Source organism: Eleginops maclovinus, chromosome 18, assembly GCF_036324505.1.
Source record: "Eleginops maclovinus isolate JMC-PN-2008 ecotype Puerto Natales chromosome 18, JC_Emac_rtc_rv5, whole genome shotgun sequence".
In the NCBI taxonomy this organism is placed as follows: Eukaryota; Metazoa; Chordata; class Actinopteri; order Perciformes; family Eleginopidae; genus Eleginops; species Eleginops maclovinus.
In genome coordinates, this window is record NC_086366.1 from 6,610,734 (window position 1) to 6,738,791 (window position 128,058).

At 41.5% G+C, this 128,058-nt stretch overlaps 3 protein-coding genes across 3 annotated transcripts in view; 2 read left to right on the top strand and 1 right to left on the bottom strand.

Moving 5' to 3' along the window:
* Positions 1-323: 323 nt before the first annotated feature.
* clmpb (CXADR like membrane protein b) lies at positions 324-64,635 on the bottom strand. Its single transcript, XM_063906960.1, has 7 exons — positions 64,269-64,635; positions 18,689-18,840; positions 13,127-13,331; positions 9,895-10,062; positions 8,497-8,619; positions 7,924-8,065; positions 324-5,360 (listed from the first exon to the last, which is right to left on the bottom strand). The coding sequence occupies exons 1-7, from the start codon at positions 64,315-64,317 to the stop codon at positions 5,027-5,029; spliced, it is 1,173 nt and encodes a 390-aa protein (XP_063763030.1). The 5' UTR covers positions 64,318-64,635; the 3' UTR covers positions 324-5,026.
* A 51,982-nt stretch (positions 64,636-116,617) lies between these two features.
* On the top strand, positions 116,618-121,156 carry rbm7 (RNA binding motif protein 7). Its single transcript, XM_063906961.1, has 5 exons — positions 116,618-116,858; positions 117,306-117,468; positions 118,194-118,269; positions 119,722-119,800; positions 120,221-121,156. Exons 1-5 carry the CDS (start codon positions 116,766-116,768, stop codon positions 120,572-120,574), a joined length of 765 nt encoding a protein of 254 aa, XP_063763031.1. The 5' UTR covers positions 116,618-116,765; the 3' UTR covers positions 120,575-121,156.
* A 3,123-nt stretch (positions 121,157-124,279) lies between these two features.
* barx2 (BARX homeobox 2) overlaps positions 124,280-128,058 on the top strand; it is an 11,040-nt gene continuing 7,261 nt past the window's right edge. Inside the window, exon 1 of the mRNA XM_063906188.1 lies at positions 124,280-124,818. Within this exon, the coding sequence (XP_063762258.1) occupies positions 124,632-124,818 (187 nt within the window). The 5' untranslated portion in view covers positions 124,280-124,631. The remainder of the gene's footprint in view (positions 124,819-128,058) is intronic.

Here is a 128,058-nt window from a genome sequence, read left to right on the forward strand (position 1 = left end):
TTCTTTCTTTTTATTCATCTTGAAGGCAGCATAAATGACATGACATTTCATGCTAATGCATCCAATAATTGTGGAGACACTCACAAATATTAACCTCATAATGATGCTACAATAAGTCAGTGGATTGCCGAAGTCAATAGGATTAATATATTTTCAGGATGAGTAAAAAAATGTCATAGTCGCCAAGTGAAAAAATGAAAGGAAGGCTTTAACCTTGGCACTGTCCAAACCCATTGCACAGAAAAGGTTTGCCAAAAAATACTGAATTAAAATGCCCGAGACATGACACATGGATAGTCCAAATCAAGATGCAACAAGAGCGATTAAGTTGTCATTGAATATTTTATTTGCAAATGAAAGAGTAATAACTCAGAAGTCGTAAAAATATACATTTTTTACTTGTGATATTTACATGGATTGTTTTCATCAAACGAACAAACGAAACATTTCTGTACTGTTTTTATAAAACCAAAGAGAAAGCACGGCAGAAAAATGATGAGAGTAAAGAAAACAAAAGTGTCTTACATTTCCCTTTAGCGACGCCGGGCTCAGCGTGTCTTCCCCTGACATCGAGACAATGTCGTCAAGAGAAACCGCCAACCACGCAGATCCCACGCAGGCCCGTGATGAGCAAAGCACACAACAAAAGTGCAAAGTACATGGATGATGAGTTCAAAACAAAGAAGAAGACAAAATTAAAGCTTCATAAAATGTTCTGTGAATATATTTACAATTGTAGATTTTTTTTTTCTTTTATATTTTCAGCCGAATACAGTTATGTTACATCGAAGCAAAGCATTCCCGTTCATCTGCTCAATCTCCTTTGACATGCAGGTACCTTTGCTTTCCTTATTGAGGTGGAGCCCCCATTCATCTCCTCACTCAAAAGAAGCAATACATCACATTCCCCTATACTGACATACAAGGCCAAACCACACAGCCTTATAGCATCACTCTGCCCTGCTCAACAGCTTAAATCAGAAATAAAACTGCTTAAGAGAACATAAAACATAGTGGCTACATGAGATTCATACACCTATCATATAACGCAGGATAACCACTTAATGATTTTAATGTTTACTGCACCTTTCAGTGTTGATAATAAGACAATATACGTATAGTGCTGATGGAAAGTGTTTGACAGAATGATATTGGGTGTGCTGCTGAAACTGTTTTAAGACTTTCCTCCTGCATTCTAGAAGGAAGTGACAAAGGCTCCTTACAATTCATTTGTTGGAAAAGAGCACACGTTTGTCAGGCCACAAAGCTGCACACATGAGAGGAGAGATGCAACGCGAGGGCTCATAAACTGGGGAACCTGCCACCTGAGACTTGCAGTTGCTGGGAAGCAAATCAAAAAGCTTGGAGGAATTTAACAGCTGGAAGACTTGCATCCCTTCCTCCACCTCCACTGCTACTTTCATCTGTGGTGGAGGGAATTTCAATGGCAAGAGCCTACAGCCCTGGCTCGTAATCAATCCTGTTATACTTCTCCTGAATCTCAGTACTACTCTCACAGATTCCCATGGGAAAAAAAGAGTCTTGAAGCATATGCTATCCAGATTGTTAAAATGCATAGGAGAGTTTGTATTCCAGAGTGCGTGTGTGTTTGCATGCACGTTTGTGTGTGTTTTGTTACAGTAGCTGTGTGTGTGGGGGTCCCCTGTGTGATGCAGAGTAGAGTGTCCTTTTCTGTGCTGCGTTTAGTATCCTGGTTCCATCAGTCAGTCGTAATAACTTCAGACATTCAATCCATCAAATTGATTCTGAAGGAGCCGGAATAACATGACTTCTGGGCTTTTGTTTGTGCAAACTGTGTGTGTGTGTGTGTGTGTGTGCATGTGCAACTGTGAATGTGCATGAAGCACACACCTGTGCGGACCTGAATGAGCCATGTGTACCTGTTTATGTGTGTGTGTATATACAACTTTGAGCGGTTTTGTATGTGTGTATGTGTGTGTGTGTGTGTGTGCCTTGAGATGCCATGTTAAAAGACAGCAAGAGCCAGGAGAGAGAGTACAAGTGGCCTCCACAGCTGATAATATTATGAATTATGGACGTGCTTTGTCTGGAAACACCACCCCCACAAGCAAAAACATGACTTTGGCCTGTGAAGCCAAGTTCAATAGGCATAAAAAGTCAGAGAAACTAAAATAAACACTGCCAGTCTGCAGTCACATCAATTTGGATAGAGGTTACTTTGCATGACTGGATCCTCCTCACTCATTGAATGGCTAACATGAGAGTGTGTGGGTGTGGCCCAAGGGCTTATACTGAATTTACATGCACACACCCACACAGACACACTCACACACATTCACAAACATGCATGCATGCATGCAAGCACGCACACACAGTCACACACATACAGTAGCTTCCCTGCTCAGTATGAACCGCTGTCTGTAGTTGAATATAAAAGGCTTTTTTCCCTTAACTTCCCCAACAGGTAAGTCACATAAGAAATCCTGCAGGTGAAGTCAAACCACAGGTGCTTTTTAGACAGATGTTGGTTTCCAAGGTTTTGAGGTTAAATTCATCTAATGTGACAGGATTGGACATTTTGGAGGTTAAAGTCAAGCTATAATATGAGAAGTTTTGGACATTAATTTGTTTATCCTGAGAGTATTTTAAAAACAAACACTTCATATTTCCTTTGACAGTATGAAGAACGGCCTCACACTTTTTCATGGTTTTTATCTATTACACAAGTGGAAATGTAAGTATGGTGTGCCAGGTTAAAGGTCAGGTGTTGACTTTAAATACTCATTGCAGATAAATGGAAATCTGGCAATTTCTTTTCAAGATCAATGCCTCATTCCTGTTCAAGGGGGACATTTCAATAGAGGTGCCTAAGGATAGGTCACGTAGTCACCAAAAATATAGAATATTAATCAACTTGGGATCAATAAAATCTATACTACTCAAGAGAATCTGGCCGGATTTGGATTTATATTCATATTTGTCCTGCAGTATAATGGTTATCACATTAACACAGTTCAAATATATCAGAGGTGTCACCAGAATTCACTTGTTCCCCCAACAATGTGCACAAAAAACAGGGTTTAATTTCACCTTTGGGTTTCCCATTTGACTTTTTTGTAAGAGGTAATCCCCTCACGTACCCTAATTTAAATTAAATGACATCATGTGCGTATATCTATCTGTATGTACAATATAAAACAAGACTGATTACAGAATGTACAGTACATTGTCCCATGGCATGGGATTGCTTTCTCACCATGGATAATTTACTCTGCTAGGTGCTTCCTATAGGCTACATCTGTTATTATTATCGGGCAAGTTCTGTGACGTTGTATCTTTCAGTATTTGCTACTGTTGTCCCTCAAAGTTGGATGTGAGCAGAGACTTAACCACTGGTGTGCTGGAGATAAGGAGACAGAAAGAAAACCAGAAGAGGGATCGCAAAGGCACACGAGATAGGCTACTTGCCCCCTTTTTTTTCAGATACTTTCAATCAAACTGCACTGGGTCTGTCTGAGGATACGACGAAAAGAGAATTGGCTGATAGCGCTGCTCGACCAATAACCAAGCAGGTGCCGGTTATACAGAGAGACAGCAATCGAGTGCCATTCTATTGTTATGGATCCAGGGAGAGCACTGTCAATGATACCATACACACCCTATACAATTGAAGTCTCTGGAATCATACTCTCCGCTCCCTTCATTCAGACAAAGAAATTGTAAAATTGAACGTCAAGGTAAATTCTTTGTGCCTTAGCTCCAACATTGATTCAGTACCTCATGGGGAGCTGAAAGTAATGGGATCCGCCATCTTTGTACATCTCACATTCATGGTGACAGATTTTGGTTTCAGTTCAGAAATGTAGCAGGTAAACAAAAGAGTAAAAACAATAATTAACCCATCCTAAGGATTGGTGGCACTTCTTAATAAGGATGAATGGACATATAGCTGTCTGTCACCCCTTTAACAACCTGTTCAGAGAGAAGAAACACAGCGGGACAGAAAGAAAAGAAAAAACAAGTCCAGCTGCTCTAATAGATGCTTATCCACTATATTTAAAGTATTGACACGCTATAGGCCTAATACATACAATTTTATTATTCAGGAAAGATATTCAGTACCAGAAAAGGATGTCCATAGACAGGATGCGGGAGGGGGGTTATATTAACTCCATTGATTTGACTTCACTGTCGATGCTACATCCTTGTACCTGAAGTTCCCCCTGCTGATTGGTTTAGCAGATGAGCTGTTCGAAGAGTCAGTCTCTCACGGGTTCGTTACGAGAGCACAAAAACTGCGAGAGCAGTGAGGCGGATGATGTCCACGCCGCACATGGTGTCTATCCACATGGATGGGCACAAGCGGCCCGGCCCTTGGGAGGCAGAGGGGTTTGTGGTTTCGGAGCAGGTGCTGGAGGCAGCAAGTCGGAGGTGCAGGGTGACATGAATCAGAGAATCACCCCCTTTCCCTCCTCCCAGAAAATAAAGCACTCTCACAGTCGCGTTTTTATGTGCTTCTGTCTCTCTTGCATTTTTCCCAATCAGAGCTGAACAGCTGTATGACTGCTGAGTTTGGATCCACTTCATCATCCAGTCTTTACAGTCTCCTTTCCCCCCTCTTTTCCTCTCCTGTATGCCTAACTCTTTGATTTGATGAATAAATAAAAGCTCTCCTACAGTAGGGGGCTCCTTCCACCACGCCGCACACAGTACCTCCCTGTGCCTTCCAAAGCCAAAGAGACGAAAAACAAGTTTTGCCTTTGGCCTTGAAACACGAACAGTGCTGCATCTCGGGTCTTTTTTTTCTTTTGTTTTGTTGTTTTATGTAATTCAGTTGGGGGCAAGCATGTCTTGTTTCCATTTTTAAGTATGCATTCATTAAAAGTACTTTTAGACTTATAGTATTGATTCTTGTAATTACATCCTTTTAACTAGTTGCATTTCTTTGTCTATGGAAGAGTCTCAGTCTTTGGGAGGGGGCTAGGGTGGGTTTGGGCTGGGATGGGGGTCTCATGTGGCTGCAGGAGGGGATGGGCTTTCAGTCCTACACAGTCTGAAAGGCCTTGGTCTGGGCGGGGACCATGAGGGTTGGGGGTGTGGGCCCAGAGATGTTCCTGGAGTTGTATTTGGGAGTGGCAGGGGGCTCGGGGGTCTTGGGTACCACTGAAGTGTAGGCTGGAGGGGACTGGGGGAAGCCTGGAGGCTGTCCATTTTCCTTGAGAGCTGCTACAGCAGGTGGGCGGGGACGGTGGCCGCGCTGGGCGCTGTTGTGCACCATGGACTGGGTGGAGGAGGCACCGGAGCGTGAGCTGCCGGAGCGGGACGAGGAGAGGGAGTTGGGCTTCACTAGCTTCGCCTTGGGAGCCTCAGCATCCTCTCTGTGGTGAGAAACACAGACATCAAACAATCAGGACATTTATTTTATATCAGCTATGCTTTTTGAAGGATATTCGGCTCGATCTCAGGTTCATATTTGTATTTCATGCCTCTACTTTGACTTGTTTGATGGTCAAAAAGCTCTTTATTTTTCTCATACTGCCTGAGCTTCAGCACCTCTTTTCACCCTCTGTCTGAAACCAGAGCCAAACAGAGTCAGCTCTGATTGGTTAGCTTGCCGGCTCTGTTGTGATTGGTAAACCGCTTTAAGATGGCCCTCCCTTAGCCTAACATGTACAATGTGTTGGAGCTCTAGCCAATAGAAGCGCAAGTGTTACACAGTGATGTCATAATGTGACAAAAGTAAACAAAGATGTCCAATGGAAGCGTTTCAGGCAGGGGAAACCTACATAACACACTACAGGACAGGTAAACCATAACCAAAACAATTATAATTGGGCTCCTTTAAATGAGAGAAGAGGAAGACACACCAACACAACTAGAGAGGCCCTCAAAGGGAAGAGACCAATGCCAAGGCCCTGCACCATGTCTCAAGGCTACCAAAGTACAAAGCAATGCGTGCACCCCTCACCCCGTGATACTTATCCGCTGCAATATTTACTGGGTTTTTCCGAGGTAAATTCTTACCCCAAGTTAAATATTAATAAGCAAGTCGTTTTACCCATAACCCTGCTGACAAGAGCTAAGCAAAGAACATTTCCCTGACACTATTCCAAGACCTTAATCACACGGGACCAGTTTTATATATTGGATTCAACAATAAAGTTGAATCGGATCTAATATGAAGACCTCATTTATTTAAGGAGATACCCTCCAGCACCTTAGTATTGTGAAACAAATTTGCATTGAATAATGAAATCTGCTGAAGTCACCAGTTCCCCAGATACAATTGTTAAATGACACAAAGGTTTCTGCTGAGAACACAATAAAACATTGGCTTTGTAATTCAATTATTTTAGCACAGAAGAATAGAAACTTCATGATGAAAAAAAACAACAACTCTCAATTTCGGTAGCATTAGTCACCGAAACCAATATAATTAATGCTGAGGTATTTGGATGGTTTGAAATTGCAGTGTGTCTTTGCAGTTATTATAAATCTCTGTCACCAGGTAACCAGGGTAATATTATCCCATTAATATAAGGCTTATATTCGCTACAGAAATAGAAACCTCTCCACTGCGCGCTGTTCGGTACTTTCACCAGAGAAGCTATTCTAACTCTTGGAATAAAAAAATGAAAGTTTTTAAAGAGCTGTGAGGCTTGGTCTTAATCCAAGACATTCTGCCCACTAAAGATGGTTTGGTTCGGCTCATTAGAGGAAAGGTTCAGACTCTGAACATGGTACAAAAACAGAAAACACCACATCTACATTATTTACTGCATGCCGTCCCCTCGTCCGTTCTCTATTATGCATTGTTACATCAGTACATATGCACTGACTCCAGTCTGTCACAAGAAAAGGCTGTTTCTTTTACAAGTTTCATTAGCAATCCACAGGGGCTGACACAGACTACAGAGTGAGAAATAAAAATACCATTTTAAATTAAATATTGTGGCTATTTTAAGACTTAAACATTGTTTTGTACAGATATTTGCAAAAATAACAGCACCATAACTTCTTCCAATGAAAATATGAATAATTATGTGCAAATTATTGTTATTTTTGATACTGTGAGGTCCTCGTCTTTTAAGATCTGCACAGCTTTCCACTCCCGTGTAAATATATATATATATATATATATATATATATATGTTATGTTAATTGTTCTATTTCTGATTATCCTCTTACAACTTACGTCCTTATTTTGGAGGTGTTTGCACCACTATTCTCAAAAGCAAATGACTTGTATGTGTAAACCTACTGGGCAATAACCCTGATTCTGATGATCAGTCCTTCTTATATTGCATATCATATTGTAAAATCAGTCAAAATTAGATACTTTTTTCAAACTCATTCAGCCCCAGTGTGATGTGTGTTTTGCAATATATTCTTTTCTGTCTCACCCCCCCCCCCCCCCCCATGTCTTTTTCTCCTTCACTGGATATCTCTTTTTGCAAGACATATTGCACCAGCTTATCCATGGTTGTGTTAATGATCCAGCTTAATTTGTCAGATAATCAAAACACTTAACTGGCTTTAACCATGATGAAAGAAGATATTACATATATTAAATTCTTGTAATGACTTACTATTACATTAGGTTAGTACTTAGAATGGTAGTTTATCTGAATTGGTACAAATTGTAGAAGGGCATTTCTGCAAGACAGTAACAGGTTTAAAGGGGCTCTAATATTCTTTTCACCCTCTGTCTTAAACCAGTGCCCAGTCTGCTCTGATTGGTTAGTTGGCTGGCTCTGTTGTGATTGGTCAACCGCTTAGAGATGTTGCCACATAGTGATGTCATAAGTGTGAACTACACTGACAGAGCCTACAGAGAAGCAGAAACGAAAGCACACAGAGAAATATACATGAAGGGCACTCATGATCACACAAGAGTAAACCATAGAAGAAGAAGAAGAAGAATAAGGACGATGATTTAACCTGATCTCATTTGGAGTCTCCTCCTCCTCGTACTTCTTCTTCTCTTTCTTCCGGAAGACAAGCCAGATGATTAATATGACAATGAAGACTCCAAGGGATATTCCCACCACCGCACCTGCTACCATACCTACATCCCTTACGTCTGTGGATAGAAAAAAAGAGGAAGTGATGAGTGATAGTTACTTACTGTCGCATATTTTCATGTTAAGTACCACAACATGGTAGTGCCTAAATTAAATCTAACACCAGGGCTATTTCTGCAGAGCTACTATACGTGTCAGTTTCTCCACACATGACCCTGATAGTCCTGGGCCTCTCAAGAAATGTATGAGTGTGATAGGGAAACATTGGGGCATTAGTTTCGACCAGTGGCCACCAGTTTGTGTTTAGTGAGTCCCTGTAGTGTTGCAGAAGTGGGGGAGGGAGAGAAGGGGAGGTAGATGGAAAGGCAGGGAGGGGTATCAATGTATTTCTAACTGCAGTTTGAAACAATAACCATCAATCAGCGTGGCAGTTTGGTGTGAGGTGAACGCTGAGAGGTCGACTCTCCCTTTCCCCTCTCCCAAAACTCACGTTGCATTGTGACCTCGATGGTGCAGTTCTCCTCCCCCACATCATTGCTCGCCGTGCACCTGTAGACTCCTGTGCTGTCCATAGTGAGATTCCTCAGGGTCACGAGCTCGGGGTTCTTGAGATCTGCGGGGTTTAAAATTAAAGTAAATATTTGTGTACATGCTGTATATTGTTTCACATTCCTGCACGTTTATCCACAACGTCAATTACATCTGCAGCACTTGAGATACAGCTGGAATGTATTTTATGGTTGAGCAGAGAGACATTGATGGAGTGTTTATTTAAGAGTGAGGCGAAGGACTTGAAGAGAATAGCAGGAGCGTGTTTGTGGAGCCCCCACGGCCCCATGGGATATTTAGTCATCCCGCCAATGACAAGCATGTGATTTTACCTTTCACCAGGCTCATAAATAATGGCTACTGACGCGGTGTGTTATCGTCCAATGAAAACTAATTAGACTGAACAGGTGTTGTTCGGTGAAGGTCATTAATTTGAAGGTTTTTGTCTGTGCAGAAGCCTTCATGGATGCAAGTTGAACACCGAAGGGAAAACTGAGGCAGAGAGAGGTTGGCAGCTCGGGGGTGTTTACGCAGATTTGGAGAATATACACAGAAGGGAGAATTACCCTACCATTAGCTTTTCTGATATAAACTGTCTCTGTTTCTGTTTAGAGGTGGATATGTCTGGTTATGATCCAAAAGGAATGCCAGAACCCACACCATGTGAATGAAGCGTGCCTCAGGGCTACGACGGAGCCAATTTTTTAAATTTTCTTTGGTGCAGGATGTAGTGGGAGCTGCCAGTGAATTACATTTGATTTTCTCCACTTTGCACACAATCCAAGGAAACGCGCAGTTTATTCTCACTTAATGCGTGCAGGAATAGATCACTTGAGCCAGACGGACATTTCAGCGTCACTGACATCTCCAGCAGATGACAGTATCAGACTGGATTCTCGTGTTTATATAACTGATCCCAACAGAGTTCAGGAAGGAATCACAGGGGTGTGTTCTGTTTGATTTCCTGGAATAACATATGTAGTATGCATAACGTGGTCTCTAGCTGGAGATGGTAGTACTTGAGATAAGTAAACGCTTGCAGAATCGGTGTTCTAATTGGGACAATCCAACTGCTCTTTAGTAAAGCATTGTTACTTAATGATCTGAGAGGACTGTAGTTGCACTGGGCAGATTTAAGTGTCCGTGTTCGCAAATGTATAAAATGTGAAGTTGGGAGGAGGCGAAAGAAAGACGGTGTGCTCAGCAGAATACTTCCTGGGATAAATGCAGCCCATAAAAATCACTTATATGTAATAAAACTGAATCTTTGTAGCATTCGTCTGCAGAAGCCTTCTATGATGAATCAGCAAGTCAGTGTAGTGGCAATTATTTTCCTTACCTATCAGTGCCAGGTTTGGCAGTTTTCCCAGACTCTTGCCTTTGTCGAGTACTCGCTCCCACTTGTAGTTGATGGGATCAGAGCCGTCGCTGGACTTGCAGCTCAGCTTGACATCCCTCCCCGCCATGAGGTTGCCATCCATCCAGCACCTCGGCTTGGAGGGTTTGACTGTTAGAAGGCAAAGGAATCAGAAACCTTTCAATACAAATGTGCAACAACAAGCAAGTGTTTGTAGTTTGAGTTCATTTCAACCATTAACATTTTTTTTTAAAATATTGCAGTTGTGTATCAGTTATATGTGTCGTTAAAAATAAGCAACACTGATAAAAAATGATGGCAGAAATATTAATATACATTTAAATGATAATTATTGAAAATAGACCAAAAATCAGGATTTTTAGGTATTTAGTAACTGACAATAAATGAGAGTTGTTTAATACTGAAGCTGTTCCCTTTGACAATAAATGGGACTATAGGCACATCTACACAAAGCTTAAAAGCTCAAAAACAAAAAACCTAAAGCTCATCTCCCATTCATTATCAAAGGTTAGGTTTTATGTTGAGATAACACTCTACGCTTTCTAAATAAACTGAACGATTGTCTTCATGGATTTTCTCTCTCTTAGACATCATTATTTACGCATTAGATATGACATAATATCAAACCAAGTGAAATAATCTAGCACCAGCGTATCACCTCAGCATAAAACACAATGTAAAAGGAGCAAAGACATAGAGTTGAGAAAATAGGAAAACAAAGGCTTGTTAAATTGCAAAAGAGAAAATGCCCAAGATTCAGACTGTATGTGTAGATATCTATTCATAAATGTAACTAGTGTCCTTTACAGTTCTTAACAGGGGTAATTCTAGCCTCACTGTCACTCCTCCAGGGCTGGGAACACACAGAGAAAAAAAGAAAAACAGTCCCATAGGGGAAGGATCAATGTGACCGCAGAGCTGGCTGTGGACGCTTGTGGTCATACAGTATGTTCTCCACAGGTCAAAGGTTTTGGTCATGGTCCAGTAGCTGGAGGCGCAGTACAGTATAGCGGGTGCCCGCTGAGCCCTGTACAGCGGCTCTGTTTGGATACATGCTGAGAGGCGCTGCAAAGCCAGAAAAGCGAGAACACAGCATACTGTTTTCTCCCTCCAAGTGATATTTTTAGATCAGTGGTGTGCTAAATTTGAACGTCTCTTTTGGGTTTTTGTTATGCTGTCATATTAGTGAGGTCAGATTTGGGGTATTTGGCTCTTGCTGCTTGTCACACAGGTTTAGAAGTTTCCCCGTAATAGATTGGCACACTGATGACGTATTATTGAAGGCTGACTTAGAAGTAGGCATAACAAGGTCTCCCTCGACAAAAAGCCAATTGGATTTTGGAATAATGCAGAAAACACACAGTAAGGCCTGTTGTAAACAAACCTTTAAGATACCTACACATTTTGTTCAGCAGGATAATCTCCACATATTTACACGCTTTAATGATCCTGAAACGTAAATGCAATCTACAGAATTAAATATCAAACATAAGGATATAAACAAATTGCATCTCGGTTGCATGGCTGCATGTCAACACTGCTACGCTAAAGGCGGTCTTTTGTTTTTGGCATCATGACCTTCAGCAGTCTCATTTAGTGGCTTGTTAGCAACAGCTTTTTTATGACACACAGAAGCTTCGGACATTCATGAGTGGGCTATTTATTTTTCATGCCGTAGTATAAAATATAAAACTCTCTTATGCTTTTATTAACCACAGGAAATCTGGCTCAACACGAAGGAAACAGAAGTGGTAAAATGCGAACTCATTCCCGGGTTTTGGAACTCATTCCCGCACTGCTGTTTGTTAAAATGTAGAGAGACAGTCAGTCCGGTACCTAAAGCCAGATCTGTCAAGTGCCTTTGTTCTTATAACCCTCTTTTTCTCCATCCCTTCCTCATCTGTGTGTGCTTCTCGCAGCTTTGTCAGGGCCATTTAGGCCTAACTGCAGCAGGGGCATTTTGGAGCCTCAGACCCACACTCACACAGAAAAAGCCCCCCCCCCCAAAAAAACACATTCACACTGAAACATATTAAGTTCTGCACATGCAAATCCACACACTAACAAGAGAGTGCAGGCATCCAGGGGCTACCGTGGAAGTTTGTACATAAACACAAACACCGCCACCACTGGAGGCACACACAAACCCTGGCGTGATACATACACTCACACATCGTCTCATGCCAAGCCAGCTACTAGCGCGGCTGCCAAGCTATTATCTTAGCGTGGGGAGCGAGGGGAAAAATGCAAATGTTCGTCTCTCTCAAAATCGAAAGTGTCACCGCAAAGCTGAGGGCAATTTGTAAAAATGGAGGCACTAACTCACTGAAATGTCTTTATGGAAGAGAGCGGAGAGTGAGTGCGAGAGGATTAACAGAATGTTCCATTAGAAAACCAATAACCGCGGGTTGAACTAATCTCCCATGATGTTTTAATAAATCGCCTGCTTTCTGACATTGAGAACGCTCTTGCTCCTCCCGCTGGACTTTGTGGATGGCTTTTGTGGCGAAGACGCTCCCCCTTTTTGCTGTCCGTCCTTCAGAGTTATTTAGCAATTTGAGAGACGTGACACTTATCACCACTGAGCTAGTTGTAAAGCTAAGCCATTTAGAAACCATCCGTATTTTGGGGGAAATTAGGAAAACAATGATGAGTTTGCTGTGGCTTATGACTCCAAAACCAACTTTAAAATAGTCGCAAAAGCAAAGACATGACGTCCTTAAAAGCTTACCATTGGTTATATTGATGACTTTTTCCAATGTCGTTTTCAACCATAACATTTTATTACAGGATGTTGCTCAAACTTAGAGAAGGGTCTGTCTCTCGCACAGAGGACACAAACGTATTAGCGAGTGCAATAGGCATATAAATAATTTAACTTGCCCGTATAACTCATAAACATCATCAATCGTAGTCCTCCAGACCCTGTCGCATGTTTCTGCTCTCACCTCATCAACGAACCAATCCAAACGAACCCAAACAGCACGAGCAAAATCAAATCACACTGTCTGAATCAAATTGAATCATTAGGACAGTCAGCATGAAGGAGGAAATGTGCCAGGCTAATGATTCAGTGATTAGGTCTGTGTGTGTGTGTGTGTGTGTGTGTGTGTGTGTGTGTGTGTGTGTGTGTGTGTGTACAAATGGGTGTGGGTCTCTTCATGTCTCATACAATGTGTCTGAGAACACTCACCCAGCACAATGAGGTTGACCTGGCTCCAGTGGTACTTTCCCCCGGTCTTCACTTTACAATAGTAATCCCCGGAGTCGCTGAGCAGCAGGTCGCTGATCATCAGGGAGGCGTCGCCCCCCAGGTACTCCCCAGCGAAGGACAGGCGGCTGGCCTCGCTGCTCGTCGCCTCATTGGTGTACACCTGGCCCCCAAAGAAGGTAATGATCTAGATATATTGAAGAGAAGAACATTTGAGATTAAATTAAGCATTTTTTTACTGAATTAAATGAACATTCTGCGAGGGTTTCAAAGATTCATGGGTTTCTTTGTCATAAACACAATGAACATCTTAAGTCAAACGCTTCTCCAACAGTACAACATACAGTAATACTAAAGACGGGAAAAGAAAAGGACATAAAATAGTGAAAAAAATGTGTAAAAAATCCTAATTCTAAATACCACTCCCTTGTGTGACTCCCTAAAGCCTCCTTCTACAGCAGTAAGAACTAGATCAGATCACAGTTGTCCCACTTCCACTTAAAATGCTTGACCCTTTTTTTAGAACCTTTTTTCAATTTTGTCTTTGACCTGAACTTCTTAATGTTGGTGACATCAGTATTCATCCAAATAATGCACCCAATGGCCTTTTAAATATCCTTTAATATCCCATTACCACATATTTAGTGAACTTACTGTAATTTCTGCAGTAATATCCTGGACATATTTGCCGGCAATTAACCTTTAAAGTCGCTGTGCATAACTATAATGATGGTGTAAGTGCAGCTCCAACATTTCCACATAGGACCTGGAACAATGTTGAGGAAAATACCAGCACATGGGAAACATTGGTAACAATCACTTTAGAATTAGCACTTGGGAAATAATATTTTACAAATGAACACATTTGCTGGAATGCCAGTATCCTGCCAGTGTTCATTTAGCTGATTATCTGAGAGCGCTGTTATCTCCTTATGGTCTTTTTACAAGCGGAGCCGTCAAATTGACCAAATACAATCTATTCTGGGGCTGAGATAAAAGATTAAAATACCCACAGTGGCACTAATGTGATGTTAGCACTTTAGCTAAAATAAAGGCTAGAGAACCAACAAATGTCTCTCACCGGGGAAAAAAGTCCAAAGCTCAAAGTAAACATATCGTGTTTGGACCAGAAATGTGTTATTTTTTTACTCAGTTTGTCTAGTTTGTTATTTCCAAGAAAGGATAGAAAATACACTGGACTCATTTCAATGTATTTAAAGTCGAGAAAACAAGGCCCTGGGTCATGGTAAGTTTTTCTCAGATCTATTACCACATTTTCTAAAGCACTACACATTTTACAACTGTGAGGTTATGCAAATGATTTGAGTCAACATAATTAGCAGAAGTTTATTTTTGTTTTACTGTTATGTAATTAGAGGCAGTGTTATTTATGTGTGTGTGTGTGTGTGTGTGTGTGTATGTATTATAAGATCATTACATTAGATGACTTAGAAATTGGTACATTTTATTTCCAAAAACAAATAAAATACATCCAGCAACAACACTCAGATGAAGTGTATCTTTATCAGGACTTTCAACCAAACATTAAAATGAGGCTGGTACGGAAAAAGGTTTTCCTTTTATGACTTGTGATTGACACAATCTATTTCTTCTTGTTTCTTGGTATTTTTAGCACAAGGTTCATTGAAGTTTGCAACGACTAGTTTCTTCAAAGGAGTAATCTGAGTATTTGAACCTTCACTGCAGATATGTAACATCAGTAAACCTGAATTAGAAAGCCTTCTTTTTCTCTCCTCTGCCTGTTAATGTCTTTGCATGTCCCCTTCCACCCCCCCCCCCCCCTCTCTGCATCCGCACTCACAAACACAAACAAACACAGCTGTCACAGTGGCCTATAACTCAGGGCAAGTGAGAGCCTGCAGATGGAGACTGCTAAATGCCGGTGCCACAGCGCATCAGTGCCTTAGAGACCGGGGCACCTTCTGTGATCACAGGTGACGACTGGCCATTAACACACACATGCACAGACCTACACACACAGGTGCTTCTTTGCAAGCATGTAAACTGAATGCAAACAGACATACATTATGTGCCACAGCTGCAGGCACAGAGCGACATGGCCCTGGCACCTGAACAGAGTGGGACATTAACGCATCTGCCTTTGGGCTGCCTCTGCTGAACTCTGGACACTTATTCCTCACTTACATAGTACTGACTACTCTGTTTATTGATGCTTCTGGTTAGGTCGGGATGTGCTCTAAACACATATTTATGACACTGATAGAGAGAGATAGTGAGAGTGCCAGAGAGTGTGAGGAATTTAAAAAGAATTTAGTAAAAGAGCCACGGGCTGTTAGCATAGTTTGCAATTAAAATGAGTTTTTTGTTTATTCAGTAAAATCTGAAAAGGCTGTAGACATGGAGGGACTCAACCTTCGCTTGCTTTTCTTTTTTGGATTAGATTAAACACTTGGTTCATTTATTTTTTTACTTGCTACAGTGAAATGTTTTGTTGACTTTCAAGGTCTTAATTAAAGCTCTGCCTGCTGTTTGAGACAAATATCACATTCATCTATTTATCTTAATTCCACATCATATACTTTGCACAACAGAATAATACATGATAGCTTTACACACATTTTTCTCTGATTATTCTGACTGGATCACACACAAACCCATTTGTTTAAATCAAATATTCAAGGCCTTTTTTTGTCCATAATGTGATATGTTGTTATCCATCTGAATAGTATCGTAAAAACAGAACAAAATAAGATATGGGAAGTAAAACGTTTTGCATTTTTGCCAATGTTGGAGACAACTACTCATGAATAATAATCAGCTCATATAAGGCTACAATTGTCCTGGTAATAAATGCCAATAAATAGCAGGACAATAGTGTGCAAGAAGTAATATTATTAACATAACATACATTTTCTGAGAAAGGATGTTAAGTTTTGGTCAGAATTTGAGCTTTAAAGGGGCCCTTTATGCTTGTTCCCTTTCCTGTAGTGTGTTTCAAGGTTTTTGTGCATGTAAATTGTCTGCAAAGGCCACAATCCCAAAGTTCTGAGAGAAATAGAGACCTTTTTGATCATTAAAGCATGGACACGTCACAGTAGAGGCACATAATACAAATATGAACCTGCAAATTACCATAATAACTCATTATTTGATATATCTTTTTAAAATGATATCCTTCAAGGACTGTACCAGCACTGTGGCTATGCTAATACCCAATGTCTCGAGCCCCTGTCCTTAAACACATGTAGGCTGTACATTTCCTAACAGAGGCTAAATGTTGACAAGATGCTGTTTCCCTCTCAACACAGGCCTCCAGCAGAACAAAAGGATGATTTATTCATTCAGCTACAGGCACAGTCTCCTTCCTAATCAAATTTTCAGACATTTGATTTTAATTAATGGCGCCTTCAATGTTATCTTCCCGTTAAATATTCATCGCAATGTGGCAGGCGCCCTTTCTGAATCATCAAAGCATAAGACACTTGTTTTCCCCCTTTATTTCAATCTTAGCCCCTCTGTTCCCCCCCCCCCAACACACACGTTGTTTTTTCTTCCCTTTATCACATTTCTACGTGCTAACCAACACATCAGTGCGTGAACAAACCACTTTCAAAGAGAAAGGAAACGCTTTCTTCCGATAGAAAGCTGGTGAGATTGCACGGCTGTCATCAGATACTACGTTCAATTTAGGTGAAGAAAGGCAATGATTCAAAACCAGTGAAACGATACAAACAACGTCTTCAGATAAAGCTATTTTAAGACTTTCTGCCAGCTGATGCTTCACTTAGGAGAGAATTGTTATGAAGTCCATGTAGGCCATGTACTGATTTAACATGAGTAGTTTCCAGCTTTAAGGAAGGACACACAACCCAAAGAAATATCACGGAATGATGACATAAATCATCTATTGGGAGTTTTCTAGGGAGTATGACTATAGTAAATCATCTAAAACACAGAAACTTTAGAGCCCATAACATATATTTTTGGCAAAAAACTATCACAACTTGCAAAGAAAGTAGGAGCACTTTAGAGTGACAGATATGCAGCGTAAACTGTCTATTCTATGAGCTGACGTTTCGGAAAAACTTCTATGCTTTCCTTAGAGCTTAAGGGAGTGCATGTGGGGTATCACGTCAATTGTGTGTTGGGGAAGCAGTGTACAGCAAAATCTCTGGAGAACCTAAAGTCTCTGCTGAAGCCGTTTTAGGAAGAAATACCGCTGTGATGCTGCTCTGTCTGTTATCTAACATTAGCTTCAGTTAGCAAAAACGTAAATAGCTTAAATACATACATATAATGCGCATTTTCAAGTTCATATTTGTATATTCTGCCCATACTTTCACATATTTACATGCTTATATGTTCAAAAAGCTCTTTATTTTTCTCATACTGCCTGTGCTGCAGCTCCTCTTTTCACCCTCTGTCTGAAACCAGAGCCCAGTCCGCTCTGATTGGTTAGCTGGCCGACTCTGTTGTGATTGGTCAATCGCCTAGAGATGTCCCGCCACTTAGCCTATCACGCACAATGTATAAGAGCTCTAGCCAATAGAAGAGCAAGTGTTACATAGTGATGTCACTATGTTCCTGAGGTAAAGAAAGGAGTCAAATGGAGGCGTTTCAGGCAGAGAGGGAGAGATACTCCCTCTGGAGAGATCACAGGGATATTAGCCTATGCAGACCATTTACATCCACAAAAAACAATATAACAAACTAGAGGAAAGGGAAATCCCCCAAACGTATAATAAGGCCCCTTTAAAACATTCAGCCAGACATTATGAAAAGTGATAAAACATGAATAAAGACTGTTTCATTGTTCAGGATATAAAGAAAAATGGAAAATCAAATGTATGTGTATACCTTTAATGCTGTGGAAAAGTTAAACTTAGAGGGTCCAAGGTTACATCTACAAAATGAGTTGGGAACATCATGGTTTTTCCTTTGTGAACGGCACTTAAACTTAAAGTGCCACCGTAACTTTCGGCATCGAGTTTATGTGCAACTATTACGGCTCCTGCTGGAAATCAATCAGCATGACCTAAATGGAGGAAAGATAACAAGCGGATGTGTAAAAGACAGGAGGAAGGAGGAGGAGGAGGAAATAAATGCTGGGTCGGAAATTTCCTCTCTGTCATTTCTAAATATCTTTATCAAATGTAACCAGATCTGTAATCCCAGTAAGTCATCAAGTGTTACCTGTTTTTGTTCCTTTAGCAGTAAAACACCTTTACTAACGAAGGAGACAGCAATCAGGCTGCTCCTTTTGTAAATTACCAATTAAAGAAGCATTATTTTTATTTGTGTGAGTTTTACTTAGCTGTTGGCCTGGCAATCAAACTAATTAGATACAGTAATTAATTGCTGACAATTTCCAAGGTTTGAGTTGAGTTATGCCATGTTTAATTGATTCTACGTTCTTTAATCTATCACTTGTGTTTTGTTTGTTTGAAATGTAAAACCCCCTGAGACAAAGGTATATTGGACTATTTGAATACATTTCAATAGACAATACCGTATGACAATGGAAAGTTGAGGAGGGAACAGAAAAAAGGGATCTTATCTCACCACTTTCTGTTTGGAGTTTGGCTTCTGCAGTAGCCACTCGATGTCGAGAGAGCTGGATGACGGGAACTGGTGGTGGCATGGTAAGGTGGCATTGTCCCCGACGACCTTCTTCATCTCCGTCTGGGCACCCACTGACAGCAGGCTGCATAGGACTGGAAAAAGAAAGAGAGAGAGGGAGGGAGAGGTGCAGAGACGTCAGATAGGGACACTCGAGACAAAAGGCAGATGCTGCAGATTGGAAGCAAAACCGTGCCAATAGAGGAAATTGAGACGCAGCGAGAGATATGATCCGGAATCCCGATCACAATCTGACAGGTGCTGAGACACGTCATAACAGGACACTGAACAGAGAGCATCCCTTTTTTACGGGAAATAGAGTTTGGCACAGGAGGTCAGAGAGAGGTATTATGATGATCTTTTTGTCAACCATTTTTGACAAGGGCAGTCAAAGAACACATTGTTATTCACAGCATCAGCCGGGGGGAATAGTGAGAGGGAAGGTTCACAGCTCTTTGATTACAGAGGTGAAGGACTACCTGCACATGGACACTGTTTTAAAACTGAAGATATACAGCTATTGAGTGACTTTAACTACTACTCATATGTGTAAGGAAAAGCAGTTCAAATGGGCTTGACATTTGAGACTCTCTTCAAACAGAACATGCAATCTTAGGAAGACACATACCCCAAAACATCCCTGAGTCTACACATTAGAGAACTTGGGTTGCAGTACAGAAGCAATAATTATAATTGTGGGCACAAGAGATTGACTTTGGGCACATGCCAGACTGTCAGGGCCTGAGTCTCAGCGGGGGAGCAGCAAGGCTAATTTATTGGAAGATGCTGGACAGCCCGGCGGGCTTGAGTGGAATTATCCAGAAGCGTCAGGGGGGTTTGCTGGAAGCTGCAGCTATGGATTGTGTCGGTGTGTGTGTGTGTGTGTGTGTGTGTGTGTGTGTGTTTTTGTGTGTTAAGAAGGGGGTGGTGCACTGCTGAGATATCCTACCCCCTCCACCTGGTAAAAAGAATGTACAGTACTGCCACTGATCTTACGCACACAAATGTGACAGATATTTTTGGCTCTACAACATTCAACTTGCCTTTAATTAAATTGCTGATCAAGCCGGTAGCTCTTCCCGAGTGCTTAAAATAAAGTCATCCAGCCAGCAGACGATCATTTGGAATCATGTACAGGTTGTGTAAATATTACTGAATGTCTTCTTCATTAGTCTGCTGCTTAATAGCTCATAATTGTAATATAACCTCCAGTTTGCACAGTACAAATATAAACCAGGGTGTGGAACATTTATTTAAAGAGAAACGATGAGCAGCCACAGGTGTCGTGTCTGCGGTGGAGTGATTCAACTCAGAGACAATCTTTGAAATAATCCCTTTGTGCTCAACAGGCACGATCGCATGCGGTCAAATGTTCCACCGGAGGCCACATGTGGCCAGTGAATGCATCAGCACTCACTGGGCGCCTGTCCACTTGTTCCTTGGTCCATCCTCACAGGAGCCAACACCCAGTCCCATAAGTGATCTCAGGGGCAATGAAAATGTCAGCTCTGCGCTGTGAAACCAATGAGTCAGTGCTGACGCAGGACACAGAGGAGTAGCCCCACACAAACAACTTCTTCCAAGGGAGCTTCAGTCAAACGGATCACATCATCTGCTGGATTTCAGCATTTCTTCAAGTTTGGTTAAAGTTCTGTCTCTACTTTGTGAGTCTGGTAAAAGCCTGAGCTCCAGGCAACTCACTGTCAATCAAGTTTGAGGTTTCCAATTGGTATTCACGAGTTGGAAAGCGAGAGGGAACTTCACGGTTCAGTGTTTGTGAGTCTATTTGGCAGCCCAGGAGTGACAGGATGCAATGCTGAGGTCCTTCTGCTCTGTTGGACCACATGCTCGGTTCAAATCATTAGTCAGCAGAAAAGTAAGGCACACCCGTCCTAACAGAGGAGCTCCGGGACCCTGAAGGTATCCCCTCTTAGGACTTCTTAATGTGGCCTTTGCAGGGTCGTTCATCTTGTGGGCTCCCCACCAATCTTAGTTTGGATGTCAGAAAAGAGGCCTTAATAAAAAAAATGTAATACATTTCAAGGTGACGAATGGTTAAATTGTGTGTGTGTGTGTGTGTGTGTGTTCGGTACAGTTGGTCAGACCTAATGGAGCGAGTAAATACATGATGGTGTTCTGCTGGGAGACCTTTTCTCACTGTCTCCCCTTTAGCTCCCCAGGCTAACCTCTGTAATCAGCACTCCCACACCCGTCAAGGGTTCCGGGCTGAACCAAGAAACTGTATAGCGGTCCTGATAAGAGCGGCTTCTTCTGTTCTCACCTCCCACCTCCTACTTAACTGCCCAGCGCTTTAACTATAGGCTCCGTGAATGCAAGAGTTAACCCGAAAGATAGACAGGGCCAGTGTGAAATTGGGGGCATTGCAATCGTGGTATAGACTTTCCACAAGCTGACTTTAAATTGAACTTCATTCAATTATTGGGTAAACCCACCATCTTTGGCATTGCGTCATTGGCCAACAATGAGGATTTGAGTGATAAATGATGTGTGTTGTACTTAGGAAAATTGACAGAAAATATGCTGTTTCTTAGTCTTAGTTTTAGCCAAAAAGAGTTGGCAGACATATCCAAAAAGGGGATTGGTTGGCACACCGTGGCTGCACCCCACTTTCCGACTTATTTATGGTCTTGGAGAGGGGCTTTTGTGCTGTGGAATGGATGACACAGTGCTCCCAAAATAAGTCCGCCTTGATGTGCGTTTGCATTTGGATTGGCCTCATTTACCGTGTGCACAGCTGGGATGGTTGGACTGCAAGACCCCATCGTTTGTGTCAACATTAAACTATGAGACACAAGGTAATTCGTTGCTGTGGCAGCTATGCACACACAGTATGAAAAATTGTTTGCTCAGTGAAGTTTGGGTTTATGACCTTGGCTTTCAAATCTGCAGTAAGGTGACCTAGAAAGCATAAAAAAACAGGGAACATTTGAGCTGAAACCGAGATAACGCTGTTCGTCACAGGGCTGTGCCTGCATCACATGTCTTTATGAGATTCCATAAGGACATGGCAAAGGCTATCTACATAAACATAGCCATCTTGAGGGAGAGATAAATGTCGAGAGGACTTGTGAAATTATAGCTGGCGCCAAATCCCAGGCCATGTCCTCCAACGTTTTTTTTTTTTTCTCTCATTGTGTCTGCTTTTCTCAGCTCTGTTTGGCTCAGCTTCATGCTTTCATTTGTAGCAAAGTCCAATCTTTACCAAAAGAAAGGAAGGAATGAAGCATATCATAATTAACAAAAGAAAGTGGAAGCTAACACCAGAGGAAAGAGAGAGGGCGCATTAGAGAGAGACAGATATGACAAAGAGAGAGGGAGTGAGAGGCTACAGTAAAATATGAAGGAACCCATTTCTATGAAAAGGCCCTAGGGGGAGTTGTGCTCCAGTAAATCCGCCTTACAGAGCGCTGCAATCTTGTTATAGTGTGGCCAGTGAGACGGACAGACAGACAAACAAGGCAGGCCTGGATCTTTCACAGCGCGCAAAGTCAAGCCCCATATCCCCCCAGTCAGCACATTGGCCGGCTGGAGCCTTTGCTATGTCCAAAGCTTCTGACCTCTGGTACTCAAACAGAGCAGACCAGAGAGGGGAGAGGGACAGGGTGAGATACAGGGGGTGAGAGAAGTGAAAGGGCAGAGAAAAATGGGCTGCAGGAGGGGTGGAGGGATGGTGCAATGCCTTATTTTGAGCACTTACTGTAAGTCACTGGTGTGGAGGATGGATTATAGCGTCACAAAGGTGGTTTTAGACATTGGTTAGCAGGAGCACAATGGGAGAAACAGACTGGAGGTATAACATTTTTATTTCTGCAGATAATTTCCCATTGTGTGCATTCAAGATGCTTTTCATGTACATTGTACACATGTGCCCATCTACAATTTCCTTGACATGGCTGCGTATGCTTGATGTCGACACGCAGATGCAATGACTATCTTTTGACGACAGTAAATATCTCCTCAGCACACACACCTTTGATTTAGAATACAGCTGTCATAAGACTCAAATCACATTTGAGTTATGTGTACAGCCTCGCTGCAGCAGGCAAAAGTAACAATCATCTCCCAACCCTGCCAATCTGCCAGGGACTGTTTATCTTCGGTGAATTACAGACTTATCAAGGCACTGGGTTGAATGCAGGAGAATGAGAACTGATTAGGCTGCGACCTCCATAGAAACTTTATGTAACTAGCAAAATCTGACATGGCAAATATTATTACAATTCCTCCATTCTTACTGCTGACATGAAGCCAGTTTTTAGCTGAGTTGGGGACGCGCTGAGAGGAACATAGGGCTGATGAGACAATAGTGAAATACTCACAGCTCAGCGTACTGTTTTAAAGCATGTGCCGGCCGGCACCAAATCTACAGAAAATCCAGCGTGACCTGAATTGGCTATTGAGATGCCAAACATATATGCTATAAATACTACAAAAGTGACACAGATATTCACAGAGTAGGTTACATCCTGCCCTTTCCTCTTCCCTGATCTCTTTGAAGTTGGTGAGACAGACTTGCTTGAAACACCAACACTTTCTTCTGATGTCTCGGCAGACAAGAAGTCGCCTCCAGTTGTTGGTGCAAAACGAGTGCCTACAAAAAACAACCCCTGTGCGCTGTCTGTGCGAGAGAAGCCATACAGCCACGGCTCCCTTTTTAATTACAGCTTCTTAAGGGGTAAGTCTCTTTAAATGCACCTAAAGTTATCATCCCCCATTACAACACATGTTTTGCATATGGCACACTACACTAGTCTCCTTGTAGTTTCAAGGTCCAAACTCATGAATACATTGCTTCCAGTGAAAAATCAAAGGGGCCGTTTTTTGTTTTTTTTCCCTGACTGGAGGCTGACTCTTTGAAGGGATAAAATCCCATAATCCTCCTCGTCTCACTCCCAGCGACCGACACTCCCTGCTGCTGACATGGAGCTTTTGTTGATAACACTACAATAACGTACGTGGTGTCATTACCGAGGAATGAGTACGGAACAAATAAGAGCTAAATGCTAATTAGCAATAGCTTACAAGAAGATCCGGAATAACTCCTTCCTCTTTCTACATTGCCTAAATATGACTGTTGTTGTTCCACCCTCACATGGAAATTGTTACAAGAACTGTGTCACTGCTTTAGGAATATCTTGCAACACTTGTTATGTTTCTCCTCAGGGGAAAAAAATATAACTTCTCGCTAACAAGCAGCTTGTACAACTTATGCACTGTTCCAGTCATTGATGAATGGGACCAGAGACAGCTGAGATATTTGCTTTGTTTACAGAACAGAAGAAAAGAAAGGATTACTTATTGACTATATGCAATTTAGCTTCAGAGTGTAACCTTTATTTTCCATTATGTGTAGCTCCTTGAAGGCTACTCGAGGAGTAAATCATACAGAGGTTGAAAACATCTAAAAGCAAAACCAGTCCGGCTAATGTTCATCTTTGATGAGAGGTTACTAAGAAGTCTGCTTGAGCAGTAATGGATGGGTTCGAGGATCAAAAGAGAAACGGAATAATTTCTACGATCATCCCTTGAACTTGGAAGGGTGGATTGGCTGGAAAAAGAGAGGAAGGACCAACGACACTGGTGAAATGGGAGATAAATTACCACTTAGGTCTAAATAATATACAGTCCTGTGGTAAATATTCAACTCTTATGGCTCTCATTTGCATGCCTTTCATGCCCTCATCGTTGCTGTCACGTAAAGCGATCGGGACGCCGTCCCACTGACAGATCCCCAAAATAGATCCAAAATTAGTTTTGCGAAGAGCACTTTTAATTCCCCCAAAGTATTCTGCATTTTCTCTCAGCAAAATAAGGAAGTAGGGAGGAGATGGGAAAAAAAGCTAATTACGCCATTCCTCAAGGGAGGGAGACTCAGGGAAACCTGCTTACAGCGCAATACACATCTTCTCAACGCTGCATCTGGTGGCGTCACCCACACTCATGGGTGTAGCTGTCCAAGATGCTATAGCTACGCCATAAATCTTCTGGTTTTAGCCTGAAATGGTCCAAGGAGCACAGAGCTTCTCATAAAGGGCTACACTTTGGTTCAACGTCTTTCTCTCCTGTATGGAAAACACTGTCTTTCACCTTCTTTTTCACAAGTCAACTTCGCTGGGTTTAGGTTTTCTTTTTACAATAACTTTAAACATAAACACATTTATTTGAAATGAAAGAAAACATTCACACAATGCATATAATTGTGAGCAGCATTTTTATTCCTTGCACTTTATGTGGCTTTGGTTAAAAACAAAAAAACACAGCTTGAAATTTGAGTAAGAGGAAAGAGTGACTTATCTATGACTGTCATTGGCTGGATTTTTTTTGTCTTTTTGGATTTAAAAACAATGTATCACCTTGGAAAGGATGGTCTCCATTATAAACACGTGTACTAATACTTCTTAAACACTGCAGCCTGACTTGTAGAGTAATCCGCAGAAGCTTTTGTGTTGTTAAACGGCTACAGGGTTACATTTGGCTTCGAAAAACACCATTCAAGACAATATAAAGTGTTCAGACTGAGCAAGGTCCACATGTCAAATGGTCTGTTTTGCACTCAATAACACGCTTCAGTTAAATGGGGCTTGGACAGTGACCTCTCCACTTTGCTGCAGCAACGGATCTACCCAACATCTGGCCGAGCCATTCACTTTATTCTGCATGAGCGTCTCCAAAGCTCTGACTATAGAGAATCAAGCAGCAAAGTATTGTAGAAATGCATCACAAAGCTAATAGAATCTGTGTGTGGGTATGTGTGTGTGTTAAGGGCACATCCTCCCTGCAGAGCGTGAACACGGCCTTGAATAAACCTGCTGTCGCCCCCAGAACACAGTTAATGGAGGACCGAGGAGAGTAATCCCTCTGATGTATAAGGACTTTTTCAAAAAGTGCCTTATTCTTTTTCGCTGTTGCCCAACACATTTCCATGATACTCATTTCACTAGCATGTGTCTGAAGCTGAATAGAAAATGATTCCTTCATTTCCAAATGGTAAGTCAGCAATTTGGGCTATCAAAGAAAAACAACTCCAAATCCGGTTAGAGAAATTATATTTGCTCTGACAGATATCAAATTTGGTTTCCCTCACAAATTCCGTTCCTGCAAAGGGAACATTTTTCCTATTCCTTCTCATTCAACAGGGTTTTTGTCCCGGGGCTGAGCTTATTTCTTGGTCTGTGTGGCATCGCAGTATTTTTGTTGGCAGGGCTTTGTGAATAAGAGCGGAAAATATTCATCACAGAGATCTCCGGTAAAGGTACAGACACGACAGTGGAAAGTTGTTCTTCGCTGACTTCAAGCTCTGTTTGACCATGCATGCCTGACAGATGGTGCAGACAGAAACACGATGAGCTGTATTCATTAAAACACTGCAGAAGACAGGTTTGCCTGCTGCTGATCAACTTAAAGCTCTCCTGCTGGGCACTGGTGTGGTATGATATCATATCCAAGCACTGCTGGAGCACGGACAGATGGGCTAACTTTGATACAAACACCCATAATGCCAACAGTGCACATATAAACAACCTTTTTTCTCCTGCTTCTCTTCTTGGCACATAATGCAAACAGTGGGCACAGTTCTTTTTCGCCGTGACACAAAATGCTCTTCAATTTCCCCCGTTATTTATGTGGACTAATCTCAATTTGTGGCTGGCAAGCGTATGAACGAACTCCTCTCACATTGTTGGAGTGACTGGACATGGGCACTGACCTCAGCGGATCAATACTTAATAAGCTTTTGTGCTGCCAACTCCATTTTGCTGCAATCTGCAATTTTTTTTATGTCCATTAGGTTGAAAATAGAGCTGACTATGTGTATGACCACAGGAAGTGGAATGTAACGCGGTCGCCCGGGCTCCTTCTGATGATGGATGTTGCACAAAAGTGCGAGACCGATGAAAATTGTACAAATATTCTCCACCTCATGCACTATAATATACGACTACACCCCTGACTTTTATTAAATGCAATTCAATACGCCAGTGGTGTTTCAAAGAAGCCTTTAACAACTTGTGGGAAGACAATAAATGCCACAGTAGGCTATATGGTTAAGTTTTTGTGCATGTGACTAAGAAAGGGAGAGAACAAGCCCAGAGCTATGCTATATTTGGAGCTGCACTAAGTCTCAGTCTCTAAGATAGCCCCAATCTGGATACATAAGCACTACATTTTGGGAGCTCACAGTCAGTAGAGTGTGGGGATTCTGGACGCCCTTCGTATTATTTCCCTCCTTTTTCTCGCCTTTCTGTCCACGCAGATTAAACTCCATTATCTAGGTCACTGCAATTTTTCTGTCACCATCCAAAGTCCAAGTTCACCTGGGGTTAGACAGCGAAGCCTCTCTAGCAAAAAAACCCCACTAATTTCCTTTGCTGTGTCCACGGGAAAATAGGAACTGAACACAACAGAGCAGCTCCCATGTTGTACATTTCAGCGGCTAATTGAAAACAGACGGGACGCTAACTCCCTCTCTCCATCCGCCCAGCTCTAACGCTGCGTCACTGACATATTAGTGCTGTCGCCAGTCCTCTGGTATGCATCTGACATATGACTTTGCTTGATCGGTTAAGCAGAAAATAACAAAGCAGGGGACGCGTCATACACAAACAACAGCATGATATTGTTACAGCCGCTGTAGCTGCAGCTGCAAAGGACAAAGAGATAACCTATCCATCCAAGCCCGTGACTAGGAAGGACACGTCGATGGCTGCCATTTCCCCAGAGGTGAGCAGATGCCACGTCTGTTTTGGCAGCTGTATACCGAGAGGTGTTGACTTGTGGGGCGCTGACGGAGGCTGACTGGTGACTGCACTATTGGTCAACAGGGGGCTGCTAGGCTTCCAGGAAAGGCCTCACTTAGGCTCATTTAGGAGAGTTAATGGACCAGCATACCATCTGTCCTTAAGATGAGCTAAGCCAATTCATAAAGGAAACTAACCTTTTTCACCGACTAGACACAGAAACAAAACAAACCCAGTGAAACACACATACTTAACAGTTAAGTGTGAGTGAGAAATATTGAAAAGACTCAGTATCTTGTGTGTGAATGATGGCTGTAGACGGTTTAAGTGTTTTTCCTTTCGGAGGACCATACAAACGCATTAGTGCTTTGTAGCTTTTTAAAAGTAATCAGAGTTTTCAATGTCTCCTAGCAGTGATACAAAAACACACACAGTGACACGCTCCTCCAAACAAACGCCTGTCCTTTGTGCTGCTCGGTACTACTTCTTCCCAACCCCCCCCGAGTCTAGCAAAAGAATGCCCACGCGGCCACATCCGAGGGCGGAGAGAAGATTGAAACCAGATGAATTGAGCTTGGGTACTGCCTGCTCGCCAGGCCCATATTTCACTCCCCAAAGCCTGATTAAAATGAGGTGAGGCACTAGCTGGGCCAAGGCAGCTTATTCCAGCTCGGGGAAGGACATTTGCTTGTAGAAACTCTGAAGAAAACGGGGCGAAGGTCACTGAAGTTTTGCTCCTCCTGCCCCTGTAAAAGGTTTTATGTGATAAAACGAAGAAAGTTCCTAAATTTCCAGTGATAAAATTAATCCCCATTGAAAGATGGATTTGAATACACTTGATTCTGCCTGAAAACAAGAAGGAATCTGTCACCTTGAATTGAGGAATAAATTAGGCCATTTGCGTGGAAACTGTGCACTGATGTGCCAAAGGAAACGAGGGCAAACTGCAAGGATTGTGGAGCATGAATTATTAGCGTCATGCAGACTTTAGATATAACATATTAAAGATCAAAGTGAAAACAAAAGGCAATAATACTGTAACGACACAGGATTTTTGAAGACAGAAATCCAGGATGTGTTTCAATGTTTGAATTATATATACATCACTATAGCTTTTCCATTTTGGGGCCAAATATTAAACCGTAAGAGTAAGTCGTGAATGAATAATGTTCCTGAGAGAATGTAAGGTTAGTTTGTAAGTCCTATTTTGCCTTTAAAAGGTTTGTTTTTTTTAAGGGAAGAAAGCACATGTCAACAATAAGCTCTGAACACTGAAGAGGATACGATTCTGTTTTCAGGATCTCTGAGGCATAATGTTCATGTTTGTGTCCACACACATTACAGTCAGTGTTGTGCAATGCTGCAAACTTTGGACAAGATTCAGTGGGACTAAGAGGAAAGAGAGAAAAAAATCCTCCAAACATGCCACGTGTTGTTTTCTTCTGCCTTGACCAGTTACATTGCTTCACCAAATGAGTGTGTCTCTACGCTGGAGGTCATGTCTTTGTATGCATGCGTTTGTGTGTGCGTACATGGAGGAAAGAGAGTGCAGTCTTTCTGGGTCTACATCACAGCGAGAGACAGAGAAGCAGTCTGTAGGTGTGTGTGAAACTTAACACATGTGTGTGAGTGTGACTGAATGATTAGCGGCAGGTTCTCATCCACTGTCTGCAGTCGCCTCTCCCCAGATAGCGATGCAGAGTGGGAGAATTATTGGTACTACTTTCCAGCGCTGGCTTCTCTCTCTTTCCCTCCAATGCAGCTGGTCGGCCACACTCGCCACTCATTGCCAAACACACTCCCCGCTATCCCCTTGACATTTTAGCTATGTTACCGCTGAGAGAGTTGTGGCTCGCCGGCCTGCCGCCTGCCTGTACACACGAGTAAATAAGAACCAGCTCATTTCATTTGGCCATAATGTTAAATCAGCATTTGCTTGGTCAACGAGAGGTTAATCTCATTACCTTTTGCTAAATGCCATACTTGGGCTTCCTCTGACAAGACCAAGGCTAGACACAAGTTAATTAAAAGAGCAATTAAAAGAAGACAGTGAGTCCAACTGAACAGCGGTAATACGTTCCCTCGACACCAGCACAGCGATGTTGTATTACAATGTTCTCCAGTAGTTTGTCACTTATAACAAACCACTCCTCATTACCAACAAAGGAGACTAGTAATAGCGGAGCAATAGAAAAGCCTGGCATGAGATTGGCTTGTCTTGTGGTTGAACATGTGCTTCAAACTAACCTTCAACACTGTTTGTGGTTTACCTACTGTGAGGCGCCTTATTAAAAGCAAGCCTGAACACAATACACACGCACACCATTACAGCAGTTAATCAACTCTTACAGGTTGTTAAAAAATCTGACACGCAATTAGTCCAGACCGTGTTGGAGGATACTTCAATGTCATCGATGAGGGTGATATATTAAAGTGGCGCTTCAAATTTGACTCTACCTTTAGTGCTCTAAAAACACTAGTTTGAGGCTTAAACTTTGGAAAATAGAAAAGGAATGTTAGAGTTGTTAGTTTAGGTGAAGAAATAAGAAGAAATATGAATATAGAAGTAGAAGGGAGTTGGTATTCTGAAACCTGAGCCCAGTCGGCTCAGATTGCATAGCTGGACAGCTCTGCTGTGATTGGTCAAGTGCTTAGAGATGTACCGCCTCCTTAGCCTATCACGTACGATGTGTCGGAGCGCTAGCCAAGAGAAGCGCAAATGGTACATAGTGATGTCATTATGTTACAGAAGAAAACAAAAGAGTCCAATGGAGGAGTTTCAGGCAGGCGGGGGGAAGGAATTTTGGCTTTTGCAGACCATTTACAGGCACCAAAACACATGGAAAAAGCCTCAAAAAGCATAATAAAGCCCCTTTAATACATTGAAACTAACCTATTTTAATGGTAAATGTACGGTATACCGGTAAAAATCTATTAGTTATCCAACAAATGACAAACATTATGCATCCTTTCTTCATATCATTTTAATATTGCACACCATGATGCGGGATTAACGTCGTAAAGAGTAACGTCACCCTGAACGTGTGATCTGACTTTACAAAAACTCCCCCTCTTTGTCTACGTCTATAAGAGGCATTAGGCACTTTTTGCGAGGGAGCTGGGGAGGTAGACTGCTAGCTGCCTGCCCTGTGAGTACGACTACCGGCTCCAGCCTCGCTACAGATGAATCATAAACAAGTCTCTTGGCCTCTGTGACTTAATCCCCTGTGACATTGCCACAGGGACATAGAGAAAGGAGGGAGTGGAGAAAAAGGAAAACATGCCCTGTGCTCAAAATTCAAGTGAATTAAACATTAGGAGGAATGAGGTGTATCTGAGGATATGTCACTGAGTTGAAGTCGTAATTTAACGCATCTGGATGTGTTGTTGAAGATTCTTTTTTTGGAATGAGTGGGGGACAAAGGGACTTTCATTTTTGCTTCATAAAAGTTGCCGTCGCTTCATCTCAGGCTCTACCTTTGAGCTCCCTCTTTTCCTCCATGTGTGTATTATGCAAATTCATGTCCCACAGTCCTTTCATTTACATTTGGCCACACAGCTTAAGCTTGGGTAGTCTACAGAGTGTGGCAGCTCCTGCTATAATCAACATCATGCTCCTTTTAGGCATGAGAAAGCATACCCGGGAGGGAGCAATAAATGGATTTATTTTAGGAACCAGAATGAAAAAATCTTGGTTAGGGCCAGACATGCTAAGTGCTTTGTCCCTTATGCATCAGCCCTTGGGCAGTATTTCCTTCCTAATTAAAAGCAGAACAAGGTGCAGGCTAGAAACAGTGTAGGCAGTGTGCTGTAACAGAGGTGGGAGCAGTCCAGCCCGGCGGTGTTTTCTTTTTCCTCTAAAAGTTTGGGGTATGATTCTCACTCTGCAGGTTGTGCTGATGCGAGGCGCTTTTGTCTCGAGATTAATGAAAGACGTTTGGCTCTGTGGCATTTTGGATCCCACGCAGAGGTTAAAAAAAGCCCCTGACCAGTGAAAGGTTTATGGGCCATGCCACAGTAAATGTTCTGCTCACTCGAGGAAGCAATTCTTTCATCCTACACTTTCTCTACAATTTTTACCGACACAACAAATAGATGAAAAAGTGAGACTGTATTTCAAACCATTTTCTGGCTGAGGGAAAATTCAATCGCAGCCTGCAGAATAAACCATGTTTTTCTATCTTTCCACCCGGTGTTACTTACTGTATGTGTTGCATATTTCAGCGTGCTGACACTAATAACTGGTTAATGCGTGTTTATGTCAGAAGGCTAACCTCATTGTAATACCCTGGATCTTCCATTGGTATGCAGGCATGACTATTATTATCTGGAGGAGGGATTCAGGAGGCCAGGTGGAGATTACAAGTCCCATATGTCTGTCTGGTTAACATGATTTACAAACAGTCTCAACTTAACATTTTTAAGTCACTCTGAATGTGTTGCCACAAAACCAAAGAGCAACAGGCTTTAAGGCCAGGATGGGGAATTCCGGGTGTGAATCTGTCTTATGTTGGGGCTAAAAGAAGCAGGTGTGTGTCTTAGTTGAACATATTCAAGATTAGTATAGAATCCTGATGCATGTTTATAAAAACTAACCTGGGAGTGTTCGAAAAATACAAAAAAAGATGGAGATGGTTGAGAGTGTACACACACACACACACACACACACACACACACACACACACACACACACACACACACACACACACACACACACACACACACACACACACACACACACACACACACACACACACGCACACGCACACGCACACACACACACACACACACAGTCGTAGCGGTAAAAGCACACACTTTTTGCCCCTGCATGGCGCCTGCTCATCCGAGAGTACTTAATGCCTGTGCCATGCATGGCTGGACCAATGCCAGGAAGATGACAATGTCCTCCCCTGAGCGCAGAAGAAGAAACTGTTCAGACATCTCAGCTTTCCCTCCTACGTGCCACATGCTGGCCCCGGTGCATCCCTAACCACTAATTCCATCTGAAGAGGCATCGGGGTTCGAGTACAAGACCACCGCTCAGATCGAGGAGGCGATGCAGCCGTGGTAAAACCGAGGCCACAAAGAAGCGTCTTTTACCAAGAGAGACCTAGAGTTAGAGGAGTAATTTAGTGTTGTTCTGAGGAAAAAATATAATTTGCATCCTGTAAAAATAAATCTGTTTTTCTTGAACCGTGAAAATGGATTTTATTGTTAATTTTTTATCGTACAAATTATTGAGGAAACTCATGAACCAAAAAACTGCTTGGGAAAACAAGTGGAGTTATCCCCCTGGCAGAATTCAATTATCCTGGAAAGTAGGATTTAAAGACTACACACGAGGCGAAGAGACTTGATAAAAATTGCCTTCTTTCTGCGGTGTAGATCCATTTGCAACAGACATGTGTTTATTTACCCCAATGTAGCCAATCAGGAACAATTTATCTCCCCTTATCCCTGGTGAATTAGGTACTAATCTGTTTGCTGAGGGGAAAAAGAGAGAAAGGGAAGGAAAAAAGCTTTTCTCTCTCGTCCTCTCGGTATTAATATTTCTATTAGTGGTGCCTTGCTATGATGTGATGTGACACTTATGGGTCCGCTTGAGGAGCCAGGCTAATACGGGGATAGAAGAGCACGTCGGTCTGGGAGACAAGAGGATTTCGCTCCACCTGAGATCTAGGCAGTGTGTGTGTACTCACCAGTGCACTGGACGCAGTGTGTGTCTGCATATGGTGTGTGCAAATAAGCACATTAGAGTGCGATCTGCTGGACTTCTTAATGCAGATGTTCACGCGGTGTGTGAGCTGGGCTGCATCGCATGCTGATTCAGGCTCTCTGTGCGGGAGTGATGGGTAAGAAGACTACTCCTGTATGGTTTAATGAGCAGAAGAGTTTAGCCCGGAGCGAGGTCTTTGGGAGCAAACACACATCCAGCGTAAAGCCAGAATGTCCTCTTCTCTTCCAATACACTCACTAGACGGAGCATCCATACCTAATTAGTTTGAGCACTCACATACACACTGCTGCGGTTTGCATACCTAGCAGATCCGCGCGCGCAAGTCTGCATGCACACTGAGGGGTGGGGGGGGTAATGCTGCCCTAAGCAGTATGCTACTGACTCCATGGTGTGACCTTCAAGCCCCAACGTCCTTTGTCCCTGAGATGTCCTTTATCGCAGCCTTGCTCCAATCCCACGCTAATGCAAAGGGAGGAGGGGTTGGGAATTACATCTGCATGAGCTCAAGAGTGAGCGTATAACAGGGAAATGGGTGTGTGGTGGTGGTGGTGGTGGGGGTGGGGGGGGGGGGGGTCCCCTTCTGTCTTAGCAGATTCATACTGAATAGATAATGCATTCTCGTCACTACAGTCACAATTTGCATTTCCCTTTACACATCGGCAGCATGCATATCTTTAAATAACATGTCTCCACTGTGTATGCATAAGGTGTTAAACACATGCATCTAACATGTTAATGTCCTCTGTAATAAAAGTGATTCAAATTCTGATCACGGCTAGAAGGAGGCCGTGCCCCTCCCATTCAATCCCCCCAGCTACCCCGTACAGTATACGTAGATCATCTCGACTGCTAAAAGCGCAGAGAGAAATGCCTAATGACATTTGAAGGGTTGCCTTACATATAGAGATCCCACTGGCAGTTTCCCAATACAGCAGCGAGTTCCTCTCTAAAGAGCGCAGTGGATTAAAGATGGTCAGCCTCTGCTCTGCTGCTGTAATGTCACTGGTTTTTAGCAGGAATTAGTTTTAATGTCACTCCGTCTCGCGCACCTGAATGTCACTGGCTTTTAATTGGCCTGCTTGTGAAATGGCAGTGTTACTTGTGTCTGGCAGCTATGTATGGATGAAAGGAATGGAGTTTAAATATTACTGTATTTGATCTATTTTTAGCTCTGGGAACCGTGTTATGGTACATTGCACCAGACCCAGCGCCAAATAGTTAAAGTGTTTGAACACAAGCCATTGCAAATGGACCGATCCTCGTCCTAAATGGACTGCTGCATTGCTTCATTACTGCCAGAATTCAACTTGATGAAGTGTGGAGGAAAGTGCACAGAAGGTAAAAGTTTCCCACAGCAAAAGGAATACTGTTTTTTCCTTATTATCACCACACATAAAGAGCCTTCTGCAGGGCCACTGATGCACTGCGATGCTTTGTGCTTCCCGGTCCCGCAGGAGTTTGGTGGTGCAGTACAGATGATAATGTATTGGGCAGAATAGATCATACGGCATATTATGCACTTGATCTCAAATACAGCCAAGAAAAAAAATATCAAGTCTGCAGAGGCAAATGCAGTACCCTGGGATGTACCCTGAGAGTACAAACATTCAGAGGTCAGAGGTCAAACCAGTCACAGCTGCTTTAAAGTCCATAGCCTATGGGTTCTGGGGACACACTAATCAGACTCACACACACATACACATTCTGTCTCTGTCTCACACACACATGCAGCATATAGCCCAAACAAATCCGGAAAGGGCATCAGTGACATTACAGGACACACACATCATGTAATGAGACACAGCATCTAGCATCAGATCTGCTGATGTTCACAAAGATTCTACAAAGACTGAATTTATCCATAAAACAAGATACAAATATATCAAATATGAACTTCAGAAACTATCAGAAAGGGATAGTTGTTCTCATCCTCTTTGCTTTTTTAGAATTTTGTCAGAAATGTAACAGTGACACATTTAACTCAAGTTTACTCAACACTTCAATGATGATGATAGAGAAAACAGGTTCATGTTACCTGAAACAAAAACAAATATGAACCAGAAAGCAGTCACGTACAGAGCCACGGTTAGTTTAACTTCCCGTATCAGTTGTTATTATTCAGAAAAATAATAAAGATTGGTGAAAAACTTTGGTTAAACCAATATCTTAATTTATGAAAGTGTTATTAAATAGTGTGATCTATTAGTTATGATGTAAGAAACCAATTAAAAAACAAGGGTTGAACTAGAAATCTCCCTTGGTTGAGAATTTTAACTAATGAATTTTTTAATTGCTATTTTATTGGTCTATTTTTCTGGGAATTTAATATGTTTGAAAGTGCACAATACAAAAAAAATTCAACAAGGTAATTTTAGAATTATGTTTGCCAACAATGACGTTTCATTAGTTGTAGTTTGTTGTGTGTTTGTCTGTCTGTAGGAAGAATAACCAATGCTAACGCTAGTGCTAATGAGGATCTGAATAAAAGACATGAAGATTCCAGACGCTCACTGACCATCAGAAGCCAAACTATGGCCAATCTGTTTCTGCCGTTTAACCACAGTGACATTACCGTGTGGGATGGGTCACATGGGCCAGGCTAGCTCACAACAGCCTCTTGTCCACCGCGGTGCTTCAGACACACTCCAGTAAAATGAGCTCCTATTGTTTGCTCACATACATAAAGAGTCTTCAGAGGGAAGTGTTCACACATCATGATTCAAGCCCACTGTGCCCACACTCCAGAGTAAAAAAAATCTGGGTCATGTCTTCTAAGGGAATTGTTTAAATTCTTCCAGCTAAATTGCTAATTTGTATGCCGTGCTATGCATTAAAATCCCTCTTTCGGTGATGGTATTTAGTTCAAGACAAGGGAACAGTGAGCTGTGACAGTCTGCTGTGATCTTCAGAGTCAGTTGGCCGTGGATGCAAACCTCATGTGTTCTCAGCAGGCCCCATTAGCTCTCTGGAAAACTCATGACATGTAATAGCCCCGCTGATGACAAGCTGCTAATGATCCCTCTAGCTCAGGCAAACAGTCAAGTTTCCAAACCCCCTCTGTATTTCACCCGTCACCCCCGAGGAAACTGCAGATCCACAATCAGGGGTTTGGAGTTTTAAAACTGGAATCTGAAGGAATTGCAAAATGAGAATGTGTTGCGCAAATGTTACTGGAATCGTAACAAAAAAAAGAGGTTTCTACTTTCAGGAAATCAAATGAGTTGTTTCTGGAGCTTGACGTCCTAGAGGAAGCACTTACACTCAAATAAACACACGGAGACGGAGAATAAACACGACACTATAAAACCTCACATAGATGTAGAGAGAAATAAAAGTGTTGAAATGGTGGATGTGACCTTTGGTGGATTCTTTTCTCTCTTTAACTCCCTTGTGGTTCTGGTGCAGCCCGACTATGTTCCAGCAAGAGGGAATTTATCATCTCTCTGTGACTATACATGGCAATCAGGTAAGTCTGGGGATAAGAATAGCCCGCCCAGAAAGAGGCTCCTGCAAGTTAACACAGCTCTTCAGCTCAAGTACACGGTGAGAATACTGAGCTGCGTTCAGGCAAACACACTCGCATACAAGAGTGCATACACACCAGCGAAAAACAGGAGAATTCAAGGACAGAAAAGGCAAAGCTGGTCTGGGACTCTCGCAGCACAAACACAGACAAACAAACACACTCCCCACTCATCCTAGTTGACCCTCTGCGTCTATGACCAACAGCGCCGACATTCCTCATTCTGGCTCAGCCTCAGCTTTGTTTGGATTAGCTGAGAGAGAGCAGAACCCCTTCGGTCCCTGTGGCTTCGCGGCACACGTCAGCCTGCTGCTAGGCTGCAGTCACACAAAAATACACACATGCGCTGACATGACATAATAAGTGAGGGCACATGCACACAAAGTCAAGCCCGAAACCCTCTTTTACGCGCACAAGAACACACCGAGGTAAGTGCGTATACTCAAACGACCATAGATAAACACCGACATGTGCACACACTCACTAACACAGACGACATTGGCCAGTCTTCTGGCCTTATACAGGCATGGTGGTGACCCAATGCCTTTCATGGGAGCTTACTTCCTGACATCCTATCCTCAGGCTCTGCAGACCAACTAGTTCACAGCAGGAGTGGAGGGAGGGCCAGGGGACAGAAAGATGGAGAAAGAAAGATAAAAAGCAGAGCTGGATTGAACATGGATAATATGGAGGAAGAGGGAGGGTGGCGAGGGTGAGAAAGGAATGAAAACAGGAGGGAGAGATGAAAGAATCAAAGTGCACGCGGCAGGAGACGGGGGATGAAGTGTGCTCTTACAGTGTTTAGGTTTTAGTCATTCGGCACCAGCTTCTTCCCCTCACAAAGCCTCTGATCCCATCTCCAAAACACCTCAGAGACTCAAGCAGATCCGAGCCGAGTCGAGATGGCTGGACTGTGACGGCAGCGAACGCCTTCAGCATCTCAACAGCTAAAGTTAATTCACACTAAGTCCTGTCTCCATTAAACATAAGGACTCATCCTTTTACAGATGATTATGGTCTTCTCACATGTAACATAAAATGGGTTGGCACTTGTTTTGCATTCTGAGCTTATTGGATAAAACACAGGATGATGTGATGCATTAAAATAGAACTCAACATGAATTGGTAATGGCACGGGGATTAACATTAGCGACGCACTGTCACTACAAGCAAACCAAGAATCTGTAACCTCAAAATAATCAATTTTATATTATAGAATAAGATAAGAGGTACTTTATTAATCCCAAACTGGGCCACTTTTGCGTTGCAGCAGCATAAAGCAAAACAAGGCATTGCACATCGTTAGAAATTAAAAGAGTAGAAATAAACAATTCTAAAAAATATATAAACATCTCAAAATAGAGAATGTTCCCTCAGGAAATGGTCACCATGAACAAAACTAGCTTCGTATATGTGTCACACGTACTTTGTAAGAGTGAATACTGAACCTAGCATGTATTCAAACAACTTGCTCAGTGACAACAACTCAACAAATGGCAAAAAACTCAAATGCACCAGCTCGAGCTGATCTGAAATAACCGAAATAGCTTTTGAGCAGAGGGAGAATCATGTTACCCAAAAAACTGACCTGGTGTTGCTTGTTGGTAACGAAAAGAAGACATTTGAGAAGACAAATGAAGATACTGAAGCTTAACATGAAAGCATTGGCATGTTGTTGTAGTGATTGGTCTCAAATGTTGATTAGTCCTACAGTTCTGGAGTACATTTTCCATTGTGGACCATGCAACTCGGTGACATCGGCCGATCGTCTCTAGTGTGATTGTGATTGTGAGTATTGTCATCTCTGAAAATGCTTGAATCAAATATCTGATTGCTTGTTTATCTTAATTTTCTTGGCCAACAGTTCTAAGCCATCATCTTAACAGCATGAGGAGAAGACCTATGAGTATATCACTTAAGGAAAAGCATGTGAGGAAGCACGGAGGTCATCAATTAATACTCGCATATAAGCGACTGCTTTGCATGTACGCTGCATGAATCAGGCGGCATGACTTTGGCAGTAAAATTCCAGACGTGCTACATATAAGGATCATAAAGATCTTCTGCTCGTTGTCTGTGGAAGTGTAGGGCAAGAGACGTGTGGACTTCTTTAAGTGCCTGATATTCATTATGAATGTATTCCTTAATGACCTGAACATTAAGCTAAGAAACAGCATGCAATGAAAGGAATCTAAAAGCTCTTAGTTGGCCAAGGATAAATCAAGTGATCTATAAAGGATTGAGGAAACGGTATCATGTGTGTTGAAATAAACCCTAACCCCTTTGAACACTGCACAAAGATACACGTGGAGTTCATTCTCAAACAATCTCAGATATATAATAGTTCCTCACACCTAACTTCAGCCCTTTTTTAGTTGCTTTTAAGTTTCAGACTTTATGAAATCCACTCAAATGGGTCATGTAGAGCCTCAATTCAAATAAACACCACAGCGGGAGGTTTGTTCCTTTCGGCTCTGCCATGATACATTAACAATTATAACCAACTGCGGTGCGCTAAATACAACTATAATTTCCAACCCCCTTATGCACTAGAAGCTTATATAACAGTGGCTCTTAGGTTACACACACTGTACGGTGGCACATCCCTGCCTTCCTGCTCCAACAGGAGGTTCTGGTTGACTGAGCAGTAAGACTCCGGTCTCCAGCATGACTCGGGGGAGTCATAACAGACTCATTATAAATGAATGAGTCGGGGCCGAGGCTACAGTACATATGCACAGCACGACAGGCCCAGTGTAACGGAAGGGGGGGCATTTACAGACGTTTTTTAACCAAGTTGCAGGGAATTCGCTGTCCGGAATATTGATTTGAAGTTAAACCATTATGACCCGACTTGAAAGCATTGCAGGAGCAGCTGGGTGGATGTTTATGGCCGCTTTGTAAATGACTCCATGCGTGTGTGGGTAAAATGTGCTCGCCCCGGAAAAGGAAAAACAAAAACAGGGAGTGTAGGTGGTGGCCAGAGCAATGCATATGTATGCTGTATGACAGGAGGGCGAGTGAGTGTGGGATGATGTCGCATGGTGGAGGTGAGTCACTGGTTAGCCTTTTACGGACACACTTTCTGCTCTGAAGTCTGTGCAGGAGAACAAGGACTGTTGGGCAAACCATCAAGCAGCCAATGTTGTAGTGCGGCTTGAACATCCGCCAATATCCTTCCGTGTCGCTGCCATGAGCTAATGCACACTGATAGGAAAAGCAGGTCATGATTCAGGGTTGCCAAATGACCGTTACTAAAAATGGCCCTTTCTCTGTGACGCAGGCCCTTACATTCTGGCCCTCCAGGAAAATAATGCATGTTCCCATCAGTCATGCTACACCGCAGTGCTCTGCAACCCACTCCGCTCCATGCACCCTCGACCCAATCCATCATTCCTGAGTTTGGCGGCCTCAAGGCACTGTCTGGGAGCCCTCTCTAAAGAAATGAGGGGGGCAAAGGAGACAAAAAGAGAGCAAAACCAGCACAGAAACACAAGGAGACAGAAGGAAATATGGCAGGAAGGTAGGAAGGTGTGGTGCATGGCAGACTGCAGAAGGCCACACCCATACTGTTTCTGCTGCTCTGTCGATCAGCATTTTATGGCACGCTCAAAAACAGTCTTTTGTTTTTCATTTTCTTCAAGGGATCCCATTGCTTCCCCACCCCCACTCTGTGTCTCTGTTGTCTGCTGTTTTCCCATGTGCTCAACTCTTTCACTGACGTCCCTTTTTTCCCGGCTGTGGTTCATTTCTTGACTCTTTTTCCTTCTCTGTGTTCATTTGTTTTTGTTTTGTCCATTCCCTTACTCCACCTTTAGTTTTCTCCTCCATTTTTTCTCATTGTTTTCCATCCCCTTTTCCTCCTCAGTTCTCCCTCATTAGCACACTATCTCCCTTTCTCTTTTCCTCTCTCTTGGCTCTTTTAACTATCCCCTGTTTCCCTTGCTCCCGTCCACTGTCTCATTAGCTGACAGCTACAGCGGTACTCCTACGAGAGTGCCAGATGAAACCCTCAGAGTACAGTGACCTTCGTTTCACGGAGGGGCCACTATCAGTGACAAGCTATCAGCTGCAATGTCGTCTAAGGTGCACACAAACACGTGCACACTCATGCACGTTGAAACACATACAATTGTTCTAATAGGCCACACAAACCCATCATGAGAACCCAGACACACAAAGACGTGACCCATTCTGGCATATCATGGTCTGAGCGTATGTCAGCAGCCTTCAACCTTCAACCAGCTATTCACCAAGGCTAAAGAGGTGACACATCCAGCAGAAAGACATGACAGCCTTCTTAGGCCGCCTTCCTCTCTCTCATTCCCCCACATGATCAATGGCAGGGCTAGGGGATAGTGGGGGAGGGTTTACGAGGCCAGGAGCCTACCAGGGCTAGAGTCCTTGAGATGCATGCACGCGTAAAAAGATCACGCAATACACACACACACACACACACACACACAAGGGCTGTGTTGTAAATAAGGCCCATCAACCTGTGTATTAATCAGCTTCAGGGACGCATGAGCGCACCCTGTGATGCTAACAGGCCATCCTTCATCAATACGGTGGGCGGTCAGGTGGTCGAAGCGTGGCCGTATAGACCAGAGAAGGTCAGCGATCAAGCCCTCTAGTTGACCCCTGAGGCCTGATAGTGACAGGTTAGCAAAACGCTGCACCGTAAAGCCAGGATGATATCGCCAGGGGGCTAAGAGGAAGTAACAACCTTGAATCCAGACGTATTTGTAAGATAAATTAGGGTAGTTCATTCAATCTATCTTCGCACTACTATTGGTTAAACCTCAATCTGTGTTCAGAATAGCTGATTATGCACTTTGGGGGGGTGGGGGGGGGAGGGGCGGGGGGGGGGGGGGGGTGGGACAATCAGTATTATGTGGGAGCCTCTGCTGAGATGATTGCAAAGATCCACCGGATGCCAATACAGCGAGAAGAGCTGCACTCAAGACAGTGATTGGTAATTGCCGTGATTAAATTCTGTTTTTCCATTCCGTTAGTCGAGACATGGCTGTTTATTTCATAAGCGCCATGTTAGAGCAATATCGTGGCTCTGTAATAAAATAACATCATTCCTTGGGAAAAAAAAGCTCTTTGACATTTTATATTAAGGTTAGTTAGTAGAGGGGGAAGAAATAGGAAGAGAAAATGGTTGATGGTTGAATATAATGACATCATGGCAATGTTTGATGGGGTCAGGGCTGGGGGGAAAGAGGGCTCGGCTTAAGACTACGTTGCACACTGTGCCAAGGAGAGAGAGCCGCCTCGAGACTGCCAAGCTTTTTCACATCTTGCCGCATGCTGCACGGCCAGCCTCGCCATATTCTGTGCATGTCCACAAACATCTGGTCCAACCCAGCCCGGCCCATCCATGAGGGAGAAACCGGATTCCTCTAGCCCCCTGGCCCCTCATTTAGTGAATCCATCGAGGTTTTCACAAGCTTCTCCGAAGGCTATAAACTCATCGTTTTTTCCTTTCCATGTCAACATACCATCCGAGTGAAGACCCCGAACCTTTCTCCTCTCACAAAATGGATTCAAATCCACAGCAAAGAGAATCATGACAAATTTCATTGTTTTGATTTAATATATTGAGCTGAATTCTAACCTCCTGTGTTGGATTTGCAGTTTATCTGAATTGCTAATTCAACAAAATAACAAAAAAGTGAACACAAAGCGGTATAAAGTACAAGAGGAGATGATTAACACTGATGGGGTACAGCTCTAGAATAACAAAAAAAAAAACCCCAAATAAATATAACCATGTTGATTGCACGCCAGAGGATTTACACTCGCTGTCATCAAGGGATTCACATTTCCTCTTGATTTGCTAGATTGTTAGCAGCTTTATTGTGATTAGCAAATTAGCAGCTATGCAGATGAGGTGGAGCCAAGGTGTCAAAATCCTCCAGCTTCCAGCGAACCCAACGCAAACTAACTGTCATATATGCTAAGCTCGATCTGGTGCTCCTCCAGGGCCTCGTGCTTCCTCCGTCCTATTTGCGCTACAGACAAGTTTATTTTCTGCATTCAAACAGAGTATTATATTGGGGTTAAAGCACAACAGAGAGACAAAGGAAGGAGTTATTTCTGAGGAATTGTGTTTTATTGACCTGTGCTCCTCTGATCTCTGCTTGTCCTCTCAAAAAGTAACAGCACACACCTTGAGCTGAGAGTCATGTTTTCCTCAGAGATAGGCAGCGATGAAACAGCACAAACCACACTGTTTGCCTCAGATACTTGTCCTCAATGGCTCTCTCCGTGAGTCAAAACCACTTCTCTCTCACTAAATCATGTCATAATCTGTCACGTCTGGATCTTAAGCTTTGCTGCTGTTGTCTTTTTGTTTGCCCTGCTGTGATGCAATGGCATTTGTAAAAAGGAGCTTTTGTAAATCATGGTGTCTTTACTGATTAGGATGCAGGAGGAGCTGCTTAAATGTACCAGATTTATCCATTTAAGACAGATTAATGCCTTTAAAGACCCTTTTTTCCCACACAAACGAGTTCCACCCTGCCCTTTCTATGACCAGTGTGGCAGTGTGAGAGATGCCAAGCTCAATCTGAGGGTAATGGGGGAGGTGTCTCTCTTACTCAAATGGATCATTGCGCTCCAGCTCCCAGGGTGGGGCTAGAGATAATTTGTAGGGACAGTGAGAGTCTCAAAGAAGACACTGATGTAGCTGAATTGTCCTGGTCCCAGACAGATGCACTTTAACTCACACGAAGGGACGGGGTTAACTAATGCCATCTTAGCCCCTCCAAAAGCAAAGGAATCCTACGGGTCTCGTACATCAGCTAATGGTGCTCTTATAAAACCCAAATTCGGATTAAAGTACTTGGGATCATTTGTCGGCAGCACAATTCGAGAAAATACATATTAGACAGACCGAGAGAGGTCATTCAGGCTGTTAAACAAGCTCATTGACATAAACTCTGACAGCCCTCGAGGATGTGTGGGGAAGCAATGTTTAACACTTAAAACCATTAAGAGCCCTTCATCATCAGTGTGTCATACTTCACCGTGTCGGAGCTCAGGAATTACCAACAAGAGCTCCATCTGCCAAAAGTCACAAGAGTTTCAGTGATAAGGATCAGTTCCCACACTACCAACATTGCTTCAACATCTCAAACAGTTATCTAGAAAACATTTTCAGCTTCATATTAGTATTTTGTGCCTCTACTGGGACATGTCTCCTTGCTTTAATGTTCAAAAAGCTCTTTATTTTTCTCATACTGCCTGTGCTGCAGCACTTCTTTTCACCCTCTGTCTGAAACCAGAGCCCAGTCTGCTCTGATCGGTTAGCTGGCCAGGCTCTGTTGTGATTGGTCAACCGCTTAGAGATGTCCCGCCCCTTAGCCTATCACGTACAATGTGTTAGAGCACCAGCCAATAGAAGCGCGAGTGATACAAAGTGACGTCACTATGTTCTGGAAGTAAACATGGAGTCCAATGGAGGCGTTTCAGACAGGGGGGGAGTGTGTGGGTGAGAAACCCCTTCTGGAGGGCACACAGGGATTTTAGCATTTGCAGACCATTTAACATGCACTAAAACCTATACAACACACTACCCCTTTAAGCTAGGAAATGGGCTGTGATTGAGCTCTCCCCAGCATACACATACTTTTCTCTAATGCAATTCTCTGCAATAATTAATTTCAGGCTGGTCGATGCAGTCACTTGAACATCAGCTCAAGTTCCCTCCTCCCTGCTTCACATTGAGCCATCACACAGAATTGGAGGCGATAAAATATTAGGATTGGTTCATCTCCTTCATTGCGGCTTGATGATTCCCTCTGCTTGCTTGTCTAAATGAACCTCAGTCAGACAGAGTTCAAAAGGTTTGTTTACTAGACTTGCGTTGCCAAATGAAGCGGAGATGAAGAAACCCTGGGTGGCAACTTTACAGGAGAGAGAAATCCCAGTAACATGGAAAAAAACGGAGTACTTCAAAGTTCTGCTGAATTCAGTTTGCTCTACCTCCAGAGGCCAGCTACACAAACAACCAGGAAACTGTATAGCAAGCACAAATAAGGCCCTGGATGTGAGCAGGAGAACAACACAGGGGATGAAAGCGCCTTCTATTATGGGAGCTTTTGCGGCTTCTGTGCTAAGCTTCATCCCCACGATGAGGCCAAGGTAAACACACCTCCTGCAACCTGCTGCATAATTCTCACAGTCCACAGCCGAAAGGGGGGAAACATTACTTATTCAAACTTAGCGTGTAGTTTACACCTCCAGAGATTAAAAAAAAAATTGGGACAACTATCTTAGATTCAACTCAGTCGATCAGAGGCTGCTCCCCAATAATCCAAAAGAAGCTCAAAATCTTCCATTTCACACGCAATTATTGTCTTTCATTGATTATAACTTTGAAATAGACTGAGATAATTGCCATCGGATTACACAATCGCTTTCTGATGTTGAATTTGAGCACATCTCGTATCATCAAAAGTGAAATACTGCTCCTCCCAAGCGATCTGCTCCAATTTCTTTTAAACAAATGTGTCATTAATGCATTTCTTTGCTTAAAAGCAATTAGGGGTTTCTGATAAGCAAATCATTTTAGAACACAGACACTTCCTGTAGGTGAAAATCTAATCTTCTGGATCATGAAGACTTAAATCCACACATTTCTGAAGGAAAAATCACCAGGAGCCAGAGCCAATAAAAACACCGGTGTCATATAAAATGCAGCACGCCCGTCTCAGAAAATGAATAGGGTCTGTGTTGGAAATGCCAATAATGGTGTTTGTCCTGGCTTTGGAGATTTCATATTCTGGCTCGGTCACACCTTCATTTTTAAAGCTGTGGGAGAGACAGACAGAGGAGTCACACGTACACACACACACACATACACAGACACACAGCGACACAGACACACACACACACACACTTGCAGTGGAGTTGCCCCCCAATGATTATAAGCCTGACTTCATACGTGATGGAGGGGCTCCAGGTGTCTGTAATTGCACATTAGGTCTGTTTATTATGACTGACTGAGAGCTTCACAACAGGAACTGCTAAACACTCTCAAACATCTGCACTATTTCATCATTTCCTTTTAACTCGCTCGTTGTTTATTTTTTCTGCCCCACATTTATTCACTCTCCCATTTCTTCTACCTCTTCATCCTCCATGTTTTTCTAGCCTCTTTCGCCTCAAGTTTGTGGAATCTGCTGCAACAGGCTTGGTCCAATTCATGCTTAACGTTCGGACAAATCTAGTCTTAAAGTTCAAAGTATCTATCTAATTATCTTGTTCAATGACTCCATCACACATGTAGTTTTTCATCCGCTGCAAAATCATTAAACGTTGTTGTAAGGCTACATAATATTTGGCTGTGTATTTTGCAAAAAGCCATGCGAGTAATGCAGACAATTTTTGCAGTTGCCCATTTCTTCTCTTACAGCAACCCAGTGCTGATTTATTGGGCAGCTGTCCCATGTCTCCATTTCTCAGACTCCCAATATTTAGTCTGTACATTTGTAATGCTTGGTTAACTTGTATGAGTGAGGTTAAGAGCCGAAGCCTTTTAATAATTAATCACACATTTGACCAAAGTCAATTTTTAAGCATGTAAAAAATGGACTGATCTCCAGCCTCTTTAATGTGAATATCTGCTGGTGGTCTCAGTTTTCTGTGAAAGTGCATTTCATAGTTTTAAAATGTGACATTTTATACACCAAAAAATCCATTGCAAATATCTTCTGATTAGTTCAAGATGCATTTGCAACCTCAGCCATCATCATGTCATAATAGCGGATACAATATAATTTAATTAATTTGATATTTTTACTTGATATATTTAATTATTTAGAATATCTTTTTATTGTATTTGGTTCATTTAATTGTATTCAATTTTATCTTTATTTTACATCTTTAATTTTGTTATCTTTTTCTTATTTTTGTATATCTTTTTATATAATCATTCGTATTTGTTTGATGTGAATATACTGATACTGAATGGATATTTTGGCTCATGGTGACCTCTATTGCACATGAAGCATTTGCAGGGTTAAAAATCACAGACTTTACCACCAACATCCACTGACTGTCTTTCCGCTGTAATTGCACAGTAGAACACACAATCAAAGATGAGGTTAAGACTGAAATCATAGTGTGTGGTAATGCCTCTCAATCCCATGATCTCCCATGAATCACACTGCGGAAAAGAAACAGAGGAAAATCTACTCTCTTTTTCGGGAGTTGCCGAACAGATCCCGCTATAGAAACAAAAGCATTAACACTGACTACCAAATTGGGTTTGATTCTCCTTCTTTTACTCAGAGCGGCTCACATGCCCAGGAGGATAAGGCAGAGGAGAGTGATTTAAACGGACAGGAAAAGGTTAATGGTGGCGCTAATGTACTGAAAGTCCAGCACGCTAATAAATCTATAAAAACAAATAATCATAAATTCAGACTTGCATGACGTGCGGATGAACACACACACACACATTCATGACACATTAGCATGGATGTGCATATAAGCTATGCTGTCCTGAGCTTGAATGCAGAACTAAAAACAATCACACACACATAACTGACACTTGGATGCAGATTAATCACTCCCTTTTCTCGCCTCTACTAAATTAAAATACTTGACTCATGATTTATTACAGCCTGATTTGCTGACTTTAAGGGACACATACAGCTTTGCCCCTGAAACACGCACACGACCATCCACATACACACCCCTATTTGCACTTCCCCAATTCTCCGTAGTGTAATATCTGTGGAGCATCTGTCCGTGCACGGTGCAGTAGTAAATAACGCATCCCCTTGAAGGGAGGGACCTGCTAATGAAGTCGATCATATGCCTCTGCACTGCGTAACTCAGTGGCCGGCCACAGCGTGGGGCTCCTGCTCACTGGGGCACTGTGCCTCGCTGTGCTCTGCTACTGGCTTATACTGCAGCGACACAGATCTGTGGATGAATCAGAGAAATCATGCCGCTTTTAACTTGTGTGTGCTCTCATCTCACTTTCCCTCTCGCTCTCGGATAGCTTTGAACGCAGTCATTAGAAACCCAGAGGCAGAGAGGGATGCAGATGATGCAGACAGATTATCTCCAGTGTAGCGGCCCTCCCTCTGAATGCGTGCCATGCCATATCTTCTCGATGTCTCTGTGGCAGAACATTGTTCCCCAGTTTGGAAAATGAGGTAAATCGGATTCAAAAAACAAGTGGATTAACTTAATCACCCTTCGGCTTTGACAATGACCTTCGCTTCTGAGGCATAATAAGGATTAGTTAGAAGTGAAAGGACATATGCCATGCAGAAGAAAAAGATTACAGTTCTCCCATGACAGAATGATTGAAACGTGGTATTCACTGTTCCTTCATCGTGAGAGGCTGAGATAAGAGTCTGTGGAGCAGTGCATCATAATGCTTGGTTTTCAAAAGAAAAGGGTTGTTTTTCTCGGATGGAAAACTGCCTTTAATGTATATAAATGTACATAAATGATAGCCATCACTGCAACAGGAAAGGACACATTTACATTAGAGCTATTGATTCCAGGCCAGCTTGCATACATTCTCCACGATTCCGGTCATCATCGCGGGAGAAAAATAGCGTAATATTTCTTGTGGCCCATGCTACATTATTGATCCCCTGCACAGGAAGGAAGTTATTCTCAGGGCAGTATGAAAGACAATCCAGATGCACCACTGCACAGCGGCTCAATAGGACGTCAGTCGACAAGGTCATGCAAATTAATAACAGGCTTTGACCTTCGGCCTGACTTATGGGAAAGGTGAGGTCAGGTGGGAATATGAGGGTCTCCCGGCACGCTGTTAGAGGCAAATGGAGGAAACGGGATCTCCAATGGAAGAGGACGGATGGGAATTGATCTCCAGCGTCAGACAAGGCTGATCGATGGGCCACCTAGCCGCCGTGTCCTAACAGGATGCTTGCAGCTCTGGAAACTGATCCTTTTTAAAATAAAAAAGACAGATATGGAGAAGAAACGGATAGGGGGGAGAATGTGCTGACGTGGGTTCAGTGAAGGACGTGGCTGTCCGTCGCTGTTGTTGTTGTTGGGATCAGGATTTATGCTATTGTTGCTTTTGTCAGCGGCAGAGGTTATCTATGAAAGGAGGCTTACTGAGGGAAATCTGTGTGTGTGTGTGTGTGTGTGTGTGTGTGCCTGAGTGGCATGACTGATCAGCAACTGTTTTAGCTGCAGACATGGGAGGCAGGTAGGGGGGAAACATGCTGCAATCCCTTTCTGTGTCCCCTCTATGCCTCTCCCCTAACAGTCTATATATTAAACAGCTGACACTTTCTCTGTAAGCATGAACTGTGATTGTTTACATCAGCCATGGGTAAATTGACCTCAAAATATTGGCAAAATAATCAATTTGCTAATCCACACACATCCATATTGCAGATAAATGTATACATGCATGCCACACATGTCTTTCCAACTGAAGGAAAACTCTGTGTAACTGAAACCACACTTCTTTTTCTTTGTTATTCCCTCATCTCCTACAAGACTGCACAACATGCCTGCATGACCACGACACCTTTAACTCAGCAGTGTGTCTTCAAAGTGTGTTAGAGCTCTCCTGCACAGGCACATTCCTGCAGAGACTTGGCCACACATACACCGATGGGTCACGAAGCAGCAACAGTGACTTGGCGGTGGGGCGTAGGCGTTTGTGATTCAGAGGCGAGCGTTAACGGATCGTCTGGACCGTTTAATGCAGCTGCTCATGCTGACTCACCCTGTACATTACAAGCTGGGGAGAGGGCAGAGAGAGACGGCTGTACGCTCATAAAGTGGTCTCCCTTTTTGACCTGCTGCTTATTTATTTTGCACTACCCAACACCTGTCACAAGACTGTTAAAGCAAATATAGACTTTCTACTAGGTAATACAGGACTGTCATTCCACAGCTACTTCATTACTTTCTACATTATTTATAATGCTGATACTAACCTTTTATTCTTGAAATGTGTCATTATTTTATTTAAATGTTTAAATACGTACGCTTATTTTACTCAATACTGTTCGATTTAGTCTCTATCAGCGCTGTCTCTTCGCTGTAAATGTCCCCTCTGTGGAACTATAAAAGGAATTCTGATTCTGATTCTGTCCTCCACCTGCTTCCCCTCCTCCAACCTTTCCAAGGTTATCCAGCAGGGGGATTGGGGTAGAAGGGTGCAGCGATGGGGGTAGGCAGGGAGGGTCTGAGAAGGTTAGAAACCACCAAGAGGAGCTTCACTAAAACAACGTGGAGAAACGAGGGCCCTTCAGTAGAGCGCTGGCTCTGATTAGCAATGTGTCCCCGTGGATGCGGCGTGTAGAGCCGGCGGCAGAGGTAAGGAGTCTGAGACTGTTTGAGGGATTGTTACTGCGCTGTCTAAGCTGGCTGTTTTGCTGGGGGTGGAGGCGGGTGTGAAGTGGGTGGGGTTGGGGGGGGGGGAGACCGGGGGTGGATGCACCATTTTTCTAGTCCAAAATGAGCCCAATGTCACCGTGACAGCGCAGTGCTCCTCCGAGGGTACCGCGGGCCAGGGGGGAAAATGATGGATGAGTCGCCAAGCAGCCTCTCCTGCTTCATCACTGCACACGAGCGCAAACACACACACACACACAGTCAGGGAAATAAATACACAAGGTATACTCACACGATGACAATGCAAACCCTGCAATATGTTCACACAAAGGTATCAACACACATCCTGTATGCTCACACACAAACACACACACACACACACACACACACACACACACACACACACACACACACACACACACACACACACACACACACACACACACACACACACAGCAAATATGCTCACACAAGGCCATCTGGGGATGCACATTAACACAAACACATGCATGTGCACACACGCTTTGAGTGATTTATTTGTGTCCACATGAGTTATAATTAATCAGAGGGATATAAACACTCTCGATGCAGATACAGCGGTTTCCAGTTTGCGCACACACTCCTACACACAAATGGAACACACACCAGTGGGTTCATTATGACTGCAGCCCGGGCTAATGCCACAGGATCAATGACAGATCCTCTCTCTCTCCCCTCACCCCTCATTTCTCTGACCCAGAAGTATCGGAGCGCTGCCATGCAGAGCACCCTGCAGCGCTTATTCTTTCTATGACCGCGCAGTAGCCTCCAATAAGACCCTGGGGTCATCCTGTTGCTAATACCCCACCTCAACAGATCCATTCCTCCCCCCCGCATATCCCGAGCCCACCATTGCACCACCAGTAATGAGGGTTAGGGGGATTACATACAGAGGCAATTACTTAAAGTGCTGATTACCTGCAAAATTATAGCTAGTGATACAACTGGAATAGTTAATTTACCTCACACTCCTATGAAAGCATTCAGGGTTCATACAATCCTGATGTATCCACCATTTAGATGCCACAGTTGTATTGAACAGCGCAATAACGCTGAAGAATCTCTGATCTGATTACTGCATATTTACAGTAACTGCAACAGATTACAGATGTCGTCTTTTTGGAATCAGATTACTGTAATTCCATTACATCTAATCAAATACTCCTACTCCGCGAAGCTGAGCTCACGGAGAGCAGCTGACTGTCCGCATGCAAATGCAGGTCTACATGGACAGTGAAGGAGAAATATGGCCGGCCTCTGGTGAGCAAAAGCAGGGAATATCCGAGCGGCCATCCATCACGTCCTGGAAATCTGTTCGTGCTCCATCCGCTCAGACCCCTCGTCTCATAAACGGGTGAGGGGATTGGGAAGAGACAGGACAGTCAGAGCAAGGGCTCATAAACATATTCCCTCAGGATGGGGGGAAGATGGCATGTAAAATCCGCCAACACGGTGTTGGAGGAAAAATGCCTGGCCTCTTAGATTGATAGACTAAGCTTCTGCGCTTGTAGTGTTTTTCCGGCAGCACAATACACAGCGGTATATGGCTATGATTACTTGTAGTCCATCCACGGCTGGGAGGGGATGGCGGCTACAGTCTAAATATTAGGATTAATGACCGTGCTGGTCACTCTAGTGCAACATCATTCATACTTCCATTGCATTCCCATGCTATGTAGGCAAACAATGGCAATACACAGCACATCTGGGGCCAGCAAAAATGTATTTCCGTGCTCTACTATCAAATCCAATGCTGTGGATAGTGACAGATGTGATAAATAAACAATAAGTGGTGCTACTTGAGCCAAACTACAGGTGAAGATAAGCAAAAATCCATCAGAAAAATAACAAAGGCTTTCAAATCCTATGTTGTGCTGGCCACTGTCGGATGATAATGTGTGCAACAACAAGGGTGGGGTGGGGGGGGGGGGGGGCTGAATGTGTGTTCTCCCCCCGCCTATAACCCCGACTCTCTACTTCATGAGATCATTTGCAGAAGGTGGTTATATATGCAGTTAGACGAAGACAATAGAGAAGTGCAGCGAAGGGAAATGAAGGAGATGTCAGAAAGGCCGGTGCTCTAACTGGGTCGCGAGAAAATCTCCGTGCAACACGAAAACTTTCATTAATAATCAAAAATGTGCTGCCGATGTGGCTTTGTGATTTCCCTGAGGAACCATGCATGGTACGGTTAACAGTCGACAAAATGGTGCTAACTTGCATGTCAATGTAAACGTCTCCTTAAAACACTTTGCAGGGGCAGGTGACTACCCTACTGACATCGCTTCAGAAAAACTGCGCTCGAGTCTATCTGTCTCCAGCAGCGGGCTGAGCTAAAGGACAGCATCGGTATAAACCACAGATTAGTCACATCATCTGTGTAGAGCTTATAGCAACAGCATGTATTAAACTGTGACTCGAACACATGAGTTCAAATGCAACAAAGGAGTCTTCGACTGTCTTATATGTGAGCTGAATGTTGAGTGGAAAAAGTCAAATGCCATAATAAAGGCTCTTTCTCAAGTATATGCGGAGCAACAGGATTAAGTCTGGATTGAGTTAAAGAAGACTGCAAGTGCTTCCTGTGTTATTCAGTATATTTTGCAACCTGTGGTGTCCAGTGTCAGTAATTCAAGCCGGCGGCGACCACACATGGTCAGTGGCCGTTGCAGCCCATTGCTAACTGTGCGCTTTTCCCCGGTGTCCTTGCCACTATGCATCTTTAGTGTCCTGTAACCGAAAACCATCAGCTCTGTCGTTCTCCAATCCTGCCGCTTTAGAGGCATCCGTGTCTCACACCGAGGGGAGGCAATCTCTCAGTATTGATCTGCTCAAATGGCTAAGGCAGATATGTTAAGGCGGACAGTGTGAAAAGGAAGCCATAGTGCTCCATTTATTCCTTTTAACTTAAACACGGTATACTGTATACATGTCTGTTTGGTTTTAAGGCTGCACACATACGCTATGACTCTCTTCTGATAAGCCACATACCGTAGAGGAAGCTTAGAAGACAGGCATTGATTTCAAGCAAATCTGTCCTGACATCTCCTCTTTCTGATTCGCTATACCTTTCCACAGCTTATGAGCAGCCGTCTTTATTCCCCGCCGAGTGAGACGTTCCTTTCCTTGCCTTGTGTCAGCATACACCGGCGATTCATTACCAGGGAGAAGACATGGAGGAGGGGAAAAAAAGGAGTATGATGTTTAAGCCTGAGTTTTAAGACAGACAACGTTGTCCTCTAATCCCTTCTGAGCAGCCGTAAGCCTTCCGTTATCGCTCGTTAGGATTGTGCATCCCTTAAATACATTAACTTAGGCCTTAATACTGGGCCTTTTTGTAGGACACAGCAGCTGCTCACTGCAGCCAGCCACTGGGCTGAGAGGTAGGAAACATGCTAATTGCCGTCACTTAATTTGGTAACAAGTGTGTGTTTTCTAATGTATGCACAGCACAGCAATCAACGTGATCCTGGAAAGCTCTTGAGGCTATTTCGTGCCTTCCCTCCGTCATGCGTCATACTGTAGAGGGAATCTGATGATAAAATCAGGCCTGAACACACACATTGACAGCCACTCAATCATGCATTCGTGCACATGATTGTATATTCATATCTGGGTCTTTGTAGTGATCAGGCGATGAAGAGAGGCATGACCTTGCTTTTCGTACAGGATTTGATGATCAGAGCTACATCCTCACTCCACTCTCCAATGTACTTTACAGTAAGTGTGCACCACTCCTGACTCTGGCCTTTAAGAGCCCAACATCCTCTCAGTCTGTCGAGCAAGAGTTATTTTAGATGCATGAATAACTCCATAAGGAAACATGGTCAAATCATGGATAAGTCAAATGGACCACACTGAGACCGACTCTTTTTATAGAATAGAACTCTTTCCTCCTTTTTCCTGTTGTTAAAATGTCTGAGATGAGTCCAGACAGTATTTATTCGGAAAATGAATGGAGCAATGCAGCGAGTAAAAAGCAATAGTCCCCCACTTCATCCCTAAACGGGGCTTTATGTGCCACTGTGTTTACCAAAATGATGTGCAAGCAGTTGTCGCTGGGTTACACAGATGCTGCCCACCATGGCTTCACAAAAGCTTACAAGTGGAGCACAAACATCGCTTCAACTCAGTGTTTGTCATCCATTTCCATTTGCTGCGATTCAGTGCACATAGATAAATACGGCGCGATGCAGCCTGTGATCCCCAGCTCTGCTAAGGGTCGCACTGACATGGGCGGACCACAACGCCTGGGCGGCCACACAACAAAGCAGGGGCTTGTTATGCATTCTGACTGCAGCATGGCTAAGATGCTTGGTGTTTGCTGAGACAGCAGATGACTTGCCTTGCTCTCTTTGCCCCTTGCACAGCCAGTGCAGGATAGACTTAATTGCCTCATTAGCAAAAGGGCCGGCGAGGAGTCGGACTCTTCCACATTGTTCAATGTCAAGAGTGCAACCGAGAGGAAAGGTTAATAGAGTAAACAGCATCTCCTTCCCCTAAATGGAAAAATGTTTGTTTTCTAGTGTGGTGGGTCGGGGGCCAAAAGCTGCGTTCCCTCCACAGTGACCGAATTGCGCATGTTATTTCATCATATCTGCACACTGCATATTTTAACCGTCGTTATTTGCTCATTTCTGGGTGTATAAGACAGCGGCTGTTCCTGTGTGGAAGCTCCCAAAGCCGTCTTCTTTTTAAGCTCGGACAGATCCAAAAGTGGAGTCATCAAGCCAACTTTAATTATTTTAAGAGCTTCGAATTTGCAAACTCTGCTATTTCCTCCTCTACAACGTCTTTGGACTCCAGACAGCAAATGAAGCCAAATGCTAACACTCTTGATTCCCCTCTTGAAGAAAGACACACAAAGAGAGAAATATGTCAGCTGCTGAGAGAAGATGCTCCAAAAAACCCTCATGTTTAATCATTTTGAGAGAGACATAAAACTCACAACTGCCCCATCACACTTCAGAAGCATACCCACTGTCAACGACCATAATAAGACAATTTCACATAAAATGTGACAGTTTGGACAACGAGACCAAACCACGACAAGCATCTCGACATAGTCTGTCTGTCTCTTCACTTGAGATGTGGGGATCTGTAAGTGGTCGCTGACAAACTGCATGCTGGGCCGAGGAAACAAGTGTGCACTAAACCAAAATAGAGCAGATGACTGAAACACGGAAACATGCAGTTATTATCTCTAAATGAGCTGCGAGTTATGATTGGAAAGTTGTTGGTGTCATTTTGCTAGTCTCAGTTGTACACTCCATTAGGTTACTGTAGTACACAACCACATAAGCACCACCAACGTGCAGCTGCAGAAAAGGCTTGTGTGCCTCTCTCCTTGATCATTACATTCAGTTTGTACACTTTGCATTATACATTTATATTTCATTTGATATTCCATTCATTGCACTAATATCCTGCTTTCTATCTTGGTCATTTCAACAGTGAGTATTGTCTGACAGTTTATAGATTATTTATCTTCATAGTCAACTGTATATATATCTGTTCTCTAATGCCAGGTTATTTTTATTTCTATTTCTTCTTTGAGATGTCTGCACTTTGTCATTGTATTTTTATTTTTGAATTATTTTCTATGCCTTGTATTGTATTATGCTGCTGCAACATAAACGTTCCCCAGTTTGGGATTAATAAGTAATTCTTATCTTGTCTTTAATCTTATCTTATAAGGGTTTGGTTGCATTAACCGGCACACACACACACACACACACACACACACACACACACACACACACACACACACACACACACACACACACACACACACACACACACACACACACACACACACACACACACACACACACACACACACACACACACACACACACACACACACACACACACACACACAGGCGTGGGGAGTAACTGATTGCATGTAACAGGATTATTTAATCAGGATACAAATAAAGGTAAATGTATTCCCAATGAAATGAGTACATAAAAAGAAATGGGATTACTTGCAGGAATACACAATACATAAACATAAACAGTTTCTTAGTATGTGTTGTGCACTTCCGTTGTTGCTGTAAAGACAGTTCTTGAATATGGTTTTAGAATGGCAAAAAGGACTTATCTTTTAACGAATGATCTAAGTTATATTGTTGTGTTGTTACATATTATTCTGAAATCTTAGTAATCTTCTCTTATTAGCGTTTTTGTAAGTAATCAGAATAAGAATCAAGTTTATTGCCAGGTACGTTCACACATACCAGGAATTTGATTTAGTGTCTGGTGGTGCGAACATAAGCAATCTAGAAAAGAAGTTGTAAAAGTAGGTAAAAAAATATAAAGATAATAAAATAAGTATTTTTAGGAAACTATTTAGCATAAAAAGAAAGAATAATAAAGTATTTACACCAAATTTAAATATAGGAAGTAAAAAAATGTATAAATATGGCAATATATGGCAAACTACAGTACATTATATTTTAAAGGGGGTGTACAAACATTTTCAAAATGTAGTCTAAAGGAATGGGTAATTACTAATTGCAACAGAATTCGTTTTTAAAATAACCCTCCAACCCTGTCAGCGTCACTGTCACAATGTGTATATAAAGCTGGTGCTGCCCCTCCGCTAATGGAGAACACGAGTAAATGTTCTCCAAACACAATAAAAAAAGCATAGAATATATAAATGTAACATGTAACTATAGATACCTCAGGCGGTGGATTTCGCTTCCCTTACTACCGGGCACATTATGATAGAGGCTCACATAAGAAGAAATTACAGCTACACATCTGCATGGGCAGTATAGCGTAAAGACTCCATTTCATCAACAAGTCAAGTCTAACGAGTCGGAAAAAACAGAGGTGGTGGTACCATCTGTTCAGAACCACATTGCCGGCAAAAGGGGGGAAAAAGTGGGAGGACAACGGGGGGGAAAGCGCTGTGAATACAAGCTGTGCTCTGACCACAGCCTGAGCGCCGGAACAAGCGACGATATCTATTCCAGAAACAAACTCCTCAACCTTTCAGCCTGAAAAATGTCTAACAGCTCTTTAACAAGAAAAACTGAGGGGAGAGGTGTTGTGCAATCAGCAGCATTATATACTTAATTTGTGGACAACCTAGTACTTGATCAATGATATTCCGTTTACAGTATTTTTGCTGTGCTGTAAAAAGGACCAAATGGCTGGCATTGTGGTTGGATAATTAAACCATTCATCACACAACATCCACTGCTACAGAACAGGACTGCAAACCCAAGACTGGCTTTTGCATTTTACAGTGAGAGGCATTTACATGAGGTGGGTTTTTGATGAGCAGGGATGTCATCCGTATAAAGAGCAGAATTGCATATCTTATACAGCTTTAAAGGTCATCCTTACAATTGATTTTTTAGTCTCTAGCTAAAATAAAATCCTTCATCGCCCCGAGTATAGAGTTAAATTGGACAGATGGCCGAGTCCTGACTTCGGCTATCTCACTAAGAGTGCAGAGGATCCTCCAGATGGTGTTCAGGTCTTGTGCAGGTGACCACTTTGTCTTCCACCACTATAATCAATGGCCTCTGAATTCCCTTCCTTCCAAACACCATCCATCTTCAAGTCTTTCCAGGCTGCTCGATGACGACCAAAAGCAGGCTGAAGATAAATGTTTAAAGGGCAGAAGGGCCCCTAGTGATTAAAGCCACTAACGCTTTCGGGAAGGCTGGCAAGCAAAAGAGGAAATGGAGTGAGACAATGGAGCTCGCGGGTTCACAACACCTAATGGAGTGTCCTGCTTGCTGCGCTAATAAACTGTTTCAAATTGAAAGGAACAGCGGGCGTCTAAATAGAGCGACGTGGAACATTTGCTCCTGTTCATTCAGTCAGCTCCCAATTGGAAAAGCGAGAGAGGAAGAGAAAGAAACCAAACTCGCCTTGGTTGCCATTGTTTGGTGCATCTTGCTTTCATCAACCTGCAATCAATTCGGTGGATTGAATTACAGCCGAGTGCCATATAGAGTGGAAGGAATGTCGATGTGTAGTGCATCGCCACCACACTGGAATAAATCAATTAAATGCACATTCCAGAAATTCCTTCAATATGTAGGGAAAATCTTGTTTTTCTAGGATTTATGGAAAGGACAGCCTGTGGTTGCAGACAGGCTGGGAGCTTTATTATTGTGCCTATCCTCATCTCAGCAGTATGATGCGGTTTGAATGTCCAAGTTGATATTTGGACATGATAATCAATATTCCCAGTGTGGGATGAAGCGGCGCACAGGTTGGGGTCTGACAGGTGAACCCCATGACCAATTAAAGTGCTAAGCAACCAGGAGGGAATGATCAATTATTGGCAGACAGTTTACTGCGGTTTTGAGAACATGTCACTCATGGAAAATGTCAAGCAAACATTAGTCCAGCAGTAAAAACATCAGGCTGATCAATCAATGGCGGCTGACTTGATGTGCATCAGGCTGGGTCAACTCGTCCAGGTGACAGGGAAAATCTTTAAAAAGACGGCCACTGAAACGCAAGCAATGTCACACCTGTGCTGCTCTGCTGTAAACGCTTTATCGCGAGTTTGCTTTTCCTCCCTTTGTGTCTCTGATGTAAGCGCTATGCTAAGCTGCTTGAAAGTGCAAGACACCTCAGAAATGGGGATTCTGGTTCTTGAGCTGTTTATTTTTCTTTCACGGCTGGATCGCGCAGCTGCAGAGAAAACAGAGATATACCTGGTTTACGGAGACAGAGAACATAGATCAAGAGCATGTTCTGCTTAGAGAAGACAAGCGTGCCGGCTTTATTCCGCGCCGCCAGTTTTCACTAAGGCAGAAAGCATTTTGAAAGCGCCGCCCCAGCAGGGCTGAGAGCACACAAATGATGGCATCTCTGATAAAACAAAAATCAATTTAAATGTTTTCTGTAAGACGTGTGCATTTTGATCACCTCGGCCGTTGTAGCCCAGGAGCCCTCGATTGGTGATAGATGGAATCCTATTTCCAGCGATGTCAACAGCTGGGAAGAATTAATATCAGGGCCGACCTGAGTAAGGCTGAATCAATGGGAAACAATTCCATGCCCCACCTCGCAGACGGCATCAGTGTTTATCTGGCCGTTTTGTTCCCTCTTTGATCTCCTCACTGCTCACATAAAACAATCATCGACCTTGATTCAAATATTTATGCACACAAGCAGCAAATCACTTCACAAGTAAAATAGAAGGCTGTAATTGCACTTGCTCCATTGACTTTCAAACTGCAAATAAGGCAGAATATTTCCTTTTGGAGGAAAAAGCCATCGCTGGAGAGTAATACAGGGAACAATGGAGCCATGGTTTCAATGTCATGAGCAACCAAGGGACTACCCATTCAGTTGGTTTTAATTTAGCTGCTTTTTCCATTATTGGATTTAATGTATCATGGATTTGGGCATTTATGGTCATATGCAATTCACAATGCAATAATGCAACGCAAAATCTTTTCACTTAACCATGTTAATGACATTCCCTGGATCAATCTCAGTTTAGGTCAGCTGGTCAGAGATCCAGAGGCGGTGTGGTCAAATGATTCAAGAGGTCAAGGGTCATATTGTACAAGGATTCATATTGACTTTGCAGTCCTGTGGCCGCTAGATCATAATAAGCCTACAATGCTTCACTATGTGTTTGCTGATCAGTTGAAATTTGACAGCTTACATTAATCGTAAATTAGATAAAATGCTTTCAGAGCCAAATAATTTAACCAACTATGATATAAAAGCAGCAAAAACGTACATGGATACCTTACTGCTTATTAAATGACTTCAACCATTAATTTATTATCAAAATTGTGAGATATATGTTGTATTTTTATGTAACAATAAAGCTTTTATTCCTCAGGTCTAAGTAATCCTTCTGATGTGAAATTCTGATCAATAGTTATGAAACTGTTGACCTTTGGTACAAAACAACAGGTAGTCGTCATGTATATTCTAAGGTAATCTGCACTAAACGTCTTTGTCTTTAATGGCTTGTGTGCAGGAGTGTACCAGTGTCCTTTGTATACTGTGCATGTGGCTCCGGTTAAAGTGAATGTGAGCCTCTCCCGAACATCTGTCAAAGATTAGCTGCAAAGTGAAATAGTCAGTTCCTATTCAAATGTTCCAAAATAATCTGGCATCAATTTTCCTAGCAAAGGCTGAAAAGGGGGAGGTTTATTTGGTCAGAAACTCCACACAAACCAAGCTCTGTCAAGGCATGTGTCGTGTGTTTTGCAAAAACCAAAAAAGGCCCTTGCTTGGACAGCTTGGATAATATGGGTGTGGCAGAAACACGCCAGGATAAAGAAACTGTCAAGTGAGGAAATATCTAGCAAATGAAATCAAGCATTCATTCCATCAGCATGAGCTTTATTTATTTTTTACCCCATACATCTATACAAATCATCAAGCTTAGCCCCCTCAAGTAGGAGGAATAAAAGCACTTACAGTACAAAGCAGGTACACTTTCACCTACAAACACTCAGCATGGCATCCAGCTAGCTGCGACAGAAAGGAAAGACTAAAAGCTCTAAAATCAATGAAACATGAAGAATCCCTCAGGTACAAAAAGAGGATGGTTTGTTATTCAGGGAAGCACGCTGTCATTCAAAGGCCGTGCACATCGGGGGGAAAGTGCTTGGAAGGCAAATCAGTGTTTGTTAATGATATGGGTCAATTGTTTTGAGGGCGCCTGGACCTCTGTACTCATCTGCAGGCCTCTTCAATCACCCTTGGTGCAGGTTTTGTATTCCACATCGCTCTGTCCTTGCTGAGCCATTCAGATTTGCCACTTTTTTGCTCTGAGCAATTAAATCCTCTCCTGACGTAAATCTGTTTACACTTTGTTCTGCATGTCAAATAGCTGACATTGTAGGTGTGGAAGGGAAGTCATTTACCTATCTGAAGCGATGCACTGCCAGCTATTTTTCCCCTGAAAAGAGGCATCTTTAGTGTACTGTATCTCCTGCAACTTGAATGGAATATCTACTGGATGCTGATTCCTCAGTGCATATATGCATTGTGGTGCCTTTTCTTCACCTGTGTTTGAACATGAGCTCTAAGCGTTGATATGTTTGTATTATGTTCATCAAGGAAGTCCTGTATTTTAATTCTACCAGCCAATAGGACTCATGTAAAGGTCTATGCCTCTGTGCAAGACTCCACACCTAAGTGACAGATGCTTTAAATATCCTGCACAGGGAAATCTGCTAAATTCATCACATGCTCTGGAAAAATAACATGCTCAAAGCCCAGTATGTACATAGGGGATGCCTCGTGATAAAGCTGAAGAATAATGCGCTTCAAAAGGAAGATCAAAAAGAGGACTTAATGTATGGTAACTAGACGTCAAGAATCGAAATGTCTCAGGGTTTGTGGGAATGTCAGAAGTCTATGGCTTGGTGTGTGTGGGAGTGTGATTCAGGCGCAAACACATCAAGATGTCACTTCATAACCTCTGGCTCAGGAGACTCCTGTCATCTTCACATTTCAGAGATCCTCTGCTACCCCGGCAGACATGCTAAATATAGAATGGGGACAGAATTTCTGTTTGGAGCCAACGCTCTGCTTATCTACATCTAACTCTAGCAGGCGTGCACAGGAATCTTCATTGTTGTACACGTGTATGCATGCATGTAGACACAAACGCATCGGCACACACACGCTCACGTTGACGCCCCACACGTCACTCACATTGCATTGTCTCAGCTGTTACACAAGACTCGACAAAGGGTGCAGAGGTTTGGATCTCCCCTTAAAGCTGCTCATTCTTTACAATTACATTTCTGTCAAGTGACTTTCACTGTTATTTTTTCTTTGACAGTCATTTTCAAATCTCTCATATAGAATAATTTAATGCTGGCACAAGGACAGAGAGGCAATCCATCACTAGTCTTCTTTATCCAGCTGAATCTACCCCACTATTTTTTTTTCGTGTGCCGTTTCTCACTTTCCATCCGCAGATTCAGAGAAGGGAGCTGAGGAGCTCTCTGTGGCAATTAATTGTGCTACTTATCTGTAATGTGAACAGTGGATATAACATCTCCTACAGATATTAAATTAAAGGATGTCTCAGGACTTGTGAGGCCAAAGCCAAATAAAAAAAGGAAATGAGCCTGTATTAATGACTATTGATCCTTTTAGAATCAAACTGCCACTTCCTCTCTTTACATGGCCTCAATGTTGATCTTGAATAAATATAGGCTATAACTTTGGGAAAATGTCCTTCAGTGTGGCGCAGCAGCAGAGCTACACATCTCTCTACTCAGGGGAAAATGCTCTTTTGGCTGACTGGCATTTATTCTGCTCCTGCATGAGAGACACATGACACAGGTTACTGCACATTCACCCGAACAGTATCATATTCAGCTGCACCAATTGTTTTATAAAATAATATCTTGTGACATGATAGGGGAAGAAGAAAGTTCCTCACCATGGCAACAACAAGTCATTTAATAATCTAGTCACAGGCTGATGGTTATTTTAAGAAAGGTGCACCATAATTGTTGTTATTAGAGAATTAAATAACTGTATGTGTGATGTTTTCACCTTGGTGTTGCGATAGCTAGTATGACTTGGTTGTCATCATTAAAGGCTCTTTGAATTCGCATGTATAGCTTGGATCATTATCTAACACAACAGGCTGATGAGCGAAAAGACTGTGTCCACTGTCGAGTCAGCTCCTTTAGTTAAAGCCAGGATCAGTGGCCATCACCATTGAACACACACTGTGGACACACTGGTCGACCGATGTAAGCATTAACAAGTCAGCATGTATGCAGGTCCACATAATATCTCCATCCGCCCATTTTCTCTACCACTTATCTTATTCAGGGGTCACCTCGGAACTGGAACCTTTCCCAGAATGCATTGTGCAAGGGGCAGGCCAATCTCCTGAGAGGTCACCGCGATACGCAAGTTACTGAATAATGAGGGATAACGTCTTTCACAATCACACAGCACAATCCACACCCAGCATAAGCAAATAACACCAGCTGTATTTAAAGGAATAAAAAAAGGAAACGCAAATTATTGTTTAGATTTCTCTCCAGGCTGCAGCTCCACCAACAGAAAGCTTCACGCAGACTAAAGCACGACTTCTGGACTCAAACCAAAGCAGACCAGCCGCCAGCTCTCTGGTGCATTATCACTCATACGGCCACGTTTAACCACTCTTACTTTAACTTCTTCACACTAAACTCCCGTATTCATAATCATTTCAGACTGTAAAATTCACTTGGGAAAACGTTGTGTTATTCCCAGCTGGGGGAATTTCACTGCAGGTGATGAGACAGCTTTAGAAGTGTGAAACCTTTTACAAGAAGGAATTTTTACACACTGCCAGCCAGTGAAGTCGCAGTGGAATTAAACAATACCTCATTTAGCTCTGGACTTGTTAATGCCCCCAGGAAAGTAGTTTGTTTAAAAAAATGTGTTGTACTGAATATCAGCAGTAGTGGTAAATACACAAAGATGGACAAAGAAAGCTTCATTTACAACTATAAGAAACACATCATTTCCATTTTTCTGTACAAAACTGAAAATCAAATCATATCTAAGACACTTAAAATTGAGGCAGACAATAAGACACAGCATATGGAAAATCTCTACCCTTGTGTGGTCTTGCTGTAGAGTGTGTAGCCTATAAGTCTGGATTTCTTTTTACTCATGTCAAAAAATAGTAAAAAGGCATTGTTCTTATGCAGCACATGTATTTTTCTTGAAGAATGTGGGTCCACAGATGCACAAAAAGGGTAAATAAATCAGGATCGCAGATTTACAGGGAGGGGTCAGGTGAACTTTTCTCTCCCTTCATTTCCCCCTCTTTTCAGAGCTCCCCGAAGTAGATCAGCCAAGGTTGACTTGTACGTTCCCGTTTTCATATACGCATACATTATACAAATATATAAACATATGCGCAGGGTGACTCTACGAAATATATATTCTGACATCATTCCAAATCGGGACTGAAAACATTTCCCAGATGTGTAAAAAACAAAAATGTCTTTAAATCATCGCTAATATAATAACGAAGAGTATCAGTCTCCATACCGTCAGTGGTGATTGTCAGACGCTCCACTGTTTAAACGAATACATTATCTTTTGTTTATTTTTAAGGAATGGGAAGTGACTTACCCAGAAACAAAGAGCGAAATATTGCAGACATCACGGCTGGAAATCCCATTTACAACGGAGCTGGAAACAATGCGCTCAGACTGCCTTCATTCGGCTGATCTAAGTGCGGGTACGCGGCACCAGCAGCGAATAAAGGAGCGAAATCAGAGAAAGATTAATCTTCATTGAGCACATGAGTCCAAGGGCATCATATGTTGCGCACACCCGACATATCTAAGCCTCCCAAGAACAAGAAACGTGGCTCGCTCTCTTCATCGTCATCTTCATCGCAGGCTATACACTTGGCGTCAAATCAAAGTTCCCTGGCTGTCTGGCTCTGGCGTGGGACGTGTTGTCTCAGGGTCCCCTCTGTCTCCTCCTCACAGTCTCTCCTCCTCTCCTCCTCCGCTGCACAAAATGCCAGAGAGGAGGAGGAGGAGGAGGAGGAAGAGGAGGAGGAGGAGGAGGAAGAAGAGGAAGAGGAGGAGGAGGAGGAGGGTGAAATAGGTGGATGATGAGGGGATGCTGAAGGATGGAGACCTCTAGAGTCTGAAGTTCTCTTACACAGCCCGGGCAGCCTGCATCAAACACTGAAAGGCTTATTGAGCGGATTTCCTCTTGTTAGGTGTTGCAGACACAAGTATGATTGAATTAGTTTGGCTTTCAATAAGAAACTTGTACTACTAGTCCTATACAATGGATATGCACAGGGTTAATGAGTCTTTGGGACCATTTTATCAAATATTTTGCCACATAACTACAATGGTATAAAAGGAAAGGGTAATATTAAGGTACTTTTCAATCTAATATATCATATCACTATGACATTGCTTTAGCTTATACCATAGTGGACATTTAACAGTACTACTTCTAAAGGCTGAGTAGATAATTATAGAGCTTTTGTTTTTTATTGATTCATCATTGAAGTCATATTTTAAGCACATATGCCCCAAAACTTAACATTTCAAAATGTAAATATTTGGAGATCTTATTTTTTTGTACAAAACAAGCAAGCCTGCATTGTCAAATTTAAATGACTAAACCAAAGGATTTATTAGATTAATCCAGGACATCATCTGCAGATTAATTTACACTGGATATACTTTTTATTTTCAGATTCAGTTGCTTCTGTATTTGTATATAATCAATTGTAACTTGCGATCATCAAGATAAGGTGTTTTTAGGACATGAAGAGGTGTGATTTTACACCCCGAAACAAGAAACACAGCATGTTTAAAATTCAAAAGCATGACATATTTTCTGAGCTATTTATACTTAGCAGGCTGCGGTGACGCATGCTTGTGATCAAAGGCACGTTAAACATCTGCTTTTGTACCAGAAGGCATATTTATGCACGCTTATCATTTTTATTTGTCAACCAGCTTCTTAATTTTAGGATTATTCCATCAATCTTGTTAAAACTGCCACATGAAGATCTACCCCGTCACGTGCTCAGGGTAAGAGCAGCATGGTGTAATTTAGGTAAACAAACAGCGAAGAGGGAGTGCTGCCGTGTGCTCTCAGGCCTTGAGACAAATTAATCACCCCTCCCCTTCTGTGTCTCAACAAACTACAGAAATAACAAAAGGATTTTTACTCGCCAGTGGCCCCTCTGCTCTCTCCCGCTCTCCCTTTCCCCCTCGAGTGGCCTGCTCTTCAGCACCAGCCTTCCTCCATTCCTTTCCGTTCCAATAACTAAATAGCTCGAAACAACATCTCACATGCACATGATTCCAGATGTTGCATGAGGCAGATAAGAAAAGACTTGTTGTCCTCCATCTTGTGTGGTCAGGTATTTTGTCTTAGCTTGTGTTGCTCTGTTTACCTCTGTATTTCCAGCTGAATGTAAAATGTCATGGTCTCTCATCTACGCAGAGTCGGTATTCATAGAATTCACCTCCAAAACAGTGAAGTAAAGAACAAAAGCAAAAAAATAATACTCGTAACTGCTGCAATATCAGCTGTCAAACTATGATGGATGGTTGGGTTTAGCAGACATTTTTCCCCCTGCTATCACCGCAGCCCCTCTGTAATCTAAGTTCAGATAAAAACACTTGATTGAAAACGCACCTGAGAGCAAACATATATTACATCTATGTTCAATTTTCCCCCTTAAGGCGGGCTTTTCTACAGAAAGAGGAGATATGGAGGCAGGGCCGAGCATACATCCCTGAGGTTATCACGACTGCTCCTTTAAAAGATGACTTCACTTGTGCATATAGGGATGACAACACTCTATAATGTATGTGGCAGATCCATTGTTGATATCAGTGATTCTGCGATAGGTTACTTGTCTCGTGAGCAGTGTAGAGAGTGCCATGGGAGGAAACCTGTCTGCGTCTGGTGGCTTGGCCTTGGTTGCATGATATAGCACCCCAATGCAGATGGCCTCACAGATGGTTGATATTTATACCACGAGGCCTTGAAAAACTCACTAGTGTGGAAACTGTCTTTCTCCCTGATTCGTTTCACATCGCCATGAACACAGCAATCTCCCATTTGCAGCGAAAACATTTGACAAGTGGTGAAATGTGTCATAAGGAGAAATAACCGATATTGTTTAAGAATAAATATCATGTGCTGCGTGGGCTGCCCCTGTTGGAGGTGACGCTGTTGGGACTCCCCATCCTTTTTATTCTTCTTCCTTTTTAACGGCATGATAATGTAATCCTCCTAAGTGCAAGGTCCATGATTTTTTTAAGGTCTTCGCGGCCCAACACGGCTTGCATTTTAGCTGGGAGCACTCCTGACTTATGTACTTTAAGTGGATTCGCAATCTAAATTGGAGCAACAAGACGCACCTCAGACATCCTCGGGAGCCCGAGCGCCTCAATGAGAGTGTTCCCATCCGCCAGAACAGCTGTAGCTCCCTCATCGTGACATCACAGGGAAGCGTTAGTGTTTTGTTGATGCGCGGACGACAACCTGCAAACACATGTGAGTATGCCGCGCTGCCTGGAGTTGGCCACCTCTCTTTACTGACCTCAGGGGATGAGGGAAGCGGATAGTTAAAAGGATTCTTAAGTAACAATATGGATAGTAAGAGAGGAAAAAAAAACCCTCCTTTGTTTAGGCCTCTCTATTTTTAGCATGCTTCAGCATCAGTGTTTCACGGCTCGTGGATTCTTTATAATTTAATGAGGGTGAGGGCGGCCCTTTGGAGATTTATGGTGAGCATCTCAAGGCGGCAGTGGCCACTCGGCTTATTGATCCAAATATGATGTTTGTTTATGGGTCAGTGAAGCGCTTTCCCTTCTGTACCATGCAACACCTATATAGGAACATTCAAATTGTCAGCTCCTTCTCAAGCGAATAAAATAAATGCACTGCAGGTCAAAGTTCATTCCTATACCCTCTCTTTAAACACGCAGCAGATCCTGACAGCAGTGTCATGTAGTTTAGAGACCACAGGAGCATACTGACAATGTTCCTCCTTTTTTAAATGTATCCACATATGTCATTAAACACAGGCAGGTCGATTGATTGATCTACGGGACAATTAAGTCCTCCGTTCAACCACCATATGACAGTTTATTTTATCTATTTTGCACATTATAAGCAGATGATAAAAGGCGGAGGAGGACCATTTTAGACCACATCTCCTGCTCCACACGACTGTAAGCAGAGCACTTGTCTGTCTTCTTGTACTTTGATGCCCGTTGAGTTCAAAAGTGGATGTTCTTCCTCAATTTATTTATGAGCCTTTCACAGGAACATGAGGCAGAGAAAGATAGAGTTTAAAAACATGTTATCATGCTCTAATTAAAGGCAAAGCAGTCAAGTGAACTGCTTCCTGGAAGCCGGCATCCTACCGCAGTTTTATCTGACGTCTGCTGTGAATGAATCAGCTAAATGGGAATGATTGAATGAATAGATTCATCAGCTAAAGTAAGAGTCAACGGCTGCATGAAGCAACACACATGATGGTGTCATTTGGAAGAGTGAAATAAGACTGATTGTTGTTTATTTTAAAATCGCACGCCTCTGTCTTTGGGAAAAGTAATGATGGTAAATGGTTGCCTGCACTGGTTCAGGATAAACAGATCAATCACGTTTGAATATCATTTCCACCACATTGTACGCTGAGTTAGAATTTGTTTTCCTCAACGCTTGGCATTTTCTGCAACAGCAGATACAAAAAGATAAATCATGTACATTTTTAATCAGAGGAGTTTGTTTGGAGTATTAAGACATGGGTTTTCATGAGTTTTAGGGCTTAAATAAACACCAAACAACCATACCATATGCGTATATGTAACTACAAAGCTGTGACAAATGACAAACCCGGATAAATGAACATACTTGGAATAAAATAAACGTCTTGTGCATTATTGCACTGATCTACTGATAACAAAATAGGACCAGATCATTAAAGGTAATCCTTTGTGTCTCACTTTTGCTGCCCAAAACCACATTCTCCATAGCCTCAGTTTTCTCATTTGAATAAAAAACTGTGGGGGTTGTATAACTCGACCCAGTGGACCACAGTAAACTGACTTATGTAAAACGAGAAGACAACCTTTGTGCCTCGTTACCAGGACATTCGAGTAGCCTTTTTGTGGGGAGATTAGGATACCACATTGAACCAAGCAAATTAGACGATTAGCCTCGGATTTAAACGCAAATTGAATGCCTTCTTTGTCATTGATTGCTTTGCCTCTTCAGGTTTATAGACGCGGGACGGAGAGCTCATGAGCCCCTTTTTTGTTTGGCAAACAAACAAGGTTAGCTTGATTGGAGAATAAGCCAGGGTGGGTGAGGGGAAGCAGGTGAAATGATTTTTGTTCATTTGATTTTTTAGCTCCTCTTCTGCTCTGTCCAAATCCTTCTGCTGCCCTCTTCCTGATGAAGTGCTCTCCGCTGGTCATCGGGGGAATGAGTCATGTGAGTCATATGGTGGTAAATCAGCAGGCGCTTTGCATCATACTGTATGTCAGGTGTGGATGTAGCTGGACGGCATCCATCTTCCACTCATGTCCATTCATCACTTGGGGAAATGACCAAGCTGTAGATACACATTTGGACCACAGGGTCTATCTAAGAATCACCCCTCATTCAGCTGAAACCAAATATTTAATTAATCTAAGTCTGCATTCAATAGGAAATACATCAGAATTCTGCACACACACTACTGCTTTTGAATCCAATTGGTGAAAAGCAAGCTGATACTGTGTGTTAAAAGGTGAAGGCTTTATTTTGGGCCGTCAAGGTTTTAACAATCCTGCTCCATTGTTCTGTTAAACGAACTGAAGGGTGCTTCACTCTCCCCTTACGCTCTCCCAGCCTGCGGAGCCTGCAAGGTCAAATGTGTGATTGCATTTTCGAAAGGATTATTTGTACCAAAAATAATCTTCAATTAGCGAGGGCCAAAAGGACTTTATTTCAATTTATAGTCATGAAGTGATCTGATATGGAAGGTGGCTTAGTGTAGCTAACTGTAAGAAGCTAATTGCAGGGATAGGAAATATTATGCCCTGGCCTACGTGTATGAATCGCTGTAAAAGCAGAAATAAATGTAGCATAAAAAAGTGTCCACGATCCTGAATTAAAAAGGACTTAAAGCTAAAGTGCAACATTTTGTCTCCTTCATCTGGCAGTGGGAGATATTACGCAACACCTGTTTACGTTAGCTTAAAACGTGCTAACTGCCTGCTAACTTCCCCGCCTGCAGGAGTGCTTATTAGAATTTCCTTCATAGTTTTCGCTATGCACTTAGTTTTCACTCCGCTTCTGTTGTCTCAATCATCTCTCAAACTCTTCCTGCCATATTTAGCACTCGCTGGTTGACGTGAAACACATCAGCGAAGTGTCATGTCTGTAAATGCCACCGATACTAAATAGCACAACAGAAAATACTGTGAAATACAGAGAGCTGTCCTCGGCCGCCTTAGGTTTAATCAGCAGCATTTGGCAAGGGCTTGAATGCAACAGCAATTGTTTTTAATGTAAAAGTCCTTAACTTCAGCTTTAAAGTGGCTATAATCAATCATTTCATGTAAACTATTGATGTAGTAGTGATCAGTTTCAGTTTTTGCCACATCAGCATTAACTGACAGGCTCACCTCGGATTATGTAGCCACTACATTAGAGATAAGTGACATTTTGTTCGATAAAGATGTGGCTAAATTAATTCTTATTTAAAAAAATATATAAATAATTAAAGCTGGGACACATAGAGCCGAAGGACAAAATGAGTAGTGTGAGTTTTTTAAATAAAAACTATATACACAAAAATGTATGTAGGATTGTGGTGTGTATGCTTTGGGGGGGCTGTCTGAATAACTGGAGAATTGAGAAAATGATATTGGTCACAGACAATTCTACGCCCCGAGCTCGGGCCTATTCTAAAGTCCAGGCAATTTTCCAGAGCCACTATGGGCTGAGGCGTGACTGATGCAGTGACCAGTGAAGCAAGATTATTTCTTTGACAAGCCCGACCAAGAAAGAATGACAAGAAATGGAAAGTTCAGCACAAAGCAATGATACCCTTATTGGCTAACACGGAGCATGTGACACACACACACATGCGCACACACACACATGCGCACACACACACATGCGCACACACACACATGCGCACACACACACACACACACACACACACACACACACACACACACACACACACACACCTGAGTGTTACGGGATTTCTTTTGATACAGATGATCATGGGGCACTGAGCCTGGGGATTCTCTAAAGGAATATTGCTGATCCTTGATAAATATTTTCACTTTGCAGGGGCTGAAAAGGACACATTTATCTCTACAACGATTAATCCATCAGGATAGGGATAGGCTTTCAGAAAAATACCAAAGATTGCCAGCACACACACACCCACACCCACACCCACACACACCTAACCCCCTCTGTCTGGGCTACTTAGCATTCTCAGTAGGAAGCTGCTATTCATGCTGAGGGGATTTTAGGCGACCGGGATTTACACACTTACACAAATCAATCAATTGATCCGACCATTCATAAGGCGTCCAAACTGGTTCCACATGATTTCTTGACTTAGGCGTTCAGAGGCAACAGTTAAATTAGCGCACCGAGGAACATACCAATACTGTTTGTCGGGGAGAATAACATGATCATAGTAAACGAAAAGAGATAGGGCTCACACAGGATCTATTTCTTTATTCCTCCTTCATGATGCTGTCAGGAAACTGTTTAAGAATTCTTATCACATCTGTTTTTGTTGATGGATTGGAGGGGTTGAGGCAACAAATTATCAAAAACACAGCAGCCGACTTTATGGATAGAAAGTTCATTTCTGGTTATCACTGTTTCCATTTATCACCTTTCCACCTGCGAGTCTCCATCTCTGGCCTCACCTTTCAGGCTGGGTACCGGTTTAATTTATCACACCCAAAAAACATCTCTATGGTTTCTTCGTGGTGGTGAAAAAGCACTACTGTTTTTTATCGATTTGTGGTAAATCACTTCAGGTGTTACTCTGACGTCTATTGTGATACTCTGCCTCCTCCCTCACGGACAGGTTTATTCATGGTTGTCCTAATTTGTCCTGATGGGATCTCGCCATGTGCCCCTCAGTCACAGCTCGGATAGGACAAGTCATGATGAGAGTAGTTTGAGAGAAAGACTAAGATTATCCAGAGAAAAGGGGTATCAGTAACCTCTCCTCCTCTGGGAAAACTATCCAGCAGATAAGGTAGAAAGCTTGGCCTCGCATGTGTGTTTTCCAATAACAAAAGGTAATGAATATGATAATGTAGGTTTGGCCAGCCTCATATGTCAATCACGTTTGAATCAGGTAAAGTGGCATGCTGTAAGGAGAGCATCGAGCTTGAATTGATGCAAACGCTCCAGAGACCTGGACAGATGAAACACAATCAAGTGCAGCTGCAAGTCCCGGAGTCCTGTGGGATGCCTTGCAACAAACTCTAAATAGAGATTGCTTCAACCTCTTGCTACAAAAATAGTGTGCTATTTCCATTTATTCAAATGCACAAAGCACAAAAGAATTGGATAGATTTTACATGCACGTACTTTGCTAGAAGGTTTTCTTGTTTCTTTACATTTCTTCTTCATTTTGAGGTTTTCTGAGGTCTGCTGTGTAAGCCTGTGGTGTTTTGACCTTATTCTTTATTATCTGGATCACATGAAGTCTAAGAAATAAACTCAAATAAAAGCAATCATTCAAAAAGGGTTTTTATGTGATACCTTGTGCAGTGACTGAGTTGATATTGGTTTCCATGCTGCTTCTACAAAAGCCCACTGGCGATGGGTATTTGAAACTTGGATCGATTTCAAAGCGGGATAATCCTAAAAGTTTCATGTTTTTGGATTACACGTCCTCCATTTAGGGTTGTGATTATTGATTCCAAGGTAAGGAGTAAGGGGTGTTTTGCAATTTATATATGAGAACAAATCAAAAACCTTGGCTTTAGTTGTCAATATACTTCACAATATATGCAGGCTTTAGAGACACAGCTGAATTGGTAAAGTAATATCTTGTTTTTGGTTCAACATGTACAAAGATGTTAGATGTGAAATAAATGAAGCTTAGGTTGAAATTGTATTTCATTACCATAAGCGTGTATCATTTTAATACAGTTCATTTTGGTAGGAATGTCTGTGGACACAGATGCTACATTTCAATGTTTTGACAGCTCTGATTTCAAGCTATATGAAAGATGGTGCAACTTTATACCCATTTAAGACTGCAACTGTCCTAGGAGTAGTATTGTTTTTCTAAGATAACCGTTTGAACATGTTTTGAGTTGTCTATTAAGACTGAATCCCTATTTTTCAAATCCCAAATGGTTGCGTCATATGTGAACTACAAACTAATGTTTCTCTTTTTTCAATTCTTTATGAACAAACAACTTGAAAGCCAATATTTCTTTCCGCATAATATTCCGCGTTCCAATAAATATTACAGTCGTCTTGTGTCAGATGCATAAAACTGCTGTTGTAGCGTAGCGAGATGCTCGTCTCTTGCATCAGCCCTGCAGATTGGATGTTCTGTGTGCTTGCTGTTTACTTTACCAGTGAAATACAGCCGGTGACACATTCTCACATGTAATGAGCTTGGACATCGAACTGGGGTTTTATAAGAAACAAATTACAACCTAGCATGCAGCTGTCACTTTGCTTTAGTCAGGAGGGCCACCCACTAAATATCACCTCCCTCATTACTGTACCGAGCGCTATGGTTGCTGCACATGAAAATAGAAATCCAATCTGGATGTATTTCTAACAAAGACACACTGTGATGTATAACAGAAACATCCTGGTATGTATTCTCCCAGCATTTCAGGATGCTTTGATTCGGTAGCTTAATCAGCATGTAGAATATAATAACATTCAGTAATAAGATATATCATGATATAGGAAGTGTCAGGCCTAATGCATCTCTCTCGTATAAAATGGTGAAGTCAGTTTCACTGAATGTACATTCACAAGATAAGGTTAAACAAGGTATTTCCTGTACACGACATGCCCGCGGGGATAGTTGCCATTTATGCTTGACTGAACTGGCCTGCACAACGTAGGGTCAACTGCATGCGGTGGTTAAAAATGCTGTATTTAATGTTCCCAACACAAGCATTCATTAAATAAGCTAAACAAGGGGACTTAAGTGAATTAAAAGCAAAATGCTTTCCAGCCTGTCTCCAGTGTGGTGTGTTCACTTGCAATCCACTTTGATCGTGCTCCAACACTGCGAGCTTTCACTGCTGTTTCTCTGCAAACACAAGTCGTGGATTCCGACTCACACAACACTGACTGATTTGTGGTCCTACAAAATGAATTTGTTGGGCCGAGGCCAGCTGTGCAGCCTCTCCGTCTTCCCGTTCTGTCACTTCCTCTCTCGTTTCCCATCTATAGTCTTTTATAACCTTCATCCTCCTTTTTTTCCTGCTCTTTCTGTGTGTGTGTGTGTGTGTGTGTGTGTGTGGACATTTACTGCTTTGCTGTGAGTAGTAGAGGTTGACTGTACAGGCCTTCAGCTTCAATAAAAATCACTGGTTAGAGCCAGGGAATATCCAGAAATGCATTTCTTGCCACTTTGATTCTCCAACCGTGGCTAAAATGAGAAACAAACGGCAGCTTATTTTATATTTTCTAAGGTAGAATAAAAGGATAATTACATTGAGATATGTGTGAAGCACAGGCTGTGGTTATGGCTTTAAAAACGGAGCGAGAAAATTATGTGTTCTGCTCACATCCTGCATGCGGTAGCCTTGACAACACCGTTAACTTCAGTGTTGAACACGGGTGGCGGAATGACCTCTGCGCTGCCGTCAAAAAACAGATAAGAAAATACCATATGGCCGCCATAATTATACCTGTCACATTTAGAACCAGGAATAGCTCTCTGGTAGCAGAACAGTTAAATCATGATGTTATTTTACAGATGAATGGAGAGGATAGAGGAACCCTTCCCCACTGTTCTGCTATTCTCTCAGAATGACAGCTCCCAAAGTGAATATTTTTAGAGGATGATATAATCACACAGTCATATCACTCTCATGTCTCTCTTCAAAAATGCCCCAGAAACAATATGATCAACGCAATCAGGAGATCATCTTATCTGATGATTTCTAAAGTGGCGATAACACTGCGCTCAGTGCGTCTGCAGCTAAAATTGGTTAAACGGGTTTTTTTTATCTATAGTTTCTCGGAAGGATGAGAAGGGGATCGTTACAGGGTCAAAGGAGGAAAAAAAAACTGAATGGAAAGAGAGTTGTTTTTTTAGGAGGGAGAGAAGGAAATGATAGTCAAACAAAATTGTGAAGACAAATGTTTGAGGAGAGAGGAGGCACACGTGAGCTGCTTCTGCTGCTCAGCTTGTGGTGATTGCATAGGGGAAGAGGAGGAGTTCTCTCGACTGCATTAGCACTGCAATGTCAGTGAGGACTAGCATATATCACTGTATGAATGGATTTTTTTTTGCATAGCTCCAGCACAAAACTATTTAAAAGCCCCGGCTACGCAGTTCATTAATTTGCCTCTGGCTGAGTCAAATTAAAAGACGTGAGATAAGTTTTCTAAAAATGGTTCCTTTTACAGATGGTACTGTACTTGCACTGTTATATTTCCTTTTTCCAACTTCTGTGTCTGTTGGGAGATAAAAGAAGTGGAAGCGCGTGACACCTTGCGATTCATCAGCACTTGTGCATGGAGCTGGACAGTTGAAAGAGGGGGCAATGCACCGATGCCCAGCCAGCACAGGGTACGGTTTGCAAACAGAGCATACTGACGTAGGAAGAAAAGAAGGAAAAGAGGGAGAGAAAAATAGGGATCAAGGCCAAGCACCAGCTGTTAAAAATAGCTGTCCTCCTTGGCATTTTTCTATACCTTCCAGCAGTTCTCCTCCTAATAATAGCAAATATACACACATAGCTCAGGGCCAATGCAAACACAGGGGGGAGAGGCGGGCCAGCATGCCGGGAGGATAGATGCACTGGGTTATGGTAATGCCTTTGGAAGACAAAGTTCCTCCTCAGGACATACTGCTCACTTCACCCAGGCCTTGTTTAATGAGCTCCAACACACAGAAATGAAGTGCATTGAGAGGATTGGGAGGCAAATATGGCACGGTGATGTATGGCTTGCTTGTCCACTGCAAATAAGAATCATCTCCAGACACGCCATAAAGCACAGCGAGAATTCACCTTGAGCCTGGTTGAATATCAAAAGCCCACGCAGAGTGAAAGCACACTCAAAGGGAAGAAGAGAGAGGAAAGTATCAGATGCCGGGCTCTGATTGTGTCAACGTCCAAAACAATGACACTAATTAAATCCATTTCAAGGTACCGCTATGGAAGCGACGTCATGGTCAAGTAGACAAGGCCTTGAGGGAATAGTCCAACGAATGATGGATGCTTCCCTCCACAATGGTGTAACACTAAATAGGTATTTTAAATTCATTAAATACTTCCCTTACTTTGGATTAGCTCATGCAGGGCAGGAGCATTAGACTTGCAGATCACACTGGCACCGCACACACTAAAACTCATTCCCACAGATTTCTACATATCTAGCCACTGCGGCGGAATATCTTCCGTCACTTGCTGTTTGTGTTTGGTGAATACACAACGTGTGTTTTGCCAAACAACAGGGGAAAACAACAGAACATTGCATAGACATGAGAGTTGTGCTTGAAGGAACACACTTTTTATTTATTTTTTACTCGCCAGACCTGGGGATTGCTCGTTGAACTGAGAGTGCCTTTTGTGTGATTCAGCTAACATATTGCTTACATTAAAAGTGGACAGACAAGGATAAAAACATCATCTGAACATTAAGAATGGAGGCGCTCAGGTAAATGGTGCGGTCTCCTGTGTGACTTGAGGAGGGGCATCATTCAAGCATGGCATGTGAAATTCAGGATTCAATGGAAAATATCCAGTCGTCTGCAAAATGTGATTTCTCATTTGCTCTGGCCTTGGCGATGTAATGCAATACTGGTTCAAAATAAAACATCCAAAGGTATAAATTGGATGCGCAGTGTATCGAGGGGCTGTTGTTAACATGTGGGTCCTACTTTTCCCTACCAGTGCCTCCACAGAAATGTCTAAAGGCGTCACTTGGAGCAAAATGGCATACATTTACAGAACGGAATGAATAAGTGGGAGTATGCAACCGTGGGCAGGTGTGAAACAAACAGCATAAATAAGTTCACGGTGAATTTTCTCAATTCGACACACATTCTAAGGCCTCATTATATTGCTGCTAATATCAATTTATTTAAAGAGGCCCTATTTTGGGGGGTTAATCCTTTCCTATAGTGTGTTATATTGGTTTTTGTGCATGTAAATTGTCTGCAGAGACTAAAATCCCGAAGTTCTCTCAAGAGGGAGTTTCTCTACACTTGTGCTTCTATTGGCTAGCACGCTAAAGGCGGGACATCTCCACGCGCTTGACCAATAACAGCAGAGCCGGCCAGCTAACCAATCAGTGCAGACTGGGCTCTGGTTTCAGACAGAGGGTGAGAAGAGGTGCTGCAGCACAGGCAGTATGAGAAAAATAAAGAGCTTTTTGAACATTAAAGCATGGAGACATGTCCCAGTGAACTTGAAAATGTGGCTCCTTTAAACTATTGATATATGCTATACCTTATATATAAGTATTTCAGGGATTCTTTGAATTTGTTTGCTGTAAAGCTACATGAACCCCCCTCGTCTAATAGTTATTATTAGCTACAATAATCTTTGTCACAAAGTTCGAACAAAGACAGGAACAGATATGCTTTTTACCAACTCCTCGCATAATGACGGTGTACAGTATGAGTTTTTGGAGTACACACATAACTGCACAGATTTCCTCATTTGTGAAACGTAGACAAAAAAACAATGCCTAGATTTGTAAACACAAAGGAGGGCAAATTCATTGTTTATTTTACTTTTGTATTATTTTCACACTCACAAACAGGGCGGCAATTAAATGTTCTCCCCCCTAACATATCTATGATAATTCCCCTACAAAGACTGAACCGAGGCTTTGTAAATCCCAAATGGTCGTGTCATAATCCAGTAAATTCAGGAGCCTAATTGGATTTCTGAAAGGCCCGGAATAGTATCAGAATATTAAATACTAGCTCTGTCAAATTCTGTAATGGAAAAGGGGGTCAAGTGGAAAAGCCAATGACAACATGCACGCCTAAAAGTCATTTTTTGCATATCATTTACCCCATTGCCAAAATGTGGTCAGTCACCAGAGCCAGAGACTAATGGCGAAGTTAAACTCCGGAACAAATATGAGAAGTAAGCCTTTCAACATCCAAATATAGACACTGAGGATTGTGACACAGAACCTAGAACTAATTAAAGCCCGTCTGTGTGACGCACAGTGCCATGAAGGCATCCAAGCCCACCACTTTCACTTCAATATGCTGAGAGCGAGCGTTCAGACACAGAGCGACTTCAAGCGCTGTCTGTGGCCTTCAGAGTGATCACATCACAATGGATCATCCGACTGAAACCAGACACAACAACTCACTGTCCTTATGAAGTAACTGACATCAGAAGAGGCAAATACAAATCAGGAATAGGACCAAAAAAGTGCACAAAATCTCGAATCTGTCATTTTAAAAATTCCAAATCAAACCCGACTAAATATACTGTGGCTCCGGCACTGGCTAAGGGGACTGATGTGTACAAATAACACCTTGTGAGTCATGACCCAAATTTGCATTAAAAACATAAATCCCTGGAGAACCAGAAACCCACCGTAAAACATGAGAGTAAGAAACCAAATCTCATTTACATTTCAGTCACACCCTCGGATACCGCAAGCATTACTTATTGATAACACTCCGAGACAAGAAGATACACCAGTGGGGAGAGGTTGTGGAATATAGAGCGTTCTGCAGGACTTGTTATGAAAACAAAATGCATCTTAATTTTTATTCCTATGCAGGATTTGTTCTTATTTTGTTAGTACCCATTGATTTCTGGGATTCAACAACTTGTTTCGTCTCCTCTTTTAGGTAAGACATTATTCCACATGAGTTTGAGAGCAGAGAAAAAATAGATGGACCTAATTTTCACAATTCAGTTTCTTTGTCCAATGCAAGGAAAATGCACGGACATGACAAAGTGCGTGAATAACATATGAGTTCAATTAGGTTATTATGTGGTTGAGAGTAAGAACAATACATTGGATAACTAATGAAGTAGTATTGGATACCAATAAAGGCAATACAAAACCTTTATTGATACAAGATGATATTGCAGGGTTTTGTCTGAAGTGGGTTACAGGGGTTGTGTAATTTATGGTTTAGTTCAGACATAAAAAGTCCTGAGGAACTGTTTTCTTGAGTTTACAGCTGTGCCGCTTAACCTGAGTTTCTTGGGGACATTCTCTCTAATTACAGGCTGAACCTGGTCCAGAGCCCCCTTCTCTCCTTATGCATATTTCACACACATCAGTGAAGGCGGTAGCTCTGGGCACCCAGTGATTACCTCCCCATCATTTATTTTAATTGCTCCTAATGCCAATTTACTGCTAATGATTGTCATACCTGGAGAAAGCTGAAACCGAAAGGTGTTTATGAGGGGGAACATTCATTCCTCCCTTGATAAATACCTCTGTGAGAAATAAGCCTGACAGGTGAGGAACTGGAAGTGTGTGTGCCATAATCGCGCCTCTGTGTGCTCACTAATGAATGCAGATCCTGATCCATTTCCCAATCCGCCTTCTGTAATGAAAAGAAGAGAAGGCATTCCCCTGCAGCGCTGCCTTTTAAGCCAAGTTAACACACATGCACGCCACCCCAGTGACTTCCAGATTGGAACTGCCATTCAATTATTCATTTAATCTCCATCTACAGAAAAAATGCATCCTAAACAGGCTGCGGTATAGTTTGGCCTGATGAGTTTTTTTGCATTTAGCGCATTGGCAGTACTACAAGAGGTGGAGGTGGGTCTGACGGAGGTTCGTGCAGGATACAGGTGGTTCAAAAGGGACACAACAAGCTGAAATGTAGGCTATGATCATGCTTGTTTTCTCTGATCATTTCAGATTCAGTGCATGCTTATTGTTCTTCCTGGTTATCAAACTACATTTTCACATTCTCCCCATGACAAACCTCAAAACAATTCAAAGCCAGGATGCAATTCATTCCTTCTGTTATGAGCACATTGTTTTTTCATATCTTTGGAGACGAATGAAAACGCTGTGTAAACAGTTTCCTGAGAGCGAACATGCTGTGTTTTCCCGTTCAGGTGAGTACAGTCGTAGTGTCTGGCAGTTGAAGTCTTTTCATACGCTAATGCACCAATGCTCAAACATTACAAAAGCCTGCCTCTCCAACCCCTGCAGGCACAGTATATGCAGCCTGTCATGAGATGAGCATTGAATTCACTGCTTTTCGATACCTGAACGAATTGCTCAAAAGCAGCGCTCCCTGAGATGAGCAATATCTCAAACGCGCAGTACCGACGATGACACACTGAGCCAAGTTTAAGATTTCAGCACACGGGTCACGTGCCGTACAGAGAGCTGTCATCACAGTACACTCAAGTGTGCACAAAAGATTTGAGAGGAAGACAGATAAACGATAAAACCTGCAGAAAGAAGACAAGTTTATTAATATCAAAATGAAAAAAAGTGGCTATTTAATGCATTTATATTTTATAATTCTGCAGTAAGATAATTAATAACGGTCATTGCTTCTATCATTTGTGTTTTTTTAAGACATATATTAAATGATCCCATGTATTGTGTTAAATGTATATTCTGATGTCACCAAATGATCTGAACGTCAGCAGCCAGTAAAAGGCAATATTCAGATTACAAATTCAAGTATGATAGCAGACCTAAAATATGCTGATATTATCCGGGATGATAAACCTCTTGTTGTTCTCCTCAGTAATATTTATCAAAGCTCTCACTCTAACTAAGATACTCAAAGACATATTGCTTTTTCTACAATATCACTTTGAATGGGAGTGAGAAGCCAGTGGTCGGGACAAAGGTGGTCAGAAGATTTAAATGGTGCTCAAGATGTTCATTTTAAGCAATGTGACAGTGAAGGGGGTCAGTTTTATCAGGGTACATAATTACAAAAGATTGAACGATTGTTTGACGATTATTTTTGTTTATTTTTAAACGAGGAAGTTCATTTTTTTGTCTTTTTATAAAGGGATTTATTACGATTGATTTTGTTCTTCTTTTTTTTTTTTACAAATTATACTTCGAAAGAGTAATAGGCACAAAAGCAGCCATTTCAAAAAGTAGTGGACACGTATCTCCAGTGTCCCCAGTAAAAATGACGTCTATGTGTGTGTGTGTATGAAAGGTAACCGCATTTACTACACACTTCATTGTCTCTTTTTTTCCGGAGCATCCTGGGATTTCTTCGGGTCATCAGAGGAACTTTCTGAGTCCTTTGCTCTGGGACCTCTGTCACTGCTCCGCCGTCTATTTTTCTCTCTTCACCTCACATCTCACCCCTCTCTCTACCCCAACAGTGCTCCACCTATCAAACTGCACCATCCTCTCCGTGCTCACTTTCCACTCCACTGAGCCGATGTCATCATTCCTACACATCTTGCCAGGTAGTATTGGCCTCTTTTTCTCCTTCATGTTGTTCGACTGCTAAAAATAAAGCTCCCTTTTGCAGAGCTGCCATGGGGCTCCAGTCTGGTCCTCTGCGGGGTTTAAAACTTCACTTCCTGACAAACAGACTCCACTTTCATGAGTCAGAAGGAAACCTAGTTATCTGATTGTTCGAGAACGGACAAGCATGATGATCTCAGGCTTGTAAAAACTAAGGTTTGAGGGTCTAATTGTGCATCAGACGGACACTGTAATTATGCACCATCAGTCATAATTGATTTATTTTGCAGAACTTATTGATAAACAGAAAAAAAGGAAATGCTAATTTCCATCTGCCCCTAGTTGGATGTTAAAAAGGCAACCTGAAAATATTGTGACATCAATTTAAAATGTGTGTGCAGAATTGTTTAACCCGAAATAGATGAACAAAGTATAACACTTAATTAATTAGTAAGAAAAAAGGATTTATAGGTCTTTTCCCTTTTTGAATTACACAAGAATGTTAATCTAACTTTTTTAATGTAATAATATTACGCTGTTCTGAGACGGCCAATGATTTTTCCCTATAATAACAATCATGCAATACTAGTAGGAACCAACTGCACGTCAATGCTTTCGATCCAGAGACAAATTAGGCTGCGTTTGACTAAACCTTCACCCCCCAAACTCTTTCAAATCTGCCTCACACTTTGCTACGATGTTGAAATCTAGGATAATGTGATTTTAGTCATTTCCCCTCAGGGACAATCTTTGTTAACTCTTGTGGAAAGTAGTTCATAAGATACGTAATACTGATGGTGTGAGTGAAAACTCTGCAGGCCATGTTCCAGTCTCCTGTTTAATCCACAGTGCATGTTATGTAGATGAGTTGCTCATTTTTACACCCTGACAGCAACTTTGAACTTTGTTCGACGATCCCTGAGGCGAACTTTTACATCTCTTCAGAGGACATTTCACATGCAATTTATTTAGATCAATCCCAATAGATGGAGGGCTTCACTTATTTGATTTGAATTATATTCCTTGTTCCGAGCAATATTAAGTACGCCAGATTTTCCTCGATCTTGAACTCTATCCATCAATTTTCTAGCGCTTATCAATACCCAGGTCGCTGGGGAAGCAGTTCCAGTGGAGGGGCCTGCAAACTGGGTCCCTGGCCACTTCAACCAGCTCTGACTGGGGGATTCCAAGGCTCTCCGAGGCCAGCATTGATATATAATCCCTCCATCTGGTCCTGGGTCTGAACCTCGGTCTCCTCCGAATGCCTGGAACACTTTTGGAGGCGACCAGGTGGCTTCCTTAGCTGGTGCCTGAACCACCTTCACAGGCCCCTTTCTAGGAGCAGTGGTTCTACTCTGAGACCCTCCTGAATGACTGGACTTCTCACTTATCTACTAAAGGAGCTGCCAGCCCCCCTCTGGAGGAAACCCATTTCGGTATTTGCTTGTATCCACAATCTCGTTCAAGATCGAGGATGGGTGATGATCACTTTGAACTGCACAGCTTAAATCAAACCCAAGTTTAGAAACTGCTTTACTTCCGATCAGAAGTTGTTGCCGCCACTTTTGTGTGATGATGTGAACCTTTTGAGCTAAGCTGAACTTTCTAAGACTTACTCAGTTTTCATTGCAGCCCAAAGTGTGCTGAGTGGAACTGTCAACAAGCGGAACTGATATCTCTCCCCACTTGAAAGCTTAAAGCTAAAAACAGAATAGAGGGCAAACAGGGATATTTCCTTGCTCAGAATTTATGAAGTAATCCGCTTGGACGTAAATGCATCTTCTTTGATCTCAGGATCCAAAGCACTTAGGGCAATAAAAGACATTTAGACGTGCAGAGATACCTAGATTGCCTCGACAATTCAAGTCCACAAAACCCTGCCGCTGATCGCCATCGAACATGAATGAACAAGACAAGTTTGAGTGCGTCTGACTGCTTAACGGCTTTGCGTGATTGTTTAATGGGACCTTAGGCAAGACCTCAAGAGAAAGACAACGCTGTGTTGGGGACTTTTTCAATAATGTATGCAAGTTCGAGATGATTTCTTCCAGCTCTGTCATGTCTCTTTGGGCCGTGTCTACCGAATAGAAAAAAGTGCTGAATGATAAAGCAGCATGGCCGGATAAGGGAGTGGAATTAAAAAGGTCATAATGCTTAGTCAGTGGAACTATGACTTTGGGAGGAATATTTGATGAACTGGCCTCATGTTGGCATGTTGCTGACATTAGAAAAAGAAAAAAAGGGCCCTTTAGCGTTTTGCATTATCAGCACATTCCCAGTACCGATTACTAATGTTCAAGTTTCCTGTTCTCTCAGACACAAATGATGTGAAAATATGACATTACATTTCATTTAGCTGCCACTTTTATCCAAAGAACCCCAACAATAAGTGCATTCAACCATGAAAATAAGTCAAACCACTTTAAGTGCTACTGCATTGGTTTTAAATAAGCCAAGCCTTTCTAATTGCTATGTACGGATGCCTTTTTTTCCCTCACTGCAGTCAAAACAGATGGGTTTTCAGTCTGTGGTGGAAGATGTGCAAGCTTTCTGCTGTCCTGATATAAAAAAAAAAGCCCAATCAAGCCAGCATTGCAAAATAAACTTCCAATTGGTTCTTTAAAGCACAATATTTCACTTGTTTTCAAATGTTTATCAGTTTTTTTTCTACAGCTTTTCATTGCAAGAAAACAGAATTGGTAGCAGCCAAGAACTCTCTATCTTCAAGGACATAACACCTTTGAAATATTACGTTTTAAGGAAATCTGGTATTTCATTCTCACTCAAGAGACACACTTGGATTTTTGGTTGAAAATCTATGCAGCCCAAATGTCATATAGCCATGCAGGTGGTTGCTCACCTTGATCACTGCTGAAGTTCACCGGTGAGCAGGCACAAAGCGAAGCCTGGTGTCTACACAGATGGGACTGGACAGATGGAGATTTTAACAGGGCAGCTGATGTCCTTGGGCTCTCGAGAATGTAGGTCTTGTGGATGGAGAGAAGGTAACCGTCCAACATTGTACATTACGTTAGTGACTGATGCTATTATTTCAAGTGTCGGTTTCAACCCACAAGGACGCAGCATCAGACAACGGCTGCCAGAAGTAGTAAATTATGACAATACAGGAAAGAAAATATAGGAATAAATAATCACATTTGATTCATTACAGTCCTCAAAAGATCAGATTTTGTGGTACCAATTAGTGTTACATGCCAAACACTTTCTATTTTGTGGCACGATCCCCGTTAACTTGGTAACTCTATGCTCGGAGGCATGCTAAAGTTAGCAGAATAATGTTAGGGCTCAAAGCTAAGACTAAAACGCAAAGCTTATTCAGCTGAAGAGAGCCGAGTCTGACAAACTGAGGCTGACAAAGTGAATGTGAGATGTCCTAAAATGAACAGAGAACCAAAATTGTTCTCCTAAATTTACGTAAGAAGACTTTTCTACTGCGATCCACAGCCAAACATTTTAATGATCCAACAATTTCTTGGATGAAACCCTATACAGCCACTATAACGTGACCAACTGTGCATGTTAAGTTTTCCTCTAATTAAAGTCAAAAGACAACCACTATACATGGAACAAGTCACGTTTTTATTCCATTGCAGACAAGTTTGCCACGGCTTTAGTCCAATCAGATATTTCATTAACAGCCTCTCAAAGCCAATTGAGAATTTGGCTATTTTACCTCGATCCATAGAGTCGATACTTGCTGTTGATTGAAATAAATATGATATCAGCCAGGATTAATGGCTGTATTAATAATTAGTAAAGTGCAGCAGTTGTGAATGCCCTAACCAAAACAGTTAAATGTTAGGTGTCTTTAATACTGGACTCTTACGTCATGTATTGCTGCTGACAGGGTAACGTGCCCCAAATCATGTTCCTGAGCGACGCTGCAGACAACACTTTATAATTTACATTTCTTGACTTTTAACATCGAGCTCTGACTTTGGCTGCTTGATCTCAAAGTGCCATGAGGTCAACTGGGCTAAACCCGAAAGGAGGACTCTCTTCATCTCTCCCCTTCTTATCTGTCTTCACTCAAGTGGTGATTACCTTCATCGTTTTCCTTTTTTAGGGAGGGAAATGTTCCTCTGCAGCTTCAATAAAGAGGTTTCCTAACCTCTAAATGACTATAGGACAGCCAAATTAAATCCCTTTCCCATAAGTGCAGCAGTAAAATGAAGCAGGCGGAGAAGTAGCGTTGACTGCTCTGCTCTGCTACATCTTTTCATTCTGAACATGCAATTGACATGTACAGATGAAGCTATATTGATCAATAAAAACCAAAAGGTCATGCTTTTCACAAAACATTGCAGCAGAAATGATGTTGTATGTGGAGTTTAGTGGCATTGTTATTAGTATTCTTACTGACTATGTATTGATTTACTCCTGAAATCCTCGCTAGCCCCTCCCCTAGCAGCGCTATTGTACGTGTGGACGCAGAGCCATAATAAGCAGCATTGATTTTTTTTTTCTTTGATTTTAAGAAGGGCAAAGGAAGGGGAGTCCATTGCCTTGAAGAATGTGCCTTAATGGAAATGTAGGGAGCTGCCTTGTCTGCTGGCAGGTGTCAATCACACAGACCTTTTGTGTTTGTATTTCCAGGGACACGCTGCAGCAATTTTATGGAAAAGTCAAACTTTGTTGTAATTAGTTTGTGACGGGAGGTGGGCTAACAAGCTTAGGGACACATTTTGTTTATGCGCTCCTCTGGCTAATTTCTCAGCTGGAGTGTTGTTTACTTAGTGCACACAATTACAGAACACATTAGTGTGTCCATTGGCCAATGACATTGGGGACACACTCTGTTAAACATTTAAGGTTTATAATCTATCCATCAATGATATGAAATGAAATATGAATCATTCATTTGCATTTCTGATCTGATGATGAAGACTTCTCTGGTTTTAACCTTGGCAGTTTTATATGGTCCCATGGTACAATTACATGGTCGCTTTAGCTTTATATACTCTGTACATATACATTACATTCCAGTTTACATAACAGTTGATCCATTTCACAATTAGTCCACCTGTCCACCACAAGTACTGAGAATTGTATTTTATATTTTACATATTTAGTTGTTATAGCTAAAGGGTCCTAATCTGCTAATTATCAAGTTTCATAATTGTATTTCTGAATCTCCTGCGACATGTCTCCATGCTTTAATGTTCAAAAAGCTCTTTATTTTTCTCATCCTGCCTGTGCTGTAGCACCCCTTTTTACCCTCTGTCTGAAACCAGAGCCCAGTCTGCTCTGATTGGTTAGCTGGCCGGCTCTGTTGTTATTGGTCTACAGCTCCACCCCTTAGCCTATCAGGTACAAACTGTTGGAGCGCTAGTGAATATAAGCGCAAATAATCAAAGGTGGCATTTCAGGCATGGGCGGAGTGTGTGCGAGAGAAAGTCCCTCTGGGGGTCACTTCGGGATTTTAGTCTTTGTAGACCATTTACATGCACACACAAATATAAAACACACTACCATGAATGGATAACCCCCAAAAAGCATAATAGGGCCCCCTTAAAACTGAGACGATGTCCTAACTTTGATTATTTACATAATTCTTGTTTTTAAACATATTTATTTAGCTTTTTTGAAAGGTTGTTATGCTACTGACTGTTCAGGACTGGGACAATGCAGCTTTTACATATATTTCTTATTATTGTATACTCATAAAGCCTGAATCATAAAAACTATAACGAACAAAACAACAAATAATTGTACACACCGGGCCGAGAGCCAGCTACCATTATGTCACATGACTGCAGCATCGTGCACAATGAATCACAGCAGTTAATCGCTGCGTTTTATTACCCGATGTGTCAAACCAAAAATTGGATCCCGCAGATGCAGTTATTGTAATTAGTCCGCTCTGAGCAACTTGAGAAAAGAGCCTGTGCTCTTAGCAGTGGGGGGTCAAAGTGAGTGAGGGGGAAAGAGAGTGGAGCTGACTTCAGAGTGTGGAAAAGTGGATAAGCTCAGACAAAGGAAAAGAGCTGCCACTTTAAAAAACCTCCTTCAAAAACAAACCAAGGTCGACTACTCCAGTGAAAGTGACCTAGAGGTGTTATGGATCATTGAATACATTCTCATCCCTCTGTCAACACAGTACTACTAATATCTGAAGGCTGATTCTCTGTATCTGTGGCCGCACTGTAGAAGCAGGGGGGGGGGATGAGCACATAGTGACCTTTAAAGAAGACAAGGTGGTCTCAATTAGCTGCGTATCAGAGGGAACAGGCTCGTCTTACAGTCCCAAGGGACGAGCACTATAATTACATTTAAGCTAGGTAAATATATATCTTTATGACAGTGTTAAGAGCTTGGCTTGAAAGCCTAGGCTGCATTTTAATATCCGAACCCTTTTAATCCCAATATTCACCAACGATTTAGATGCTGTTAATGGTTTTTAGTGGTTTTGAGCAAAAAAAGCAAGCTCCTGTCCAAGTACGTTGTTTTCTAACCGTTTTGCTAATCTAGGGTTTCAATAAGATAAGTCTTAGGGATTGTCAAATTGTATGAGTATGAGTAAAATTGGTTTTTGCTTAACATAATATGATGTAAATACTGGATTCGTTCACCTTTTCAGAGGCCTGGGTATCATTCAAAATAGAGGATTTCACCTAAAAGAACATCTTGTTTAAGGGCTGACAGATCTGATATGTTTTTTCCCATCTTTTAAATGGAATAGACTTTCTTAAACCTTTCTGAAAGCAATATGTAGACATTATGGGAAATTATAGTTTGTTTTCAGGCCAAGAGTAAGTGAAAATGATCAAAACTACTGTCATATCACCATTTACCATTTTGGGATCAATCAGGTGTATCAAATCTAAACTAATATCAGTCTGTAAGCTACAGCGAGGCTTAAAATAATGTCAAATGCTTTCCTTAACCCACAATGCTTCACTAGAACACATTTTGTCATGTGTCTATTACCATTTCTTTTGAAACCTTAGAAACATAGCCACATAATAAAGGTGTCATACAGGAATAGCCTACAGATGAACCGCTTAATCAAAGCCTGGGTGTGCATGTTTTCAGTCGGCACGCTGTTGTTTTTCCCAGCTGTGCGCACACTAAAGGTGCAGCTTAGAGATTTCAGGTCACCTTGTCTTAGATGCTGTCACCTCTACGCTGACCTGCCTGCACATCTCTACAGCAGTGCTTAGAGTATGAGTGATTATGTAATAGTATGTTTGTGTAGCCTATCTTGTCACACAAACTCATACCACCTCTTTTAAAGACTCACACGAGCTCACCACTTCAAAATACTACATCTCCATCGATAGACAATTACCCAGCGTGGAAGAGGATTTATCTCTGGGTTTGCCTTCACAACAGATTCATTAGCAAATTAAATTGAGTGAAACAAAAGGTTAATAGGTGTGTATGAAGCAGAGCACATAAATAGTTTGCAAAGCAACTTACCGGAAATGGATTCTCATGTGAGAGAGGGTTAACTACATTTTCTCTTACGACTTAATGTGTATCTCCCCGGAGCTAATCTGTATCAATACATCAGAAAGCCAGATGGCAGGGAGTCATTGAGGGAATAGAGTTACTGACAGGCAGAACAGCTCTTAAGACAGATAGCAAGAGAGGCAGAAGCGGAGGCAACACAATGAAAGACCATGTAAATAATTAAACACCCCTGTGACCTACACAAAAATAACAATAGAAATCCTTCTACGGTATGTGGTGAATGATATTATTACCAAACATAGAATATCAGAATACTTCATTTATCTGGAAAGTTGGGTTTCATGACAGCGACTTAATTTTAGAATGAAAAAAAATATATATATATATATAAAATAAATATGTAAAACAAGATAAATTAATAAATATAAATTAAAACGATATTATATTGTAATAGGGTATTATATAGTAAAACATTGTAATTAATTCCATTTATTAAATCAGTGAATACTCTGCAAGGAAGTACATGTACACAAGTCTTCTTTGCGTTTAAGATCAAACATGAATATGAACTATTCAAACATGTTTTGCAGATCATTTCCCATGTTTAATTGTCTTTGAGACCAGCAATACTAGGGAGGGCTTACTCATTGTTGTGGATATGCTACTGAGTGTGATTGCCATTGTCTTGGAGCCAAACATGCTAATACTAAACGTATTCCCCCAGAATAGTCGTCTACTGTTGTGATTACAGTTGTGATATAAGACATCTGTCCGTTTGCAGCATTACAGATTTGGTAGAGCTCACCATACTTTTAACTTTTTGTATTATTTTTCTTTTTGTATTTTACTAGTTAGCCTAGCTTGTTAACAGTGGCAAGTAATTCCCACTCAGGTTTACTTATTGTTCTTATTTCAAAACTTGCAGATTCACCTACACACTTAGCAGTGTGTTTCTAGCTATTATCCTTCTCTCTTGCATGGGGCAGGTTGTTTTGATGGAAATAACCAGAGCTTTGAATTCAATTGAGCTCATAGCAATGGGTAATCATGTAACCCCAGCACCAGAATACCTCTTTTTCCAACAGATACACGGAATAACCAACATGACCATGACAAGTCACAGTGTAGCATACGGAGAGCTCAATCACAGATGGGACTGACAGCAACATCTACAGTATTGAGAAGCAGATGAAGCCATGCCACATTGCGGTCGAGGCATAGTGGGATAAAGCTTTTCCTGCTGTCACAATGGAAGATTTCCAGTGTGTTGATGCTCGTTCTGTGCAGTCCACTCAGTCAGCAGTACAGCACAGACTTTTTCTAAAAATACTTGATATTTACAAGGAAGCAAACGAAAACAGAGCCTGTGTGATTCCACTGGGATGGGGTGGCCTAATCCCTGGACATCTGCTTGTGAGGCATCCTCAGAGTTGGGCCTGTGGAGAAGAAAGGGTGGCCTTTTATTTTGGTCAGCGCCTCGCTTGAGAGAATGACAAGCAACGTCCTGCGTGGAAAATAAGAGCCGGATGGCCGATGGCAGTGAAAGCAATTACAGAGAACAAGGAGAGCCGGTAGGCATAGCATCTCTCATGATACTGTTTCATAGAAAATAAAGTCTCGCCTTGTAGTTATTCGAATCCAGGAAAGGGACTACTTCCAAGACATGAGGGCAACTAAGTATGACTTTGTCTCTGTCCTTAACACTCACAGCACAGCAAAAGTAAAACACAAAGAGGCTGAGAAAAGACAGAGTGTTGCACGCCACGGCATTCTTTCGCACGATGTGACACTGGCGTCCGTTAACATGGCAGGTTATGTGACAGGAGCCAAAACTTAAAGTCTGAAACCGGAGGGCCAGACATTTTCTGTTTACACATACAGAACGTCCTGGTTCCCCTTAGTGTAAACTCCAACGTTTAGTCCTGATTATATGTTACATTGGACAGTTCAGTCAGGGTGAGCCTGGTGAGTTTCAGCACTTCTTCAATTGCTGGAACAAAGAATAAACAAGACCAGGTTTGCTTAATGGGGTTTGAGGGTAATGGGAGGAAATGCAATTTGATTTTTTATTCTATATTAATCATTTTGTCAGCTGATTAATCTGTTGTACTTGTCAGATTACAAGTAACCAATGGGTTAACACCATTTATCAAGTCAATTTGACCTTTTTCAATGGATGACACTTGTAATTAGGCTTTTCATCGGATAATCAGTAAACTGTGGCAAATCACATTTTTATATTAATCTTTGCAACCTTGACATTAACCCCGTCTACGTTCTTCAACAGTCTATTAGCAGGGATTTACCACTCCCTCTTACCTCCAGTCATTTTGCTGTTTACTTGATGATGCGAGCCAAACTACACATTTACGGTGGATCTGCGCCAACCGTTCAAGGCTATGATGGTGTGTACACAACACTCATCTCACATTAAGGGAGGAGAGCGGTAAGGTTTTTAATCTTGTCTTGTTATAAATGTCATCTCTCACCACATGTCTGTCTTTGGATCCTATTGGAGAACTACTTTTGTTTTGTCATTCACAAAAGGCTATATCATTTTTAGATATTTTATGACAAACATATCAAAAATGATCCCTTGCCATTCGGGCAGTATGACATGACACACAAAGGATCCAAGGATTACATAAATGCTCCATGTCAACACCTTGGTAGAACAACAGTTGGTAGAATCTCACCTTTAGCTTGTTTGTTCTTTGGTTTACTTAATGGTTTATTTGATTGAATAAAGCCATAGCTGGCAGAAATGTAAACTAGTGAAACCTGTTGCCCATCAAGACATAATGTGAGATGGGATGTCAGGAATATCCCATTCACATGATATTCCATTGCGCTTTTATGAGAATAACACACTATACTGTGGGGGATAATGATGCATTAAATGTTCCTTACTATACATTTGAAGCCGTTTCAGTTTCAAAGCAGGTGCCGTAACTTCACCTTTTTTCTAAGACTAATTCCATTATCTGAATATGTGAAACCATACTTGTCCACAACTTTATTTCAGCCCAACGTGCACCACACTATCCTGCCCGTAATAATATATGTGTATGTATTTGTGTATGGTGAGGAGCTCATGCATTATTCAAGTCATGTCATTGTTAGGGTGCTTAAGGTGAGAATAGGAGTTTGCAGCAAGTGGTGAGGCAGCAGATGAGATTGCTGATACTGGCAGGATATCACAGGGCAGGTTGGGTGAGCGAGCGCCCGCATAAATAAATGCAAATGTTGGCTAAGTGCCCACAGAGGGAGCTAGCATCACACAGCAGGGGAAAGCACTGAGTACCTGCCCAGGTAGAGAGAGAATTCTTCATTTTTCTGTAACATGCGCCAGGAAATCATCAATATGAGTCATGCCGTATCCGTGGGGAGGGAAAGAGTTCATTGCTTTGGTTTTCCATTTCTTCCTTCCTTGTTTCTACCCTTCTATTTTTGGGGCAATGTTGAAATACAGGTAATGTGTTTTCCATGATGCCAGTAATTGAGCCAGTTACCTTATAGTGCCAAACAAGCGAAACCCCAAGAAGGGCAAAGTGAAACTCATAATTGGAGTTGATTTATGCTTCTGGGCACATAGATTGCACGGTGGTATGATAGATGCCTCTCTGATATCTGACTCCTGCCTGTTTATATTTTGCATGAAGCATCAGCAGGGATAAGTAGCAGATCAGTGATTCCCCCTACAGACAATCTCCATTTAGCTCAGCCAAAAGCTAGTGATAGACTACAATCCCAGTACCATGCAACCCATTTTCACTACTCATTTAGGGCAAATAGGGACCTTATAGCACCCACACAAGTGAGAGAATGACAGCATTACTCATGGGTTAAATGTACTCGTGAACAGCCACCATTATAGACCATTTATTAAGTGCCACTTCATAGGCTCTTACCACCTGGAATCTAATGGACTCGGTAATCAACAAGAGCCGTTAACATCTTCAAGTGCAGGAAAGGAGGGTTGTATACTGCATGTGTTTTACATGACTGACCTTCAGCTCAATGCACCTGATAAGAGCCAAATAAACTCATGTGATGTGGCCCTATTCAAGTGACAGCAACAAAGAGGGGTGTGATCAGGTCAGATTCTTTACGGCTGATTACTCCTCACAAAGCACTATTTCTTGCTAGTCTCATGTGTATTAAAGTAGACAAGAAGCTGCAAAGTCCTATCTCATTGGATCCCTGTCTCTCTCCATCCATCCCTCAGCCAGCCTCTGAGGGATGATTGAAGGGGTGTTGGAGATTTCTTTTTTTTAGGATCTTGTCAGGACTGTGTATTTGGGGACGCAAAGTCTACACCTGTCAACAGAGGTGCCAGCAATCATCGACTTGCAGGAAATAAAATATGATAGGTGCATGGCCTAATATTGGGTGGTTTTCCCACAGTGGGTGCAGTTTGGGGAACATGTCCAGACGGTTACTAATGACCCTGTCTGCCACCAGCTCTGCCTAGGGGAACTGAAGCATGGTGTGGTCAGATGGTCCAGCTGGAAACAAATGGTGGAAGTACAGAAAAGAATCGAAGTGCAAAGAAGTGTGGAGTTGCCCTCCCCTGCAGCAATGAGTATGCTGTGCTTTTCACACTGCGAATGAAAAAATCTGGTAACTGACAACCTTTCTTTGTCTGATTGTCCGACCATGAATTATTAATAGGCACGCTAGTTCCCTTGAGCCACGCATGTTCTTCTGTTTTGAAGGTCCATCTTTTTCTCTTCTTTAGCGGTGAACAGAAATCATGGAACCTCATAACATAAGATTTATTTTTAGCAAGAACGGACAATATTATTGAATTCGATCGCCTCTGACTTCCTGAGTTTTTTTGGTGCGTGTGTATTTGTGTGTCCGGCCCATTAGACGGGCACTTACAGCACCAGTGGTTTCCATGAGGCCCGCGGATCAGCTCTCTCTGTTTTCACTGTTGATTTGCAGGGACTGCCTAGCATGCAGTTGTCATTCATTACACCGAAGTCCATCCACTAGAGCGTGTCAGGTTGGCTCCAGAACATCGGCTTGTCATTTCTCTCCAACTGGAGAATGAGAAAGGAGAAGACAGGGGAAGGAGAAGGAGGGAATGAGTGGCATAGACAGAAAATGTATCCTGTCGTTTTATGAACGCGACCGCAGATGTAACCAAATCCTTCCAAAACACGATGACAATGTACCTAATGTTTAACTGAAGCTGTTACAACAAAACCAGGATCTACATGAAGCTCTGGAGTGAATTAAATGGCAACGATGAGTGGATGCGACAGAGCCGTCATGAGAAAGAAAGAACAACCGAGCATAAGGCATATATCTGACTTAATCAGAACCGATATGGGAGTAATCCCTATGTTAAGTCTAAGAAACGGAAATGCACTTGGCAAGAAAACCACCACCAAGTCATCAGTCATGGTCATCATTCGCTGACCCTGCCCTGAGGAGCACACTTAGGAAGTAACATTGTAGAATAATGCTCTGACTCAGCATCCAGGCCTAATGCAAAGGGCAAACGCCGCATTATAATAGTAAATTACTCCGTACTCGGTTGATCAGGCTATGAATTAATGATTAAACAAGGGGATTATTGTGGGGGCATTTTTTATGGCGGATTGTGCAATGCTATCCTGAGGCCACTTTGCATCATGTAAGAGTCCATGTTGCTTCAAAATAACACAAGATAACCCTTTTTTTAAATCATCTTTGGAATAGTGTGTTTTTCAGATTGCTTTGTGCATGTGCAGGCTATCAAAGTCGGCCTCTTAACAAGTCCGACAAACATGTTTAGAAATCCTAATATGGAATTAATTGGGAATGAATGACCTGTCCCATGCTTTCATATACAGTACAGTTGACACACGTCCTCTACACACATCCCTCTTCTCTTTTCTTATTGTAGCTGCTTGAACTGTTGAACTAATAAGCGTCATCTTGGTTTTGCTTGGCTTGGCTTGGCTAACCCTAACCCTAATTCTACAAAACATTAAAAGTTCAGACTAAGCACAAAGGCATGAATCCACAGCATTTATAAAAAGGTAAGAGCAACATTTATTTTTACCAGGGCTGTATGTAGCAAACTGTACTGTACAAGCAAATAGGGATTTTATCGCAGGTTAAATTTCACAAATAAAACCAGATGCGTTGCTGGACTGAAATGTCACTTAAAACTAATGTACATTTAAAAAAAACAACAACAAAGAAAGGTAACTGAATGTGGTGCCAAAAAAGCTCCTTACTGCTGGTGATGACATCATTCCAAGATCATTTGTAAAAATATATGGTTTGGAGCAGAAAAGTCTGTTACACAACGATCAAAACAATGTACCTGCAAATGGGTCGAGTGATCTGGCGCACTGTCCTCCCTCTGCAGCATCACCATTTTCCCCACTTGCATCAATCATGGTTATGTCCCATAATGCAATCAAAAGCTTAATGGCAAACACGACCCAGCAGCACAATGCTGATGCAGGACATTTTTCTTGCTGGCATAAGTGGACACGTAAATAAGTGAGTTAGGGTAATCAGGGAGTAGAGATAGATGAATGTGTGTGTGTTTGTGTGTATCTGTCTACAACGTCAGCCCGATATTGATCACATCCACAGTTGTAAGACCACGTTGGGCAACCTGCCTGTCAGTTTGACAGGTGTCCTTGTCGGCCCTATTCCTCTTGCACTGCTTTGTCTCTCCTGCTTTTCTTTTCCTCTCAGGGGCGCAGTACCCCAGGGGGATTTTCATGTGACAGGTGTCCCAGTCGATCTGAGAAAGCGCAGAGAACTACAGAGGTGAAAAAAGAAAGACTCCCTCTTTAATATGTCGCCTGTGACCCGTACCCAAAGTCAAGCTCAAAAGCTTCAGCAAAGAAACAATCGCCTTCAGACACATAATCTCCAAGGTGTCCTCATATGACTGGATTGAGGTCAGGTGATAGCACCCGCTGTGTGAAGAATCCTTCGAGTAGCTAGATCAGCAGCTGCGTGGCACACTGACGGAGGAGAAGTAATCACTATTCAGAACGCAAAGGCTCTTTATTATAGGGATACACTGCAATGATGCAAGGCAGTCTTGCGTGAAATTGAAGAACTGACATACTGTGTTTTCATCTCCTTTTTTATTTGTCAGCTTTGCGCAGTTCAATAACAAGTCGAGCCAGTCACTCACTCAAGTTGAGTGCTGCCGTGTTATTGTGTTCCTCTTCCTCTCTCATGCTAACTTTTTCCTTATTGTCGGACTAAATGGGGCGGCCGATTGAAGCATCAGCAACATACTTTCCTGACACCTGAAAAGTTGTCTGCGTCTGGAAGGCTGAATTCCCGTGATTGAGGCAGAGAGACCTTCCTTTGACATGCTACAAAAAATATGTCCAGGAGAATGGGTGATAAAGGGGTTTTGGGAAAGGCTGTCAGCAAAAATGAATATCAGCACGAGAGGACACAACACAGGCAACGGTTCAGTGGTTCACCACGTCCTGGCAGTTATTCACTACGACAACTTTTCAAACAGGGCTTTGCATGACTTTTATCGCAGAAATAATGCATTCGTCCGAACACAACCAAATGTATCTGGGTTATGAAGGCTATTCCAGGCGTGTGTCAAAAACGTTATTCTGTTTGTCACGTTAATGCAGTCTTCTGTCATTGTGTTATGGGTCTCTATTGATAGAATTCCAACTCAGACTAAGAATTATATACAGGAGCTCTTAAAAACTTCCTTGGGATTGTTTTCCAATTTCAACAAAGGCTTTCTTTCCTCCTCTTGTAATACTCATTTCACTTCAAAAGCAAATCAAGGCAGTAACTTTCAAACTTTTTTATTGCCCACCTTTAAAGTTGTTTTACCTTTCCTGTAGTCTATTATATATATACATGTGCATGTAAATGGTCTGCAAAGGCTTAAATCCCTCCAGAGGGAGTTTCTCTGTCACACACTCCCACCCCCCCTGCCTGAAATGCCTCCATTATAATGCTTTGTTTTCTTCTGTAACACGGTGACATCACTGTGTAACCCTCACACTCCCATAGGCTAGCACTCCAACACATTGTACATGATAGGCTAAGACATCTCTAAGCAGTTGCCCAATCACAACTGAGCGAGCCAGTTGATCAATCAGAGCAGACTGGACTCTGGTTTCAGACAGAGGGTGAAAAGAGGTGCTGCAGCACAGGCAGTATGAGAAAAATAAAGAGCTTTTTGAACATTAAAGCATGGAGACACGTCACAAGAGAGGCACAGAATACATGTATGAACCTGAGACCGAGTATTATATGTTCTTTTTAAACATTTTATACTTAGTAGCAACAGTTTAGGGCTTGAGGACCGTTCATATCATGGCATGTCACACAAAATGTTTATTTCTTTTAAATCACTGCAATGTTTTGCCCCACTAATGAAAGTGTGTGTTCAGTTCAATGCCACAATTCTTCAACTACTTTGCTCAAGTAACTTTAACTTCGTAATTTCCCTGTGCTGTCTGCAATAGCCTTTCATGCAGTCATTGGAGGAGTTTTGGCACAGATGCACATGGAGGTATTATGGATTTGACAGACTCTAAAGCAAGCGTTTGAAGTCCCTCAATCCTACTGAGCTTCTGCATTGTCTCCCTGGTACGGTAATGGGGGGATTTACTGAAAAAAAATAATTCTTCATTTGGAATAAAAGAACACCTGTGTTTTCTGCCTGTGCAGTACGGTGTTCTACTTAAAGTATTAACTACTTTGTTGGAAGTGATTGACGTCCATAGTTCAATATTCAACTGCTCATTTATTCTTTTAAAAAAAGAGTACAAAAGTGCACTCTGTATTACATTTAAGTGATGTTTCTCTTCAGTTACAGCGTACACATGATTAACAATGTAAATTTAAACAAAAAAACAAGAAAGAAATGTTACAAAACCACTTATATTTGGTTATATTTGGGCAGCAGAACGGTGGTAATTATGAGTTGCCTTAAAAATAACTGTTTGTCGCCTTTTTAAAAAATATTACTGATGACAATTTAAGTAAACATGGTCGTTTAATTTCCACCACTTCACTACACAGACCTCTGTAAACTGTGATGATCCAGGAGAAAAATACAGCTCCCTCAAAACATAATACTTTATTTTTCGCACACATGTCGTTTTGCAAGGCAATAATAGATAATTGTGACTTTCATTTTAGGATTTTAGCATTGTTAACTCATTCAAAAGAAATAATAATAATCTTTATTAAATAAATCATGTTGGGAACCGGACTGTGTTTTTAAATAAACCTGGAGAATGAGATTGAATGTTATACAACAAAAGAGAATCTTTTGTCTCGCTCAGCAGAACACTAAACAGACCTTTCTTATTTAGTTTAATCTTCCTTTCTCTGTTTTCTGTCAAACTCTGTCTTTCCTTCCACTCTGGCAGATCCCACTAGGCCTCCTGTCCCTTCACTGCACTCTCTCCAACGCGTCTGACCAGCTCTCACCAGACACTTCCTTTCCTCTAGCTGAGCCCATTCCTCTGTTTCCTGCCCTAAATTCTTCCATCCATTAAAAAACATGGATCCCTCAAGGTTTATGAATAGATGTTTTTGATGTTCTCTCACCTATCCCATTTTATGACTAAATTCTACAGAATGTGAAGTGATGCAGAAGAGAAAGTAAGATTAACCTTTACTGTTATTTTACCATCAGCCTACACGTCCCAATGTTAGAAAAGTGGACACACTGGAGGAAAAAAAGGATAAAACAGGACACACTATTCAGTTTACAGGTACATAAGCACCTTTAAAAGAAGCTGGGTTTAATTTCCATCCAATATGAACCTTCTTAAATAATGCCTCCGCAATAACAGGATTAACTTTGGTCACATCTTCCCTGGTGAAACTGAAATGGAGGTAGCAGAAGATAAAACTCTCATAAAACAGGCATAGGTTAGATTCCACAAGTCAAGCAGCAAGTCGATATCAAATACCAACCATGTTTGATAATGATGAGCACGGTCCCACACTGAGATGAGACCCTGCCTGTGTTCTGACAACGCTCTGAAACTCATTTGGCATTCAGTGGGAATTCACCACATCTGTATGTGATCTTAAACTCTTTATTCCTCGAACAAAGACTTCAAGCATGGAGATTGGGTATGTGAGTCGAGTCAACATTTATATCAAAGCAGCATAAAAGAGTCTTTCACCAGTCCTTCAGTAGAGTAGTAAGTGTTGAACTTGTTCTGTGTCTGCTAGTGATTTTATTTCCTCTGTTAAAGTCTTTAGTACAGAAATCTCAAATAATAAAAGACATATTTCACTAGAGACTTTCCCCAGAAACATAGTTGAGTAAAGCATCGCACCACGCGTCACTTATAAATAAATCAGATGTAAGTTATTAGCTTATTAAACATATAAAGGGAAGGCAGTATCCACTTTAAATTCAGTAATAATAACACTTCAAAATATATTAAAATGAATCTCTAGGCCTTTAGATTTCAACTTCTGACACTTTTCCATCGTAACTTTGTGTGTGTTTTATATTAAGCATGCTATCTTTGTTGTTGCCATGGTGATTTATTCAATATTTCTTGGAACCTCTTTTAAAGATTCAGCACAGCTTCTATTACAGAGTATACGGCCAACTGTCTCAGATCTCCCTGAAAGAAACATCTAACAGGTTTCACAGAGAAATAGAGGAACCAGAAGAAGAAAGAACATCATAGGAGAAAGAGCTGTTGCCCACCCAACCACAGCGGTGGCGGGTGGGTAAACGCTATGGGTAATAGTAGAAAAAGTGTGGGTAACATTGCATGCTGGTTTAGCAGGAGGTAGAAACTGGGTGTATGGAGAATGAAAAGCCCTCACACTGTTATAGTTGACTGTTTGCACGTGCAAGATGCGATGTGACAGCTGAGCAGTGCTGTGAGGGCAGAGATGAATTCACAAATGGTAGCCCTAGGGATCAGTGGGTTGCGGGGGAAGGAGGTGGGAAGGGGTGCGAGGGTGACGATGCATGCTGGGAAGGGAGGGTCGGGGGTTATCAAGGCTCACGGGGGTAAACTATCTGCAGAGCAGCCAGGACTCTCCCTCATCCTCTCTGCCAAATAATACCGTGTGATTGAACATGAACAAATCAACATTTATTTGTTGCACTTGTATGATGAGATATAGCAGAGGGGAAAGTTGTAGATGTGTGATAGTCGTGTGGAGCATTTATAACACAAGGTATCATTCAAGGTCAACAAAATAGTTTTTTCCCTGGTTGTTTTTCAACTAATACAACTAAATAACAAAAAAGAATAAGTCATTACTTTTGAAAAGAGTAAAGTTAGAAGTTAGAACAAAACAAAAAAAATACAATGTTCATCATAAATAAGTCCCAAGTAAACGCATTGCACACTTCAGTTTTGACGCCTCAGTTAATTATACAATAGTCATTGTGTTTGTATATTATTATATTTTAATTTGAATTTCCTTCTCAAAAATATTCCAAATTTAAATCCTTTGACTGTACATCTTTGTTTTTGAAAACATGCACATTTTCCTTATTTTTTACTGACTGTACAGTGAATTTCGAGAGCATTACATTTATAAATAAGATGTTGGTAAATAATTAATATAATTGAATGCATGTCTTACCTACACACTAACCAAACTTAAAGCAAATCCTTCTCAGTTTTGAAAATAAGCTTTCATTTTTTGAGAGTTACATGTTTATATTAATACCACTTTGACGTCTGTAAGCTAAATATGAAACTAGAGCCATCTGCTTGTTAGCGTTGCTTAGCATAGAGACTGGAAACATGGAATAGCGAGCCAAAATGAATTTATCTGCACCTCTAAAGCTTAAAAATGAACATGTTATTTCTTGAGTCTTCGCTGGAGGTCTGGCATTTTAATGGTGATGACAAGACTCAGGAAGGAAGTCAAGAAACACTCATAACACCCTGTAAAAATCACAAATTGGCGTGGTAGAAATAATTGGCGAATTAGGTAATTGACATTCACCCAGGAGACAGCTGTTGATGGCTTGTGTGAAACAGGAAGTCATGGTTAATTCATTTTAATTTACCTCTGTATCTCTACGTACATACTTCTATTAGTCCCTGTTTAATTAACCACAACAAGTAGTGTTGTCTTAAATTAACCAAGTGGTTTTGTTTTGTTTGTTTCCTGAATGTTTTTTTGAGAATACAGTTCAGTTTGAGAATGTACTTTTGTAGGAGACAGGGTTGTAAGGTTGTCCTGATGCACTAATGGAAAATAATCATGTCTCCTGATTTGTCACCCTGTGATTCAAAAGGCTCGCAGTATTTCCACAGGGAATCCCAGCAAACACGTGTTTCAAAAGCTCCGTCCATGTGCTCTTCTAACAGGACACGGTACATTATACTGACAAAGACGTGTAATGACCTTTAAATATTTCAGGGTTTCAAAGCTGTTAATTGAAAGTGTTGTTAATTATTTTTATCTTTCATATTCTCCTACATTAAACAGTCTTGTCACCCGCCCATTTCTTTAACCCTCTCTCTGACACCGCCCTAGATAACCCATCTTTCCTTCAGGACTTTCAGCAGATGCCAGGTAAGTGTGGATGCTAATTCCTGTTGGGATTTGGCTTCAAAACCTCCCTGAGCAATACAAATATAAGTCCCAGGTCGTGTTTAAACACTGAGGTAAAACCAGATTGCAGATGACATAAGGCTTCAATCAATGAATCCATCACTGCTCTGTAGCTACTTCAATCTCAGCCTCACACACATGCTTCTTACCAGAACAAAGCTCTTCTCTCAGCACAGGCACAATTAATCACAGATACCACCAAGAGTGACTCTGACAGCATGGTGTGGTGCAGTGATGACGTACTTTTTTAGGCTGCAAGGGGTCCCGCAACAACAAGCGATGGGATTTTTTCCAGAATACTGCAGGAAATACGATCTTTGGCAAACACACATTTATGATATATACACGTTTTGCTCAGCAGGATAATCTCATACTAACACCACTTTTTTGATTTTTAAAGCGCAAACACTATCGCTACAAGTAAATGGCTAACGGTTACAGCAGCTAACGCGCTACACTGCTTAGCTAATGACGGCTAATGTTCGATGAGGTTAAGTTGTGATATTAACTCACTTGTTAGCAACCACTGGTTTTATGACACATAGAAACTTCTGACTTAAGGAGTCGGATATTCCCTGGCACATTTTATGACGTAGTAGGCTACAAAACTTGAGAAATCTCTTTACCTTAAGAAATGCTAATTCGTTTAGCATGAGCTAAGAACTCATGCCTGCACCAACGTATTGAGAGTGGTGTGTGTGTGTGTGTGTGTGTGTGTGTGTGTGTGTGTGTGTGTGTGTGTGTGTGTGTGTGTGTGTGTGTGTGTGTGTGTGTGTGTGTGTGTGTGTGTGTGTGTGTGTTGCTGAGAAGGGAGATCTTTTGAGCGAGAAAATCCGAAAAACCATTTAGCATTTTAAATAGCTGCACCATCTCCAACTCAGCCAAGCCCCATTAATTAAAAGGACATGCTCTGTTGAAGCCCAAATGAAATCTCACTCTTCTTCACTGTAGGAGACGTCTGTAAGAATGATCTTCCTCCTACCCCGTGGTAAAACCACGTAATCTGGGCTGCAGACTCTATCATAATTGGATGAGGATGATTTATGCCAGGTAGAGAGAAATGATGAGGGGGAAACTTACTCCTCCACTTCACCCCAGCACTCCTCTTCTCTCCTCTCCCACTTAAATATTCAAACTCTCTCTCACAGCTCGAGAGGATGTCATATTGTCCTGTACTCACTTACAGATTCCACCATACTGTGAGGGTTCTCAATTATCTTGATTGACATTCTCATCTGGAGTTGCTGTCACTGTTTTGGCATGTTTGTATAATTTCAGAGGCTTTAATTTAGCACTTGATGTGTCGAGTCTGTGCTGAGCTCGGATGCCAATTTTCAAGTGTGAATGTGATGATTGCACTTCCAAAACAACATTTGCCTTACTCTGTGAAAGAATACCATTATTGTTTAATTTACGAATTAATGTTCATCATTTCCGCCCTCTACATGCATATTCTAAGGGTTATAAAGTTATGCTGTAACCTATACAGATTTCTCTGTGTTGAAATATGGACTTGACGTCATTCACAACATGCTGAGCTGATGGTGCCTTCAATTCAGTGGATTGGTTTATTTTTGCCTCTGTGGAAATGTTCAGAGTGCCATAGCAATCTATGGTTGGATTTTATAGCTTATAAATCATCTTCAATGCATCTGGATCAAATTTGACGTCACTAAAAAACAAATATCAAGTAAAGTCTGAACTCTCTAAAATTCAGTATGACTCAAGTTTGAGTAACCATCTCATTTCCCCGTGTGGCTGTGCAGCAGCTGAATGCCCTTTTTCTGCGCCCTTGAACCTCTGAATTTAGATCCAACAAGAACTTGTTTTAGTGGTTTTATATGTGCGTGAGCGAGCATGTTCATCTGCATTTTGCATTTATGTTTTCATTCATGCGTTAGTAGTTTGCACTATTTCCTCTGCTGCTGCTGCTTGCTGTGGGATTTTGCTCGTGGCTATCCAACCTGTTCAAATTTCAGGTAGCTGTACTCCATACACCCGAGGAAAGTCTTTGGGGAGAACTTGTTGTTTAAACAGAACTTTCCACCATGTCTTACTATAAAATGCAAAGGAGGCTGCTTGCACATTGGTGTAGACCATACATAAGGGAATAGAGGAGAGGGAGAGGGCAGCTTAGAAACATATCTGCAAGAGGCTTTTAACCTATTCAGTGCTGGAAAACTACAAAAAAGCAATGCTGTTTTATAGATTACAATGTAAGCACATACTCTCAAATGTACAGTATGTGTGCAATATGATATAAATTATTACACTTCAATGCAACTTGATGAAGTATATATTTTTAGAACTCCCCCGGCCATATTCTTCAGCCTTAGCTTGTTAACTCTTTTCAGAGATGTTATAATGAAGTAAAGAAAAAGGGGAGGGGAAGGAGGTTATAATGCTTCCCCCAACGTATATTGGAAGCGGATGCGAGGCTAATGAAATGGATGTATCCATTTCATTACAGACGACATGTTGCTGATACAGTGGTAATTACCAACTGCTGCAGCTGCAGTACCTACACTGCCTCCGTCACGTGCTCACAGCCCGGAGCATGACTTAGGCAAAGCTCAGAGCAACTCCTCACACACACTCCTCAGTCCTCACACACAATCGCTGCCTGCCTGTCACTGCTCATGTCCATCTCTGCATACCTTTACTTTACTGTCTGTCATTCATTGCACAGGCATCTATTGTATGGACAGTTACTGTACCAGTGCCAAGTAGGTTTACTTTCCTCTATAAATATGAAGTGCATAGTTACATGGTGAATAAAGTTTGATCTCATAGCAGTCTTATTTCTAACACAAAGGCTTATTATCAAATCCTGTAAATGCTACAACTCAAAGGGTTTATTATGTTAGTATTAATAGGGGTGTTGATAATAACTGTGATATTTAAAAAGCTGAAATATTGATTTGATGTTAATAATACACATATGATAATATAGTGTAAATAATCCAGTGGCTCTTTAATAATTTCCATTTAATTCCCTTTCTCCCTCCCCCAACACCCCACACACCAATTCATTTGCGTAAAGAAAAAGAGGCAAAGATCAAGAAAGAAATCAACCAAATTAAAGTTGGATGTGTCTGATAACATTATTACTGTAAGTGTTTTTCTAATTTCCTGTAGATAATGAGATATCTTACATGAAATAATTTGGCCACTATAAGCATGGAGGGAAAATCTAATACTGTGACCGTCTTAATTATTAAAAAATCTCACGAGAAGACCGTACTCACAATAAATGGATCCCACTAATGGGTGTTATCTGCTCAACCAAGATCTGGTATAACTTATGCATTTGTTAAAAATCCTATGAAGCCTCTGCTAACGTTCACATGTTATGTCAATCCCCATCACTATATAAGAAATAAGGTTCAATGCACCACCCTAAAGTCATTTCCAAATGCAGATTCCACCATTAAGCCCTTCAGTTACTCTTCTCCATATCTGAATTTCCCCCCTATTTTAAGCTTCTGCCTGCACACTGGGGAGCCCTTACCTTACTGCCCTGATTGCTGCCCAAATAAACAAAAGCCTTCATAAATCCAGTGATGCAGTGCATGGATACAAACTTGCTGATGCACGTGCTTACATAAGTGCGTGAGTCTTTTGACTAATTTATTGCTGCCCCTAAAGCAAACAAATTCTCATTAGAATGAAACATGTAGTCCATTTATGGCTCCTGTTGGCAGAAAACTAGCAAACATTTTAACTCAAGCCATTGCATGTATCTATCCCATTCATACAATTAGAGTTTCGTACAGAACATGCGTCTGTTAAACTAAATGGAATTTGCTATCTGCATTGTACAACAAGATCTTGGAATCCATTTGTGGAAAGCACACCCTTGCAGTTAGAAAGCATCTCCGTCCACAACCTCTTACACACTATTGTATATTGTATGGATTGGTGACGGACATCTGTATACCCCTGTCAAATGCTGTTATTATTCTTAACTTATACACCTTATTAGCCGTGTGGCCGCACATCTCACTCTTCCTGTGATTAGCATATGCTAATATTGCTCAAGATGAAATTCTTGGAGTAATTACAGTGCCGGAGACGGAGGGGTTTCAAAAATTGCAAACCATTGATTATGCTAAACAGCAAAGATCTAATGGGGGGATATAGATGCATGTAGGCAGCAGAGAGCAGTTGTAAAATCACAGATGTTGCAGAGATCCTCTGTTGCAATGATTACATTATGGCATGAAAATCATCATGTGCTTGGACAGCATAAGCGATGGCAATCGCATGATGGTCTGCAGTTCAAAAGCGTTTACTGTTCCAAGCCCAACAGACGGCTCCATATGCGAAGATACATGGTTTAACAACAAACAATTATGTACAGAACCTAGCACTGAGAGAGGAATTGCAACACCTGCAGAGACCCTTAAAGCTAATTTGGGAGAAATCCTTTGAGTGAGACATTAACTCAGCACAAATGATATGAAAAGCTCAATTAACATTTAACCAAGTGATGAAATACAACAATACAAACAAGTGCGCCTCTGGGCACGGTAAAAATAAGCACTCATTAGCCAGATGGAAATTATTAAAATAAGATAATAAAGAGACCTCCCCGTGTGCAAGGCTGTACGGGGTGGAAAAGCTAAAGATGCTGCTTTTTTTATTTACCATAGATGAATATTAACAAAGAATATTCATGATGAGAAAATACTGTTTATCTACCAAGTAAGGCAATTTGAAAGCTACACAGACAGAAACAGGTGGCGAAATTTGACTAGATTTCTCTATTTTAATTATACTTTGGTTGATTTAAGTCAAAGAATTATCGCACTCTGTTATGTAATTCTCCTCATACTGTTATTTCCATCACCCGGCTGCGGTGTATACTAGATAGTGATATTGATCTCAGTGTTTGTGCTCTTTGACCCACCAAACAGTGCTCTTATCTGGTCCCTGCATCATAATGGAATTAAAACATTGGGAGCAGAGCAGAGGTTGGGATCATGGGGGGAAAGTGTGCTATCAGAGTCGTAATGCTCCCAACCTTTCCCCCTCTCCTGAGTCCCCCATTAATAAAGTAATAGATCATTGTAAGGACTCCTTATTCTGCTGTTGTCATTCTTGAGCTGCGCTGTAGTCTCCTGGATCACGCCTGACACTTTCCTGACCCCGTAGATGAATAAGGAATTGGTTTTGGATCAGCCCTCTATCATTAAGATCTCCTCGCTCCCCTCGCGTTATCTCTGAATATGTTGAATTCCAATTTCAATCTGTTCCGGTCATTGCTGTTTTCCTTCTTCACAGCCCGTCAGTCTGCTGATATACGTTTATGCCTTAGTTTATGACTTTGTCCGGACTCTTTGTAAAACACAATAAAGGAAACAATAAATCTCCTCTTCACATATTCTCAAGCACAGTGCTGTGCTCGCAATATCCAGGTTGAAAAAAACGCAATGCACTACCATAAAGTGAAGGCATGTGTTGCTATTACAGCCACATGCAAGGCTATACAATATACAGCTATGATTTATGGAACACCACCATCACCCCTCCGATTCCCATCCATATATAGCTATAATTACACTCAACAGCATTTTTCTTATAGTTGCCGCACGGATTGATGTGCATAATTTATTTACTTTCCGACAGATTTTAAATAGGAAGCACCACACCACAGAGCAACCTTGGTGCCTCATCCAGTTACATTGGTGTCACTTTAAAGAAAACAAAGTGAGGATATGCAAATGTGTTTTCTTCTTACACACCCTTACAAGGGCCAGCTATCGAGTGGTGTAGTGATGACGTAAGTTAGAAGCCCAAAGGGGTCCCTCCATGCCACAGGATTTTCCATCGTATTTTGGAATGTTGCAGCAAAATAAACCTCTTTGAAGTTTACACGTTTTTTTTCAGCATCATAAACTCCACATATTAACATAGTTCAGGCGCAAATGCAATCACCAGTAAACGAACAAGCCCCGTGGTGGTAATATGGCTTCACGTCAACATCGTTACGCTAAAGGCGGACTCGGGTTCGGCCTGACGATGTTTAGTGGTTTCATTTAGTCACTTCTGGGCAAATACCGTGTTAAGACACGTTTAATCTTCATATGTTCACCAGTGAGGTATTTACTGATTTTGTGTCGTTGAACAAAGTGTGGGAACTGTGTAGGATTGTAATTACCACCAACCTTCCATTGACTTCGAATCAAGGGAACCTGGAAGTGCAAAATCAAATTTCTAAAGGAATCATTTGTGCATTACTCTAAAAGTCATTGACTCCCTTTATTTATATCAACACAAATATTAAAATACAACCATTGGCCATGACGTTTTTGACAATAGTCAGTTCATTAATCTGTATTTCTAATGAGAGGAGGCTTCAGAAGTCCTTGAGGTGTGACAACAGGTTCATATCATCGCTCACAAGCGGGGAAACAGACAGTTGACGTGTCAACAGAAGTAAGCTGACGCCTCTCCATGATGGAGCTTGTAGTGTCTTACTAGACAAGCTATCAACAGGATGAATGCACGTTTTATCATTGAAATTAACTGTATCATTCAGTCTATCTTATAACCATGTCACCCTGTTGCCTGTATTAAAATGTGACTTTGTTGTCATCAGTTCCCACTCTACCCCTGCACACACATGATATAAACCAGTGGCATCAATATATTATCTACAGTCCAGTATTCCATCAACATTATCTGCTAGTTAATGTATGAAGCGCTGCTTTCTATTGCCGGAGGGACAGGACTTGCTCCCTGTTCGAGGAAAACCGGATAGAAAATATAAAATTAATATTTCATAGTGCTCCAACGCCCATCAGACAAATTTATGTGGACATCCCGTCAATAAATTCTTGAAAGATTGATGGAATATGATGTCCCTGGGTGAAGCATGAAGCAGCTGGTGGCGGTGTTGATACAAGTGCTATTTTGGGAAGATCCCTGGTTCTTTCTTTTAATCTAGTGGGGCAGTCAACTGATGCATTGTTGCATGCGTCAATGTAGGAAAAATGGAAAGCAGAAGGGCATGCTACAGGAGTGTCCCATCTCTGTCACGGTTTGTAAAATCCCCCTTCATACTACAGAATATGTGACCGACTGGAAATCAGTTTAGTATTTCAACGGTCCTAAAGATACTTACCTTTAACAATCACTGGAGATTATGTAGCTGTCACTTTGACTTTACAGGTGTGAATCCTTACATCTAACAACAATGCTAACTACAAGGATTATTAATTGAATGAAAAAAACATCACTATATAAAGTGTTATTTTGAAGAATACCTAACGCTAATTCAGGACTAAATGATTAAATAGCATTGGTTAAGGCATAATCTGAAATATCCATTCATTTTAGTCTACATCTTTAATCAATCTTAACATATTCAAATATACGTAATTTTTTTAATACTGCTTGTCCCTCTAAAAGTGTTATTTTTAGCGGCTTGGTTACATCTTGTCATGCTACAGTGACTTCTTGTTATTAACTGGTTTTGATAGGACAGACAGTTGTTAGTTTACGGCATTGCTTATGTTTAAAATATACAATATAGTAAATGAAAAGAAAAAGGAAATACTTTATACACAAACTTAGAAATGGATGAATAGTTTTAACAACTCAATCTTGGAATCCAAACATCCAGTAACAATGTTCTGAAAGATTAATGAGCAGAAATGATCATGTAGTCTCTCTGCCTCTGTGACATTGTCCTCTCCTGCATGTTTCAGGAGCGGCAAGGACATCCATGAAATCCAGAAGGTGGGAGAAGTACTCAGATCTTGTACCTAAGTAAAAGTATAAGTACCAGAGAGTAGGGGATACTCCATTACAAGTAAAAGTCCTGCATTCAAAATGTTACTGAAGACAAAAGTATGAGGATCAGAATTTACTAAGAGTACCAAACGTAAAAGTAGTAATTATGCAAATTGGCCCATTTCAGAATAATATATATGATGTGCTTTATAATTATTGATGCATTAAAGTGTTATCAAAGCTGGTAAAGGTACAGCTAGTTTTTGTATACAGCAGGGTAGCTGGTGAATTTACTCCAGGCGGAACTAAAGTCTGATTGATTATATTTCACATTATTTATCAAAATCTGCAAAGGTTTTAAATAAATGTAGTGGAGAAAAAGTACACAATTCACCTCTGAATTAAAGTGGAGTAGAAGCATAAAATGAAAGTACCTCAAAAGTGTACTTAAGTACAGTACTTACATGTACTTAGTTACTTCCCACCGTTTTAAATCTGAAGGATCTGAAAGCCTATTTGTCGAAAATGTTAGTACCAACACAGTAAATGCATGGGATGGTATTTAATACACTGTAATTTATGTTATTGATAGGGAAATATAGTGGAAATCAGTGTTCAATTTTAAAGACCCTTTACTGTTTATGGGCATCTGGTTTGTTTCTATACATTAGGGGAGAACAAAAAATATTCCAATAGCCATTATTTTGACTGATATTGCAATTCTGATTCACGATTTTAGGGAGACTATTGTGGGTTTTTTTGCGGGGACCTTAATCATACAGAGATGTATTACTTTGTCTGTAGAAAATGGCATGTTGGCCATGATATGTGCAATGTTTGTTGCTGTTTGGTTTTTATTATACCTGTTTACAATATGGGCATAAAAAAGTAGTGGTACCAAAGCGATTTAGTGCATTCCTCACAACACTCTGAACTCCTTTTGTGGTAGTTGCATGACTCGCCTACAACTCTCTGACATCATAAATAAATTAGTTGAATGTCAAGGCAAATACTGAACACTTGTACAGAGAAACCCACAAGCCAAGGATAGAGGGACCTCACTATATTAGTTGTGACAATGACAGATCCAAACCCTTGGAACAGCCTTCAATGGATTTGACATGGTCCTATCTTGCCAGATCTGTCAAACTCGTCTTGAACTTTCCTTTCTAATATTTTGTGGTAAAGGAATCCAGTTGAGCCTCCAGCAGCTCCTGCATGGGTTTGAAGTAATGTGCTTTACCCTGACAGTGAAGATAAAGAGCTGGGGGTGAGGGTGAGGAGGAAAAAAACAACAACTCTGAGGTCTCCGGAGAGCTCACTCTGAATGTGAAGGTAAGCTCTGCCAATATAAGACTCAAGTATCCCAGACAGACACTCTGGGATTCATTTACACAATGAGCATTGCAGTGAGAAGATTTTGACCTTATTATTCCCTCATAAACTTTCTAAATGAACTGACAAGGCTAAATGCATTTTACTTCATTTGCATCATTGACTTCATAGTTGTTGGCAATTTTAGCCAAAGCCTAGGGTATTTTAACAACCCGTTAACTCTGCGCCAGTCATGCATGGATTAAACGAGTTCTTTTTAAAACCACAATAAACATTACAAGGCTGATTATAGCAGCATTTTAGTGGAATTATGAACATTCAGCTTTTCAAGTGACGCTTGATCGAAAGGAACTATCTATTTGAGAACAGCTGTGTTATCTTTTCTAAATGGACTTCTTATTTATGTCTTATGAACTCTAAAACTAAAAATATAAACCCATTGTTCCTTGGTAATGTCTTTAATATGGTGGCATTACAGATGTTGGTCTGACTGATTGCAGGGTTCTTTATCCAATAAGTGACATTCCCTCGGTGCAATAAAGTAATTGATGGCATTCAGAGTGCTAGAATGAACCCAAGTGCAAATTAGAGAAATAGTCGAAATCTGGAGGCTTTGCATGTAACGCAAATATTTGCATCACAAGGAGTTGGCATAACATCCTCTGATCAGCTGATTAACATAGTGATGAGAATCTTCAAAGGGGAAAACTTTGCTTCGAGGGTTGAGCTCAAAGTTATAGGTTATAAGCTGCAATATTGACTGTCTCTGCGGGCATGTTCTGCTCAGCAGCAGGAATATGGGACACTCCACTGTTGGTTATAACGAAGTGGGGGGGAAAATGCAGAAAGCTTACTTTTGGAAGTAGAAAAAGGAGAAGCGGCCTCTTTTTGACAGAACTCATTATCTCCTCTGGAGGTGTTTGAGGCTTTAAAAAGCCTCGGCGGCTCCGGAGAGAGGAGCGGTTTTGGAGATGGAATATCCAGAGAGAGTGCTGAATGAGATTTGTGATGCGATGAGCGCGATACTGTGGGGATCCATTTCTTAATTATTCCTCTAGGAAAGACATTTCCCCTCAACTCCTCAGCTATAAAACACCCTCCATATGGCACATTTGGCAAAGGGCATGATTCTGCTCCTCAACAGGCGGGCATCAGGGGTGAGCATCGCCATCTGAAATGTGCTGACACTTGACTTTCTGGAGCAGTTAACGGGCTGGAGGTAATGGGAGGAGTGGTGTAGAGGAAATGCAAAAGATTTTATTTTCTTGCAACAGATGCTACTTCCATGCTCTCAATCATCTACTGTGAGGTAATATTAGTCTCCCTCTCTAGGGTGAACTGGGGAATAAGAGGGCGCTGTTTAAGTGCAGCAAAAATAAAAGTAAAAAGGCTTTCGGATGCCCTGCCGCAGTCCGTTTTGTGGAATGGGACTGATGCCAGACATTCCCTTCTCTCTCTCTCTCGCTCTCTCTTTCTGATACTGCTACTCAGCACTGCAGTACTGTAGCAAGAGGATGGATCTTCACTTAATGCCTGAGCGTGTGTTTAGGAGAGTGAGACAAAACGCAAGAGGGAGGGCGAAGCAGTTACGAGAATGAAGTCACAGCATGTCAGGGCGGCAGCAACATGCAGCGGCGGTATTGCGATAACAAGCATGTTGAAACGGGAGGGAGAAACTGTGAAGAAACGAAGCGGCTCGGACACCCCTCGGAAGATTTTTGCATCTATTTGTTTTAAGAGGGTGTTGAATCGGGGTGGCAAGCTGCCAGTGATGAGGTCTTGTCTGCGTGTGTGTGAGAGGGTCACTTCATCAGACTTGCCTTATAAAGAGAGGACAGAACATTTCCCTGGACTCCTACACTTAAAATTTGAGGCAAACCTCTAGAAATGAACTGATTGGAAATTATTCTACCAGGAAACTAATCAGTAATGCTTAAAGGGGCCCTATTATGCTTAGAATAGGTTTATATTTGTATTTTGTGACTGTACTGTGACGTGTCTGGGCTTTAATGTTCAAAAAGGTCTTTATTTTTCTCATACTGCCTGTCTCTTTTCACCCTCTGTCTGAAACCAGAGCCCAGTCAGCACTGATTGGTTAGTTGGCCGGCTCTTTTGTGATTGGTTGATCGCTTAGAGATGTCCCGCCCCTCCTTAGTCATGTACAATGTGTTGGAGTGCTAGCCAATAGATGCATGAGTGTTTCATAGTGGTCAGTATGTCACGGAAGTAAACAAGGGAGTCCAATGGAGGCGTTTCAGGGGGGGAAAGAGAAACTCCCTCTGGGGGAACATTGGGGGTTTAACCTTTGCAGACCCTTTACATGCACACAAACCTATATAACACAATACCGGGAAGTGAAAACCTCCAAAAAGCAGAATAGGGCCCATTTAAGTCCACTGTGTGTGTGTGCCCTGTAGATGTTGTCATACTACAATACGCTCAAAGCTGAGCTGTAATCTAAGAATTGTTTTCAGAATAACACAAAAGATTATAGAAATGACAGACCTTATGCATAGTGTATTATGTACTCCGCATACAGCACATTGTTACAGGGACACATTGTATGCAGTATGTATATCCCACTAACTCAACAATCTAAAAGGCGATCCTATAGTCCGCAGTCCTGAATAATAAATGACATCCGCCACAAAAGTGGTTCTCCTGCTCTTTTGAATAAAGTATGATTGATCCACATACTGGCACTGGAACTATAGGAACCAATCAAACACCCATCCCCATCAATTGAGTCTGTCCCACAGCGCAGGAGGTGTAAAATAAAGCTGGAGGTTGTTGCTGGATAAGCGCTGAGTAGCGCTTATATAAAAAAAGGGTACAGGCCATTCAATTGTGCACTGGATGCAGTGAATGGGAAGCCGCTCTGTGACATCACGCTGCCAAAGAGGGATGGCTTAATTAAACTTTCATCCGACAAATATTCATGTGCGTTTAATGATCCTGAATCACTTCATTCCACATGAATTATGAATATTAATGAACAAGAGGGAAGGGCAGTGGAAGATGCATTGTGCATAGGTTGGAGCCTAAAGCAGGGGTGGATGTGGCTGCAGGAGGATGTGTCTAGCCACCAGTCAATTTCTTCACAGTACCCAGCAAACCCTCCAGGCAAGAGGTCATTATTGAAAGGCAGCACAGTGTGTGTATGTGTGTGTATGTAAAGCCTCATTACAGAAGCTAAACGGCCATAAGATTTCACCCTGATGGGACCAGAGCAAGGGTGGCTGGTGGTGGCCTATTTCTGGGGTCCGGCCCTGAACCCTTGCTGTCTGGGTACCATGTTGCCCTTGAGCATTGCTCCCATTTTGTCATGCTTTTATTCCTCCTCTATTAATTAAAACAATGCGGCCAAAACTTGTGTGCAGGCATCCAAAAACCCAGTCATTATAAGGGAAACCGATGCACTCATGTTAATGAGTGTAAGACGAGATGTGTTTTCGAGCTAAAGTGCATAGCGCTGTTTTATTTTTAGCTCTGACAGGGCTTTTGTAATGCTATAAATTAGTACAATGGTTTTTCTGCTTGAGCAATACTTATTTCACAGGCAGATCAAAAGGCATGAAAAGAGCAATGCTTGTCAATGTCTTGGATCATAAAGTGAATGTGGGGTAATTAATTGAGCGTCTACAGTACATCTAACTGGAGCAGCTGAATGCCAATGTGCTTTGTGAAATATTTGGTATTCAACGGGAAGCAAAGGTAAATAAGTGACATATGAAACATTGCACTCCTATCCTGTCAGGGTTTCGAAATATGTGTATATTCCTGGAAATGTCCTATATACATGTACTGTAAAATGCAAAATGTAAATCTGACTGGACAGCTGTCATTCAGGATCTATACTCACTGCAAAATACTCCAGTGGACAACAATTACCACATGTCTAACAAGCCTTTATTTTGTAATGAGATGAACAATCTTAAAGTGGGCAACAGGCCAAAAGAGAAACAAAAATAGAGAATATTCCGATAAAACTTCCTATCCCCACATATAAATAACCCAATCAAACTCTTTAAATTCAGCATGTATTTTCTTCCACAGTGCATAGCACCCATCTGACATCCCCACAGAGCTTAAACCAAACTATCATAACAATTGGATCTATGCTGCCATCTACTGGCACTTTCCAGCCTCTTCACGCTAAAGAATCCCGAGTAATCAATGGAAAGGTATGAAGACATTTAATAGATCTTTTTAATTTAGTTCAGTACAGAAATCCAAAGTCACACAAATACAAACATACACCCAGTCAGATTCTGTGGGCAGTAATTAAGGTTTTACAGATTCAGCAGGTCTGCCTGTTTGTCTTTCAATTCACTTACCCCTCTCCCCTGTTTCCACACTGTATACTTTGTCCTGTGGAACAGCACTTTCATAGTGCTCTGCTGAATTCCTTCCAATGGTTATAAAAAGGGAGGGAATACATCAGGGAGATGTATAGGGTAATGGCAATGTAGGGACCTAAAATAGATTCAAGGGCTTTAGTCATCAAATAGTATACTGCACAGGTGTGGTTTTATGGTTTAGGCTTCCTTTACTGCTTCCATTGCAACATTACAGTATTTTAAATCATAAGCATTTTGTGGGAAAGCGCCAATACATCTAATACGTCAAGTGTTAACAACTAAGCACAGCAGCAAAGGTCCCCCATGACATGTTGACAGCCAAGATTTTGGTGTTAAATTGCAGTGTTTATTGCTACGTGAGAAATATAAGTGATGGAAACAGCACATTGCGTGGAATAAATATATCATACAGACTGCAAGGTTAGCATGCAGTCCCCTCTGGTCTTTCATAAATTAAACAGCAGGAAAAGTGAAAGAAAGGCTGTTTTCAGATTGTCTCTGATGCCCATTTCTCTTCCTTGAGCTTTAACAAGTCGAATTCTGAATTTTTGCAGGCATGAAGGAGAAAATCATTACGTAGTTTAAATTGATCTAATTAATATGGAGGACAGACACCCCGGCCCATCTGATTAGTGTGGAAGTCAAGCCTTTCACGCCGCTCGCCTGACCTCCACACTCAATGATGTTGAAACCACAGAGGCACTTGGTTCCAGGCGCTTGAGTCGCCGACCCAATCAGAGGGCCACAGGGTAAGAAAAAAGAAAAACGTATCTCTGCGCAACAGTGAGGCAGTGAGAAACTGATTAACCCACAGAAGAGAAGAGATAAGAAGAGGATAATTACTTTATATTAGCAAAGTAAGAAGGTGGAAAATTGCATCTGGCCTTTCGAAAGGCAGATGTCAGTACAAAGCTAGAGGGACACAAAGCTCCAGCCAAGTTAAGACTGAGAGGCAGAGAAAGCCAGTAGCCACTGTAATGCTACTGATGCTGATGGTATCTTGTTATTGGCATTGCTGGAAAAACAGTCCATGAGATTTTCTTACCTGTGACCATGCTGATTTGGGAGGTTTGCAGGACTTGAATTCAGCGTGTTCCATGGACAGGTGCAATGACTTAATCCTATAATGGAATAAAAGGGAAGAAATCAGAATCACAGTCAATGACAGCAAAATAAATGTTGAGAAACAGATGCACTCACTCAGTCCTTGTAGGCCATTGAAGAAATGAATGCAGCCTTTTTCAGAAAGCCTACTGTCTTTTGTATTCGTAATACTTTACTCAAAAGACTGCTGTTCTTTGATAATGATTGGATGTACCTTTTAAACTTCTAATGCAAGGGATTCAAACAGTTTGGCCTTTAGCTATAACATCAACCAAAAACAATACATCTGATATGTCCCTCACTAAAGCAAGCACTACGTTTGAACAAATGTGTTCAAACGTAGTGCTTAGTACAGTACATATTGAAATGAGGAAGCAGTAACGGAGTCATGATAGCTAGAAGTTGCCTGTAGAATCCAAGCGATGAGTTTATTAATTAATTACTGAATCAGGAAGATAATATGTTTATCTATCAGGACACAATTAAAGACAGTATCTGAATCCAGTAATAAATAATAATAATATATCACCAGTAACATCAAGTTGTAAAGGAAACACATGTCTCCACTTTACCAGCTCTCCAGGTCTGTGTTTTTGGCCTATTTGGGCTAGACTACAGTTAAATAAAAAGGCATATATTCAACGTATTATAACACAGAAATATCATAGGAACATGTTGGCATGCATACACTGGTGTAGTTCAAAGAAAAAAGCTTTTCCCAAAGCTAATTTAGAACATTCCAAGAGTAATTAATGTACCTTAATTTCTGTGTCGTAAAGACGCCGCTGTTGATTACGACAGAAGCTCCGGTGTGACAGCATTCCACTTTACGACAGCACAGGCCTGGTTATATTTGTTGGATCCCGTTTTTTAAAATTACGCTACACGCTATCATTTAAATCACTTGCGAGGCCAGTATCTGCTTAAATACACAATGGGGATTGAGGAGGAAGCGGACCGGACGCTCTTCATAAGAAATTTGGATTCAAGAGTGACGGAGGAGCTCTTGTTCGAGCTGTTTGTACAGGTACTGTTGTCGATACAACTAGACAAAGCTAACTATTGCTAAGAAACCGATAGCATCTCAGATGTAAAATGACACAAACGTGTTAAGTAATAAAGAAATACGCTCTCTTTTGATTATGTATGTTGTTGCCCTACCGTTTTTATGCACACGCTGCGGGCAAATGTATATAGTTTAATGTTTGTACAGTTGCTGTTGTCGCTAAAACTAGACATGGCTAACTAGCCAATGGCAACAATGCTAACAAACCGAAAGCATTTCAGAGAGAAAATGTCCCAACCATGTTAAGTTATGAAGAAATACGCTCCGGTTAGATATGATGTTACACAGATGTTTTTATTCACACGCTGCACGCAATTTTAATAGAGAATCATGCTAACGGCAGCTAGCGTTGGCTTTAGCTACTTGTAGTTTATGTACGTCATTTACGACATCTGCTTGTCTTCGCAGGCCGGACCTCTGATCAAAACTAAAATTCCCAAAGACGCGGATGGGAAACAGAAAACCTTTGGTTTTGCCGTTTACAAACATGAAGTGTCCGTGCCATATGCCATGCAGCTACTGGATGGGACATCGATTCACGGGAGAACCATTCACGTGCAGTTCAGATCAGGTGAGTTGTTTTGAACTCTTTTGACAACTTGTCAAACATTATTTAGAATATACTCATTCTAACGGAGTTGCACTGCTAGAGTGTTTGGATGCAACTTAAGCCACGGTTGGAACCCCCTCGTGTATTAAAGTACATTCGTGCCATATCAATGGGTTGTCTTAAATATATTTGAACGATTTTTGAAGATTAAAAAAAAAAACCAAGTTGTAGAATAACCTGGTTTAACAAAACGAGTTAAAAACATTAGACCTCATTTCTTTAATCATGTGGTGGTTTGTCAGGTTGTGGTACTTGCAGGATTGCAGGATATAACTCAATGAAATGCACTCACTAATCTAACATGGCTGTTAATAATCAACTCCATGCTTTTTTTGTGCTTTTTTTAACCATTGCCTAAAAGACTACAGCTAAATAATAATATGTAAAGCATGATAACCGCTGAATCCATGCCAAATACACTTAGTTATTCCCTGTATCCATGCAAGCCTACATTTTGATTTTACATGTCTTATGCCTTGTAAAAATAAGATGAATTAGGACTAAAACCAACATTTTAAATTGTGCTGCATTGAAAAGGTAACATTTTGGCTATTTCATGTCAGACCAAATTGATAATATTCTTGCAGTGTAATTGGATGGTTTTGACTACTGTCATTGATAATCAACAAACCACATTCTTTAATCCATCAATAATAAAATGTGTTTTTCCTTTTACCCCATCATAGGGAGCAGTCATAGCAACAGTCCAGGGAACTCACAGAATACAAGTCCGGCAAATACCCCAAATCCGCACGGACAGAGGTAAGACTGTCTCATCGCACAGTCATTTTTAAATGTGTTTGTGCTGGAAAAAAAAAAAAATAGTAGTGTGATACTACATACCGTAATACATGCCTATTCTCGTGCAAGTTCTTCTCTCTCTTGGCCGTACCCTGTGCACAAAAATTGGAGCTCTAGCAAAAGAGGTGGCATGAAATAGGATTGGACCGGTCTGTATTTACTTTTGTATAAGAGTCCTGTGCAATCCTTTCCATTTTTTAATGCCAAATTTCATCATGCAGCACTGCCTGCTTACCCAATATGCTGGAAAACCTGAGTGTGATTGCTCTGGTGTTATATTAGGCACTTTCAGACTGGTGTAATGTCCTGGGTTCTTAAATTATTTATTAAGTAAATAATATTTCTGGTTCAATTTGTGTATATATAACTTTCTAGAACAAATTAGAATGGAAATGTTTTTTATTGGCGTCTAAGCAGTCATGTATAAAAGCTAAATATATTTAACTTAATGTCCTCAGGATAAAGATTTATTGACTCTGCTAGTCACTTGGCAACATACCAAACCAACACTGATTCAAACAGCAATAAGTCAGTGGCATTAATGCTTACAAAGATAACAAGGAGACGTGAGTGATGGCAAACAATCATCTGCACCGGGCAAATTGAGGCGAAGGTGGCAAACGATCCCCTGATTGCAACACCAGCTGCAGGTGGATCCAGCTCCTTGGAATTGGATGAGTTAGACTTGGCTTCCTAATGGTGCTGATGGATCTTGGCACTATGCTGTCTAATCACTGAAAAATAATTCTCATTACTTCAAACGACAGCAAGCTACATCCAACAAATAGTTTTATGACCTAATTTGCAACATTGATAAGCTCTGACTTTCTTGGCAAGATGTAAATGGATGAATAATTTGTTATTTTTGTTGTTTGACTCTGCTCTTTTCTTCAGTCTGAGTTTGCACAATCTTGTTGACCTTATCTTAAAAGTGGGATTTATGATCGAAATGCTATGGAATAGTTTTCTGCTCGAGTTCACAGCCATTAAGTTCTTAACATACAATGGATCTTTATAATAGTGTGGTCAGATATAGTTAAAGAAATGTTAAAGCACTATACTATGGGCTACTGCATTAATAGTAGTTATGAATGCTTCCGTCACTGTCTGTCAACGGTCGCTCTTCATTCTCCAGATTCATTTTCAGCCCTCATTTACATCCAACTGGATGTCTTGACTATTTAAGCAATCCTCTAACACTTTAAAATGCATTACTTTTCCATGAATGCCAAAAAAGTGAAATAAGCTCAATGCATGAATTAGAAATTGACCAAAATATAAAAAAATCCAGAAGTCAAACAGAGTTTTTCAAATGGGAAGTCATAGTCATGTGTAGAGTGCAACAGACACTCTGAATACTATACTTTTTTATGTTCAGAAAATATTTAACAGTGGTTTGCTTACCTCCTGCAGGACCCCGACCCACTTCAGTACTCCACCCCAAATGCAGAGGTCCAATTCATCTCCCGACAATCTGCAGAAGCATGTCATGGTAACAATTTTATTTTATTTTGACAACACTTAAACGGATCTTATGTTAGTGACATGCACAGGCCTGCTCTGTGCAAAAAAGGGAAGAAATGTTTACGCTGTGTGATCTGACAGGAATAGAGACAATCTTTTGACTCCAATGAAGCGTATGAAACACGTCATGTTATCACAGATATGTTTTCGCCTGCTCACACAATCATGCACATAATTGTCAGACACACAAACTGTTCTTAAATGATTGGATATCTTATTTTTCCCAATATTATGAAAGGAGCATGCTATTTATCTATAATATTTTATTTTTGGAAGAAGTGAAAATGATGTTGCATGCTAAATATTGGGCATTTAAACCCTTAACAAATAAAATGATAGAAACATTTAAATAAAGGCTCATGTATCTTTCTTTTCTATTCCTTTGTAGATGAACAACATGATGTGGCTCCATATGCAGCAGATTGAACAGTTAAATAGCGGTTTCTCCAAGCCTCTGCAGAGGCAGCCGCCTGCAGGTGGGAACTCGGGTGGAGGCGGCTCAAGGCATCACGACAACAACCCCTACCGCCAGCCCTCCCAGATGCACAGCGGTGGCAGAAACCAGCGCTACGCAGACGACGCAACTACCGGACGTCACCAGCAACAAGGCTACAACCGAGACGGCCATCAACAACACGACAGGAGCGGCAACCGTCACCATGACAGCAGAGGTGGCAACAGACACCATGACGATAAGGGCGGGAACCGTGGCCACCAAGATAACAGATGGCGACGGTACTGAGGCGTGTAAAGGCCTGCTGTAGAGACTTTACAAAATAATGGACAACTTCCAAAAAGAGAAATGATGGCTTTTGTTGACATTCACATGTATACTCAGGTTGTTTGTACATGATCCCACCACTCTGAAGATTTGATAACTTATGCCTTCGAGACATTTTTGTTTACTTTTTAAGGTGTTTTTAAACTTCTATACTTTCATGTGAGTTTGTCCTCACAGAAAATATTTTGAGCTGTATTGATGGAGAGCAAGGAAACGCTATAGGAGGCGACTCGTCATTTTAGATGATCGAGATGAGGAAAAAAAAAACGACTTGCAATATTGGGCAGTTTTTTTTATGTTATGCAAAAACCATTCAGATGGTGCAGCAGAAATTCTTCAGGTATTTTGTAAAATGAAACAGCTAAAGATTTCGCCAGCACCAGTTTTACAATAATAGGGCACCATCCTTTTTTAATGTTAGATCTGTTGACCTTGCTCTTTATAAAAAAGAAAGAAAAAAAATGTATTTAATTTTTTTATTCGAAGTCTGAAAGATGAACTGTTTTAAAAAATGTCCATTGCTATAAAGCTCCTTTCATTTGATTGTTGCATTGTCTTTCATCTGACGACAACACGCACTGTAACTCATGAATGCTATTTACAGCTCTATGTGTATTTGAGCTATTGTATGTTGATGCTACATGCTGAAATGCATGCACACACAGCCTTATCTGCACCTAAAAATGGCCCACATGTAACTCATACTCTTGTGCTGTGAGTTAAAAAGTAATCTACAGGTGGCGCCACACACATCCTTTTATTGAACCAATTAAGATGTTAAATATAACTGAGCCACATGATCAGCTCCTACATCTGACCTTTCTATTTAGGATGCTTTCAAGTCTTTACATGGATTTGACACTCAGCCTGGTCACTTTACAGCATGCAATTATGTTAAGGTTTATTTATTGTTCACCAAAGATGAACACTTGATATCTTGTTCTCTTTTAACTGAAGAGGCTTAACACTGTTTACGTTTTTTTTTTCTCTCAATTTACTGATGAGAAAGACATGTCCCTTTCCAGAATTAGCAGCACTTTGATCCTTCACATCTCATGTTGCGATCAGCTTTCCACAACCTATAGCCTGCCGCAGTGTCTCTGTTTGGACTTGCCTGCAACAATGTGATGATCAAATCCGTTAATGTCGGTGTTGAGGTAATAATCTACCCTTCCGAAAGTGCTTATGCCACTGCTTCTGCGCGCTTTAGACAATATACCCGCCAATAAATCTCCCAGTGTCCAAAAGTGGGTTTGCATTTGCACCTTCTGCACTGCCTGTAATCTTTCTCGTGTCAGATTGCATCCCGATGCTCCCAAATCGCTCTAATAGAGAGTATCCTCTGTTCGTTGTCAGTATTAGGAAGGCCCTTATTACGCTCCTGGCTGCGGCATAGCTCTTTTAATTGGTTGATCTGCCTGGCGTCTCCAGCCCTGTAGCGGGCGGATTAGAGAGGACGCTCAGTAGCCGCTGCTGTGTGGACTTATATAGAAGCGTGTCTGCTCAAATGATCCACTTCCAAACATCCAGAGACCCTCCCTCCCTCTGCAGCAGCCCCGCACCGCGAAGTGACAGCAGCCGTGAGTCCCGGATCTTGGCACAGCCTCAGGTTGTTGGGTTCATCGGTGCCACAGTAGCCCGAGAAAAAGCCTGGGCCTAATTTAGCTGCTCATAGTCTTTGTGTTTTCATGCGATCTTGATCTCTTTAAAATGTGTGAAAGTTGTGAAAAACTGTTGGGTTTTCTGCAAGGAATAAATAAATGCAATACAATTACTACAAAACAAACACTTTAGTCAAAACAAGCTGAAAAAATGAACCGTGTATTCAAAATAGAGAAAGGATTATTTAAGAAAAAAAACGTGTGAAAGTTGTCAAAAAATCGTACTGTTGGGCTTCTGGAAGCAATAAATGCAGTAAAATTCATAAAAAAACAAACATTGTATTTAGTCAAAACAAACAGAATATCAACTGTGTGTTCAAAACAAAGACAGTGTATTAAAACAACTAGAAAAGTGTTCGATATTTTAGTTACAAGACTTAAGGATTATACTCTCTGGCCCCGTTTTTTTGGAGTGGCTTTCCTTCATCCTAAAATAAATATATAATGTGCTCCACAGCAGTTGTTCTCATCTCCCCCCTCTTTGATCAAGCCATCAAACCCCAGAAAGAGGCCGAGCCCTCCCAAACAGAGCTCCATATTTCCTGCTCAATAATCCTCTTTGAGCACGGCGGCTTCGGAGGCACCAGAGGGTTACATGTATTCCCAATTCTTTAGATGATAATCGGTTCGCCTCCTTTCGGACACCGACATTATTGGAAACCCTTCCTGCACTTGGGTTTCCTCACAGGGATTATTCGTTTTATATTTTAGTTAAATAAAATAATCTCGTTTTATGACCTCATATATTATTATATGCCACAATAAAACATCACTAAAAGGAAGATTTATATACTGATAAAACAATGTTATTGGCCAAATGTTTCTTTCAACTAAATAAAAGTTCCGGTAGCCTATGTGTAGTAGTTCCTAATGTCCGGCTCATCAGCCCGTAGCTGACACTAGCACTACTTTTTAAAAGTCTGTGTGATCTGACTGACAAATAATATTAAATATGTACTTTCTCTTCAAATAAAAAAGAATTTGCTGCCCAAAAATGTAAAGGAGCTACAGCTTTTTTTTTTTAAAGGTATTGTTAGTAGGACAGTTTTATACTCGGCATGGCTTTTACGCCGTGCGCACAATTGTTGATTAATAAAACAACTATTGCGTCATTATTCTTGGCAACTCATTAACAAAAATTGCACAATGACTTGGCCTTTAACCGAAGTTTTGGAAACTAATTTTCTCCCTCATAATCAGCCTCTAATGTTTTTATGGTAGGCTTTAGGAATTATACCGTTACAACAATATATTACTAGTTTTGCGTCAAATGTTATTATTATAATACTAATTATATTTAATACTGACAATAATGATGTCATTTAGATAATTACATTTGAAAAATAATAATAATTCCACGGTTTAATATACAATTCTTAGTCATGTATGTGAACCGATTGACTGGCTTGAATCACACCAACAACCCATTTATTTGTTAAAGCTTTTAAGAATTTAAAAAGAAGAAATAAAGAAAGGAAAGACGATTCAAACATTATTCGCCTTTGGGTATGGCACTTCAAGTGTTTCTTTGTAAGTACAAATTTAAAAACAACGAATAGATCTTGTATTGTAAAAATCAAACTTGGAGTATTTTGAGTTCAGTTAACAAGAACAAAAATTGGACACGTTGTCATAATACAACCAATAATACAGACAAATCGCCTGATTCAAGCAAAGCGTTGAAAAATAAGAAGCAGTCCGATTTTAGTGAGCCTTAACTAATTAAATTGGAAACGTTGATAATTAGCTACCAGCTGTAAAATAGACTTGTAAAGATTTGTAAATAGTTTTTACTCTGAAAATACCACGTAATTCTGACGGAAACACTGCTTTTTGGAGTCGAATAAAGAAGTTGCAGGCTACAACTTTTAGTAAAATAAATCAGAGAGAAAGAGAAGAGCAGTTTTTTTGTGTGGTAGGAGGAGTGTTTGGGAGGTGGCCATGTGCATATACAGTTCATGAATGTATTTGTAAGAGCGCGAGCGAGAGAGAGCGAGCGAACGAGGGACATAGAGAGAGAGAACGAGAGAGAGAGAGGGAGAGAGAGAGGGGAAAAAGAGGGAGGGAGAGAGAGGTTAGTCCGAGCAGTGGAGATGAATACAGGGATGGTTTATATAGCAGTGGGTGTGAGCGCGGATCGCAGTCAGTTGATAACAGCGTGTGTGTGTGTGTGAGAGCTCAAGTTGAAGACTATCTTCACCAGGACACTTCAGAGAGCGATAAACTGCATTTAGGAAGACAAACAATGAGTTATTCAAACGCGTGAGCTACAATAATCGCATTTGCCACACGGTTAAACCTGCGGAGCTTTAGATATTACTGAAGAAAAGCTATTGTGCAGCGAGCAGCGACACATCATGCACTGTCAAGCCGAGCTGAGGCTCTCCTCCCCCGGCCAGCTGAAGGCTGCCAGGCGGCGCTACAAGACGTTCATGATCGACGAGATCCTCTCCAAGGAGACTTGTGATTATTTCGAGAAACTTTCTCTCTACTCCGTGTGCCCGTCGCTCATTGTACGGCCGAAGCCTCTTCATTCATGCTCAGGTAAGAGGGCTCTTGTTTGTGCCTTGTTCAGAAATGAAGAAACTACACAAAAATGAGCACATTTGGCGTTTGATGATGTGAGAAAACAAGAGTTGATTTGGAAATGTTGACTCTTTTACGAATACGATCAGGTTAATTATTAGTTCAGGTGTTATTCAAATGAGAAAAGACACCTTAATGGTGAATGGGTCAGAACATGTGGATTGACAGTGCATAAAGTTTACATTATTATGTGAGACAGGTGAAATGAACATTGTTTTGAAGTGTGGTGGGTTATGCTGTGTTGACAATATGCGTGTAGTGTGATCCAGTTTCAATACGTTTAAAAAAACAATTCACTGTGCATGCATCTTTAAAAATAGAAATAAGGAATATATTATTTGTGACAAGTTCCAAGAGTCTATAAATGATCATCACCTACATTTATCAATTTGCCTTTTAAAAGGTAGTTTAAAATTAATTTATGCATTCTTCCTCCAAAGAGTTTCACCATCTTCTCAATGTTCACATTATAAATCCCAGCAGCTAAGTGTTGAAAATCAAAGACATGTAGAGACAGTGGATGTCAGTGATGCTTCAGGGCTTTTGTTGAACTGATGAATGACTGAACTGATAAGGCGTTGTTGTTACACATACAGATCAATTAAGTGGCACTGAGATGAAAAACAAACTATATAAAGGCCAGTTGTTAGCTTTAAACTGCAGTTTATTTGTTTTCATTTCAATTGATTATTTTTCGTAAATTAGTGGCCTTAAATGTTGTGTTTTGCTGCTCTTGGACATTTACAAATGGAAGATTGTATCTTGTAATTTTGCTTTGACAGAAAGGTGACCTACAGCAAAGTACAGTTAAAAACAAAAAAGGGTTACCCAATAAAATATTATACGACTCACTTATTTATCTGGATTGATTCAAAACGAAATATGGAATAAAGAAGTAAAAACTAAATTAGATGATTCACTTGAATGATAATCACCCTCCTCCCATTTCTTCCAGCTTGTGAAGTGCTTTCTCTCATTTCCATTTAGATGGTCATTATCTAGATCTCTAACGACAGATTGACAGATGGACTGACATATTTTTCAGCCCTTTAGCTTTGTCTCGTATTTGTTGAAAGTAACCAAAATAGTAGGACAAAGCTCGGATCACACAGCACATGTTACATTGTCAAAACAAAACGTCTCGGCTGATACTTAATTGTACTTCCAGATGAATCCAAACAACTGAACGGCTACTGCACACCCCAGTAACCATTAGGATAATTGCTCCAAAGTCTGAAATAATAGCCTCTGCAATTTGATGATGACAGCGGTGGGTGGATAAAAATAGGGGAAGCGATTCCCTCATCCAACAGATATGGATGGGTGTATGGGAGAGGGCACTATGACTGGGCTTTGGCACCCCTCTGTTGGGATGGATAGAGTAACCCGCCCTACATATTAGAACACTGTGCCCACCACTTATTTGTAGCTGCGGGGGTGTGAGACACAGTATATTCCCTAACATCAATGGCTTTTAGTGCTGGATATAGAAGCTGGCAGGCTTGCAGTTCCTGGGCCTCAGAGAGAGGCTCCTCCGTGGATCCTGAACGGGGAAAGTGGGGATGCTATAACCCTCTGCTGCCAGTGGAGGCCGCTGAGAGACAGTGAAGCCTATAAAGCTGCCTGACGTAGCAATGACTTGTTGGGTTTGTTTTGTTTATCTCTGGTATGATATTCAAACATACCAACATAATTGTCTTCCTGTGGTAATTACATTTTTTATCACAGCCTATTTTTAATATAATTCTTAACAGTAAAAGTGCCAGATTCTGGTGGAGTTACTTCCCCGTCAGTTACAGCAGGATCAGAGACAACGAGCCCTGACCTGGTGCTGAACAGTGAACGACGTAATGGCAGCTTACAACATTTGTGAACAGCAGCAAAGAAAAGTTGAGAACAAAAATGGTTACCCAATAAAATATTATACAGCACACTTATTTATGTGGATTGATTCAAAAAGAAATATGGAATAACAAAGCAAAAATAATCACCCACTTCCCATTTCTTCCAGCTTGTCAAGTGCTTTCCCTGTCTTTAAGATGGTCATTATCTAGATCTGTAATGATAGATCGACAGACAGACTGGCTTAAGTATATCTCCTGAGATACTTAACTTTGTATCACAGCCTATTTGTATTTTAATTTCCAACTGTAAAAGTGGCAGATACTGCTGGAGTTAATTCCCCGTCAGTTACAGCACGATCAGAGACAATGAGCCCTGACCTGGTGCTGAACGCTGAACGACGTAATGGTAGGTTACAATATTTCATTTGGAGGCCCATCTTTCAGCGGGACCCAGGGCAGGGCTTTTAGTGGTGCTTTCTGGAAGAGGTGAGAGAGATTAAGATCAACTGTGGCGTAATCTCACCTGACAGCATGATGAAAAAAAAACAAAAAGGAGAGAACTAAAAAAGTGTGCGCAGCCCGAGGGCAGCTGCATGAGTTCGTTACAGGCTGAAGGCTTATAGAAGAAATCCAGGAGAGCAAAAGGGTTTTCATCCCTTCTTGAACCCTAATCCTCTGTGCACAATAAAGTCTCCCATTAAGCATAAAGCCAGTTTGAGAAGGTTGATTACACCCATGTCAACACACACGGGAAAGTATGCACACACACAAAGGCAGCATGTGTGCACATCTAGCGCCAAAGATTGACAACCTCGCTCCACAACCTCTGCCATTAGATTTTTCTATCTTTTCTAAGGATTAGTCATGAATGAGATCCAAAAGACGAACCCTGGATCAGGTTTCAGATTAAACAATTAATGCTTATGCTTAATGTGATGCACGGTGTAGAGTTTCAGAAGCACAGTGTTCCTCGAAAATAACCAGACAATAAAACTCAACATTATGTTAATTTCTCTGTCCTTCTAACATATCATTAATTGGCATTACTTCACTTCAATCTGTCATCTCCTTGAGGTGAATAGTTCGAATTAAAGCAATGGATTTAGTGAGATGAATAAGATGTGTGGTCTGTTGCTCTTCCCACCTAGGAAGAGATGAATTTGCCATCAAAGCGGCAAGGTTAAGAAATTAATTGAGAAGCTTCCTCTCTGTCACCACTCAGTTTACACCCAAAACATGGCAAACGTTAACATACACTCATCATAGTTAAGCAATAAATCATCCTTTTCATAGTCCCGTTGATAAAATAAAGTGTAGGTGTTTTTATAAGGATCATGCTGATGCAGGAAATATG

Coding starts and splice junctions, on each gene's coding strand:
- clmpb (XM_063906960.1), bottom strand. CDS start 64,317: ATGGGATTTCCAGCCGTGATGTCTGCAATATTTCGCTCTTTGTTTCTG. Junction 13,332..18,688: donor CAAACTCCAAACAGAAAGTG/GTGAGATAAGAT, acceptor CAATATATCTAG/ATCATTACCTTCTTTGGGGG. Junction 8,620..9,894: donor GCCAAACCTGGCACTGATAG/GTAAGGAAAATA, acceptor TAAACCCCGCAG/ATCTCAAGAACCCCGAGCTC.
- rbm7 (XM_063906961.1), top strand. CDS start 116,766: ATGGGGATTGAGGAGGAAGCGGACCGGACGCTCTTCATAAGAAATTTG. Junction 117,469..118,193: donor TCACGTGCAGTTCAGATCAG/GTGAGTTGTTTT, acceptor ACCCCATCATAG/GGAGCAGTCATAGCAACAGT. Junction 119,801..120,220: donor ATCTGCAGAAGCATGTCATG/GTAACAATTTTA, acceptor ATTCCTTTGTAG/ATGAACAACATGATGTGGCT.